Genomic DNA, 144,179 nt, shown 5'->3' on the forward strand with positions numbered 1-144,179 from the left:
GGAGCCACTTCCTGGAAGATCAGGGACTTTACAAGAATTTGTAAACTTCAAGAAGAGAGAAATTCACCCAAATTCATAAATACTGTGAGTGAAATCTGGTGGAGGCTATGCCTTGGACTTGGCTTTCTAGCCTCAGGGCAGAAAAGTAAACGAGAGAGGCTTTTTTAAAGTCCAGTTGAGATTCCTTGTGACATTTCCAAACAGAAGTCAATTCTTTCGCAATACTGTTTACTCAGTGCTATAAGGTTCTAGTTTTTCCAGAGTAAATTCAAGGAGGATTATATGATTAGTGTACACTGTTGCCACAGGTCAAATGTCACAAGACCAACCTTTCTTGATCAGAAGAACAGGCTTTGAAAATTGTTTATGATCACAGGAGCTAAGTGGGCAATGGCGGGATGCTAGAAAAATAATCCCAATAATCGAAAATAATCCAAAACTTCAAAATAGGGAGAAGAGATTACTGGGAGTTCCTTGAGCAAAGAGCTGGCCTTAAATTTCTGTTGTCTTCCTATTTTACAGTTTTACAAGGGGCAGAGGGGTAGATTTTCGTCCAGCAAAGATGGAAATGGTTTCTGACCAGTGAAACAGTAACACCAAAGGTATATTGCCCTGTGTAGTATTAGCCAATTTTGTATCTGATTCAGCAATTTTAATTTTCTTTTCTTAAATTTTATATATTTCTATATAGGCACAGGCACATGTGTGTCTGTGCTTTAAATTGGTCATAACATCCTGTTTATGTTATCCATTAGTTAATCATGAATAAATTCATTAATAATGAGTTGATGTTAAGTAAAATCTTTGATATGTGTTTGTATTTGGTCCTTGTTTGGTGAATGAGGAATGATTGCCTATCTACAGGATTAGCTCACTTTTTTTATACATGAGCTTGACTTTTTGTTGCCTATAGAATAAAAGCTTTATGACATTGATGAGGGGGTGAAGATAGTGTCGATTACTAATCACAGGAAACAAGCGCATACTAATTCAAATTCAATACAAAGTGAAGATTTTTTTTTGTTTTTTTTTGTTTTTTTTTTTCTTTTTTTTTTTTAACATCTTTATTGGGGTATAATTGCTTTACAATGGTGTGTTAGTTTCTGCTTTATAACAAAGTGAATCAGTCATACATAAACATATGTTCCCATATGTCTTCCCTGTTGCGTCTCCCTCCCTCCCACCCTCCCCATCCCACCCCTCCAGGCTGTCACAAAGCACCGAGCCAATATCCCTGTGCCATGCGGCTGCTTCCCACTAGCTATCTACCTTACTGCGTTTGTTACTGTGTATTGTTTGTTTGTTTTTTAAGGAGAGTGGGTGTGTTGATTGACACGTTGGTTGACCAGGTTGAAAGAGCTAGTGAAGATCTGAAGACAAGAGTGAGAGAAGAAAATTGTTGTAGACATGTATAGAAGTAAGATAGGGTAAAAAGCTTTGGGATAAGATTTGAATGGGAGACTGAAATGGCATGGAAAAGGTATGCAGGAAAACTGATGTATAATATGCAAAAGGAATCATGAAGGGTGGTAATACTGAGAAAATGAAATTGCGGCAATCGGTTTGATGGTAGATTTTCTCCTGTAGCCCAAATACCACTCAAGTTGAAAAATAATAAAATGAAGCGTTGTTTCTTTGCACTGATAAACTGGAAAATTTTATAGGACCTCATGGGGCCAGAGGTCACACTGAATTTAAAGATCAGATGTAGTGAGAATGAGAGAATGCAAAGTTGAAGAGCTAGGAACTGAAATGTTAGTGTTGGATACCTTAGTATGGCAAATCTCGAGGTCATGCACAGCAGTGAGAAAGTTGCTGAAAGAGTAAAGTTAAAATTCTAAGTTATAAGGAAATGCAAGACAGCCATGTTGGATATGACATTTACATTGATACAGACATCATCTACTAAAGTTGGGTGGCGATTATAAGTCATCAGTGATATAAAAAATATATATATATATATAAAGCGAGTGACTTTATATATATATATATATATATAAGCGAGTGACTTTAAAAAAATATATATATATATATAAAGCGAGTGACTTTATTAGTAAAGAAATTGATAAATATTCATAAGGGGTGGAGAGAAGTACAGATGAATAATTCAACCTATAAAAGAAAAGAGGGTTTTTTGTTTCGCTTTTGTTTGTTTGTTTCCAAAAATACCTAAGAATAGATTGAGAGTTGCAGAATAAGAGAAAACTTACCCTAACTTTGGTCCATGTCTGTCACATGTTGCATGAATGTTTAAAAACCAAGCACTGGGGCTTCCCTGGTGGCGCAGTGGTTGAGAGTCCGCCTGCCGATGCAGGGGACGCGGGTTCGTGCCCCGGTCCGGGAGGATCCCACATGCCGCGGAGCGGCTGGGCCCGTGAGCCATGGCCGCTGAGCCTGCGCATCCGGAGCCTGTGCTCCGCAAAGGGAGAGGCCACAACAGTGAGAGGCCCGCGTACTGCAAAAAAAAAAAAAAAAAACAAAAAAACCAAGCACTGGATGGGACCCAATAAAAACCGGGGTTCACAAGAGACACCCAGGATTTAATTAGATTTGAAAAGAGCATGGAGCAGCTTGTGAAGGAGTAGATATTATGAAGTAGTTTCTTTATAATGAAACAAGGGCTTTAGAGTTTAGGTGGTCCTACAAATTACACGGTTTAAATCTTTCTCTTCACTTGCCAGCCAGTGACAATTATTTTACCCCTGAGCCTTGTTTATCTATTCAAGAAAAAAAGGGATGATAATAACCTTCACTCCATGTTGAATGCTTAGCCAGTTCTTGACATGTAATTAGTCCTTCGGAATTGTTAGGTGGTATTTATATTCTGCAGAAGAGATCGGTAGTGGGCCAAGTAACCAGTGAGAAATGCAGAGCCAAGTTGGGGAAAGAACATAAAAGGGAATTGGTGGACGAAGTGTTCTGCATTGTGGGATGGAGGGATACTTTAAGAAACAGATAACATGGGCCAGAATTGAGCAATGCCAGGGAGAATGTGGTCAAATGGGAGGTTGGAAGAAATATTTTGGAGACAGAAGCAATAGGACCCAGTAAATAGTTGCAGGTAGTTATGGGAGAGAGAGGGGATGAAGGAAGATATCCAGGCTGTGAGCCTCTGTGATTAGAATGGTGATTCCATTGACAAAAGTAAGAAATTTAAGAAGTTCAATCTGGGAAAGGGGTATGGAGATCCAGGGATTCCTTTTGTTTAAAATAGAGTGACCTGGTGGATGTGGAGAACAAACGTATGGTTACCAGGGGGGAAGGGTGGGGGAGGGATAAATTGGGAGATTGGGATTGACATATACACACTACTATACATAAAACAGATAACTATGGGCTTCCCTGGTGGCGCAGTGGTTGAGAGTCCGCCTGCCGATGCGGGGGGCGCGGGTTCGTGCCCCGGTCCAGGAGGACCCCACATGCCGGGAGCGGCTGGGCCCGTGAGCCATGGCCACTGAGCCTGCGTGTCCGGAGCCTGTGCTCCGCAGTGGGAGAGGCGACAACGGTGAGGGGCTGCGTACCGCAAAAAAAATATATTCCTGGTCCTGAACTAGACCTGCTGGTTTGGATGCTCTGGTGAAAAGCCCCTGAAATGTTATTTTTAACAAGCAGCCTAGGTGATTCTGAAGTGAACCAACTACCTGTCTAGGAAAATAATGGAAGTCATTAACTGGAGTAAATTGTCAAGACAGAGGGAGGGAGAAAGTAGGGGTGGGGATGGGGGTTAAGGGCCAAGATAAAGAACTTGGAGAAAACCTTCATTTATGCAATGAAAGGAGAAAAATATGCTAAAGACAATGTAAAAAAATATAAAAGAAAGCAATAAGGAAAGTGGAAGACAAAACACGAGAACATTTCAAGCACTTGTGGGTGGTCCACAGTGCCAAATATTTTACAGCAGTGCTTCTTAAACTTTAATGCACAAACGAATCACAAGAATTATCTTGTTAAACTATAGATTCTAATGCAGTAGGTCTGAAAGGAGACCAGAGCTTCTGCACTTCTATCAGGCACCCAGGTGGTGCTGATGCCAAAGATACACAGACCACACTTTAAGTAGCAGGACTTTAGAGAAATTGATACAGCTTAATAAAGAATGAGCCATTGGATTCTTTAACTAGGATGTCAATGGTGACTTTTAACAGAGAGGTTTTTAAGATGGTAAAGAAGAAAGCCAGCTGGCATGGATTTAAGGAGTGTGTGGGTAATAATGAAACAGAGGCATTTATTTTGGACTACATTTGAAAATTGAGGCTACAGAGAAGAGAAGCAAAAAGCAGACAAGGATAGCAGGGTTCTGAACTGGAAAATTATTTAATTTAAAGAACACGGTGGGCTGAGATAAAGTAGGACTTGCTGATAAAAAGTAAATAAAATATATGGGCTTCCCTGGTGGCACAGTGGTTGAGAGTCCGCCTGCCGATGCAGGGGACACGGGTTCGTGCCCCGGTCCGGGAAGATCCCACATGCCGTGGAGCGGCTGGGCCCGTGAGCCATGGCCGCCGAGCCTGCGCGTCCGGAGCCTGTGCTCCGCAATGGGAGAGGCCACAGCAGTGAGAGGCCCGCGTACCGAAAAAAAAAAAAAGTAAATAAAATATATTATACACTTACCATCTACTGCTTAGGAAGATATAGGTCCAAAATTACTTTCCTTAACGAACTAAAAAGTCAATCGATAGCACTGCCCCCGTATTAGGAAGACCTTAAAATATTTAACTATCTGTATCTTATTCCCATCTTACATATCATTGTTTTCCAGTATTTTATTTCCACACTGCTTTCTTATTAAATTAGTTGCTATTGTTTTTGTTGTTTTATGTGAACACTTGTCTAGATTTACCCACATGTTTACCCATATTATTTCTCACCATGCCTTCTTTTTTTTTTTTCCTCAAGCAAAGAAAGCATAACAATACCAAATTTATTTCACACAGAATCATTGCAACGTTCACCATACCTTCTTGATAATTAAATTCTTACCATGCGGGTGCAGTAAGTGTTGTTCTTCCTGAGTGGTCTTGCCACTCAAAATGTAATTGGATCAACAGCATGGGTGTCACTTGGGAGCTTAGTAGAAATGGAGACCCTCAGGACCCAGATGTAATGAAGCAGAATCTCTACAAGGTCCCTAGGTGACTTACAGGCACATTAAAGCTTGAGAAGTTCTAAGTGGGACCTGCAATGCTACATTTCTGGCACCTTCCAGGTAATGCTCACGCTGCTGTTTCTGGTCCAAGACATACACTTTGCAGCAAAGTTTGAGGTTCATTTAGTATCATTTACTGGTAATAATCATAGGTTTTGATGTTTGAAAACGTCTTTATTTTTGCTCATCTTGGAGTTATTGTTGAGGATGACATGAAATTTGACATCGAGATTTATTTTTTCTTTCATTTGAGAGATAATCCTCTGTTTTCTCATTTTAATTGTTTCTTTTGGAGAAATTTTCTACTCGTATCATTTTCCTTCCTCTATAGGTAACCTGTTTTTTTCTCTCTCGATGTTTTAAAAATGTTCTCTTTGTCTTTCTGTAGTTTCTTTACTAATGATTTAATTGTAAAATTCTTTTTTCTTTGAAATACTGCTTCGAGTCTACTGTGATTCCAGAATCTAAGGGTTTGAGTCTTTAAAAATGTTAGAGTGTTCTTAGCTATTTTCTCTGTGAATATTACCTACCCCACGTTTTCCCTATTCATTCCTCTGGAATGTTTTTAAAAACATTTGGTGGACCGTCTCCATTTTTCTTAACCTCTCTTTTTTATTTTATAGATTTTTGCTTGTCTGTATTGCATTCTGTATAATTTCTTGAGCTCTACCATCCAATTCATTAATTCTCTCTACAGCTGTGCTTTCTTTATCTTCTGTTTAACATCTACATTGAGTTTCATTCCAATGACTATATGACCATATTTTCCACTGATATATCTCTTCCTAGTTTTCTTTCAATACCATAATATTTTGTTTCATATGTTTGGCTCCATCGTTTCTCTACTAAATCAATCCAAATGCATTATGTTTGCATCCAAAAATTCCTCTATCAAATATTTCTGGAAGTCTACTATGTTCTTTGTGCAGGATATTGCTTATGGTGGCTTGTTTCTCGAGTAGTACTTCTCAGACTTCAACACATACTTGAATCATCTGTGCCTCTTGTAAAATTACATGTTTCAATTCACTCAGTCTAGGGCAAGGCTTGAGGTTCTTCATTCCTAACAAGCTCCCAGGGATTCTGATGCTGTTGGGCCACATGCCAGTCTCTGAGTAGCAAGTCCTAGGGTATTTTATTATTTTCCATTATTCACTTATGTTTGAGGGGGATTTACGTGGAGGAATTTTAGGTGAACTGGATTGAAAATCCCTCTGGAAATTGTTTTAATTTCTGTCGGGAACAGTAAGCTGGGACTATTTCATGTGTATGCATGTGTGCATGCTGAGTTCTTTCACTTGTGCTTTTCAGGATCTTTCAAGTGGTGTGACTTCGTATGCCAAATGTGCTTTAGGGCTAGATTGTTATGAGCTCTCAGAGGAGAGTTTTTCTCCCTCCCTTCCCCTCTAATCCAGAGCCAGAATAAGAAAGCCAACATTCTGTGTCATATCTCTTTGCTGGTGGGTGGACATTTTCTATTTTACTCCATCATTAAAGGTGTAATCCTTCAAAAATCTTGATTTTATGTGATGGTGTCAGGTCCAACTTCCCACCTAGTATGAGCCAAAGACTTTCTCTTCTCTTCCAGCTTATTCATTAAACTCAAGTCCTCACGACAGCCAAGCGGTAAGTGACAGCTCACTCTATGGTTCCAGCCTTCTCTTCATTTTTTAACCTCTTGGCGTGTTTCTTATATTTTATCTGGTATTTCTAGATGTTTCACATTGGAGTATATTTCAAGTTATCTAGTATACGGTGTTATTGGAGTATAAATCTGCTAAACATTTAGGAGGATTTCTAAACAAGATGGTTAGAGGGTTTTTTTTTTAATACCTAATGTTAATAGTTAAAATCCTAAGAATCTGGAAGGTCTGAATTCTAAAAGACTTCCAAACAGGTGGAATTTTACTTTATTGAGAATTTTGTCAATTAACTCCACCATTATTACCCTGAATTTTTCCCTTTTTTACCATATGTGTTGGTGTTGTATAGACACAGCCTGAATCATCATGAGGGTTAGAAATGGGGTTTGAATCTATAAAAAGCTTAAAAAAATAAGATGTGATGCCATGGAGACCGATGGTTTTTTTCTCTCTCTCCTGGGGAAAGATTCAGAACCAAAGTTTTAAGCACATGTAATTTCAGATGACTAAACCCAAGTACAGGTACGTCAACTGGGGGCATTTGCAAATGTGTCTGGCTCTGATAACTAAGACACTGTTGAAGAGATTATTCCACCAGTGCTTTATTCCCGTTTCTTGACAACGAACTGGCTAAGAACATAGTAATGTAGACACTTTATCTCTCAGATTCTTTAATTCTTTACCTGGTTCCATAAAAAATAAAATAAAACACAATCTAAGCAGCCAAGTGCCCCTCCCCCCCAAACTTGAACTATTTGGGGCAATCATGAGTGTATAATATGCTGATACCCAAGGACCATAGAGAAGAGAGAATAGTGGACCCAAGTGGCTTAGAGTCTTGGGAGAATAAAAAGGCTCCAGAACTCCATCCCTCAGGTTGCTTCCAGAATATCTAGTGTTCTGTTCAAAAGAGGCTTTAGAACCCAAGGATGATGCAAGCAATCCTGGGTAAGAAAACAGCATAGAGAAGTATAGGAAGCTACTCTCTAGTAGGGAAAAATAATGGGAGGAGAGCCAAACTATGAGTGATAATCTTAATTGTAGCAAGCAGTAATATAGAGTCAAGGAATTGTGTATTCCAGGGATGAGCAGGTGGGAAACGAGATAATATAGAGGAGTCGTCCAATATGCAGGCTCTGGAGACAGTGGAACTAGCGTCAAATTCCACCTTTACCACTTACTAATGTAGGATCTTGCACCATTTATTTAACTTTGCGAAGCCTCAGTTTCCTCATCTATAAAAGCAAAGTACCAAACCTCACAAGGTTGTTGAAACCATCACGTTGAACCATAACGTAAAGTGCTTAGCATAGTAGCTGGCATCTGCTGTGTGCCCCCAAATAGTCAAGATGATGAAGATGATGATAATGGTGGTGGCGTTAGATTTAGCTAATAGGGTCTGGACCAGAAGGCTGAGGATCCAATAAAGCCTGTTCGTTTGATTGTTCATTCATCCACTTAATGATGCATCAGACATTCTGTACACACCAGATATCATTCTAGGTATCTGGAATTCCAGGCTGGAATGTTAAGCAGGGAACAAAGACTAATGCACAGACTGACCAAAGCTAAGAACATACTACAGGGCTTCCCTGGTGGCGCAGTGGTTGAGAGTCCGCCTGCCAGTGCAGGGGACACGGGTTCGTGCCCCGGTCCGGGAGGATCCCATGTGCCGCAGAGTGGCTGGGCCCGTGAGCCATGGCCGCTGAGCCTGCGCGTCCGGAGCCTGTGCTCCGCAACGGGAGAGGCCACAACAGTGAGAGGCCCATGTACCGCAAAAAAAGAAAAAAAAAGAACATACTACAAATGAGAGGTTCCATAAACAACCACAGCTCATCACTGGCATAACCTACGTAATCCACCAACAATAAGACCACTTCTGGATGATACCAGGTGTTAAGACTGAATCCACTGATGTGTCTCCTCACCTGTCACTGCTGACTTGGCTGGTTATGAAGACAAAGCTGGCAGTGATGGTAGCCATATATGGCAATAAGAAGTATTACTGAAATGTGATAGACTATAGTTAATTCTGAATCACTCACTCTTCTGCCAGGAGCTTGACTCTTCCTAAGGGTTATTCTGGTTCAATAGAAGGTGCTCCAAAATGCCTTGGAGTCTGATGCTTATGTCTGAGTGTTGATTTGGCCACACCCTAGTTGTAGAAACCTTAGCATATGAATTCTCCTTTCTCATCTTCAGTTTCTTTTTTTTTAATGACGTATAATTGGTTTATAATGTTTTGTTAGTTTCTGGTGTAGAGCGAAGTGACTCAGATATCTATATCTATATAGATATTCTTTCTCAGATTCTTTTCCATTATAGCTTATTACAAGATATTGAAAATAGTTCCCTGTGCTAAACAGTAGGACCTCATGGTTTATCTGTTTTATATATAGTAGTTTTTATGTGCTAATCATAAACTCCTAATTTATTCCTCCCCTGCCTTTCCCCTTTGGTAACCATGTTATGATGGTAACATTGTTTCCTATGTCTGTGAGTCTGTTTCTGCTTTGTAAACAAGTTCATTTAAATCATTTTTTAGATTCCACATATAAGTGATATCATATGATATTTGTCTTTCTCTGTCTGACTTACTTCACTTAGTTTCATAATCTCTAGGTCCATCCATGTTGCTGCAAATGGCATGATTTCATTCTTTTTTATGGCTGAGTAGTATTCCATTGTAGAAATATACCACATCTTCATTATCCATTCATCTGTCAATGGACATTTAGGTTGCTTCCATGTCTTGGCTATTGTAAATAGTGCTACTATGAACATTGGGGTACATACATTTTTTCAACTTAGACTTTTCTCCAGATGTATGCCCAGGAGTGGGATTGCAGGATCATATGGTGGCTCTGTTTTTAGTTTTTTAAGGAACCTCCATGCTGTTCTCCACAGTGGCTACACCAATTTACATCCTCACCAACAGTGTAGGAGGGTTCCCTTTTCTCCATACCCTCTCCAGCATTTATTATCTGTAGACATTTTTTTTTTTTTTGTGGTACGCGGCCTCTCACTGCTGTGGCCTCTCCCATTGCGGAGCACAGGCTCTGGACGTGCAGGCTCAGTGGCCATGGCTCACGGGCCCGGCCGCTCCGCAGCATGTGGGATCTTCCCGGACCGGGGCATGAACCCGTGTCCTCTGCATCGGCAGGCGGACTCTCAACCACTGCGCCACCAGGGAAGCCCTAGACTTTTTGATGATGGCCATTCTGACTGGTGTGACGTGATACCTCATTGTAGTTTTGATTTGCATTTCTCTAATAAGTAGTGATGTTGAGCATCTTTTCATGTACCTATTGGCCATCTGGATGTCTTCTTTGGAGAAATGTCTATTTAGGTCTTCTGCTCATTTTTTGATTGGGTCATTTCCTCATCATATTCAGGATTGTAAAATTAACTAGCTAATGGGAAAGTACACCGTATAGTAGATAACAGTCGATGTGCTGAGCATTTCCAGAGCCTCTCTCTGCCATGTTTCGCCCAAACAATATGGACACACTGCATCAAAGGTCTCCCTTGCTTCTGAGGTTGGTTGAATTTGACTAACAGGAAGCACTGGGTGGCTGGGAGGAGAGTGATATCAGAGTATTTATCTCCTCCTACACCCCACATGACCTGTATTCATTTAACAAAGTTCATAACTACCATCAGAGGTCCTCTCGCCATATTTTGCTCTCTAACTACTGGTAGTTGCTACCTCCCCACATCCCTAAGGTAGCAGTCAGTAAGTCAGTTGGCTCATCGTATTTTCTGGTTTTTCCAGTTTTGGGTTTGTTTCTTTTTTAACTCATTCCAATTGTATCCAGAACACAAAGAGTTCCCTGCTGAGCAATGTGGTTTGACCACGAGGCCATCACAGCCATGCACTAAGTGCTCGCCTGCATTGGTTCATCCATTTTTCGAGGCAAGGTAACTTCTAAGAATGGGAAGCATTGGGGTTTAAAATGTATTATCTGTTGTTGAATGTATTTCAGGAAAACATTCTGTGGCCACCGAAGGTTCAACATATTGGACCTAGAATTGAAGATCGCCTTTTCTGCACTAGTGGAAAACTAAAAGCGTAAGGTGAAAAGATTAACCAGTTTCCTATGATGACAAGTTTTCATTTTTCAAGATCTGCTTTATGGAGTATTTCTTCCAAGCATCGAATTCAAAACTCTTTGCCACCCAAAAAAAAAAAAAATTTTTTTTCTGATATTTTTGTCAAAGATTCCAAGCCCTTAGCCTTTGTCTTTGCACTATTCCACAAATACACATTTTCATATCTTTTATTTAATTTGGTTTGGTTTGCAATATCATGGTTGCATGGCAAAGTGATTTGTAATTTCGGAGTCTTGAGTTTTAACATTGTTATTCCTACCAATGAACCCTCTATCCTGGGGGATATCATTTACCTTCTCTGTCTTTTAACATATTCATAACTAAAATGGGAATATCGCTCTCTTCCTTTTTCAAAGAATTACTATCAGATAACCTAAGCTATCTTGTCTGTAAGTACTTTAAATAGAATAACTGCCCAGTTTTCAAATAGTCTTGAATAAGCCTATGATGTTGAAATAAAATCCAATTAGATACACAGGTCACTTACAATAGGGATTATTGAGATTAGCATAATATCAGGAGAAAATAATGAGAAACACACATGTTCAGGTACATTAACGCCCATGGTTTTTTAAAAAAATTTTTGTTTTTTTTTTAATTTTTTGGCTGCATTGGGTCTTCGTTGCTGCGGGCGGGCTTTCTCTAGTTGCGGCGAGGGGGGGCTACTCTTTATTGTAGTGCACAGCCTTCTCATTGCCATGGCTTCTCTTGTTGAGGAGCACAGGCTCTAGGCACAAGGGCTTCAGTAGTCATGGCACGCGAGCTCAGTAGTTGTGGCTTGCGGGCTCTAGAGCGCAGGCTCAGTAGTTGTGGCATGTGGGCTCAGTAGTTGTGGCTCGTGGGCTGTAGAGCACAGACTCAGTAGTTGTAGCGCATGGGCTTAGTTGCTCCGGGGCATGTGGGATCTTCCCAGACCAGGGCTCGAACCCGTGTCCCCTGACTTGGCAGGTGGCTTCTTAACCACTGAGCCACCAGGGAAGCCCCAACGCCCGTGTTTTAATGATAGATATTTATGTGAGGCTACAAAACTGGACTAATGGATCCAAGTTCATACTGGTTTTCACCATCAAGAGTATGATTTCATGCAACAAGAGGAACACCATGTCCAAGGGGCTGGAAAAATACGTCTTTGTGTCAAAGTCCTAGATAACACATCAAAAATCTTAAGGACATTGTTCCTCTATTTGGAAATCCTTCCTGTCAAGTGATGCTGTCAGGCCACTTTCGCATGCTCAGCTGAGTCGGTGGTTTCACAGTGATCCGTGGCCCAGGCAGACAGCACATGAAATGTCTCCCATTCAGTGAGGGCTCCCAAGTCCTCTATAAAGATCTCTTGGTTTCTCAGCTCATGATCTTCTATTAAGAGATGAGAGTCATGCTATAGGCAAGATAGAATTTTGAACTGATAGTCACATGAGATGGTACATGCAAAGGCCTTCACATCACACCTGGGACAAAGTTATTATGATAATAATAATAACTAATTTTCTCATGTAAGTGCATCCTTTTCATTAAATACTGGGAAATAAAACTCATGGAAAGTATCATTTTTAATAGGACTAATATGATCCTCCCACTAGTATAATCCCTGTAATTATCCTTTAAAATCACCTAGATCAACCATGACTGTTTATGGTTTATTCCTCCGCAAAGAAGGAACACACCTTTAATACTGTTGTAGTCTTATCTTTACACATTTTAAAACTCACATATTCAGCTTAGCTTCTCCAAAGAAAAACACAAGTCAGAAACACAAAGAGAATAAGTAAACAAAACACAGGAAGACGAAAACAAAAAAAGTCTGAAGAACAGGTAGACCTGGACCTAATGGGAGAAGATAAAATGAAACCAGATGGAGATTTTATACCTTTGTTTTTGTTTCACTGAGTGGAGCAGACAGATAATCAAAAACATTTCCTCACTGTTACTTTTCTAATCTCCTCTGTCACCTTCCACCAAAATATTAGGCCAGACAGAGGCTCTCTGTGTTCCTCATCTTCTGTCATCTTCTGCTTTAGAGAAACGTATGTTTTTATGACCAAGCTCTGACATGATCACTGAAAGAAGCTGAGTAAATATTTTTAAGATAAGCCTGGAGATCTTACTGTCTCTAAATCATCAACGGACAAAAAGAGAGAGAGACAGGGAGAGGCAGTTTCCTATTCAAACATGCTGCTTAAGAGCTAATGGGAGTATTATTATGATTGATGGACCAGAGTCTTTGTCTTCAGGAACACTTAATGGGGTAGGAACCGACCAATATTTACATTGGAGGTGAAGCCACGTTTTACTTCATCTGGGGTCAAATATTACCGAATGTGAAATACATTCTTCACGCTGACACTGCCTTCCTTTCAGCCCAAACTGGGTGTCTGAGAATCCCCCCAAATCTCCATTTGTAATACTCCCAAGCTTCAAAGTTCAGTGACTAAGGAGAAGGATGGGGCTGCTTCAATTCTAGGGTGGGTGACTAATAAACTACAGGTGAGAAAAGCGTATAGTTCAAGTGCTGGAAAACTATAAATGCTGTACATGGGAGCAAGTACACAAGGCCTATTAAAGTAAAATGGTCTCCACATAGATCAAAACAGTGGGTCAAAGATGAAGACTTAGAGAAATAATAGCATAATAATTGCAATGCGGTTCTGTCATTAATGATTATGGCTGGAAAAAAAAAAAAGGATGTTATGTATACAACCCTTCCAGCTGATAAACGGAAGACGATTTTCGTATCCTAGTTGATATTCCAACATTGAGCACAGAGAAATTTCAGGTCAGTGCATTCTTTTTCTTTCTGGTTTGTGACACTTGCATTTAAGTGAAGAGAACCAGGCAAATGTTTGAGATTAAACAGAAGGAGCATTCTAATGAGAGCTTGGAAGGCTTCTCGAGGCCAAATCCATGCTTTCCGTTTGATAACCAACTGCCTTAAGTAAAAGAGAATGGAGGCCAGCTCGGGACCAATGATGCTATCAGGTTCACTCCAGGATTGAAGATTGGCACCAAAGTCTTGCCTGTGTTCCTCCCTGTTTCAAATTCCTCCACTCCCATTTGTCTTTAAATCTACTCCAATCAGGGTTTTGCCTTCACCACTCTGTCAAAACTGCTTTCATCATAATCATCACTGACCTGCTTCATAAACCACAGCCAATTATTCATTTGATAAAGTTAACCATTCCCTTCTCCTGTGCTTCCAGAACATTATATTCACCTAGATTTCCTCCTGTCTTTCTGGGATTTTCCAGTGTCTTTGCTTGTTCTTCTCATCTCCCCCACCTCTAGATATAGGTGTGCTCAAGGGTCCCTTTGGGGGACTTCTTTTCCTTTCAGTCTACACTCACTCTCTCAGAAAAACTGACAATGCAGAAATTTATATCTCAGCCAAGATTTCTCCCCAGAAATCTAGACTCATACTTCCAGCTGCTTAAATGAAGTCTACTCTGGCACAGAGAGTAGAAATCTCAAACCAAGTCTGTCCCTTGTTGAACTTCCGATCTGCTCTCCAAAATCTTTCCTCCCTCAAATAATGACAAACTCCCTTGACTTTATTCTGCAGTGTCTAACCAGCTATGCAATCTACCCAGTGGTTTTTCATTCCAATATATTTTGCACTTCTAAAATTTCTGTTTCTTTTTTTATGTAATTTCCATTTTGCTGTTGAAAGTCTAATTTTTTTCCTTTATTGTTTTCATATTTACTTTTAAATCCTTTAGCATGTTTATAATTGTTCTTTTAAAGCCTTTGTTTTCTAATTCCGTTATCTAATTTCTGAAGATATTTATATTTATTGATTTTTCTCTTGGTCAGGGCCACATTGCCCTGCTTCTTTGCAGGTGTCGTTATTTTTATTATGATGTCTTCCTTGCTGTGATTTTCTTACTGTTTATTCTGTCTGATGCTTATCGAACTCCTTGGATTCATTTATATTTTTCAGCAAATTTGGAAAAAAGTTTACCACGAATGTATACTGGACATATAGATACTAAGTTCTTGAGTATTTGGATTTTGTTTCCTCGTTATTGAGTTTTGTTCTGGAAGGAGTTAACTTACTTTCATATCATTTTGATAATTTTAAGGTGTGTCTTTGGGCTTGCCTGGGAGTGTGTCTTGCTATGCCCTTCTAATGTGTGGACTCAAATCTACTGAATGTCCATGATGTTCAACAAAATCTCTTGACTCTAGTTGGTAGGAAATTAAAGGTTTCACAGCCCTGTTCAAGCTCTAATCATTGCTTACCTCAGCTCCACAGAAACTTTTCCTTGCTCAGTAGTTGTTCTTAGCCCAGGCTCCTGGAGCATCAGCTCACACGTGTACAACTTAGGATTCTTTAAATACTCAGTAGGATCCTAGGCAGATTTCAGGAGCTCCTTCCTGGCACAGTTCTTTCCCACTACTTCTCTGCCCTACAAATTCCCGCTGTGCATCAGGAGCCCTGCACTCCATCTCTCTCTGCAACTTAGCCAGACCCCTGTTTTCTGATGCAGCGTCTCCTTCCTGCACTGCGGTGCAGAAAAATGTCTCTAGACCGAAAGCTGGAGCACCCAAGGCTCTCACCTCATCCACCTCCTTCTCTCAGGCATCACAGAACTGCACCACATGACCCAACATCTAGAAACAGCCATTTCGTATATTTTGCCAGGTTTTACGGTTGTTTCTAGTGGGAGGATTAATGCAGTGCAGTCACTCCATCATGGCCAGAAGCTGGACTCTCTCCTTTGTTTTTTCATTCTCAGTTTCTGTTGTCAGTTTTATAATTCTACCTTCTTCTTAAAAGTTCTTCAGGGTGTTACCTTTGGCCTTCTCATTTGATTCGTTCTCTAGGATGACCTCATCTGCTCTGTGGCCTCAATTATGAATACGCTAAGGACACCTTACATCTACATCTTCTTGCCAGGTTTCTCTTTCCTATGATTCTGAATATGATAGTCAATTGTCTATTGGACCTTACCAATCAGTATCTTCAAGTCAATGTCCAAAACTGAATTCATCATCTCTCTCCACAATGGCCTTTCTTCCTGTTTTCCTTATTGCAATGATCAGAGTTACACCATCCACTGGACATGCAAACCAGAAATCGGGTTTATCCCAGCCTCCTACTTCTTTCTGAGTCCTTACATCTAGTCAGTTAACAAGCCCCACGCATTCTACTTCTTGAATATTTCTCAAAACCACATCCTTGTTTCCTTAAAAAACTAAAAATAGAACTACCATATGACCCAGCAATCTCACTCCTGGGCATATACCCAGAGAAAGCCATAATTCGAAAACATACATGCACCCCAATGTTCACTGCAGCACTATTTACAATAGCCAAGACATGAAAGCAACCTAAATGTCCATCAACAGAGGAATGGATAAAGAAGATGTGGTACATATATGCGAAGGAATATTACTCAGCCATAAAAAAGAACAAAATAATGCCATTTGCAGCAACATGGATGAACCTAGAAATTGTCATACTGAGTGAAGTAAGTCAGACACAGAAAGACAAATGTCATATATCACTTATATGTGGAATCTAAAAAGAAGGGTACAAATGAATTTATTTACAAAACAGAAGTAGAGTCACAGATGTAGAAAACAAACTTATGGTTACCAGGGGATAAGTGGGAGGAGGGATAAATTGGGAGATTGGGATTGACATGTACACACTACACTATATAAAATAGATAAGTAATAAGGACCTACGGTATAGCACAGGGAACTCTTCTCAATACTCTGTAATGGCTTGTGTGGGAAAAGAATCTAAAAAAAAGTGGATATATGTATATGTATAATGGAATCACTTTGCTGTATACCTGAAACTAACACAACATTGGAAATCAACTCTACTCCAATAAAAATTCAACCCCCCCACCATCTTTCTCTCTATCCTCAGTACACTATGCAGATACTCCTAATTTCTCCCATACATCACTGCAGAATTCTCCTAAGAACTCTTATAGAGCATTTACTATATGCCAGGCACTATATTACTGTATAGGTAAGTACTATTATTATTACAGATGAAAAAAAAAACTGGATCAAAAAATTTCTTCAAGGGTTGCACTGTTATTACTCGGAAGAGCTAGAATTTAGATCTAGGATTTAGATTCTATCCTCCAGAATCTTTGGTCTTAACCACGAGTCTATACTGCTTCTCAAACCGACTTTTTTACCTCTGTATCACAAATCTATAAGAAACTGACACTGACTTTTATTAAGTGTGGATTTGATCATTCCTGTCCTCTACTTAAAATCTTTCAGTATATTTTCATCTTCAAGGTAAAATCTAAACAGTAAATTCTCTGTGTACTCTATTCATCCAAGAACAAGAAAGTCCTCCCTTCCTATCCATTTTTCTTTGATATAGTTAAGCTCTTTTCATTATAAAATCACTGCTTACGTGTCCACTTTTAGGGAAATATTTCTTCACACCTTTTCTCTTACCCATGTCTAGGTTTCAAACTCAGGCTTCGTGTTCCCTTAAGAGGTAAGTTTATTGATACCTTACTATTTATCTCACTATTTCAATCATCTGCTAGATCCTGAGCTGTCTCTTCTGCATTCTGTTCCCAATGTTAGCACATTGGGAACAGTATTTGACGCATTCTAAGTGTCCATTAAATTCTTGAATGAATGACTGAATACAAAAATGTGTAAACCCAGGTGCATTCATCCTAACTCAAACCTCTATGAAGCCTTGATGTTACCACTAATTGAAGTGCTAGAAACAGTGAATAGAGATTCCTTTCCATGAGAACAATGAATCACCCTCAGATGAATTGCTTTTAGATTTCAAAATGCCAGCCTCTTGACCTTCGGGGTATTTGAATGTCATTATATCATTAATTCTTCACAGAGAAGCATTTGTAGTGACAGAATACTTAAGAGTAAACAATTAGGTCTTCTAGTAGCAAATCATCTTTAAAAATGAAGGAGGAGATGCCAAATGGTCATGGTGATTTCTCCTCATATACAGAAAGGTTTGGGAAGCAACCACGAAAGTATTTCTAGTAACAGGTACATTGTCCATCTATATCTGTCTAAAAAATGCTAAAACCCTGGTGTACAATTCTAAGTCATGGTCTGAAATCCAGCCTTAGATAAAATTTAAATCTGTATGGTTTATACAACTTACTATTTCCCCCGCCCCTACTTTTTCCTGCTTCTTTACCACTTTGACCCTGGAAGTATAGTATTTCCGTCTGTGTCCATATCCACGTCATCTAGAAAAGCTCAGGAATTCATCTGGCCAAAGAATTTGTAAATTTAAAGTTTTTAATTTTTTTAAAAAAAGTGTTTCTCTAGGAGATGAAATAGGATTCAGGTCTGTAACTTCTATTTAGACATAATGTTCCTACAAGGGAAATTCAGCCAGTGGGGGAAAAAAAAATAAATGTCCTCTGCTTACCTCTCCTCACACATTACTTTGTTTGTTTTGAACGTGAGAGAATAACTATATGTGCTAGGAAATTGCCCTGATGAATCCTTTTTTATTTTCACAGTGATATCCATCCCCAACAATTTCTTACCGTTTATAACAGTGTGTTATTGATACTAATCTTGGGATCTCCAGGCTGTGACACCCACTGTCTAGGGAAGGTAATTGGATTTGGTTTCTGAAATCCTGCAGTTCAGTGCGACGTAGTGACAGAGCTGGTCTCTCCTGAAGATCGTGGTGATCTCTGCTCTACCTCCACTCACTAGACATACAGGAGTCTTTGCTAACATCTTGTCTCATGTCCTCCTCTATGCATTGGCTTTTGCTCTTGCCCATGGTTTGTGGACGTGTTGAAATATAAAATCAGAGAGAGCAAAGGTCAACACTCACGAGAGAGGCTTCAAACAATTATTTCTGTGAAAAAAAAAAAGAAAAAATGTTGGGCTGGTAGCAAATCAAGACAAATGGCTCTAAGTTCAATCAGCATCCGACACAGCATCCGTCTCTTTCTTTCTTTCTTTTTTTCCCCCCAAACAAAGCTTCTTTTTTTTCAGTTTATTTATTTATTTTTGGCAGCATTGGGTCTACATTGCTGCACGCGGGCTTTCTCTAGCTGCAGTGAGCGGGGGCTCCTCTTCATTGGGGTGTGCGGGCTTCTCATTGCAGTGGCTTCTCTTGTTGTGGAACACGGGCTCAGTAGTTGTGGCACGCGGGCTCAGTAGTTGTGGCACATGGGCTTAGTTTCTCCGTGGCATGTGGGATCTTCCGGGACCAGGGCTCGAACCCGTGTCCCCCGCATTGGCAGGCGGATTCTTAACCACTGTGCCACCAGGGAAGCCCAGCATCCATCTCTTTCTACATTTCTTAATGAAAGTCAAGTGGGAGATACAAAGTCATATTGCCGTGATTTCTCGTATAAGCTCGATGGAATCCAACCTTCCTGATAAGTCGTATCTTCTCTCTGTCTCTGGTGCTCACTCTGTCTCCTGTACACACGCGCACACATGCACACACACACTAGGCACTGTCTCCTTCTCTTTCCCGCCACGGTATGCAGAGTTTCAGTGTTGGGCAGTGTGCTGGACTTTTGTACGTTTCCCTCCTCTCTTAAGCATGTGTGTGATAATGAGATGATCACAGATATGAAACTTTAAATAATCATCACAAACCTTGTCCAGCACTGTAGAACCAAGAGTGACCCTTCACTATCCCTCTGTGTTATGGTTCCATAAACACAACTCGTATTGATTGTAAAGATGTTATCGCTGCCTTTGGAGTAAAAACATGTTATGGCCTTTTGGGTTTATAGAGAGAACCTAAGGAGTCAATACAAGTGTGTGAAAATATGCTCTTGTTTCGGACACTGGGCAGGTAGTTATTCCACAAGATGAGTAGGTATGTCTCCTGTGATAGTTTGAGTATACTGATTATCTCAGAGAATATACTTACTAGCTTTAATAAAGAGACAGTGGTTATAGCAAAGGAATTTCACCCTTTATTGCCCTACTAAAGGGCTTCTCCTGGCACAGTGGAAGCTGGCTTCATCCATAGCAAATTGCTCAGGACTGTCTCTTATCTGTTCCAAAGAGAAAGAACTGGCTCTTACCTACTTCCCTTTTTTTTTTCAGTGCATTCACATTTTATTTTCAGAGCTACTGTGAGCAATTCGGAGCTACTTTTGGCCAGCAATTCTAAAACCAAACAAATGCAAATTCCATAATTTATATGTACAATATTATAATGAATGGTGTGTGTGTATTTGTCAAATGCGGGAGTTTTTGCGCAGGATCAGATATGCCCCACGTATATATATACATGTTTGGGGCTGAAATTCAGAAGACAAGAGTTCTAGTGGTGGCCCTGTTACTTTATTTGTGTGATTCTGAGAAAATTCCTTAAATTTCATTTAATGTAATGTCTTTTCTGTAAAGTGAAGGGGTTGGACTCCTACTTCCCTTCCAGTTCCCAAGTTCTTCTCTACACAGCCCTTCAGAGTTTGTCAAAAGTTGTGATATGTTTATGGCACAGGTAAGGCCTGTATCATATAATCTAAACATAGACTGTCTTAAGTCATACTCAGTTATGTTGTATTAAATCCTTCAAAGCCAAGTTTATCTAGATTCACCTTCCTCTTTCTATTTGAACCCGTAATCATAGGATTCTAATGCTGTGGAGTCAACTTACTCCCAGCCCTCATTTTGGTCACAAGGTGTAATATAATCCTCTCAAACTGTGGAGCACTAAAAATCACACGAAGCCTGAAAAATGCCAAAACAAACATGTTTTTAACAGATTCAGGGAAAGCAGAAAGAAAGTGGTGTTTTCCCCAGGAAACCGTCCGCACTCTCCGAAGCCAGTTACAGCAGCTTTGTTCGGGCCTGGCCTTCTGACGATCAAATGGAACCACTTGGCTCGAAGGAGAATTCTGAAGTCGCTGGAGAAGAGGCTGGGAGGAAGTTCTCCTTGCTGAGGTGGAGGCTACAGCAGTGCCGAGATTTCAATCATTTTCCCCTTCAGTCTCTTAAGGGATGTTTCCTAGTCCACGGGGCTGATTTATAGTCTGTTGTTTTAACAACCACACCTCTCCTCCCAAGGGTCAAGTGCCTGGTTGGAAGAGAACACCGACACAATTTATTTTATTCCGTGGTTCACTCCTGAGTCAAGCTGGTGAATGAGCTAGAAGTGGTTCGGTGCCTAAAGATCTGTGAGTGTTTATATATGGGATATTATTCACACAGTGGACAGACTTCAGCCAGAAGGTCATTTTGCATATGTCTGTGTGGGTGTAGAGCATGTCACTTTCGTCTAGATATTTGCAGTACAGAATTTTGAAAGAATTTATTTGGAAAATTATGGTGTAAGAAGACACACTTGAAAAGAAGCCTAAAGATAAAATATAATCATTAAAAATAGTCAACAGTGAAACCCTAGTTCTGCACGTGCCTTATTATTTTTTTTTTTAAATAAATTTATTTATTTATTTTTGGCTGTGTTGGGTCTTCGTTGCTGCGCACAGGCTTTCTCTAGTTGCGGCGAGTGGGGGCTACTCTTTGTTGCGGTGCGAGGGCTTCTCACTGTGGTGGCTTCTCTTGTTGCAGGGCACGGGCTCTAGGTGGGCTTCGGTAGTTGTGGTTCGCAGGCTCTAGAGCGCAGGCTCAGTAGTTGTGGCGCGCGGGTTTAGTTGCTCCACGGCATGTGGGATCTTCCCGGACCAGGGCTCGAACCCGTGTCCCCCGCACTGGCAGGCGGATTCTTAACCACTGTGCTACCAGGGAAGTCCCTGCACGTGCCTTATTTATTCCATGGGTAATTCAGAGCACATTTATAAATGCTCCTTTGCCTTTTGTCAGTTTCCCTGGTCACGGGAGACCACTTCTCCCTTGTCTGCCTTTCCCACCCAGCCGCCCCTATCCCAATATACAGTTGGTACATGCTTAGTGAATGAAATTCATTTTAACATTAACATAAGTTGGAAGGGAAATCGAGTATCCAAAAATGTCTGCTTTGCAGGCATAAACAACTTTTGAATTGTCTTCTGTTCGTCATTTTCTCCATCAACGTTCCTCTCCACTTACACAGGTAAATAAAAATCAGTGTAGATAAGGGTGTGTGTCTGTGCCAGTGTGCGCATGAAGATGGATTACACTGTTCAGGAGTTCAGTACTGGAAAAGTACACATTTAATACTAAGCATTTAAAACCATATATGAAGAAAGGACAGGGGAAATCACTCCTCCAAGGGAATTTTTCCTCTTTTCCCAACTGTTCCACATAAAAGGTGCCCCAGGGCTTCCCTGGTGGCGCAGTGGTTGAGAGTCCACCTGCAGATGCAGGGGACACCGGTTTGTGCCCCGGTCCGGGAAGATCCCACATGCCGCGGAGCGGCTGGGCCCGTGAGCCATGGCCGCTGAGCCTGCGTGTCCGGAGCCTGTGCTCCGCAACGGGAGAGGCCACAACAGTGAGAGGCCCGCGTACCGCAAAAAAAAAAAAAAGGTGCCCCAAAGATACTGTTGAATAAATGATTGAATGGGTGAATGATTATCCAAATGAATGATTGAATGAATGAATTCTGTAGCAGCTGATGACTGTGTACCATCCAGAGTATGCCTACCTACAAGACTTTTGCTACAGAAACTAATACCCAGAAGTGAGATCCGTGAGACAAGTTTGTAGGCAACTTGATTTGTTCTTGCTGCTTAGGATATGGAAACGAAGCAAAGGAAACCAACCTATTTCTTATAATTAATTTTTATTGGAGTATAGTTGCTTTCCAATATTGCGTTAGTTTCTACTACACAGCAAAGTGAATCAGCTATACGTATATATATATCCCCTCTGTTCTGGAAGGAAACAAACCTATTAAGTTTCCTCCCATTAACTGAAGGGAGGAAGGTGATGAATTGTGAAGCTTTCTTCGAACACATGCAAAAATCCGATAGAAGTGGGAAATTGAAGAACACAGACTTACGCTAAAGACAATATACTTATTTCAATAGAGTTAAGTAACACTGCAAATCTAATTAAACCCCCAGCGCATGGAGCCTTAGGTTAAGAGACAAAGGTGCGTGTGCACACCAGACTCACCCGGAGTTTGTGTCTCCTCTGATTCTTCCATATCCCTATCAAGGCATCACTCAGCCCTGAGTTGAGCAACTGAACCACCTGAGAGCCTGCAGTGTCTAATCTTATAATTCGAGAACACTGATGGTGAAATTCTCAGAAAATATGTATTGACACTCTGATTGAGACATGATTTTGAGCTCAGCTGCCTGTGGTTCTGCTTTTGTTTTGTTTCGTTTTGTTTTCTTCTGCCTACTCCTCCGCAGTGTCAGCTATATAAATCAATACGCGTTGTACTTGCCAAATGGGAAGTTATCAAGAAAGAAGCTGGCCTTCCCGTTTGTTGCAGATTGCCCCATTCAGGATCAGCTAGCCCAGGCAGGATTTGTCCTGACTGGCTTGCAGAATTACCAGTATCCCTTTCCCGCCTGCATCCCTTAGTATTTCCACTACCAGGAAGGAAATAACCACACTCTTTGCAAAAGATTAAGATGCTCATTTTACTATGTAAAATATGTCTCAATGTCACAATCATTGTTGAAATAGAAGTATAAAATGAGAAGAATCATTTCCTCTTTGTTTCATGAGTTGAACTTTTGATGTTCTTGGCCAAGGAGGGGGAAGGGTTTGCAGAAAAAGAAAACGCCTTTCAAGGTAGGAGATATATATATATATATATATATACACAATTGATATTACTCAGCCATAAAAAAGAATGAAATAATGCCATTTGCCATTTGAGGCAACATGGATGGACCTAGAGATGATCATACTAAGTGAAGTAAACCAGACAGAGAAAGACAAATATATGATATCGCTTATATGTGGAATCTAAAAAAGAAATGATACAAATGAACTCATATACAAAAGAGAAATAGGCCCACAGGCATAGAAAACAAACTTATGGTCACCAAAGGGGAAAGGGGGGCAGGGATAAATGAGGAGCATGGGATTAACAGATACACACTGCTATATCTAAAATAGATAACCAACAAGGACCCACTGCATAGCACAGGGAACCATAGTCAATATTGTGTCATAGCCTATAATGGAAAAGAATCTGAAAAAGAATATATATATATAGGTATATAGTTTCATATACCTATATATATATATATATATATATATATATATATATATAAAACTGAGTCACCTTGCTGTACACCCAAAACTAACACAACATGGTAAATCAACTATACTTCAATAACAAAATACAAAGGATATAAAAAACAAAACATAAAATAAGCAAAAAGAAGAAAACTGCTTTTAGTAGAGGTTACTGGAGGCAGGCTTGTTTTACTTCAATTCTGTTTATTTTACTTTTCTCTCTTTTCAATTCTGGGAAGGAAATAAGCAATTGTTGTCTTAAAGATTAAATGTCATGATGTTTTAATGCCATTGGTTTCTGATAAATAACTTGTTGCTGAGGACGGAGGTTGCTGGAAGACTCTCTCAGAATCAATTCCATATAAGCCCAGAACTGGTTGAGCAGAGCCCCAGCCTTGATGTGGGTTGGATCATTTTTTTGTCTGAGGCTAAACTGCCTTCTTAGTTCCTTAAAAAAAAAAAAGTACTGATTTAAGGAGACTGATGCTGTGTCATCACTCCTCAAGTGCTTAAAATAAATAGTTAAAATTCAGGCAGTGTGGCGAGGGGTACCTGTGCTGACATTGTATAAAAGAAGAAGCTGGATATAGCTTGTGTATTTGTATGAAAAGGGGACCAAGGGTGCTCCAAAATTGAACCCAACTGAATTGCCCATAGCCCTGTTTGGATAACTAAATAATAGATGATTTCTGTTATTGCTTTTGTCACATACTTTATATTCCTAATACGTAGAGTATGTTTTGGAAGCTCCCTTTGGATGCAGGCAATAAAGAGCTCTTTATCTTGTTGCTCATTTTCAGATGCTACAATTTCAGGGAGAGGAAGAATGGTATGTCCATGCATGGTGTATATGATGTATAAGACAGTATGGAAGATGAACTTCAAAATCACTCAAGGGAAATGAGCCTATTTTTCCACATTGATCCGTGTATAATCACAGCTGACCTCCTCAAGTAATGCCATGATCAAGTGCTAATTTTGTAGTGAAATATGATGCCACCAACCTCAATGGCAGAATGGCCACAAAAAATAAACTAATCCCTGATTAAAGACTAACGTTAGGAGACAAATTCTTACCATCCAGCCTGGTCTAACTTTACCCAGTGGGGCTTTTGTAGAGGGATATAGGTGATTAAACTTTAAGCAGTTTGGAACTTTATACGAAAATAAGCAAAGACTGAGTGAAAGCATGTTAATGGCTCAAAATAAATTTTCTTCACATTTGAAAAAAACAAAGCACTATCTATAAACCTGCCTTAAGTGGCAGAGTTTTATGTGAGGAGGTGAATAATATAATTCCAGATCTTACATATTTATTCCTTGGCTTAAAAACATAGGCATAAAAATCATTCATTATAATAAGCATATTAATTAAATATATATTAAATAATTAAATAATTATAGTTGCTTGATCAGATAGTCAGAAGAACAGACTGTTTCCTTTTCTTCCTGGAAAATTATGTGCCTTTATTCTTTGTGATTTTAAGAAATTGGAAAAAAATGTCAGATTCAGTGTGAGGCAGGTAGATGTACTCCAGTTGCATTTGGATTAGTTATCATTGGCTGCTACTGGTTTAAAAAGTCCGGCCTTCAAAACCACTAGCAAGAGAGCAGCTCGTGTAATCTAATTTAGATTTAGGGAAAAGTAGGAAACCAGTGGGTTTCAGAAATACAGGAGTCTAATGATTTTACCAAGGCTGAGCTTAAATTATATAAGATTGTCATCAGAGCCAATGCTAACAGAAATTCGAAAAACACTAGTTTAGTCCCATGAAATTTTTCTATGGTTGATTAAATGAGACCCAATTAGCAATTGAGGTTGTGTGTCATAGTTACAAATATATCTTGACTTGGCTTTATACATTGTATTGAATACTTGAGTTCTTGCTACGTTGTTCAGGTACATGAGTTCAGAAACGGCCAGAAGAGAGAGAGACAGAGAGAGGGAGAAAGAAACACACAATGGCCCCGCACACCGAGAACATTCACAGAGGGCGTGTGATAACCAACGCTGGCTTAGGAAAGTGTTGATAAACGTGTGCCCTGTTTGGTGAACCACAGAAGAGAACAAACAATAACACTGTGTTATGTAAACTACAGTGACTTCAACAAGCAAGTCTGGACAATTCAGGGGCAGGGTCCTCAGATTTTGGGTCTTATTGAATAACTGTGATTGGCACTCAAGGATTCAGCGGGAACACTGCTACACGTTGTTGTGTGATACAAATGAACTTGTTTACAAAACAGAAACAGACTCACAGACGCAGAAAATAAACTAACAGTTATCAAAGGGGGAAGGAGCGGGGGAGGGATAAAGTAGGAGTTTGGGATTAACATATACACACTATTATATATAAAATAGATAAGCAACAAGGACCTACTGTAGAGCACAGGGCACTATAGTCAATCTCTTGTGATAACCTATAATGGAAAAGGATCTGAAAAAGAATATGTGTGTGTGTGTGTGTGTGTGTGTGTGTGTGTGTGTGTATAGAATTGAATCACTTTGTTGTACATCTGAAACTAATGCAATATTGTAAATCAACTATACTTCAATTAAAAAAAAAGAGTTACCGTGGATTGAATGAGATGCGTAAAGCTCTGAGCACTGTGCACTCAACGTGTAGCTATTATGATTCTTGCTCCCAAGATTCCTGGGATGGAATGTGGCTTGTTTAAAAAAAAAAAGAAGTGAGAGGAAAGGTCTAGTCCTGGGGAATGGAAAAAAATGAAATTTTAGTTCCTTATGACTCACTGACCACCAGGGAGCCATTTACAACTTATCTGTATGTTAGCAATGAGAAGTATGTCTGTCCTCTCCCCCCAGCAAATGGCTGTTAGGATAAGCTGATGCAAAAGGAAAAACCCTGTCCCTCTGGGTAGAGAGTTTTTACTCTATTTAAGATAAATCTGAGTAAGCACATCTGTTTAACAGTTTACTTTACCGTTTAAATGCCAGCTGTAAACATAAACACGTAGCCCCACATAAAAGTGTTTACGTGTGGGCCTCACCCTCATCATTTTTAACGTCATTCATGCAATGAGTTAGGGGTTATCAGTACTGTCATTTACTGGCGAACCCAGGGGAAATCTGACTGACTTAGCTTAAGTTTATTTGGTGTTGTTATTCATCCTTCATTTATTTATTTACTTTTTGACTCTGCTTGGTTAAAAAATGTGAGTGATTACAACCAAGAAAAGTCCATGAGTTTGCGGGAATAGGTATAGCATTGGAATTATTTGCAAAGTGAGTACTGAGGGGACCAGCTGATTTAAAAAGGAGAGGCAGGCTTTTGAGCTGTCTCAAGGCCTGTATTTGCATAACAAGGCCTGCATTTGCATAACAAGCCCTGAGTTTTACACTCCCCTGGGTTTTTGTGGAAAGGGGGTACTGAAGTAATTTCTTATCCTGCACTCCCTTTCCCACCCCCAACTCTAAGCACTGTAAAATGAAGCATGCGTTGTACAGATGATTGTGTCTTCCTGAGATTCCTGTTCTGAAGACAAGTGCCTCAGTCAAAGGCCTTTAGGGGAAATAGAAAGACTGAGATCAACAATGCAATTTTCTGTGAAACTTGAATATTCTTTGTGAATTGACGTCTTTTCAGGCCCAAAGCCTTTCTATATCATCCATATAATTTTATTAGGAAAAAGAAGAGCTGGAGAAGATTTTCTCAGGAAATATCAAGACATCAGTATGAAAGGAAAGAGTCTAAACCAGAACATATTCATGTAGGGATGCGGTGCATCACACCTACAGAGCATCTCCCCAGATACGATGAAACTCTTATTTGGGATGAAGATGAGTCCGCGCTGGTTTGGCAGTGGCCTCTATGCAGGAATCCATGCTAAATTCAATAAATCCTTCACAAAATAATTACAGAAGACCCAGGCGATTTGATTTGCTGTTATCAATTTGGAACTTTGATCTCTATTTTTATGAAATGCTGTTCCATAACATATTACCACAGTCATCCTTTCTACTCAAGCTGAGGGTTAAATATTTTCTAAAGGATATTTTAAAGGCAAGTAGAAAATCTATGATGGGAAATTACAAAGGTAGACACCTCTGTCATAGGAACTCGTGAACGGCACTGCCCTTAGATTTGGGTGAGATCAGCCAGCCCCGTGCCAAGGTCATACTTTAGAAGATGCCATTCTGTCCCTGGTCTGTATGTATCCCTCTCCATGGAGCAAGGAGTAAGGAAGAGGACAGGCTCCCTAGTAACTATGCTTCCCTTCTAGACTATATTCCGAGTATCCAGAACCATGGAATTTCCTGCCCAAGATAGGTTTGGCCTGCTTCCAGACCAGTCCTCATGAGGTCATCCCCCAGACGTATAATCCTAGGTCCAAGGAGCAGAAGATGTTGGGGAGTGTGGAAGGATCTTAGACCTCCTAGGTGGGTATCTACATACACACCTGGAAGCCCCTCCATGGCTCAGGTCAGAAGCAGGAGTAGTTAGAGATGGGGGTACAGGCTTTGGACCAGGTCCTGGGGACTGGTGTTTTCTCACTCTCAAATGCCAGTGAGAAACTCCAAAGATTCTGAAAATTCTAAATTCAAAGTCAGCTCTCCAAGTCATAAAGCAGCTGTATTGGTCAAGAGAGTAGAATACAAAATGTCTTATTGAATGGTTTTTTAGCGCAGTTTATGATTTAAATAGTTAGACATATGGTACATGGCTCTTGATTTTAACTCTTACCCTGGATCCCACAAATGTCAGGAAACTGCCTTCTTCTTATCTGTATTTGTCTTTGATCCAAGGGAGTTGCTGGTGCATTCAGAGGGATGCTAGACCAACCTGAAGGCTTAGAGGGGCTGGAATCGGCCAAATGCCCACATTTCACGAACACTAGTGGTCCCTCTCTGTATCTCCCAAATAAAATACAAGAGAAAGGATAGCTTGGCTTCTAGGTACTGGGGCAGCCATATTGTCTAGTCCTGTGTCTCCAACTCGGTGTCTATAGATAATAAGAATATCTATTGATGGTAGGGATACAAAACAGATTTACATATTCCCAATGGTATTTTTTCATCTCATTCCTGAAAACCAGAGATTGATTTTGTGTTAGTATAGTCTTCTCTAATCTAGCGCCAAAATTCACGAGCGCCAGCGTCTATCGCAGGTGGCTGAAAATGTCTTAAAGAATTTGGGGGATGTTTTCCCCGATTTTGAACATCATTTGTAAACATTTCAAAGCGCTCTTTATCTTTGAGGTTATTCATTAACATTCCTTTCTCCTATAAGAGTCCTGAAATCCGCATGTGCGATGATAATTATTCTCGATGTCACCTTATGAAATGAAGCAATGGAGTCCAGAGACATAACAGTACTGATGGATGGTTTCTCCACTGAGCACTACCCCTCATCTTCCTGTTTGCTCTGGCAGAGAACGATTTAACGGGCCAGCTCAATTCCCTGGGAGTGATTTTAGTTTGCAAGGGAAAGGAGTAGCCCGTGAACTTGCCTGCACGTCTATTAATATGTTCAAAACACAGGCTCTCCATCCTTGCTTTGTATCGCGTTGTCAGTGCACAGTACACTCCAGACTGATGTCGTGCATGAGACACGTGACCTGCCCCGCTTTTGCGCAGCCCCTTAGAACAGTCAGCGTTCATTTTGCAGCGTAAAGAACAGAATCGATACTAGCACTGGAAACAGTCCCGTCACGTTGCTTGCGCTGGATTGAGCAGATAATCTGGTTGTTGATAAAATCACGACTCATGCGTGTCCTGCCTCATCTAACTCCAAGATTCAATGACAGAGTGATGTAAGTAACTTGCCAGCAACAGAAATAATTACGCGAACACCTCAGGTTCATTTCTTGCCTCGTGGAACGAAATGTGAATCGTGTGCTTGTTGATTTGTCAGAAGTGGGATTATTCTCTTCTCCCTTGCCAAAGTTAAGAGAAGTTCTTATCTCGAGTCTTCTGTTTGCCCCCCAAAGACAGCTGAGTTTGGATAAATACAGGTTCTGCCAAAATTCAGTCCCGTCTGTGAGATGAGTTGGAAAATTCTTAGGAGTCTTATTAAGGAGCATGATTGAAATACCTCAGGGCTTTTAAAAAAACATAAGCAGAGTATAGATTAATGTATTCTACTCCTTTTCTGTCTCAATGAGACTAACTTTCAGCTCTATAAGGAAAGTATGTGCTTGTCTTCTGTGTCTGAAACTTTGTAAATATTTCAATAAATCATTTAATTTTCAGCCAAGTCAGTAGAAGCTGATCGTCTATACCAGGTGTTGGCAAACATTTTCCTTAAAGGGTCAGAGAGTGTTTTAGGTTTAGGGGGCCTCATATGTTCTCTGTCACAACGATTCTACTCTGTAACAGTAGCTCAAAAGCAGCCACGGATGGTATGTAAACAAATAAATATGGCAGTGTTTCCATAAAATGTTATTTACAAAAACAGGCTGTTTGGCCGGCAGACCATAGTTTACAGATCCGTGATCTATACATACATAAAATTGGAAGGATAAATACTTCGGGGTCCTTGGCAATCTCACCCTCATAAATTTGATCAAAAGTTTTTTAGAATAGTATCCTGAGATACAGATCATCGTCAACAATGGCCACTTAAGAAAATTTCTCTTAAGGAAACAAACATGTTTTCCAATGGATTACATCTGAAATACATAGTCCATAAGGATATTCTTGGATAGTCTTTTTTTCTAGCAAATGTTCATTCTAATGAATGTGTACCCAATTCTAGGCTCTGTGCTAAGAACTTTCCAAGCTTTGTGATAAAGGCAAACAGAATACCGTGGAGTGGGTTTACTAGTGAAGGGTATACCCTGACAGCAGGAGGTGAGTGCCCCACTGAACATCTGTGCTTGGTTTGACTCTTTTATCTCTTTCCAAAAGAACTCCACCTGAAAATGGACAAAGTCTGGTGCAAATAAAACGCCTTGTTTTATTACATCACTGTATCTATCTATTTCATAACATAGTGCAAAGGAGAAGTTAAAGACAAAGTGAAATTTCCAGTCCAGATATTTACTGTCATAAAAAGAATCTTTTACTCAACTATTCATCCAAAAAGATGGAAGGAAGGAAGGAAGGAGGGAAGGGGGGTGTCGGGGGTGAGGAAGGAAGGAGGAAGAAGGAAGGAAGAAAGGAAGGAATGAAGGAAGGAAGGAAGGAAGGAAGGGACGGAGGGAGGGTGGGGGAGGGAGGGGGAGGGGGAAGGAAGGAAGAAAGATGAAAAACCTATCAGCAAAATCTATCTTGTTGTAAATTTATTTCTTTCCTGGGTGTGTTTTTGGACATAAAAGTGTGTTTGGGGAGATAAAGAGGGTTTAGATAAGTAGCTCTTCATCCATAAACCATTTTTTTTAAAGTTGTATTACAAAAGAAAAAGTATCGGTGTAGTGGACTAGAGTTATTTGCAAACAAATGCCACAGTGGAACAACCTTTTCATATATGATATTAGTATCATCAGTGCCATGCGATTCATGGTAATGGGGTTATTACATGGAGCAACACAGGAGTGATACTGGTGTAAAGAAGATATTTTATTTAAAAAAAAACCACTGTGCAGTTCTGAGGTTAGAACACACTGTTCAAAAATATTGAGAAAGTAACTGAGCATACGTTATTCAAGGGTTTAATACATCAGAAGAACACTGCTAATTGCTGAAAGGTGAACTTAACTGAATAGGCAGAACAACTATAAAAATTTCCCTGTGAATCATATGTTTATTTAGAATAATTGTCATTTGAAATGACTTGTGATCTCCAGGATTGAAGAGATCTGTGTGTCATTCCAAACTACATCTATTTGCTGAAGAAACACAAAGAGCTTTTCATATAGAAATTTGTTTTATCCCTGTTGGACTTGAAAGGGAGAACATCAATAGGAAATTCCATTTCCTTTCTTAGATACCTTCGAACGAATGGGCTTCTTCAGCTTTGGATAAAATAGCTTTGCTAAAGAAATTCTAGTTTGAGAATAATTGGAGGTCAAAGAACATTTGAGTGCTGTGTGCTTAAGAAATGGAGAAGCTCTGCAGTTTCAAAGGAAGTTTGATAATGAAGAAGGTTGGACAGGTAACAAGTTGGCAATGGCATTGGCTTCAAAGCAAGATCGTGAATCTGGGTGAATTATGCTGTCACTTCTGGAGCAAAACTTAAATCCGTGTAATTCAGAACAAGGGCGCTTATCACATTAAAAATGTTTTCGAATTATTTCTTATGTCTCTCAGGCTTTTTACATATAACTACATATCTTCCAAGTAAATATCTTCTAATATGAGAGAGAGATCCGTCTTTACCCAAAGGAATATTTTGATCTAACTCACCATGTCAAATCTCAACATGTCTTATAAATCTGAGAACTGTATCTCAGTTTAGGTTCTAACTTTAAAAAAAAATCAGTCCTTTATGTATATTGGGAACTCAGCTGTCATTCTTCATAATTTATAGATTTTAATATATCCTCTAAAGCAAACTTGAACCTTACACAGGTAAAATATTTACTATGTTATTAGTCATTTACCATAATTAATGAATGAATTTATTTATGTCCTGTCAAGTCAATAGGAAAGTTTGGGAGCTGAGTAAGCTATTTTACCCTTTTGCAATTATTGAAATAACGTTGCACTTTAAGTGTTTTCTTCATTGTGGAAATTTAGATGTGCTGAGAGAGAGAGAGTGCAGTGGCCAGGCCAAAGCTCTTTATTTTTTTCCTCAAATGGACTCTGAAATATCCACAAATACTCCTGTTCCTTTTCTCATCTGAACTTTAAAGATTGACCTTGCAGAGGTGGAGAATCAAAGACACCATCAGGAATCAAGGAAGAATGCGGAGGGTGTCTGGGTGATATACACACACTTAAAAGGAACATCTTACAATAGGATGAAATAAAAGAGCTTTCTTACAGGCATTTCTATTTTAAAATAATGCCTCACAGCACCATATGATGAAAGATCTTCAGAGCACATCATGTTAGTCATAATGGAAACTGCTTTAATTGAATGGCATGGAAAAAGGCCTGGGGGCTGCCAGGGAAGAGCCAGGGTAATCACATGCTATCAGAATGGCCTCACTGTCAACTTATCTAAAATCGAGGGCTCCCAGCCCACTTTAACTCTCATGAACTACCTTTGGAAACACATTCAGGAATTAGCATAAATCATCTTATGGAAATAAAAATGTGCCACCCATAAAAATAATCAAAGGGGCTTCTTATCATGTTTCTTTTAATAGTCAGCTCCTTGGGAGGGCAGGGGGGATTGAAAACAAATCCATGCAAAAGAAACACATACAAATTTATCTTGGAGAAGAGATGCTACTGTAAAATAGTTCCAATAGACTGGTGAGATTTTTCAGAATTTTAAATTGGCAGTTGTCTGAGATTCAGGAGTTTAAATACTTTTCTTTTTTTTTTTTTTTTTACTTTCAATGATTAATTCGAATTATTCTTGGCCTATTTCTGCAGGTTCTGAGAACCTGTTTAGAAAGAACTTTGTCCTAACAATTGTGAGGAGCTACACATTCAAGCAATGATTTCCACTCGGAAATTTTATGCTCCAGTAAAAAAAAAAAAAGAAGTATAGGAAATATACCATTTAATACACACACACACACACACACACACAGCCACATCCATACACACCCTAGAACATAGACAAAAGAAAATACAGAGCATTCCAATAGATATTTTTGAAGAGAAGTATATTATGCGTGTTGAGAAGCTACTAGATCCTTGGGAAACTTGACATTACATAGCATTTGTTACATTTATTATTTTAATAATGAAATGTCGCCACTTAGCGACTCATGTCGCCAGCAAACTCTTCTGAGAGCCCTATACGTTGGGTCGTGAGGACGTTTAAGCAGAGGCTTCCCACCTCTGGTCCTCCGACTTCCTTATTTCAAATGAACAGAATGGAGGCGCATCAAAGATGGGCAGCTTACTCTACGTCATCACTATGACAAGAAAGACTTGTAAAGTGGCAGCTCGGAAGACAAGCAAAGGTTCCCTGTATCAAGTCTGCAACAATGAGGGCATCTTCCAAAGTCGACCAATTTTTTTTTTAAGTTCTTTTGTTTTAGATTAATTTTATATTGGAGTAGAGTTGGAGTAGAGTAGAATTATACATATATATTTATGTATATTATGTATAATATAGTAGATTTATGTATATAAAGGTACATATGTATATGTATATAATATGTATGTATATGTATGTATATAATATGTATATATTATGTATGTATATATAATATGTGTATATATATGTAATATGCATGCATGTATATGTAATATGTATGTATGTATATGTATATAATATATGTATAATATATTGGAGTAGAGTAGGATTTTATGTTGTGTTAGTTTCTGCTGTACAGCAAAGTGATTCAATTATACACATACATATATCTGTCCTTTTCCAGATTCTTTTCCCATATAGGTCATTACAGAGTATTGAGTAGAGTTCCCTGTGCTATACCGTAGGTCCTTATTAGTTACCTATTCTATATATAGTAGTGCGTGTATGTTAATCCCAATCTCGCAATTTACACCTCCCTCCCTTCTCCCTTGGTAACTGTAAGTTTGTTTTCTACATCTGTGCAAAGTCTACTGATTTTTAAGCTGTGCTCCATGTACCAGGAGTGGGAAGCAGGCTCTGGAACAAGTGTGTGTGTGTGTGTGTGTGTGTGTGGGGAGGGAGGATTCATGATAATTATGAAGACATTTGAAGAAGGCTTCTAAAGTTACCAACCCAGAAATTGTGACCTTTGTGCTTTATTGGTCATAAAATATGAAACCAATGAAGTCTAACCCAACAATTCAACATCTGTTTGAATCCCACTGCATTCTTATTATCACAATGGCTTTCAGCATTTGCTGAAGAGATTACTAAATATTTATACAGATGATTCAAAGGCTAATTCAGTAATAGATGATTCACTACCATTCAGCATAGCAAAGTACTTATGAGTTTAGTCTCTAGAGTGAGATACTCCCCTGTAATGCAGTTTCTCTCTACATTCAAGCTGATCACATGTGAGACATGGACTAACTTTTAATATCACGATTTCCCTATCTGTAAAGTGGGGATAACAAAAATAGCTAGTTCATGACATTATTGTAAGGATTAAATGTGATAATGCATGTAATGTACTTGACAAAGATCAATACAGGTTAACCATTATTTTTTATGTTGTTTATAATACCAACATGATCATCCTTATTATCATTCAATGCAAACAACCAGTTTTATTCATATCTGACTGCAAATAAATCTCCTTATATTGAGATCTGGTTCCTTGAGTTTTCTTTCATTAATTCTAATTTAGCCCCTCATGGCAGGCAGAAAAAAGGAAAGAAAGAAAAGAAAGAAAGAAAGAAAAAGAAAGAAAGAAAGAAAGAAAGAAAGAAGGAAGGAAGGAAGGAAGGAGAAGGAAGGAAGAGAGAGAGAGAAAGGAAGCTAATTTTTACATGGTTAAATACAGTTATTATTCAATTGTCCCTAGTACAGGTTTTCTGTTTTGGCTCTGCTGCCAGCCAACCTTCAAACTTACATGCAGCAGGAGGGAGAAGGGAAGGCAGGGAGGGAGAAAGAGACAGAGAAGGGGAGACAGGAAGGGAGGGGTTGGGGGAGGGGAAAAGAGACCTATTCTATTATTCTGTTATCCTGGCTATATGCCCATATTCTTCAAATATTTTTAATTGGTATGATCTCTTCACTGTTCTCATCACTGTCTTCTGATGGTGCTACAATTTTTCTGCATCTCTTTAAGGGAAAGTTACCCTTTATAGAAACAATATTTCCAGGTGTTCTGAAGTGTTTAAAAATTAATTATAGAAGGTGGCAAGGGCCTAAAAGAGTAAATCATTGTAAACCCTAGTAAATCCATTGTAAACCCTAGTCATTGTTATCCTATCCATAGAAGTGGGTTTTTCCATCTATTTGTGTGTGTGAGTTTAATTCAAATTATTAAAATTATTTGCCATGAAAGTTTAATAAGAACTTATGCTAGCATTTTGTTTTCTGTTTGTTTGTTTGAGGGGAGGTTAGTGTTAGAGGTTAGCGCTCTCAAGATGGAAAGGCCTTGAAATGCATATGCAAATAAACAAATGGGTAGTGAGGATGAATCAGGAGAATAAGTTGATTGACAGATTTGTGAATGTGTTTAAATTAAAGATGGATAGCAAAGTTCCTGTGTCATTTATTGGTTCAGTTCAGTGGTCAAGAACATTCCAAGAATGAAGTGGAGGAAGTTTAGAGAAACTTTAATTTTTGTTACTTAAGGTAACAATTTTTTTTCCATGTCAAATGTTGTTTTAATTTATTACAATACGGAACATTTGAGGGATAGGAAATAGGCAGTATTAATCTATCAGATTCCCATGTACAAGAGAAATTATATGATGTAACACTTCCTGAGTTCTTTTGTACTCAATAATTATTGCTCAGTTAAAAAGCAAAGTTTAAAATGGTATTTATAATATAATCTAATTTTGTTTAAAATTGTTATCAATAATAATATGATAAGTATGTATGTGTATGTATTAAAAATGAGAGGAGTATACCAAACTATTAGTTACAGTTGTCTTTGAAAAGGTACGTATAGAAGCCTTTTTAATCTGCTTTCTGTAATGTTTGAAGAGTATGTAGTGAATGTATTGCTTTTGAAATGATTACTTTTCTAATTAGAAGAAAAATACAAAGCTAAAACATGACATGCATGATCAGTCTATTTGTAGAGCCATGATTCTTCTTTTCACCTAACGAATTATTCATCAAAGGAATAGTAGCCTAAAGGCTGAAATATATCATTACCTATACCTACGGTCCAAACATGTTACATAACCATTAGGCGATATATACTCACTGCAGGTAGCTGACCGTGAAGCGGTACCATTCCACCAGAAAAAAGAAAACCTCAGAAGGTCGTGGGTTACGTGTAGCCTACACATTTCGGAACTTGTTCAACCCTCTCAAAGCCAACTTGTCCAGGAAAGAAAAAGTCATGCTCAAGCCGTGGACTTTCAACTGCTGAGCTCTGTTCCAGGAAATATCCCGGGACAACCATAAGATGTAAGAACACCTAGTCTCCGAGCAACTCGGGCTCCAGTTAGCGTGTAGCTTCGTAAAGCGTAATGAGACCCGGCCATCTCCTCCCCTCGGGGAGACACTAGGTCCAGGTGGGAGCATGCTGTTCTGGGTTTTGCACTGTGTGAGTGAAGAGATCGCATGTGAGTCTGAGCGGCTGCCTGAATCAAGCACCGCAGTTCAAAGGAAACGTCTAGCTACTCCCCTCCATGGCTACATGGCTTCATGAACAACAAGGAGACTGATCCCCTACTAATGGCTTTGAAACGATTCCATCTGCCTGAAATCCTGCTGACACACGTGCCCTGTAGACAAGCATTCATCTGAAAGACACGGCATAGCCCTGGAGTCGGCAAGATCATCGACTCAGGAGCTGGACGGTCTAGGTTCAAATTCTGGCCTGTGTGTGACCTTGAGGAAGTTACTTAAACTCTGTGCATCTAAGTTTTCTCACCTGGTAAGTGGGAATAGTAATAGTACCTATGTCATCTGTTGCTAGGAAGATTCAATGAGTTAATATTTGTAAACACAAGAAAGCCTGGAACATAATAAGAATGGTATAGTGTTTGTTAAATTAAAAATTACCTATCATAACTGTTTCAGGGATAGCTCTGGACCCTGAGAATTGGATTCGTTCCTCAGTTTTGAAGAAGTGCTAGCTTAAAAATTCAGATAAATTTCTATAGGGGGACAAATAAGGGAACAATGAATTCTACTCAAGGAAAAAAGGAAAATCATTTCCGCAGAGATAGCACTGGGATTCCCGGCACGAGTGAGAGACTGTCTGATCTAGAAAAGTAAAGGTGGGGCTTTCCAGTCAGAACAATAAACATATACTAACACATACAAACAACATATACATGCAGAGACCTGTGAAAATATCCACTAGGCATAAAAAAAACATAGAAAGCTTTGGAGCATAGGCAGAATGAAAGAGACTGAAGCTGTTGATTTGATGATCCCTTCAGTGATAACTGTGGAAATTCATTCTGTGAGCAGTCATCCAAGGCATTCTTAAGTAGAAGGCAGAAGCAGATTTGTGTTAAAGAAAAATAAACCTGGCAGCACAGGAAGGAAAATGGATTAGTTGGCGTGGGATGGGAGGTGGGAAAAACATGGCGGAAGTTGTTCAGGTGAGCTGTGGAAGTCTCTCCTAAGACAGAGACAGTGGGAGTGAATGAAGGGAAAAGTTTCTTGAGATAATCTGGGGTGAAATTAATGACATGGCATGACCGATGGATGTTGAAATGGAGGGAAGAATCAAGGATAATACGCAATTTTCTGGTTTGGGCAGTTTGGAAAGGGAAGTTTCTATGAGGGAGCAGGATAGGAGGAGGATGGAGGGAGGCAAGAACTGACTTCACTTCAGATGTGGATCTGGAGTTGTCTAGACAGTCTTATCTAGTTGTTGAAAAGGAAGGTAGAAAGGTCATTTTAAACTCAAGGAAAAGGTCAAATTAGGAAACACAGATTCAGGAGTCACCATACATAGGGTTGACAGAAACCTTAAGGATGAATGAAATTAACCAGGGGAAATGGATAGAATGATAAGAGAGATGCAAGAACTTTGAGGAAAAATAACATTTAAGGAGACGGGCAAAAGAAGTGGCTAAAGAAAATGAAAAGAAAAGCTAGAGGTTGGCAGGAGAATCAGAATAAAGAAGGTTCCCGTTTGTTTATTTTTATTCACTCAATTCATTCATCCATCCCATAAATATTTATTGAGCACCTGTTATGTTCCAAGTCATGGGACTCCACGGAGGGGAGATACCACGTCAGGGAAACAGACCAACTTCTTACTATCATGGGGCTTTAAATCTATTGCAGAAGATGATTTAAGACCATCACCAAAAAAGAAAAAAAAAAAAAGTCATGTGAGTACATGTGTATTTGCAAATTAAAATGTTTTCCTATGAAGGAACAATACCAGTCCTATGGAAACACAGGTTGGGGATCAGAGGAGGTTTCCTGAGGAAGTGGAGATTGGATTGAGATGTGACTAGTAGTCAACCAGGTCAGGTTGCTGGGGTGATGCTACGTGCCGGACAGGGTGGACAGTGTATGTGAACCTCTAGACTCTTTCTTATGACTGCAAAGATACGACAGAAAATGGGAAATAAGTATGGGATGTCCTTTACTTCTCATGCCCCCCTCCAGTTTCTGGGTTGTATGTAACTAGAGGTCTATATTGTAGTACATGACAGTACAGTCGATGCTAAGAAAAGGAAAATTCCTAATCAGATGGGTCATTACAAAGGACAGTGTCTAGGTTGTGTGCAGGTTATCCCCTCACCTCACAGAGTCAGTTCTGAAGGAAAGTCCTTGAAATCAGTATTCTTCGTTATAAAGCCCAGCACTGGAATCCTGCGTCTCTGGTTACTAACAGCCAAAGGGTAGCAGCCTTGCTTAGAGCAGCAACAGAGGCACTTATACGGAGAGGACACCAGGGTTCAGACTCCTGCCCAGTGTGGTGGCGGGAGATCACTGCCTCTGCCTGACAGCTTTGTCACACGGGTCTTCAGGAAGAGACAGCCATAGACTTTGCAAGCCGGGAGCACTTTGCACTCACATGATGGTCAGGAGAAGCTTTCCAATAGATGTGCCCTTATGTGCCTCTTAAAATCAAGGTTCTCTTTCCATATCCCAAAGATTCTTTGTTTTGCAAGAGAAATGAATAAGCAAACTGCTCTTTGAAGTAGAATAAGTAGAAGTCCGAAATAGAGAATTAGAAAAATAAAATTAAGCAACCTGCTTTTTCAAGTGGAATAAATAAAAGTCTGGAGTACAGAATTAGAAAAATAAAATTACAGATGACATACAACATACATACGACAAAATTCCCGCTCCACAAACTCTAGCCCGGTAATCATTGCAGGCCCTCTATGGATTTTAGGCTCATCTTATCAATACCAGCCTTTGGAAAAAGTCTAAGGAGTCTTGTTTTGAAGAAGAATTCAAAGACTACAGAACAACAAACACTAAAGATCAAAAGTAACACAAATGAATACTATCTCAGTAAATGAAATGCTGAGTATGTAATTAACCCTGGCAGAGGTTGGCTAAATTCATCTCTACAAACCACCTCAATCCTTTTCTACAGACGCTCAGATTTTCTATTAAAGTAGCAATTTGCCTTCAAGGTCACGTTCATACTTTGAGGTACCACTCTTAAAAAACTGTTACCGTACAGTTGATCCAGGTGAATGGAAGCTAAAATTTTTGTGGTAAGCACGCTGTAGTTAGAACTAAAAATATTAATGTTCTACACATGAAACTTAGGTAATGTTATAAGTCAATGTTATCTCAATTAAAAATAAATTTTAAATAAAAGGCTGACTGTAGATTAACTAACACCCTTTTCACCAGACAAAAAACACGTTTCACTCAGTAGCTGCAGCTCTTTTCAAAATTTGTTCCATGTTTATAACTTCCCCTGGCTTTGCTCTATTACACTGCGCTATGTTTTTCTTCCTTGTTACAAGCCATATATTACTATGGGCTCTTGTTGGTTGACTAGCAGCCCCCACCTCTGACAAATAATTTGGTATGCTGATTACAAAATTAAGGGCTTCTGACAGAAAGTAGATGTTAATTGCATTTCACTGATGACATTCTAAGCCTTTGTATCCTTCTAATAATGTTAACTTGTTAGTTGTTACAAAGTACTGCAAATCCATAAAATTTCCATGCTGAACATAAAATGATTCATAGCTCCGTCACCCAGAGATGAGTACCGTAAACATTTTGGTATGGTTTTGAAAGAATTTCCTACGCGCGCGCACACACACACACACACACGCACACACACACTGTGTTTGATCCTGTAATTATAGCACTAACTCAGATCTGTGTTCTCTTTTTGCTTATTTGAAAAACTGTGAGGACATTTGAATTGTGTTTATACACCAAACTCTAGAGTCTAAGACTAGTGAAATCCTCTAAATATAGTTGTTTTGTAAGAGGCAATGAAGAGAGCTAGACTAGGTACTGAATTGTAGCTCTGCCCTAGAAATCTTCTTGGAAGCCAGGCCCCATGGTTTTAAATAGTAAGAGGTCAAAGTACTAGATAAACGGCCGATACTGATGTTATCTAAGGAAGAGCAATGACTTGGAAGATGGGGTATGAGTGCTGTGTCTACACAGCCACATGTTGCAAAGTGAAAAATTCCTTGTTTTTTGTCTTAGCTGTGAAGACACAGTGTTTTCATTGTATGGGATTTATTACAAAAATCTAATTCAGTCAATCCAGTTTTCAATGTATAGATGCGCTAACGTCTTATTCTATTAACTATTGAAGAACTTATTTAAAACACCGTCAGGATTTTAGTCCTTAGAACTTGAGATGCCCAGAGGATATAAAACATAAAAGTCAATTAGAATGCAAACGTCACATGCCTGAGTAGGACAGCATTTTATGGAAATCAAGAGGAAAGTAACAGACTTTTAGAATGCACAGTACTGATATGCTGGTCATTTGAATCCACAGGACCTGCATCTGGTTTGGGTTGAGTAAGAAGGTTGAATGTGATGATTCTGTTTCAGAGTGAAAAACTCTTGACTCTAGAAAACAGCACTTTCTCTTTCTTTTATGTTCACATATCTACAGGCCACATAGGATGTCAACACGTTAATTTTTCATCTCAATAAATAGACGTTTGTGCTCAGAGTTCAAGGAGGGTCTGTTTGCTACCAAATTAGATACCATAATAATCACGATGACTTCTGTAGTTTATCAGTTACAGTATTTAAAATAGGGTACGTATGGCCAAAGGGAAAGAGTTGACACTGTAAAGTATATGTGTTTACACAAACAGATAGTATCCTTATTTGCCATCTCAGAAGTAAGTCATGGGAGTCACACTGTGGGGCCCAGAACACCAGCAGCATCCTGACAGGTGTGACTAGGATGGCGCATGACGGTGCAGGTTAGAGGCGTCCTCTGTTACCCTTTGGTGGATATCCCAAGCTCTGCTGCAACTTCTTAGCATAGCTTCATTAAGCGCAACAAAAAGCATGCACAGGGTTTCTCCCACAGGAGACCCCTCCTTGGAAAATTCTGAATGAGAAACCGTTGCCTTTGTGCAACTGGGTTAGAAATTTCACAAGGAGCTTTATGTTTTCATAAACCTTCTTGTTTTTAGGAAGAGGAGAGCTGGACTTTCTTGCTACATTTTGGCACTTCCAGGCCGAGAGAGAATCCGGAAGTGGAAGTGAATGTGAAAGCCAGGGTAAGATAGAAAGAGCGCGACGAAGAAAATAGAACTTCTGGTCATTGACATAACTTCTTCCAGGGGACTAGGTGGATGCTTGAGAAAATTCTGATTTTATGTGATCTCAGGAACTCAATATCTGCCTTAAAAGGTGAGTATTAAAATACTGTGATACCCATCAAATATCAACACCAAGAGTGACTGTAATGCAAACTGTGGACCTCGAGGGATTACAATGTGTCAATGTAGGTTCATCCCACCCTGACGGGGGATGTTTATAAAGGGGGAGGCTTTGCATGTGTGGGAAAGTTCTGTACCTACCTACCTCTCAATTTTGCTGTGAACTTAAAACTGCTCTAAAATAAATAAAGTTAAAAAAAAAACCCAACAACGATGTTTCTAATGGAGAATTTGACTCTGATGAAGATATGCTCATATTAGATTGAAAGAAAATTCCTCTTCCAAGAAATAAAGCACTTATAAGGTAGATACAGCTAGAACTGCATGCAAACCTTTTTTTTTTTTTTTTCCAGTACGTGGGCCTCTCACTGTTGTGGCCTCTCCTGTTGCGGAGCACAGGCTCCGGACACGCAGGCCCAGCGGCCACAGCTCACGGGCCCAGCCGCTCCGCGGCATGCGGGATCTTCCCCGACTGGGGCACAAACCCGCGTCCCCTGCATCGGCAGGCGGACTCTCAACCACTGCGCCACCAGGGAAGCCCCCACATGCAAGCATTTTTACTTGCATCATTCACGAATAAAATAATGCTATGAAGATGCCTGTTAAAATACATACAAGCTAAGGACACTCTTGACTATTGGAGCCTGCCGTCAAATTGGGCAACACACGAGCTACTCAACTGTTGCAACAGTTATTCTGACAACAAGCAAGAGTTTGATCCACATTAAAATTTCTCTCTTCCCCCTCCGAATTTATAATGAAAACTCCGAGGAAAGTACTTTCATAAAACTCTGCTCTTTTTTCTTTGATGTTGCAACTTTTGGCTGGCAAGAATCAGGAAATGGCCCTGACACTGCCAGGGAGAAAGAATACATCCATAATAACCAAACCCAAGAAAGCCATTTAAAAAGGCCTAAAAGTCCTTCACCTGGACAATACAGCTCTTAAGTAATATGTTCTCCAAACGGAGTTTTCACCAGTGTGTTGCCATCTTCCATTTTCTTAGGATATAATTTCCTTCAGGTCTGCATGAAGTTAGGGGAGACAAGTTGCCGCCAAAAATAAGAGTTTGTGTTTCTATAGCATCTGTTTTGGACAGTGTATATAAATAAGAAGAGGCCCCACGCCGGTACAGGACAAAGAAAAATACGTATCTTGTTCTGAAAATGCAACTACATGAAAAAAAAATGTGGGGATGGAGCCCAATATAAACACAATGTCAGAACAAAACAGAACCACCTACAAAAATCTTTCCTGAAAAAGCACCCATTCCTGAAGATGATGCATTGCACGAGGGCTCACACACAGATTTACTAGCTACCCAGAGTGGTCTTCTCACAAAGGCTTCTTTAAGGGAGAACCTTTAAGCCTTGAGGTTAAAAGAAAAAAAACAAACAGCAAGTTATGATTCTCAGATATCTGTTGCCATTCTAAATATTTAACAGAAGTTGGGTGTGGTGGGGACATGCAATTTGATCCCCAAGAGTTGCATCTTGGGTCCAATGGATTGGAGAGTGATCTGAGAATCAACATTCAGGGACAGAGGAATGAATCCCTAAGCAGCTCCACTGTTAAGAAGCGCATCAATCAGTCATTCTATGCCTTTACTTATGTTAACACTGAGACAGGCTGGGACCTGGGACCTGGGACCCTCTGCTGCAGGGCTTGCACCTGGACACATGTCTCCTTGAACAACAAAACACAAAGAAACTATGAGGGACTAAAAGTAACTGCGTGCATGTGTAGTTCGGGCAAATGATGGACAACAAGATACAAAAAGGCCAAAAAGACCAACTGCGACTTCTGAAGAGCCGGGAGCGACAGCAGGGTGCTGTGCAGGCCCCCTGCACTCGACACCATCAAAGGGGTGGGCAGAACGCCTGAGCCACCACTCCCACCCGACCCCCGGACACACCCCTTCCCTCACCCCATATTAGGAACCAGTTCGCCCCCCCTCGGGGGAACCTGTTACTTGTTCTCACTCCCCCACCTGCTGCAGCAGGGGCCCCAATAAAGCCTTGCCTGAATTTCTTGTCTGGTCTCTAATCAACTTCTATTTATTAAAGAAGGCCAAGAACCCTGGTCGGTATCGACATCTTGAGATGGAATTCATTTTTGTTCTTCATACGTATATATAATTTATTTATTATACAGACGTATATGTACGTTCACATGCGTGTGTGTGTATCGCAGTATTTTTAATGCATGTGACTGCAAATTGGATGGGATACTTTTTCAACTGCAGGCTCCCCAGCACATTGCAGGAGTCGAGCATCCCTAGATCCCTGACGTTAAATATTAGACTTATCCTCCAGTCACAGTGAAATCCCAAAATACCCACACATATCCCCAAACACACCCTGGAGAGCGCTACTGCCCTGGTTGGGAATTACTTCGTGAACAGGCTGACAGGCGAGACAGGGATTATTCCCTCTTGAGGTTCCGGCAACCAGAGGCCAGCTTTGCTGAGTTCAGCACCGCACCCCAGCCAGGGGCTTTTTCCAGGGAGCCCCATCCACCATCAAGACCGAGCTTGGCAGGGAGACTTCTTCCAACTTCCCCACTTAGACTGTTTGCTTTCACCAGTGCCTGACGCCGATCTACCCTCTTTGATTTGCTGACATTGATAAGTGAAAGGAAGTAAATGTAGGAAGTCAGAGGAAAAAAATCAATTTTGGATTTTGTTCAAACTGTAAAGAACAAACATATACGATACCTTCAGTCTACATAGATGACCCTTCATTTTCTGGTATTTCTTTTTAAGTTTAATCAATTATTTCAAACATTTTAGAAGTGTTAGAGTTTACTTTCTCTACCTTACTGTGTTCAAATACTCTAATGTGGTTTAAAAAAGAAGTGGTTCCAAAGTACTTTGGGAAAGATAGACACAGAAAATATTAAACGAGGGTCCTGTCTAAAATGGGGAAATCAGATGCTTACAATGTATCAGACACTGCGGTAGATGTTTTGTAAATTCCTTTCGTTTATATCCTCACACCATGCGTGGTAGATACTGTTACCACCATTTTATACATGAGAAAACTGAGCCAAAGAGTTTAAGAAACTCTGAAAAGTACTAATAAGACATATCTCACTTTTAGAATGCATGAGTTTAAAAGTTAACGTTTTTTTTTTTTTTTTTTTTTTTTTTTTTTTGCGGTACGCGGGCCTCTCACTGTTGTGGCCTCTCCCATTGCGGAGCACAGGCTCTGGACGCGCGGGCCCAGCCACTCCGTGGTATGTGGGATCCTCCCGGACCGGGCACGAACCCGTGTCCCCTGCATCGGCAGGCGGACTCCCAGCCACTGCGCCACCAGGGAAGCCCAAAAGTTAACGTGTTTCTAACTTTGACACCAATACAAATATTTTGACACCAATTAAAATGTAAATACATGTTCTTCACCTTCATCCTCATGGAATCCAAAGATAGCCCCTTTGTTGAAACTAAATGTATTTCCGTTATTTTCAATGATTTGCTCAAAGAAGTGTGAAAGAGAAATGATATCTGTTGATCATCCCAGGACTTTTCAGGAGACCTAGACTCTTCCTGTGTGCCCTGAGAGTTAAAGATAGAACACAATGTACCCTTCCGGCCCAGCTGTAGATACACCCAGAATGTCACATGGCCTTGAGATGTTTGGTAGAAAACCAAAAAAGAAACAAAGGCTTCATCTATATGTGGCAAGGGTGTAACCCTGGAAACAAGGGTGTAACCCTGGAAACAAGGATGGGTAGGCACCTGCCACCTGCTTGCTACTCACTGCCCTTCTCCTTCCTTCCCTCCTTTCTTCTTTCCTTCTTTCCATCTCCCAGGGAATATTTACTAAGTGCCTAATAAATGCCGGGCTTTGCGCTCGTGTCCATCTGCCCCATCTCTCAGAGGCTTCTTACTCAGAACATTTTCTCACCTAATCTGTCCGCCCTCTGCTTTAGGAATACGTCCTTAGTTTTTTCTATTCTTCTTGTTCTGGCCCGACTATTAGGAATGCTCTGTCCCATGATCATTTTCGTTGTTGTCCTTTTTTTTTTTTTGCCACGATTCTGGTTTGGAGAGCAACAGTTACAGAGCACGGTGCTGTTTTCCTTCCCACCTCCAGCTTGCCTCCCTCAAGACATTTCTCTAGTTGGAATGTTAAATCTTGGAAGATGGTGGTGACTTATTACATCTACCCTCTGCCCATCTCCCTGATGCCCTGTGGCTGGAACTGGGACCCTATGGAATTAGATGGTGGTGTGATTTTTTTCCTCGGCCAGCTCATGCGCCTACATTTTGGTTTTCCAAGAAAAATGGTCTTTGGTTGGACCTTTGATTTTTTTCACTTTTAAGGAAAAAATCAGCCACATGGCTTAAGACCTGAAGATCTAGTTTCTCTTCACGGCCTTCTTCAGAATGATCCAACTTTCACTGTGCTTGGAAGACATTCATCAGGGTTCCAGCTGACCGCGTCCTCATGCCATTGAAGAAAAGATTTCTTCTCTCTTTTCTTTGCTTTTTCTTTGTTAATTTTGTTGTTTTGGCTGTATTTTGTGGAGGACTGCCAAATAAAAGTGCTTTTACTCAGTCGTCTTCCTTAGAGGTCCTGACCTAGGCAGATTAAATGGAATTTGTCAAGACACTTAAATGTCATGCAAGGGAACCGTTACTCAGCCTGCTTATACACAGGGAAATAAACTCAGATTTTTTCCCCCAGTAATTTCTAGATTCATACAGGTAGCTTATGAATTACTTTGAAGTTCTCAGCGTAAATTGTTTACTAATTGTGGATCCTAAGTGACACTAAAGGAAGGTTTCGCAGGAACCTGAGGTCACTTCATTTAATCTGTAGACTTCAATCTCTTTTCCGTTCATGGAGGAAAGAATAGGTGAGAACATGAGTGGAGCTTTTTCATCTCAGATTGTCAGAGGGAAGAGCAGAGCAGAGGAAGCCGGGAAAGACACAGTCGAAAATGATACAGGGCTGGGCTTCCCTGGTGGCGCAGTGGTTGAGAGTCCGCCTGCCGATGCAGGGGACACGGGTTCAAGCCCCGGTCTGGGAAGATCCCACATGCCGTGGAGCGGCTGGGCCTGTGAGCCATGGCTGCTGGGCCTGCGCGTCCAGAGCCTGTACTCCGCAATGGGAGAGGCCACAACAGTGAGAGGCCCGCGTACCGCAAAAAAAAAAAAAAAACCGGAAAATGATACAGGGCTACCTAGAGCTGATGTCAGTGTGTGTCTGTATGTGTGAATGCATAAAACGTGTGTGAAAAGTTGGGAAGCCTAAGTGGTAATTCCCGGGAGCAGTCAGACTAAAGTGATTTTCAAGTACTGACGGGCATCGGTTCCCAACTCAGCCCTGGTGGCCATCTTTGACAAACTCTGAACAGAAGCCTTCTCTGGGTCAGAAAGACCACTGGAAACACTAGCCATAAATCTAAGATATTATTAACGGCATACTTTTTTTTTTTTTGGCTGTGTTGGGTCTTCGTGTCTGTGCGAGGGCTTTCTCTAGTTGCGGCGAGCGGGGGCCACTCTTCATCACGGTGCGCGGGCCTCTCACTATCGCAGCCTCTCTTGTTGCCGAGCACAGGCTCCAGACGCGCAGGCTCAGTAGTTGTGGCCCACAGGCCCAGTTGCTCCGCGGCATGTGGGATCTTCCCAGACCGGGGCTCGAACCCGTGTCCCCTGCATTGGCAGGCAGATTCTCAACCACTGCACCACCAGGGAAGCCCTAATGGCATACTTTTAATTGTATCTCTGTAAAATCATATCACTGATGCTGAATTTTAGAGGCTGAAGGTGACATTTTCTTTTTTTTTTAATTTTTATTGGAGTGGAGTTGATTTACAATGTTGTGTTAGTTTCAGGTGTACAGCAAAGTGAATCGGTTATACATAGAAACACATCCACTCTTTTTTAGATTCTTTTCCATGTAGGTTATTGCGGAGTATTGAGTAGAGCTCCCTGTGCTCCACTCCCCATTTATCCCTCACCCCCTCCTCCCCCGTAACCATAAGTTTGTTTTCTACATCTGTGAGTCTATTTCTGTTTTGTAAATAAGCCCCTTTGTATCATTTTTTTTAGATTCCACATATAAGTGATGTCATATGGTGTTTGTCTTTCTCTGTCTGACTTACTTCACTCAGTATGATCATCTCTAGGTCCATCCATGTTGCTGCAAATGGCATTATTTTGTTCTTTTTTTATTATAGCTGAGGGACATTTTCTAAAAGATGTTCCAGGTTAGGAAAACCAGAGGGAAGAAAGATTAAGACTGACTAGGTCTTACCTGGAAGAAAGGAGAATCTCTAAAGGTGTGTTCTCCTTTTAAGGCCCCTAAGGAATTAGTTTGTTACCTGTAACCTTCTGGAAGCCCCTTCCAGAGCCTCAGGGAGCAGCTTATCTGCCTCTAAGTCCAAACGATTCAATAAAACATTCATTCAGCCATCTTAATCCCCTTATACACGGAGTGTCGATCCTTTCCATAGGTTTTCAAGAAACCATATTTTTCAGGGTTGGTTGGTTTGTTTGTTTTGTCATCCCACTCTTTAGTCCTTATCTTCTTCAAACACAAAATTTTCAAATTTCACCTTCAAATGGGCCAGGGAAGCAGGACAAGTTCTAGAGAATTATGAGGTTGATGAAGCTTTTCTTTGTCTCTCTTACTTTTAAGCCACCCACCAGGATACCTTCTGCTGCAAAAGTATTTGCTGAGCATTACCAGAAACCTCTGGGAATATGAAGAATGCAGGTCGTACAGAAAAGTGGAAGCAGCAAGGAAGGGAATGATGGCCTGGTAGCCAGGCCAAAATATCCAGGAGACAGATTCTCCATCGATGAGGACGTGTTGTAGCCTAGTAAGATGGAAGTTTCTCAGGGTCCTGAGTCAGTGAAGGGTTGATGTATCCATTGGAAAAATCATCCACACCAAGCATGGCACTGACCAGTTTGTCTGCCTGGAAACTGTTTCTTTCGTGGCATGTGGAAGCTGGTAGATACGAAGGAGATACCTTCTCCTATCCTTCCCCCTCCTGTGAAGGGCTTTCCATAACGTTAATCTTTCAACAGGTCTCACAGTGGATCACCCTGGCGTATGTTCATCTTCTTGGGTGAGTTTGACTTTTGGACACGGAGACAAGTACCTTCAAGACCTTAGGCACCGAATCCAGCCCAGTCAACAAGATGCATGGAACACCTGTGCTCCTGCAACTGGGATAGCACTTTGACAAATCAACTAACAGAAAGGTCATGAGACATCGGTAGAATTTTCGTAACTAATCACAGTTCAGTTTCCTTAGATCATGCTTCCTCTTTGTGGCACAAACTCAAATTGCGTGGTGAAAGCATGGTTGGAATACACAGTGTATGTGGATTCCAGAACTGCATGATTCTCTGGAGCTGGAAGCACGAGGAAAGCCTGAGATGGAAGAAAATGTGCCTTGCATATAAGTCAGAAGGAATTAAACTGTCCATGCAGCCGTCTAACGAACCTGTCAAGATGCCAATTTCTGGCTGTCGTGTGCATCAGCGGTGCTCACTGATAGATCCCTGGCCTCCTCTGCTTCCATTCCTGCCATCAGAGAAGGGGCAGCAGCTTTGTCCACTGCAAACTAAGACTGTATAACAAGGCTAACAGAGCACCGTGGGTCAAGTTGCAGCAGGAGTGCTGGCAAATACATGGGAATGAGTCAACGCAGGATTAGAACAAAGAATGTAATTCATGGAACCATCTCAAATGTACATGTTGGGATGTGCTGAATCGTCCGGCTGGAGTGGCTATGTCGCAGCATGTGAAGGTGATTTACATAATTGTGAACTGGTGCCCACAGAACCAATGTGACTTGGAAATTTACAACCCTGAAATCACGGAAGATGTACACAGAGGCAGACACAACCCGCAGTACACAAAACCCATGACAGCCCTTGACTACTGTTAAATATTTAGTGAACTCCAATAGGACACAGCTAGGATGGGACTGGTGGCTCCTTGAACTACTGAAGGGCCAAGCCTGGGCCCCCTCCCACCTAAGAATGAAAAGGTTACATTGTTGCAAGTGAGTGTGGTAACCTGGATTCAGCTCAACTGGAAGAGTTTAGGAATGTGAACAGAAGCGTTACTCTGAATCTATCTGCCTTCCAGAAGCCTTCTGATGTGTCTACCTAGAAATACCCTTCCCACCCTCAAAATCAATGTGTATTCTTTAACCTTCCAATCAGCCCTCTCTCCTGACTCCAGTTTCTTTTTTTTTTCTTTTTAGAATTTTTTTTTTTTGACGTGGACCATGTTTAAAATCTGGATTGAATTTGTTACAATATTGCTTCTGTTTTACGTTTTGGTCTTTTGGTTGCGAGGCATGTGGGATCTTCACTCCCTGACCAGGGATCGAACCCACGTCTCCTGCATCGGAAGGCGAAGTCTCAGTCACTGGACCACCAGGGAAGTCTTCTGATTCCTCTGTTTCTTAATTCAGCCATGCCGAGACCAGCTTTGATGCTTCCAGCCACCTTCTCCTCCACCGTGATTTAAACAGTTGTCAAGTCACGTACATCCCTTTTCTGAATCATCTCTGGAGACAATCCCTTCCTTTCCATTCTCAAGTCCAAGTACTTATGGCCTCTCACCTGAACTATTGAGCCATAGGTGCTTAATTAGCCTACAAAGCTCCATCTTCATCTCCTATCCCTCCAGTCACCTGTGCGCATTGGGCCCGTCATCTTCCTAAAAAGCCCATCATTTTAGCTTCTTAAAGAGCGACATCATTCCCTTATTCACAAGACTTCAGTGGTTGCTCACAACCTTCTATTTCAAGAAAAATCATTTAAAGTTCTTAAGCTACGTTCCAATCATATTCCTCGTTAATGTCACAGAGTAGCTACCCCCTAGACGAGGGCTTCTCATTGACATATTGGACTGAACACTTGCTCTTCACGGGGGCCTGTCCTGTGCACTGTAGAATGTTTAGCAGCATATCTGTCTAGATGCTGATAGCACCCAGCCCCACAACTGCAGCAACCAAAAAGGCCTCTAGACATTGTCAAAAGTTCTGGGGTAGCAAAATTCCTGCCCTAGACAAGATGGGTGTCTTAAGGTTCTTAAGATATGCCTTAGGTCTCCCATGTTTATATGTGGGTTTGCAGTGGGTGCTCTGCTTGCAATGTCCTGCCTGCCACCTTTATCCCTTCAAACCATACCCATCATTTCAGGTTTATCTCCAAAGCTCCCCGGTACCATCGTCCTCTCTGTTTTAACCAGCCTTCCTGAATAGAAATATTTTCCTTTGCCTTTGGATCCCCACAGCACTTGCTGTATTTCCTAAACCATTTACCTTATCTTGACCATCTTCCTTCAACCTGACTGCTAAAAAAGTTCACAGAAGCAAACTTGGGGCCCATTATACAAACATATAAATATTAACGGCATGCCTTATATACGCTACTCTCTATTCTGTTTTAATTTTACTTCCCTTCTATTTCGCCTCTAGCAAATCTATTGTATCTTTTTGTATGAATTTTTTACTGGTGTCTAAATACTAAAAGAAAAAAGTCTTCATGTAATTATCTCAAACTCACTGATGAATACAATAACGCGATGCTCTCTTTTATCAAATGTGATAGGAAATGAACCACAGCCTCTTTACAGAGAGAAAAAACAAACCAGAGCGAGCCGGACCCTCAGAACCATCTGCACCTTCCTCTTCCTTTTTACTTGAGGAGCCTGGAATCTGGGAGGAGAAAATGGCCTTCCCGAGGTGGTAGATCCAGCCTGTTACAGTCAAGGTAAGTGTCCAGGCTCCTGTTCAGAACTATTGTACTGGACCATTTGTTCCTCACATGGGTTCCACGGGTCAGTGTCTTGTGCACCACTTGGGAACTTATTAGTAATGCAAATTCTGGGGCCCCTCAAGCCTGCTACTTAGACATTCTGGGGTGAGGGCCTTCTCTCTATGCTTGTCTCGTGCAGGAAATCTCAAGCCCCAGTGCATCAGAATGACTCAGAGGACCCGCTTGCATTCAGAGTGGCCCTTTACCACGGGCAGTGCTGGGTGAGAGGTAAGCGGACACGGATTCGCAAGAGCAGACTGGGGAAGGCGGCTGTGCTCAGTATCAAGTGAACAACCTGACCTACTTCCTGGAATTTACAACTTAATGCAGATTCCTTTGTTGACGTAGTAAAAATCTTTACTCCACTTGAATCACCGTAGTGTCTGTTTCATCTTAATTTAGGAGCATAATGAGTTTGCATCACATTTAAAATAAAAACCCACTAAAATTCATTCAGCTCGGATTTTTATCATGTACTGTAGGGTGCAGAAATGCTAAGCATAGGCGTATCTGTCTTAGCGGAAAAAAAATAGATGAAAATGCCAACAAGTTCTAGGCATTTTCAGAATGCTTTGTTTAAATACAGTGCTTAAACATACAATGACATCCACTAAAATTAAGAAATAGAACAGACATACAAAAGCCAATAGAAGAAGAAACAAAGACAAATACATTAATATATTAATGGATGGAGAAGAAAGAGAAGGGGCAAAGGAAAATAGAAAACGTGATTATTCATAATATAATAGTCATAGATGTTCTCCTCAAATTTGTTATAAAAATCAGACATGTAAAAATAATCAGACATAAAAAGATAGAGAATAAAGGGTGAAAAATAAAGATATACTGGGTAAATACCAAAACAAAACAAAACCAAACCCTAAAACAGCATTACCACATTAATGTCTGACAAAAAATAAATAATTCAAGGCAAAAAGATAATTATTTTGTTTGATAAAGTTACAATTTGCCGATAAGATTTAACAACCATTACCGTGAGCAATATATCAGTATATCATAGTGATATATCACATAACAATATATCTTATATCAATATATTAATATATCATAACTTAATATATCTTTGAAATATACAGGAAGCAAGTGCCCTTAAAGACAAGTAGAAATGGACTATTCCACCATTACGGTAGAGATTTAAACAGACTTAGTTCAGTAGCCAAGAGATTAAACAGATAAAAAATATTTAAGGGTATTGAATATTTGAATTATATAATGATAACATATAGACTTATATGTTATCATTATATGTTATATAAACATATAGACTTTGTACCTAATAAAGGGCAAATATACTTTTATTTCAGTCACGGCATATTCCCAAGAAAATGGCCATTATGTTGTAAAGAAAATAATATATTATGTTTTCTGACCACAGTTCAATAAAATTATATATTAAAAGCAAAAGGAATGAGATAGGCTCCTTACACACACACACATACGAAAGCACACACAAAAAAACAAATATCCAGCTGGACATTTTTAAAGACTCTTTTTGATAACCTTTGGGTTATTACAAAGTACTCAGACACTTTTAATAAATAAATAAACATGAGAATGCGGCAGGTCCAAAAACTTACGGATTTTGGCAAAAGTGATACTCAGATGATATTTTATAGACTAATCATTATTATAAAACAAAGAAAACAAGAATAGGAAAAATGAACAACAAGTTCAACTCAAAAATCTTAATAAGACCTGAAAAAGAGGTATATTTTCATGGTAAAAAATACGAAAACTATAAATAGATTATAAAGAAAAAAACGAGAATCACCAACAATCCCATCATTATTATTATTTCCTTTCCTGTAACCATAACACATATAGTAAATAATAAATAATTCAGGTCAAATGCCTCAAATTATTTGATGTTTGTACAGTTTCTGGGTTGAACTTCCCCTTTCATCTTACCAATGTCAAAAGCAAGACTCCTTAAAAATGAGGCCCCTGGGCATCATCGTGAGTGCATTTAGTTTCATGCGCGTGTGTGTATGTGTTAGGGTGGGGTGATGGGCAAAAGGAACCTCCTCATAATTCTTTGTCAGGAATTTGGCTTTCTTTTTAAAAAAAATTTGTCGAAAAGAAAATAGATGGTTCATTTTAGCACATTTTCCAGAAAGCTTTCGGTGACTTGAAAATTTGGTAAAGATTGGACCTGCAAAATGAAGTGATGAAGATGGTGAAGAAAACAAATATACACATATCTGCAAGGAAGTGATAGCGAAGGAATCCTTCAGAGTCCAAGGAGGGGAAATCAGTTTGGGCTCCAAGGTTAACAGAGGAGGCTTTCTTACACAACCAACTCTGATAGAAATATTACCAAACTTCTCTCAAAGAGCAACGCTGCTTTTGTTTGGCTAGAAGGTCCAGGAAGAGCCAACCTTTTGCACTTGGAAAGTCGTTGTGTGTTGGGGCAATAAAGTCATTTTGTTCAGCTGAAGGCATCTGGGGCACCTAATGCATTTCTTGTTCAGGCATTGACCCGACTAGGAGGTGTGCCAGGAGACTACACACTTCTCCCGGAATAAATGAGAATAAGGAACGACCAGTGTGTCCAAACAAGCTGTGAAATCCTATCCCTCTTGTGTCCTGAAAAGAGTCCAGTGCCCCAAGATAGAGGAAATCGATTCTGTAATCTGATAGGTTTGGCATTTTGCCAAGAATAACAACTTCCCTTCACGTAGCAGCAGGCTCCAGGTGCATAAGTGCCACCTTACAAACTCCAGTGCAAAAAAAATGAAAACCACCTTGGCATTTAATGCATATAATATAAGATGACAGGTAATGGGATGGATTTTCTCAGCAAGAGTGGAAAAGAGTCTGCTTGCATTTCTCGCACAGACACTGTACTGGAGGTCTTCTGCTTTGATTGCCAAAGTCAGAGCACAAATATAGAAATATAAAATTAGATTACTGTAATTGTTGTTCTCATTTCCTTCATGCTACTGTAAGCTCTTTGTAAGCTCAATACCCATCATAGTTCTAGGTGCTTGATGCTTGGTGAACGCTTCCCAAATGCGACAAGCTCCCTTCTTTCTGGGTGCACTTAAATGTCTTGAATTTGGAGCCAAAACTATCTATATGAGACAATGAAAAGCTGCTACTACAAGTATAAAACTAATAGATGTATAGTACTTTATAATTTATGAAGCACTTTTACAAAAACTCTCTCCCTTTAAATCTCACAAAATTCTGTTTTTATTCTTATTTTCCAGTGAGCAAACTAAGGCTCAAAAGTCTTACGTCCTTAGAAAGGCAACTTTTTGCAGCCGTTTCTCTGCAGAAGATGACTCAGGCTGCAAATCATATCTCACTAAGTGGGGTTAAATGCATCTTACACAGAAATAAAAAGAAACGGGAGAAATCAAATCTGTTACACAAAACTTATAGGTGGTTCCTTAAAGAATTTCTTAGAATGGCAAGTTTCTTTAAGGAAAATAAATACGTGAACAATATATATATATATATGTTAACATACATGTGAAGTTCCTCAAACACAGCTTTAAGTATCTGCATGGCTCTGGGTTCAGATGCATTGTTTCTGGGGGTTTTTGCTGCTGATGTTGTTGATTTGTTTTCGTTTTTGTTTTCTCCACATCAACCTACAAGAACTCAACTCCTCTGTGCCACTGATATGGACGGAGTAATAACCTCCTCTGAGTGGTTGTTCCGTACATCTAGTTACAAAGGTCTGGAAATACTAGATTCATTAAAGTAAAAATTTCCAAGCTTAGGTAGGTATTCAAGGAAATTCTTCAGTTCCTTTTTTTCTTTCTTTCTCTTTTCTTTTTTTTTTTTTTGCAAGCATGTAGCTGGTTTTCATATGCATTGAAACAATACAGCTAGTCTAGTTTTACAAATGGCACTATCTGGACCAGCACATTTTTTTTTTTTTTTTACATAAAATAGGATCGTATTCTAGCTCACCAGACACACCTTGTACCTTTGCATTTTCCTTTGTAAGTAAATCCTATATTGCACAGAGCTTCATGCAAATCACTAGCAGGAAACAGCAACCTAAGCCCTTTTTATTTTATTTTATCTTTTATTTATTTATTTTTTTTGCGGTACGCGGGCCTCTCACTGTTGTGGCCTCTCCCGTTGCGGAGCACAGGCTCCGGACGCGCAGGCTCAGCGGCCATGGCTCACGGGCCCAGCCGCTCCGCGGCACGTGGGATCTTCCCGGACCGGGGCACGAACCCGTGTCCCCTGCATTGGCAGGCGGACTCTCAACCACTGCGCCACCAGGGAAGCCCCCTAAGCCCTTTTTAAATCATGCCAATGTGCAGGTTCAGGACTGCCTTATTTCACTTAAGGATGGTGGGAAGAAGAGGTCACGTTTTCTTCTAGCCAACGTAATTCATCAGTCCATTAGAAGGTGTAAACTTCTAATGGGGGCAGACTCTTTACATCCTGACCCCTTTCTCCCAGGTGAGTATTGCAATAGGACCACTGCTGAGGTCTTTGCATCTCCGTCCCCCATCTCTCTGTTGTGAAACAGCTTGTTTATTGCAAGTAGCAACAGGATTTAAAAAAAAATTTTTTTTGTTGCCCTTCACTAATTGCTGTTTTGGCATTCTCCTATCCACTTCTTTTTATTATCCTAGAAAATGATCATACACCTATAGAATGTTTAAGACCGGTGAACGCCTGAAGGCAGAGCAATTTCAGTTGGTGCCAGTGAGCTTATTAGATGGTCCAATATGAGCAGACCCTGGAAGTGGACCTTGTTTTAGGAGACTCTACATTCATAGAACACGTATAAGCCAGGACAAGGTAGAATTTCCCAAGCAAGGCTCACTGCCTTATCTTGGTAAATCTGTGCCTCGCTTCAATTAAACCTTACAGGAAGACTCCTGCTGGAAAAGTTCAAATGTTTCAGAATAGAAGGGAGAAGAGAGCTGTACACCAAGGCAAAAGTACATACTGTATTTATCATCCAACACAGCTCTTTATATAATTACATCCTGGTGCACGTTTTATTTTTGGTTCTTGAATAAAGTCACTCAGATTAAATTAAGGAGTATGCAGGAGAAGGTGCTTCGATGCTTCTTTCTGTTTCCATGGCAACCCTGGGGCATCTTCTTCAGCTGCCTCATTGACTGGATGTGCCCAAGTGATGCAGGCTGTAACTTTCAGCGGAGCCTGCAAAGGAAGGGAGGAGGCCTCTGACCACCAAGAGCTCATGGCAGGACTGAAGAAAACCTCGGCACGGAGGATCCACTTTCCTTAGTTTTGTTTTTTTTTTAATAAATTTATTTTCTATTTTTATTTTTTGGCTGTGCTGGGTCTTTGTTGCTGCGTGCGGGCTTTCTCTGGTTGCAGCGAGCGGGGGCTACTCTTCGTTGCGGTGCGCGGGCTTCTCATGGCGGTGGCTTCTCTTGTTGCGGAGCATGGGCTCTAGGAGCGCGGGCTTCAGTAGTTGTGGCTCGCGGTCTCAGTAGTTGTGGCTCGTGGGCTCTAGAACGCAGGCTCAGTAGTTGTGGAGCATGGGCTCTAGAGCGCAGGCCCAGTAGTTGTGGCGCACAGGCTTCGTTGCTCCGCGGCATGTGGGACCTTCCCGGACCAGAGCTCAAACCCGTGTCCCCTGCCTTGGCAGGCAGATTCTTAACCACTGTGCCACCAGGGAAGCCTCTCTCCTTAGTTTTTGTATGAATGGTTGTCATCTGAGGGTGCTTTGCCAAGTGTTGTCAGGGATGTGTCCACACTTGCCTTTGAAATGTCTCTATTGGTACATAATCTGTTTTCATGGGTCTAAGTGCCTAATGCAGCTGTTCATATATTTTAAAGGAAACTCCTAGATGCTATTTAGTGAAACATGCTCTCTTTGTCTGCAGGATCAAATAAAACGGTGCTTAACTGGGACTTTAAACATACAAGTGTTTTAGCAAAAATTTGAAAAACAAAAGCCAAATAGAACGACACAGTGTGAGATTTGATTCATTTGTTCGTTATACAGCAGGGAACCCAGATACTTGCCCAAAGGCGAGGATAATTTCACAGACCTAATCTAAGCAGTGTCTGGGGTCAGAGCGGTCATTTAGCAGGAAGAAGTAAAGGAACAGCATCTTAGGGGACAAAGTTTTTACAAAACTACCTCAAATGATTCCCAATAAGGTGTTGCAGAAATATTTGAATCCATGGTCACAACCCTGGAAAAATATTTCATCAAGTGAAGATCTCTGTGCAGTGCCTAATCATAAGTATTCAACAACTGGTACTTATAATTATACAGAGACATTTTGTATATAAAACTCAGTTTTAAGACAAAATGAATATATAGTGGTACCACCCTTTTTCCAAACTGTGTCCTATTGAAGACAAAATCCATACAGAAAGTTTTGAGTAACCAGCACCATATAATAATTCCTCAATAAATTTTTGGTCAAATTGAACAGAATTTTCTAGAAGCCAAACCCATTAACAGAGTCAACCATTCAGAATGTAATTTCACACTTGAAATAAAAAAGATCTCTGAAAGTTAGTACCATCACCACAAAAACTCTATGCTCAAGCCAGGTCTTTTGTGTCTCACCTGTACCTTTCCGGCTATTATTAGTCATATAGTCTTTATAATGGATTATCTGATTTCCTCAAAACAGCAAAGAGAAGCAAAAACCTAAATGGGGTCTTCCCTGGTGGCGCAGTGGTTGGGAGTCTGCCTGACGATGCAGGGGACACGGGTTCGTGCCCCGGTCCGGGAGGATCCCACATGCCGCGGAGCGGCTGGGCCCATGAGCCATGGCCGCTGAGCCTGTGCGTCCGGAGCCTGTGCTCCGCAACGGGAGAGGCCGCAACAGTGAGAGGCCCGCGTACGGGGGAAAAAAAAAAAAAAGAAAAGAACCTAAATGGTGCTAAGGACAAAATAGTAGCTGATTGTTTAATGGACAGACTTCAAAGCACACCCCACCAGGAAGAGATGTACCTAGTAGCTTGAACCACATAAAGAAACGTTAAATAATACACACTATTTTTTGAATGAGGCAGAGAATTGTATAATATTTTAGCAAACCATTCCTCCAAAACAATGAATGCCCTCGAGGCAACAAACTTCAGTTATTCCAAGAGAACCACTTATGTGTAATTATCCATCATTATTATTCTTACTATTTAGTAACACGTGTGCTGAGTCTGGCTCACCTTTTCTCTCTTCACTTTCCCAACACTTGTACTCCTCTAGCCTCCAAAGCAGATGACTGACTTTTCCAGTTCTAGGACTGCCCGTCTTGCATCCTGGGGAAACCCTGTGTCCCAAACAGACCAGGACAGCTGGTCAACCTATTCCAGAGCCAGGTACTATGATAGTTTTATTCACCCATGCCTTGTAGGTATCACCTTATAATTATATAAAAATGTTTAAGTCATTATAACAAACCTCATATAGTGGCTCAAATCATCAGGTCACTAGGCTCCTTTGCTCACTCAAAATGCATAAAGCTAGGTTTCTCTTTTTATTTCGTTTCTTTTAATTGGGGAAAGCAAATCTGATTGATGTAGTCAGTGTTTCGAGCTTTAATATGGAAATTTCTAGAGAGAAACATGTTTTCTTCTTTGTGAGTATTAGCTAGAGGTTGTTGCTTAAAGAGGCTGGAGTTGGGAGGCCTTGCTTGGCTTTCACTGAAAAGGCCTAAGCAGAAAACCTCTGAAATTCTACCCTCACCCTTTCTCTTTGTACAATTTAATTTTCTTTTTTTTAAAGTAGAGGTGGGACTCATAGAGCGCTCAACCTGTTGCCTGGAGTTACCATCCTGTATCTTGTTTAATGGGACCGATCACCAAGCGGATCATGTTACACCTTTGGCAGCCTACAGCTGGAGGAAAGCAGAAGTGTGGGATGTGGTGGGGTGCCTGCCGTTTGGTTAGTAACAGAGCTTTGTGGTTTCACCTCGGGACAGACCTCAGCGATTCCTAGTTAACTGAAATTAATCTGAAGTTTGAAATTTACCTAAATCCCACCACTGATGCTTATTCGTAATTAATCTACCTTTGTGAGTTGTCCTCTCTCCTCAGGAACCAAAGGAGCAATTGTAGAGCAGGTTATGAAGGAGGTGGGTGCCATGTCTAGTCTCCTATGTGGAGAAAAAGAATGCATTTTCATCACCAAGGAGAATAAAAACTGAGAAGCAGAGAGGCCTGAAACGAAATGATGAAACTTTTCCCAAGAATGCCTCCAAATGGAAAGCGTAGTATAATGATAAAAAGCTCAGCCCAGTGCTAAACGGCCTCCATTTATTTTAATTGAAATATAGGTGATTTACAATATTGTGTTAATTTCTGCTGTTACACACATATATACATTCTTTCTCATATTCTTTTCCATTATGGTTTATCCCAGGAGCGTGAATACAGTTCCCTGTGCTTATACAGTAGGACCGTGTTGTTTATCCCTTCTACATATAGTAATAGTTTGCATCTGCTCACCCCAAACTCCCAATCCATCCCTCCCCCACCTCCCCACTTGGCAACCACAAGTCTGTTCTCTATGTCTGTGAGTCTGTTTGTGTTTCATAGTTAAGTTCATTTGTGTCATATTTTAGATTCCACATATAAACGATATCATATGGTATTTGTCTTTCTCTGTCTGACTTACTTCACTCAGTGTGATAATCTCTAGATCCATCCATGTTGCTGCGAACTAAATGGCCTCAGTTTAAGGCTCAGCTCTAGTACTTACTAGCTGTGTGTGCTTACACAAGACACTCAACCTCTCTGGGCCTCAGTGACCTCATTTCCTTTTTTTTTTTTTTTTTTTTTGGCCACACTGCATGGCTTGTGGGATCTTAGTTTCCCAACCAGGGATCAAACCCGGGCCCTCTGCAGTGGTAGCACAGAGTCCTAACCCCTAGACTGCCAGGGAAGTCCCCTCGTTTCTTAAATAGGGATAATAATCGTGCAGAAGCCACAGGGTTGCTCTTAAGATTAAATTATTCAATACTCATAAAGAATGTAGAACCATCCTCAAAACATAGTAAGGGCTTTGTTAAAAGAAAAGTATTTGTTAAAGGAAAAACATTAAGGAGCAACCCATATTTCAGGATGGGGATTTTCCTCAGTGTTTCCAATGGTGGAAAACAGTTAAGCTATTTGAAATTTGCCGGAGGAATTGACATTTTCTCTGAGACCACAGATCCTTGGTACCCTGAAACGCTCTATAGCTTCGTGGATTAAACTAAATTTAGAAGCACATAAAACCTGAATTTGAATACCCGCTCGATGATTTATTAGCTTTCAAATCCAGCCTCAGTTTCTTCCTGTATAAGAGAGGTCAATAAATTACAGACCATGTGCCAAATCTGGCCCTCCAGCTGTTTGTATACGTAAAGTTTTATTGACAGACAGCCGCACCATTTGCTGTTGTATTCTCCGTGGTTGATTTTGTAGTACCAGGGCAGAGCTGCATAGTTCTGACAAAGACTGTTCCACAAAGCCAGAAATATTTACTATCTGGCCTTTTAGGGAACATATTTGCCAACTCTGATCTATTACACGAGAATATAATAACCTGATTTGGTTTCGGGGGAATGAAATAATAGAAAGCCAGAACCCTACCCGGTTAGGCTCAATAACGAGTAACTTCCATTGTTAACACAGAGACTCAAAATCTAAACCTTACACGTTTTGCTAGTTTTGTTTGCTTGTTTCTCGGTCTTTTCTCTCTAGGCCATTCTGTCCAGAAACAAAATACAAGCTTGACTTCCTCTTACTTGGATTAGAGTAATCTGCCCCCCACCTGTTTCGGTGATCGGTTCTATTTATCCAAACTATCAGGGTTTATGCCCTCTTGTTTGGGAACCTTTGCTTTCTATCTCAGGGATGCTACGGTGACCATACAGGGAGCCCAAAGATTCTTGCACTGCTTTGTTTTCAATTTTTAATTTTTTATTTAGAAATAATAAAATAAGACATAATATATAAAAATATGTACAATCCATGGTTTGTGCAGTACATTAGGAAGACTTTAGATACAAAAAGACAGCAAACGGGAAAATAATAACTCTCACGATTGTCAAAGGCCGGGATGGTTCAATTCACCGCAGCCCCAGAGCTGAAACCCAACATAACTAGAAAAGGGATTCTAGTTGGGAGTGAGTGACTATGCAACACTTTTTTTTTTCTTTTTTTTTTAACCTTAACATTATTGGACACAGAGTGAAAAAACACTCACTCTGTTTCTCAGAACAAGCTTTTTACCTTTACTGAGTGGCTTACCATCAAATATGAACCAACATTTTTTTGTAAGAGTGACGTGATTTAGGGGACAGAACTCATTGAATAAACATCAAGGTTTGAGGTGGGAGTTGACAGGGAAGAAAGGAAGTGAAGGGAAGAAATAATGCATTGATAGAATTGAAAAAAAAAAAGATAAAACAAACTTTCACCAGGAATTTGGAAATGGTTTCAGAGTTATGGGTGACATCCTTAAAATGTCTGATTCAAGTATACTCTTAGAGGGATAGAAAACTATTCCTTTCTCAATAATCAAAATAGAATTCACTTTGTCTACCTTTTCTTTAAAAATAGGATAACCAGGAATCTAGTCCCCCTCCCAAAAATATAATGCCCATCCAGATATGGGCAAAAATTCTTTAAAAGGGAATAATTCCTAAGTAAATTCAGTGGGGGTTTGCTTGTCACGGAGAAGCCAACACAGATCCCGGAACAGACCCCAGATATTCACAGTGAGTCTCTTCAACCTGCATTCTAATGACATGTGTGCACTAATTAAGGAAACCCAGTCAATGACAAATGTTTTGAAGGTAAAATGCAGCAAAAACAAAAACCGTTGTGCATCACCTGTGTCTTGGCTCTTGACAAAAAGAAAAAAAAAATTGTCACTGTGAAAATACTAATAACTAGAAAAAGCTTTCAAATCAACAGTCCATGCTGAAATAAATAACAGAAGAACATAGCAATACGAACCTTATAAGGCTGGTAAATATTTGCTAAAACCATGCTAACCGGTAGCACATAGGTACCAGCTCTCAGAAATGGCTGCACTGAAATTATACTTTCTACGGCAACTTTTTTCCCTTTACAGACTTCTATTTACATTTGGCTTTAAATATGAAAATATCTGATAAACTTTATAAAATGTACACTTTAAAAACATAGCTTCTGCAAAATTTTCTTGAAAAAAAAAAAACAAACCTGTGCACCAGAAATTTTAGATTTTTTTTTTCTCTTTTTCAGAAAGAAGTTGCAAGAGTTCCCTCCCTCATTCTTGCCCCCTACCCACCCCCTTTCAAATATCTCAAGTCTTTTTAAGTGGCAGAGCTGTGTGATGGGAAGGTGCCTTTTCTGTGGTCACCCCCATTCTCCACTGAATCATCATTTGATTTACAGACCACTGAATACTCTTTGGTTTGATTATTTTCCTTTGCAAAAATATCGAAATAGCAGCAGCTGAAACCGTCAGCATCCTGTCAATGGCCGAACATTTGCCGTTTACAGAAGAATGTAAATTCTGTATCCACGCAATCCCTCCACCTCTCTAAACAACTTCCCTAATCTGCCTTTAAGTTTGGACTTAAAATAACATCCACTTGCTTGATATCTCTAACTTGGTTTCAGTGAAAAGAACTCCACAGTGTTCAAACCCATCGACTCTGAAGGCTGAGAACAGCAGAGACTGTCCAATTATTGCAGGCACTGCATTCAGATATGGCTGTTCGAGAACCATAGACCATCACAGACAACAGTTTACAAAATACAGGATTCTAGAACAAGCTGTTTTTTAATGGCATACAGGGATAGAATACCGTAAGAGAGTTGATTTTGAGACGCCAATTAAAAAGAAAAGTCAGCAACCCCAGAATTCACAAATAAGGAACTTTAAACCAAAAGAGAGTTCCATTATGTTGAGCTAGAGCGGAAAACAAGACAAAACAAAATGTTTCTAGCAAGTCAGGCAGCCAGGCGGGAGAGGCTTCTGGAAAACAATGTGCCCTAAGCAGCCTGCTCTAGGGCTCCGCGGGCGAAGGGGTCAGCTCGGATTCAATCGTGAGCGTGCATCCGTCAGGGGGAAAGGACCCTTTTAGATCATTATCTCCTTTACTTGTGAGTCTCTTAGAATTTTTATGGCTCTTGTTGACCCTACATTACTGAGACATTTTCAATTCCTACTCTGTACCATTAGAAAAAAAAGAAAAAAAAAAAGGCAATGTTCCCCTCCCTCCTGAATACTTGAGCTGATGAGCTACGTCAAAACGGCTCTTCGGCATCTTCCCACCTTCCCACTTGGGCATTCCCAGCCCCCTCGGATGCTGTAGGACTCAGTCCAGACAGCCCGATCGTAAGAGCCAGCCTAGAGGCCAGGCGTGGCATCTTTTGGAAGAGGCAGTTAAGCTGGAGATGTACCAGCTGTCAGGGCAAGGAATTCAGCCACAGGGGTATAAACCTATTGATCTTTCAAGCTGGATGGCTCAGCGTCAAGGATGCCAACTCATTTCAACCTAGGTCTTGTCTTCTGGAATCAATTTTGGAATGTGCAAAACATGGAAAAACCCAGAAAAAAAATCGAAGGGCACATCACCGTCTCTCAACGTCGTATGCGTTCACCTGGCTAGCACCACCTCGAAGGAAAGAAAAGATGTTTATATCGTGTGCGTGTGAATTTTTCTTCCCCTGTCTTCTTCCTCCTATAACGTGAAAGTTACATGAAGGAACAGAGATGTAAAGCACGGCGCTTACTCGACTGTGTGTGTGATGTTCTGTTTTCTGAATAAGGTGCAAAAGGAGAGGGCAGTTCACGGTCTTGCTGAGGTTCAAAGTTATTGTCTCTTGACTTCAAGGCAGCCGTGGGGCTTTCTTTCCTTTTTAGTATAAGCTCCACTGTGCAAAAATGTGCATTATCTTTGGTATTTATTTCAGGTAGTCTAACTTAAAATTTGAGATCACCCATTAACATCATGGAGAAAAAAAAAAAAAACCAATAACGACAACCCAGAGGCTACCATTTGGCTAGTGTTACATAATGCCCTTATGTAACCGGAAAGAGATTGACAGAGAGAGACAGAGAGAGACAGAGAGAGAGAGAGAGAAATCAATTCTAGCAAACAAATTACTGGCCTCAAAAAATCAGGCTCTCGTTTTGGCCACTAACAGCCAAATACCTGCCACTTTGAAGCGCATACCATGAGCTCTCGAGAAAGTTCAACACTGACTTTTTAAATTACACACAAGAAAAACTACACTGCAACAGTACAACGTGTGTTCGTGTAGTTAGCAGCTTTTCAAAAGTTAAGGCAGAGTCTTGCCTTGAAAACATTTAAAAATGTGATGCCATTTAAAAACATTCTTGTTCCCTAAAGAGAAGCATTCTGGAGACGTCAAATACCCAACCAACCAAGGCTTGCCTGCAAGTTCAAGTTTGGTATGAAAACACAAGACAAGACATAAACGTCCCATAACTTATTCTACAACGTGTTATGTGCCATCGGGTCACGGGGGGGCAGGCATGTTTAGTGCTTTAGGTTCATCTCTGAGCCTACAGTCTTTCTTTGAAAGCATCGTGCTAGCCTCAGTCCCTCGTGGTCACTTGTCTCAAACCACCTCTTCACCAGTACCGTCGTCTGCGTAACTGCTTTGGGCCTTTGACCAACAGACTGCGTTTCAAAGTAACTATTCCCAAGGAGGAATTAGTCATATCTCCGACTCTCGCCGTAAGGGCCTGGGCTCTAGGGGTACACTTGCCTGGTTGTGAAGGTCTATGTCAGGGGGTGTGTCCGTACTCGTGCTCTCTGGGACCCCGTTTTCACTGTCTTCTTCCTCTTTGCTTGTGAGGGCAACCTCATTTTCATAGCAAAAGGAATTAGCGCTGGAGAGGATGTATTTCTTCTCCGCTAAGTCCCTGGCGCTACAAAGGGGAGTGTTGGGTACTTCGTAAGTCTTGTGGAACCTCGAATAGTCTACTTTGTAGTAATGCTTCTCCTCGAAGAGGACGGGCTCGTAGCGGTGGCCCCAGAGGATTTCGTTGGCCAGGTACGAGCTCCGGCACTGTGTGGTCATGGCCGTGGCTTCCACCATGCCTTCGAGTATCACCACAATCTCAAAGTCCGCGTTGTCGATGTCCTGTTTGCTCAGATCGTATAAAGGGCTGTCCTCGTCTATCTCATGGACGATGGTGATGGGGGACACCAGAAATATGCGGTCAATGCCGCTGTCAAAGCCGACGTTGATGTCTATTTGATCCAGGGGGATGTACTCCCCTTCGGAAGTAATCCTGGATTTGAGGAGCTGTGCTCGCACGTGAGCTTCCACCAGGTGGCTTTTCCGAAGGTTGCCCACCCGCCACATCAGACAGAGCTTGCCATCCCTCATGGCGATCACGGCGTTGTGGCTGAAGACCAGGGTCTCGTTTCTCTTCTTGGGCTTGGCCATCTTGGCCATGACCGCGCCAATGATAAAGGCGTCAATGATGCAGCCCACGATGGACTGGAAGACCACCATGAAAACAGCCACGGGGCACTCGTCTGTGACGCAGCGGAAGCCGTAGCCTATGGTGGTCTGCGTCTCGATGGAGAAGAGGAAAGCGGCCGTGAAGCTGTTGACCTCGGACACGCACGCTTTGCCCTCCTTGGATGCGTCCAGGTCCCCGTGGAGCAGCGCTATCAACCAAAACACGCAGCCGAAAAACAGCCAGGAGAGAACGAAAGCCAGGCAGAAGATAACCAACATCCACCGCCAGCGGATGTCCACACACGTGGTGAAGATGTCCGCCAGGTACCGCTGGCCCTTCTCGCCCACGTTGATGAACTGCACGTTGCAGTGGCCGTCCTTCTTCACAAAGCGGCTCCGGCACTGCTGTCGAGTGTGGACTTTACTCTTCCCGTTCCCAAAGCCATTGGCCACCGCCAGGGTGGCCAGCTTCATGCCGTCCTCCTCCGAAGAGACGATGCTGTAGCGGTTGGTGCGTACGCTGCCCATCACTTCTGCTGTGGACGCCAGCGCTTCTGCTTTGGAAAACAGTCTGAGTTTTTGCAAAACCCTTTGGAGAAACAGGTTTGAATGTTCAGTGAAGACCCACACACACAGAAAAGAAGGAGGGATGGGGGTCTCCAAGAGCCTTAAGGTTCTTTCTACCAAGGTCTCTCTCCTGGCGTGCAGAGTCACCTTAGTAACTCAGCTGACATCCAGAGAACAGGTCCTACCAAAAAAAAAGAGAGAGAGAGAGAGAGAGATCGTTCGTTACAAAAGAAGTCATGGAAAAATGAAGTCTACTCCCTAAGGCAACATTTCCTAGCCAGACACAGGGTCAGATATAGATAAATGTCCTCTACGTTGAATTACTGGGTTTTTCGTTTCCTTGTAGCCCCAGAGAAATAGACAGATAAGAAAATATTTTCTTATATTATTTAGAAGCATGAAGTCATTAAACACAGAAGAGTTAGTTGTTCGTGACAGTCTTTCAGCTGAAATCTCAGGTCTCCCTTCCCCTATTTTTTGCCAGCGATCTGGAATATTCTACTTTACAGAGCTACCTCTCTCCTCTTATTCTCTTCCTTTGCCTTCGCTACTTGCTGGGGTCCCAGGTGATTAGGCAGAAGAAAGACTTTCTAACTCCAAGGTTTGCCATGAAGCTTTAAGAATGCGGACACGTCGGGAGAGCATTTCGCATGAACGCAGAACGTTAATATTAATTGAACAGCAGGTGCATGTTGAGAGAATATGAGAGCCCTTGATGACAAGTTGAAATCCAAAAGCACCGACTATTTTGTTTAAAAGATAAAACTGAGCAGACAGCCCTTCTAATCATCTGAAAGGGATCCCAGTTTCTGGAGACTGTTTGGGCTTATTCCGTCACTTCACACACTGAAAGCAGCCACTAGGCAGAAACGCCTGATAACATCTCTGTTAGCGCAAGTGATTCTGACTTGAAGACACAGGTTTACTCTGGGGGATACAGAGAGATCCTGTTGCCTAGCAATGAGAGTCCTGAAAGTCTCTGGAGGTGGGATTGTCATGTGTGATGACAGGCTAGGAAGTAAGCACCTTTGTGCCCAAGGACCAGGTCTTTAGCGGATTGACATAAGGCTGGAACTCATTTCGTGGAAGTCCAAGTCTACGTTTTCCCAAACAGAGACGACTTTGCAGTAGTAAATCGTAAGGGTCCCTCAGCTGACTTTTCACTTCCAGTGCCGCTGCTTGCTCTCTGTTCCTATGGAAAACGCACTCACCTTTACTTAATGAGAACAAATAATAGTTTTCAGTTTTCTCCTCCTGCTCCATCTCTCCCCACCCCGGCCCAGGTGAAAACCACCCATTGACTTTGACTTTCCAATTTTGCTCCAAAGAAACTCGTCTTTCCTGGACTCACAAAAGCCTAGGAGAAAGTCTAGGGTGTTTTGTTGACCAAATACAAATTTAAAAAATGAATACAGCACAGATCTGAGAAATAAAAGTGATGCTCGACTTTTCAAACCACCAAATCTCTCTCCTGTATTAAAGGGGTCAATGAGCAACAGATGGACAGGATCAGAAATCTGTCGAAGCCCTAATGACGAAGACTCCACTTTTTCTTTCTCCCCCCAAGCCACATTCAGATTAAGCACTTAACAGAACCACGTCCAGCCAAGCCCACTGCAAACAAAGAGAGCAAATCATTGGTCTGTCTCGGGCACCCCCTTAAAGAGAGGCAAGGTGCACTGTCTTTGAAAATGCCTTGTTACAGTCTTTTCACTTCTCCCTTTTTATCCAAGTTATTATGCAAGAATGCGCCCCAACACATTTTTCCTGAGATTAGTCATCTGTGAAAATTGCAATGTGTGTTACATTTTCGCAGCTTTTGACACCTAAGTGATGCCTGATTTGAAAGTGCCTTCGAATTACTTTATAAAAAGAAGTTGCTGTGCCTTCCCAGCCTTCCACCTGCTTCAATGTTTTGTCTGCTTCCCCATGAAGTTTGTACTTGGACCAAAGAAACAAGACTCCTATTCCTCAGGGTTCTAGATCCTGGACACGGAAAGAGTTTTTTTAAACGGTGATTTCAGCTCACTCGGCTCGTAGGATGTTGCCAAGCATTTCTACACAAAAACAGAGATCACAACATGACGCCGAATGCAGGTGCATTTTCCAAGAAGGGGGGCGACGGAGGCCTCATTTAAATAGTGCTTGTATCCCTGAGCTCTGTGTGACTTCAGAATCTTAGAAGCTGACACCAAGAAATTCCCTTTTCATGATTCAAAACAATCCTTCCATCTGAGTTACCATTAGGGCCCATGAGGAGACAGTCTCAAATTTCTCCTGACTTATTTCTGCACTCTTTCCAGATTAAAGCATCACAACCATATGAAATCTAAAGACTGAATTACGACTTTCCAAAAATCTTGACCCCAGGACATTAGCTTGAATTCCACAAAACACACACCACCAGCTTCCTACGAATAGCTTTCCACATTTAGAATCTTGAAAAGAGCCTGTATCGAGCAACTATTATTGTCTTATTTCCATTGCTAATGACAGAATTTGTTCCATATGTGGAGCATCATTTAGAAATTCTACCATTTCTGCCTGGAAAGGGGGAAAAAGGGATCTTTTTTGGCAAAATGGAAACTTCTGTCACTTCCAGCAGGTATGCTCCAAAACAGATTTACGTGTGTCTATGGGCGCACACACACGATGTGCATTCGGACTCTGGTGGAGCTGACGATTACCCTCGCACACCTGCCAACGTGCGAGAGGGTAATTGTCTTAATATTCCGCTCTGAGGAATGTCTTTTCTATCAACCTGCCCGCATGCCTGAGTGGCCGCAAGTGAGCAGAAAACTTCCTTGCCTGCCCTTCTCACACTGAAAATCAACGATTCACGAGCATCTGGGAAAGTACTTTAATTAGGAATAGGGCTTTCACGTAACTTCATTTTAGGGCTCTAGTCTTGATACGTTCTTAATTAAGAATAGATGAAAACATCAGGTGATTGGAGTCCTCGATGGGCACAACTCAGGAGAACTGATACTGGGTTGATGAACAATGTGTAAATTCCCCCGTTTTCAGCTAAAGTATTTAAGGGCCTGATAGAAATGTAATAGACACAGATCATCATTTTTACCCAGGCTATCACCAATGAGGTAGAACGTATTCCTGGGAAACTGAGAGGTTACATGTGGTGTTCTTCATGTTAAGACTATTTATAGGCCGAGCCAAAATGAAGCATAAGCAACGGAAAAAAATAGTTCAGGGCTTCACTCTCAAGGTAGATGTTAAAGGAGAGAGAGCTGTGGACCCACATACACGGTCGAGGAGACAACACGGTGTAAAGGAATGCATCCAAAGCATTTTTACCATAAAGGAAATATTCCCAATACGGAGTATAAAAGAACAGAAACATGTAACCATGAAGAATAAATGAGAATAAGTGGGTCCCCTCATAGGGTCGTGGCGTGGAGCAAATAAGAAAGTTTCTAAGGAAGGAGAGGAAATAAGGATGGTAAAAGAAAGTGGCCTGGGATGAAAGAGAGGTCGGCTGAGTGTCTAGAGCAGCTATTCCCCTGCGGACGCCATATAGACCGGCCTGAGTGTGCTCTGGGCACACCGTTGCTATTAGAGCTCTAGGCTAGCAAAGCAACCTCTCAGAGGCTCAGTAAACAGAAGGGAGGGGGAGGGGCGGTAAGGGAGGCGGGATACCCACTCGTCTATGTGAGCCCGATAACTTTGACACCCAACGATGCAGGTAGCCTCACTCAACGTGTGCACAGGCTGAAAAATATACCTCTTTGGCCAACAAAAAATAGACACTAAAAAGAAAAAAGCTTGAAACAGTCCGGTTGCTCAGGTAAAAACATGGTCAGTCTCCCATTCTACTCAAAAGTCATACAAGGACTCTACAGCTAACCAGGGGATTCTACAACCAGAAAGTCTGAAGGTAGTAGAAATAGCAAGTGTGTGTGTGTGTGTGTGTGTGTGTGTGTGTGTGTGTGTGTGTGTGTGTGTGTGTGTGTGTGTGTGGTGTTTTAACGCCACATTCACAAGAGCTCGGAGCAAATATCCCTATGGAGAGCAATAATACAAAAGAAAGTGCTCGCAAATGGGGAGGGGGAGGGGCTGAAAGTAAAGTGACATGACCTTGACCCCATCTCTCACCCCTCCCACCATCCTTAAAGTAACATCTCTTACTCCTGAGCCTGGGGATTTTTCCGGATAATGCCAAATATAAATAAAACACTTGGCGCAGGGTTGGAAGCGAGCAGGAAAAAGCTAGCAAGTGTACAGGTAACATACAGCAGACACACAACAGCGGTTAGTGAGAGGAAATCTGACAGCCTACCGATTATTAACGTGAAAAGAAAACAAGTGGTACAAAGCAATATGCACTCCTCGCATACCCAAAACACGTTTTCAAATAATGCCTTGTTTCCTAAAAGGTAAATTCTGAGTTTATGAAAATCCCCAGAATTCACAGGTACTCCAGTTACCATCCTACTGACAGGATTACCCAGACACAGACGATAAACTACCCGTTTCCTATCTCGATTTTTTTTCCAACTGTCATGATGACTCTATGTTATGATGCAATCTTTTGCAGAATCAAGTCGTTTGACCACTGTGCTTCCCTGAAACCACACTGTCTTCCAATTTCGGTGTTAATATTATTATTACAAAGAATAACAAGTTGCTCAGGGGAGAGTGACATAGGATGTGAAAGTTTTGCTGTCTTCCGGCTGAAATCCAACGCGAGCTCCCGCTCTCTTTCCCAGCAAAGCAACTTTGAGACGCTCGCTGGGTTTGGTACTCGAAGCTACACTTGAAGCAATGACAAAGGGGCGGGGGTGGGGGGGGGGGAAGACACCAAGGATCCAGATCTAGCGCTGCGTCCCCAGGTTTGCCAAAGTCTGAGACCAGTACTCTAGACGCACCCGCTCCCCCCTTTTTTTCCCCTTAGAGCGAGAGCGAACAGAGGCTCCCTCGCCCTTGTCTCCAAACTCAGTATCTCGCTACAGCTGGTGCATTGGAAGTTATGAGCACAAACAGATGCTGCAGAGAAATCTGTTTCTATTGCTCAACTGTTCCAAGCATGTCTCAGTATTTTTAGCTCTGGGGGTGTTCTGGTGCGCGCACAAACTCTATAGGCATGGTCTGGGACTCCGGAGCGTGGGTGAGCGCTAAGGCAGAGTGACAGCTGGGCACCTCTGGGGCGGCGGGGCAGGGGAGGGTCGGGGACGGCAGCCCGAGTCCACTCCCCGGGCCGCACAGGCAACGAGAGGAAAGGAGGGAAGAAAACACACAGCAGCCCTTACCTGTTGCCGGCGCAGGAGCATGGGGACATGGCGTGGAAGTGGGGGGTTACAGAGGCATGTAAGATCCAGGAGTTTGTACAAGCGAGCGAGCCAGGGCGAACCAGCATTCCCAAGACCCAGCTTGCCGGCGCCGGGCGGGCTGCGCGCTGGCCGGGGCTCCAGGGCGCTCTGAGCTTTCCTGGGCTCTTTTGAGGCGTCGCGAGCCACCGGCCCGCCTGGCCCCGCCCCCGGCCGCGCCGGCCAATCGCAGCGCGCCTGGCCCCGGGGACCGCGCGGGGAGGGAGGATGCTGCGCCCGCGGCCGCGGGGCTGCCGCCGGGGAGAACCTGCCGCCGCTTCCTTCCCGTCCGGCCCCCGCCCCCCTCCACCGCGCCCCAGCCGCCGGTCCGGCCGCGCAAGGGAGGGGGAAGCTGCGGCCCGGCCCGGCCGGCAGCAGGTGGGAAGCTCCGCGGCCGGGCTCTTGCGGCTGCCTCGTGGCAGCCTGGCCCTTGGGCAAAGCTTTCAACCCCTTCGCCAGCCCTACACTTGCCCTCTTCTGTCGTCTGTGGCTGCGGGGCGGGGCGTGCGCCCCCAGAGGCTCGCGAGGTGCCAGGGTCCGGGAGAAGCGGTGGCAGCCGGGGAGGCTTGCATTTCAGCCTTTCAGCCGGGGCGCGTCTTCTTCTCCCTTCACCCCCCTCCCATCCTCTGAATCCGCCCGCCCCCCACCCCCCACCCCCCCAGGACCAGCGGTGCGCTGAAGAGCCGCGAATTAAACGGGGAAAGGGACCGCGACCGGCTCGCAGAACCCAGCGGGATTCAGACGCGCGCGAGGGTTGCAGCTGCCTGGGAGAAGAAGCTATCCCTCCTCCCGGCTCTGGGTCAATTACTTACAAAGCGCCTAGACTGCTCGGAAGGGTGAACCGCTCGCTCTCTCTCGCAGGGCCCGCCCTCAATCTCTGTCTGCACCAGCGCCCGGCACGCTCTGCTGATCTAAAATCAGAGCAATTAAAGAGTAATGAACTCTCTGGAACGGCGACTCCTACAGACACTCAGCGCTGCCGCGCATCAGCGCCTCCCAGCCCTCCTTCCCAGCAGCCAGGCAAGAGCATGTAGACCCTTTCCAGAGACCCTTTCAGAAGCTCCGTCAGCTTCAGCGCGAACCGGGTGTGGACCCTGGAACGTTACAGATTAAACCGTGTGTGTGTGTCTGAGTACTTTGGTGTCATAACGCAGCTTTGCTCTTAAAGGATATTTAGGAGTCCCCAAGTTTGAAATCCGTGTGTGTGTGTGTGTGTGTGTGTGTGTGTGTGTGTGTGTGTTGAATGTGCATTTCCTCAAGCGATCAAATGTGTCTTCCGCGCAGTTTATTTAAACCTCTGAAAGGCTTCCTAGAGACGCCGAACTACTTCAACAAACTAGCTCGTATTCTGGGCGGCACAGCCCGGCTGGATTTGTGCGTATGGGAGAGTGAAACTGACACTTCAAGGAAAGGGTCTGCGCCTGGACCCACCTCCGAGCCTCATACCCGCACGCGGCCCCTAGGAGGTGCTGGTGAAATACGCTTGGGTTTTGCAGATCGCTCTTAATCCTGCCTTAGCAAGTGGGCCACTTTTCCTAGCACCGAGGAAGACGCTGAGATTCAAAGGGTCTGGAACAGGTTGCGCGCGCGGTGTGTCTCTGATAGCCAAGCGCATTGCTGTTTCATTCCATTTGCTGAGATAGTACAGTAGTCCGAGCCCTGGTACCAACTGTCTTGCCTTTTAAAGTCCTCTCCGTGGGAATAATGCTTCACACCAGGGAGGTCTAATTTAACCTGTGTTAAGCCGAGTGTTATTTATAGACCGTTTGGATCAACTCTGCAAAAGAGATGGATGTATAGAAAGCCAGGCTGTAGCCTAAAGCTAAAAGAGCCTGGAGACAGAGGGGCTGACTCTGCGTAACCAGAGCACAGAGGATGAGGTACAGCTCACTGCACTGCAATAAGCTTCCTCTGAAATGGGTTTCCTCATGGATTTCTTCTAAGGAACAGGCGGGAGAGGTCCAATTAATCCTTCAAAGCATATTAAACCTAAATGGAAAGAGGGAGAAATTCATCATCTATAGATGTTCTCTTCTCTACTATGATTCAATCTATGTATCTGTAGATGGCTAAGAATTTTCCAAACCACAGGAATTCGGAGAGGCAACACTCTTATTTCCAGGTAATGAGCTGTAGTTCAAAACCAGTCACCCAGAAAGGGGTGGCATTTCTCTGCAATTAGGATTGAAATTGTTCTACTTTAATTTAATTTAATTTAATTTACTCTAAGTAAACTGAATACACCCCAGGCCAGGAAAGTTTCATATGATAGGAAAAATCTTTAAAGAAATGAATGCAAAGTTACAAGATTATGGTTGTTTGTATAAATTTGCTGATGGGAGGGGGGCAAATAAATATATGTATTTATCTGGGCAAAGAGGCATCTTTCTCATCAGTGTCACTTTCACCTCCCATGTAATGCTATGCAGCAAGGCTTGTTGCAGTAGAATATTAGAGAAAAGTTGATTATTTTAATAAGCAGCTTCCCAATCTGAATAGAATTTTCACCTTAATTATTTAGCTAAATAAGGAAACATGAAGGATTAAATTTTGTTAGTAACTGAAACTTTGTAAATTCAGGATAGCATTGATTAACTCTATTGCTTCACCTTATAAAGAAAAATATAAATTTGCATTTTAATTAATGAGAGAGACTTTTCACTACGTCCCTAGTAGGAAAATTCTAGTGTTCCAAAACATTCAGTGCTTGGGTAAATATACTTTTTTGGAGCGATGCGTGATACAGATTTCTCTAGTCAGAGTATATCTTTTTGGCTGAATCAGTCCTTATTTAGCAAAAAAGTCCCCATTAGTTTTGGACACCAGTGCAGCTGAGTGTTGGGATCCATCTGTGGATTAAATTTTTCCAAGGAAGTGACAATTATGCTCTTACTGATTCCCTCCATGGTAACCACCTATAATATTAAAGCCAAATATTAGTCACAGTCTAGATCTGCAGTCAGATTATGAATGGTCGTGTGACGCAGAAGGAGATTGTTTCACGAGGAACATAAATCTTTCCTTTGCATTTATGTAAAGATCACCAGCAATTAGATATACTTTCAGGTGTCTGTTAACCATCTATGCAGCCCAATTTCATAATGATAAAGATGAAAAACTCCTGTTATTTGCATCTACTAGGTAGTAAGAACCACTTACTAGTCTTTGCAGTAATAATTAATAATCATAAATAAGTAAACGTTATGTTGACTTGAAATGTAGACAGGATGAGTTTGCAGTCTGCTGCTATGAGGACAAGCCATCCACTAGGGTATTTTAAGCCACTGAATGTAATCTGTTGGGAAACGGCTTTGGCAATCTCGCTTACTGCATTGGTAAGATCTCATCTCCATAATAAATTCAATAAAGGGTAGTAGCTACTTGTTGAGTAGCTACTTTGTACTTTAGCTGTGCGCTAGGTGAGATAAGAGACAGAAGAGCCCTAGGAGGAACAGTTCCTTCTCTTTAAGAATTCACAATCTCTAACTGAGAAGACAGACAGTGCACAAGTGAAATGACTAAATGACAAGATAAGGCAGCCTCTGATTAAGTGCTAAAGTGGATTGTGAAAAAAGGAAAATCTGGAGAATGAGGAGTGTAGAATGAAATGGATTAGAATGTATGGGGAAGTCTTTAGAATGGAAGACAACACGTGTGACATAATAGCTTGCATAGTTGTGTTAAGGATGCTGAGAGCATACCAGAAGCCATGGTTGCCCCTCACTCAGATTTTGTCCATAATGGTATGCCCCCGGCTCTGACTATATGCGTGTAATTGTGTTTATAAATTATAAGCTGCTTCTAAGAATGGCATGTCCTTCCTGCATGCCACTGCCTGCACAGTTTCCTCTAAAGCAGTGGGATTTAGTCCACAAGACTTATTTGCCATTTGTCACACACAGTGATGGTGCCTAACTGATCTGGCAGACCTGGGAATGCAGCATATCACATAATGCAGTGGTCCCCAGCCTTTTCAGCACCAGGGACCAGTTTTGTGGAAGACAATTTTTCCACAGACTGTGGAGGGGAGGGGCGGATGTGCAGGCGGTAGTGCGAGCAATGGGGAGCGGCTGTAAATACAGACGAAGCTTCGCTCACTCACCCACCGCTCACCTGCTACTGTGCAGTCCAGTTTCTAACAGGCCATGGACCAGTACCAGTCTGTGGCCAGGGGCTGGGGACCCCTGACATAATGGCTGTTCTAAATTGAAATTTGTTTGATTGGGAATTATTTTCCCTTATGTAATATATGCATCCTCAGACTCTAACTGGTTGCCCCTGTAGCACTCTGTACATAGTTCTAGTATAGCATATTTTGTTCCTCTCATGCTGTTACAGATATATTTTTCCCTGTATTTGTCTCCACCTACCAATGGGGAGCTTTTCAAAGTCTGCTGCCAGGTCTTCTTTTTTTTTTTTATTTTTAATCTTTATATCCTTATTGCCCTGCACATGGCCAAGTAAATAAATCAGGTTCAGTAAATGGCAGTTAAATGATGAAAAGAATGAAAGTAACAATATTTTTGAGTATAAGATGACTTTTGAATAATGACTCAGTAATAACTCATTATAATAAACATAAACTATTTCATTTTTACCTGCAATAGCGTGGGCCTATCAGGATACCATAAGAACAGTGTCTTCTACATTAAATGACCCCAGACTAGCTTATTTAAGCCTTTCTGCTTGTTTTTCCTTCTTCTCCATCAATGAGCCTTCACTTCTCATTTTTGCTTCTGCCAGCGTGCCTTGAATTTACCAGGCTGTCACTGTGTTCTGTCTAATTTGTTGATTCTAATATGCACTGGGCTGAGAAATTATGTAACCAAGGTTGTTTAAAAATATATGCAAAGTAAAAGTAAATATGATCTAAAGGGCTTAAAGTGGATGCATATTTTTGAAATAGTATGAGCATATGCTAAATTTGGAGTTACCTTGTTTTGGTCAGTTTCCTTTTTGGATAAAAAAGCTGCAGGATATGGACTTATGACATCTATTTTAGCTTCTCAGAGCACTTAAATGCTTCAGACCTTGTATTTGCTGTGTTAGGAATAGTTGAGAAAGAGCTCTGGAAAAGTAAGATACCTGTGTGTTTGCAGATATGCACATGTTTATACATTTCTGTACAAGAAGATCATACACTCATTTGTGAGAAATCATTTGAATGCTTGCTCTGTCCATTAAATATATCTTTGTTTTCCATCAAATATGTTAAAACCAACAACAGTAAGTGGGATGTTTCTTTAAGAAGCTCACACTTCCAGAGCAGCTGAGTTATTATCTAGTAAATTCTCTCTGTTTTGCTCTGGAGGCCTTTATTTATCTCATGTGGGTGAGACAATTACACTCTGAAAATGCCGTATTCATCTTAGGGCCAGACCCTCACATTACTGTCATTCTTAACACAATGATTGTGATGATCATTTCATTTGTGTCATCTGTGGCAGGTTAGCACTCTTAGAGGTAATATTCTACAGCTTTGGGTCATTCCCTTTTAACACAGATGGTGGTGCCTTTGACCTGAGAGCCCCGCCATAAAACGCCTGCAACTTGGCTTTTTCCAGAACAATAACAACAAGAAAACAAACCACTTTGCACGATCAATGCTCCTCACTGTTGCAGGTATTTAAGGAAGGTGCCACAAGCTACAAAGAAAGTGCAAAACATATTTTGAGTAATGTCAACAATACTGTAATGATACTTTTGAAAGAAAGTTTACATACATACCTGAATATCTAAGTTCGGGGGTATGGGCTTTAACAGTTTATGTGTGTGGGTTTCTAAGTGTAAAGTGTATTTAAGTCTTTTTTTTAATTGTCAAACAATATATGCCCGTTGTGAGATACGTACAAGATAAACATTACAAATATAGAAGAATGTAGGAACATACAGAAAATAAAATAAATTCATATTCCCACCATTATAAATACTTTGGTTATCTCTTTCCCTTTGTCCTATAGTTCTGTTTCTATTTTTATATCATTATTTTTCATAATTTTAAATCAATTGTGTCATACTTTTTGAAAAATGAGTACCAAACTTTTTATATTTAAGCATTTGTCATGTCATCAAAAACCATATATTTTAATGTTTGCATATATTTTATTTCCATAGCATGTATGAACCATACTGTAATTAATCATCACCTACTCTTATGCATTTATATTCTTTTATTTTATGCTCACAAGGATGTATTAACTGTCCTTGTAGATTAATGTTTATCTTCATCTCTTACTGTTTCCTTAGAGTAGGTTTCCAAATATGGAATTACCAGGTCAAAGGGTATGATCTCTTTTTTCTTTTTCCAGGTACCATCAGAATTTATTGCAAACCTAATCTAGGGTTTGTGAACTTGCATGGGAATAAATTACATCTTTATTTTCACTCATCTCTAACTGAAATTTGGCATGTTTTCCAATTGTAATGTAAGCAACAAGTCACAGTAATATTAGCATGACCTTGACTTTGTCACCAATAAAAATCATGGATTTTTCACATCATGCTGGAGTCGTTGTAGACATTTCAAAATATCTTTCAAGTTCAAAACTACTTCAAAATGATGGTACTTATAAGACCTGCTGCTAGATCTTGTTATTTAATGTATTACTAAAAGAGGCATGTATATTACCATATTGCAGATTTAAAAAATATTCTAAAAGCTTTATTTTTAATATAATCGGCCTCCCTTGCAATCTGACATATTTCATTTGATGCATTTAAAAATACTACTCTGAGAAGAGGTCTGTAGGTGTCACCAGTTTGCCAAAGGGGCTCATGTACAGAAATCCATGCTTGTCATGATGGTAGCAACTCCTCCTCAGAAGCCTCAAGGGCCAGAGCTCTGCCTGGAGCTCCCCTTTGCCAAGACAAATCTCTCGAGGGGCAAAAGAACCCTCACTTCAACTTTGAATTCTTGTCTTCTATTCACTCGGACTAAGCTGACACCAGTGAAGCTTTCCTTTCGACTGACAGTTTGTTTCTTTGTGTGTGTGTGTGTTTTTTTCTTAATTGATTTTTTATACAACAGGTTCTTATTAGTTATGTATTTTATACATATTAGTGTATATGGGTATGATCTCTTACAACTTTTTTTTTAATTGCAGTTCTTTCAAATTATATCCAGTGCATTGATTTTCAAGGATGTTCTAAATTATGACCTTGACAATGGTGATAGCACTGCACAGTGGGGAGAATCTGGGCTTCCGGTCAGCCTGATATGATTTGCAACATTGATCTAGCTAGTTGTGAAAGATTGTTATAGAGATTAGAAATAATGTACATGAAATCTCTGACCCATAGCAGTCACTTAGACCATGGTAGTTGTTTACGCTACTACCGCAGCTACTGTTACTAAGGATGATGAAAATGACAAGATGAGTGAATAACTTAGCTGGAAAAATAAAATATTTTATTTTTTTAAATAAATTTATTTATTCATTCATTTATTTATTTATTTTTGGCTGCTTGGGTCTTCGTTGCTGTGCACGGGCTTTCTCTAGTTGTGGCGAGCAGGGGCTACACTTTCTTGCGGTGCGCGGGCTTCTCACTGCGGTGGCTTCTCTTGTTGCGGAGCATGGGCTCTAGGCAGGCGGGCTCAGTAGTTGCGGCACGCGGGCTCAGTAGTTGTGGCTCGCGGGCTCTAGAGCGCAGGCTCAGTAGTTGCGGCGCATGGGCTTAGTTGCTCCGTGGCATGTGGGATATTCCCGGACCAGGGCTCGAACCCGTGTCCCCTGTACTGGTAGGCGGATTCTTAACCACTGCGCCACCAGGGAGGTCCCAAGGTATTTTAAAGAGCCATTTTTACACAGTAAATCTTGAGATAACCTAGCAGTCTGTGGCAGTGCCTGATTATGTGCTGGAATCATAAATGCAGAGTAAGTAACTGAGGCATCCAGGAGCGCACGACAGCTACAGCTGGACGCACAAGCTGGCGCTAGATAAGGGAGGAAAGTAAAGTGAATTTTCCAGTTGACGGTCAGCATTTGTATAAATTCACAAGTAAAGGGATATTAGGATTGAACAGTAAATTTGGGCCAGAGTTTAGACCCTTAGGACAAGCATGAGAAGCCGACACTTTAGACAGAGAGGGATCTACAGATGAGTGAGTAGGAAGATAAGAGATGGAAGCAGGACCGTTGCAACATTAATCTGACTGTCATTTCTTCCGCCATTGCCTCCGGCTGCAGCCTTACCATGTGATCTTTTGTTCTGTTTTGTTTTGCTTTTTATAGGACTTCCCAAGTCCCAATTTTAATTTATTAAGAAACAGAGATCTAGAAATTACGTTCCAAGAGAGCTGCTCGTCTGAATGGAAGCTGCAGATAGGGGTTCTAAGCCTGCTGATTTCACATCCAGAGTTTCCTCCTCTACTTTCTGCGGAATATAACATTTCATAGCCTCTCTGCTCAGACAAATCTAGAAATCCTAGAATAGGACTTATATTTTTCACAGACGCTTAGTAATTCCCCCAAATTATTTTTACCCTGATTATAGTATATGAAGTTTGGCCTTTTACTCCTTACACAGAGCCTAATTCCCAATGTTTGGCTCACTTTTCATGCTGTGGGAGGATTTCTTCCATGTTAAAAATAAATTTGATCAGTGTCTAAGGATTTGATTGAAAATTTTCCTCCTTCATTGACCAGTTTCTGTACTGCAGGCATAGAACCTCAAATGATATTTAATTCCAGGCTTTTGATAAAGGTATGTTTTAGTATTCAAACCCCTCGTGTATAGTTGCAAATAAATAAAACATGTATCGCAACTATGCAAAAAATAAAATGCTTTTATCCTACTATTGGCAATAACATGAATGACAAATGATAACAGAACAAATAACATTAATAGCATTATATGATTATTAAAAGAAAACCCAAGTTATGTCATACTCACCTTATAGGTGCTTAATATCTTAATGTACTGATTAGGACCAAATCCAGATATTTCTTCTCCTGCATGTGGATTTGAGCTACATCCAGCTATTTCAAATGTTACAGAAATTCAAATGAATTATCACTATTTTATAATTATCACTAACAAGCATTTTAGAAAATTGTTTCCATGGTTAGCAATAGAGAAACTCTGAATTTACAACACAGACTTAAATTCTGTTCCTAGTGTTTCAGCTTCAGATCTTCTTATCACTAAAGAAGATCTCATTTCAAAACTTGTATTTATACCAAAATCTATTCTTTTATAAGGTTTGCATAACTGAGTCACCGAGTTAGCCAGGCAGGAACTGACATTACAAGTAATGCTTTTTTGTAACCTGATTCTCATTTCCCTGCGTGTAAACTGAAATATGTGTAGACTGTACCTGTTAAGTCAACTTGGGAAAAAAAAATCAGGAGATTGAACCTCTCATGTGTGTTAACACGTGCTATAGTGCTTCCAAAAAAAAATCCTTGAAAAATAATGATATATTTCCCACTTGGGCAAAGGACAAATCCCAAAGCTATTGCTCTTAATGTCTATTATTTTTATATAAAAATGTAGTGCCTCCTCAGTACAGGCTTAAGTAAAGGAAGGAATGTAGTTAATAAATTAATTGGCAGAAAGCAAATTCAGAGTTTATCTAAACATTCAGACACACACACACACACACACACACACAGAGTTATATCTGTTGACATAATGATGACATGCCTAAAAACCTCCTAAGAGCTTGAAGACAGCTGAATTTTGACTTGTAGTTGCTTCAGTCTGACAGAAGAGCTGTAGTCAGCATTGAGACTACATTTCTCAGCAAATTGCTGTCATGATTCTGATTTTATGGTGTTCAGAGTTCAGTTGTATCTTACAATTTACAATTTTTAAAAAATCATCTACTCATCCGTTGCACCCCTATTTCTTATGTGTTAAAATACCAAAACTTCAAAGTAGATAGTAGCAACTCTCTCAGTGTTTTTCGACAGTAGAATAACTATAAAGCTCTGAGGCTAAACAGCTTCAATATTTCCATGCGACACTAGCTAAGTATATGTATCATAAGCAGTTTCCTGAGAAGAGCAGACAATAATGAAGAAGGTTATTTGTATTTTCTTGCAGAAGTTATCTGAACATCTGCCTGGTCAAAGCATCATGTAGCACAAGAGAGTTTGTCACCAATGCCATACCCACTGTTTCAAAACCCAAGCAGTATGATGGGAATTTACGCAAGGCTCTTTAATCCTGGGCTCCAAATGCATCAGCGCTCTTCCCTCAGTGAATTAAGCACAGAAATTAGTTTACCCCTTGCTATGTTCTTTCCTCATGCATTGGTCGTCTTCATTCATTTTTTTTCTCCACGGTCTGTACATTATTTCAAATCCTACCAAAAAGGCAGGGGCTGGGACCCCAATCTAGCCGGTGATCAAGGCAGCGTGCTCAGCACTGTACGATTATCATAATTGAGTATTTGGTTCATCTCTAGAAATACGGTTCGGGATCGGTGGGATTCCAGCTCCACAGGACGCCTTGAAAAGCGTAACCTACAAAGCGACATGCTGGAGAGAGTACCCTGCACACTTGAGAATCTAAAACACCAACCCATATCCTGCAGGTGAGACAGTCCAGTCTGCAAACAATTCATTTTTAAAATTATTCCTCCGTTAGGGAAAGCATTCTTTGCGAATTGACTTACAGGCCAGGACATCAAACCAAAAAAGAAAGAAAAGACAAGAAAACAAGAAAGAACCCTAGGCCTTGACAGATGCTCTGTTCTTTCTCTCGTCTCCTGAACCCTCTTCCAAGTCTCCATCTGAAGGCAGCCTGACCTGCAGCCCGTTTCAAGCCACATAGGAACTGGAGGTCTTTCCTACAAAAGATTTCACCCCTAACTCCTTTGCAGACCCCCTCAGACCAAGAAAAAGTTTTCTCACAAGATTGATTTTGAGAGTGTCTGAGTTCATGCTTGAAGCAAATTTCATAATTTCCTTTCTGTGCAAATACCAAGGTATTTATTTCTCTTACGTAATTTCCAGGGAGTCAGTTACATGACCTGACTTCTATTCTGTTGGTCCACTGAGGGACCTTACCGTCAAACAGTCACCCTTGGTGAGAACGTACCCAAGGACTGATCTATGACTGCAAAGGAACTTAACAATTCCTGGAAGGAAAAGGGTTAAGCGCCAGTAAAAACAGCATAAATTTACACATGACCTCGTGTGATTACACGTTTATTCTCTTCCTTGCAAGGGAGTAACAATGGCAACCCCCATAACTAATGCTTCTGGTCTAAAAACCTTCTCCCTAAAGGAACTGTTTTTACCCACGTTAGATGATCTCAACAGCCTTCTCGTTAGAAAGGATCTCTAGACAGAGAGATGGACTTGCTGGTGAGTTTTCTTTCCAAAGGATCTAACAGATTCATTACATCATGGGAAAATCATCTCCACTATTGGGCTGTAGGGAGTAGCCTCATGTGATTGGTTTGTGACCGTTTGATTCTGACTGAAAGGTACTAGAATTACAACTGCTTTGCCCCAAACCTAACTTGCTAGGAAGGGAAATGGCTTGAGTAGCCAGAGGACTTGGCTTCAGAAAGAATTATGGGCAGATAAGCGTCACTGCAGTGGTTTAAGTTAAAAAAAACAATAAAAAAAACTGGCTCTGATAATACTGCTTTTCATCAAGCATCACGCTCTGCCTTCTTTCTGCAAAATATGGGAAGAGGATTGTCTAACAGGGGAAAAGTGTTTGGGGAAAAATAGAGGACCCCAGTTTGTTTTCCTTTATTGATGAGATCAAATGCTTCAAAGAGTGAATGAGACAGATGCCAAAGTCTGCCCTGTCTTCACCCTGCAGTGGAGGCTTCCCTAGATGAGCGAGCGCATTGCTGCAAATTGAGCTTTCGGTGGGGGCGGGGGGGGGGGATTTACTTAGACCAGTAGAAAGTGGGCAGAGCCGGAGTGGGGAGGTAGGGGCAGCCTCTCACTCTCTCAACTCAGATCTCTTAACCGTCCACCAGCCCCCTTTCCTTTTCCCTTTTCCCTTTTTCCTCTAGGAATTTTCCATCAGCTGGAGAGCAAGGACATCGGTTGTCACAGTGATGAGAGAAGTTGCACTTTTGCCCTTGGCCGTGGACGCATCTGGGGGCCTGTGTTCATGCAGCAGCGACTCAGGGGACACCCTGCCAATGCAGCCCTGTTCTCTTCCTCCCCTCTCCTCCTCCTTCCTTGCTGTCTGCACACAAATTCCTCCAGGAAAAACGTGACAGTGTTTTTCTGTAGATACCTAGATCTGCAGAGATCTAGAGCTGGTCTTGGGGACTTTTGAATACGATTGATTCTAAATAGTATTCAGTCTTAGAAGTCCTGATGAAGAACTGAATTAAAACGGAAAAAGTAGCAACCCAGGGAAAAATAAGGAAACATTCAGAGACAGAGATCCTTCGTTGGAAGGTTTTTCTTTAAAAATCAGTTCTTCCAAAAATTCTTTGAGTGCAGGGATTACCCTGGCACCAGATATGGCCAACTCCTAAATGAGTTCTCCCAAGCATATCCTCCTTCTTTTTTTCATGAAAAACAATATAAGATTGACCTTTTTTATGGGAGATTATCTGCAGCAAGAAAATGACCCAGAGCAGAGATACACACTACTTGGTAGGGGAATATCTCTGTATTATAAGACCCATAGGAAATAAAGCCTTTCTGCGAAACCTGGGTTTTTCTAATATTTTCAATCTTAATATTATCCTTCCCATGGTCATAGAACAGGGGTCTGCAAACTACAGCCCCCAGGCCAGACCTGGCTCCTCATGTATACAGCCCGTGAGCTAAGAAAGTTTTTATGTTTTTAAATGGTAGGAAAAAAAAACAAAAGAAGAATACTTTGTGACAGTTGCATATTTTATAAAATTCAAATTCTGGATTTATAAGTAATGTTTTATTGGAACATAGTCATACTTATTTGCTTACATAATGTCTCTGATTGTTTTTCTGCTGTAATGCAGAGGTGAGAGGATAAGGCAGAGACCATATGTGGCCCACAAAACAGAAAATATTTACTAGTTGGCCCTTCACTGAGAAAGGTCTGCTGACTGTTGGACCAGGATAATGGTACGGAGTGTAAGACCAAGCTGAGCTGAAAGGATGGGAATGCTATATTCCTGATACTCTGATTCTAGCAGGCTAAATACATTTCACTGAAGGGTCTGCTTAACTGTTGAGGCCTCCTTGTTAAAGAGGCGATAGATGCTCGGAGATATATTTTCAGATTAACTATATAATGATTGTAAACTATGTATTCAACCACCACATATTTTCTGTTGAAACTCATTATCGTTGATATATTTTGATCAAATTCACTTCCATATTAAAATTAAGTGGCTTCCAAATGGGTTCATAAAATAGAGTTAAGGTTACTATTAATATCAAGCCTTAAAATCAGTGAATGTCAAAACTGATTCCACAGAGACTGAGTACATTTGGACCTATTTTTCAACCTTTTATTTTCTTGATTTTGGTAAATTTAGAGCTAGATTGTTTCAAGCTTGCTGGTCTGTAAAGGGATCTGAGAGTCTGCGAAACCACCAGGTAATTATTTACCTTTGTGTTGCTTCAATTCAACCAGTCTTTAATTTGATCTCATCAGCTATCATTGTGTTGCACTTAATAGCATGTATTGATTAAAAAACAACATCAAAACAACAAATAATTGAACAAATTGGATTATTTTGCAAATTCTGGTAAATTTCCTCTAGGAACTGAAGTACAAAGTCACCTAAAACTTATTCCTCCTAGACATTTCTAAGAATTCATAGAAGTTTGGTCTTTTCTCCCTGAGGCCCATTAAATGTACCTATAAGTCTAATTTAATCCTATTCTATAAGAGTTAAATTCCCTTTAATATCAAAAGCTCAGATTAAAGATAGATATAGGGCTTTTGGACTTCTGCTCATTTGAAAGTTTTCTTTAAGAGGAAGAGAAAGTGCAGCCCATTCCATTATGAATTCCCCTGCCCCTGTTTTGTCATTGCACTATGAACAAGATGAAATGCTAAACCCACAGGCAGACCCTGAAAACCAGACTCTAACATGTGAAAGAAAAATCTTCCTAAAAATCTTGATTTTCAGCAAGGCTTGGTTCTGATAGGTTTGTCACGGGACATTGTTTTTTCCTTAAGAAAATTACATAGTAGCATCAATGGCTGTACTTCCAGAGAGAACAATTAGCCGTTCAGATTACCTGGCATAGGTGCATACATTCTTCAGAATTTGCCTCTAAGAGTCAATTAAAGAGAAACCTAACGGGGAGGGATCGAATAGGAAGATGATGGTATTTTAAATATAATAAATGATTGTATTTCATGAGGAATTCCACAAAGAAAATTCATCAAATATTAAAAAGAAATAAAGCCAGCTCATTCCATTGCAATGGAATTTTCGGTTTCAGAATCTACTCTAATGAAATGAAAATGATGATATGAATTACCTCAAACAATAGAGGATTCCCCCAAATCCATTAAATTTAATACCAAAATTTTTTATTTGAAAAAGGGAGTTGAGTGATCTTCGGGGTTAAATATTCATCAAAAATTCATGGACAAATTAATTGTCTTTTTTTACCCTGAAGAGGGAGTTGAACAAGGTTCTGTCTAGAGTTATTTTTCTGTGGTATCTTTGGCCACCCTAAAATGGCATAAACTGTACTTTATTTTATTGGCTCTCTTACCAATTTGATCTACTAGAAATAAAATTGTTATAGTCAATTTTGAAAACTCCTGCAAGAATTTCAGTCCTCTGGCCGTCATATCATTTAAATGATTATAATATAAACACAGTTCAATAAGCGTCATTACCTTGGTTCTCCATGCCTTGGGGGGTTTCAGTTCTATGACATTCAACATGGCTTGATTATCTTATTTCTTTTCTTTGTTTCTGCACCGTTACTTTAATCTGATGACCTCTGAAGGCTGACCTAAAGGTGTTGTTACTCCTATGACATTATTATGATCACCATCATTGTAGTTTTCAGTAAAGAAAATGCTAACTTAGAGACCACTGCCTTCTTTCTTCATCGCAAATAACTGTATGTGCATTTAAAAACAATAATGTTGTGGGCTTCCCTGGTGGCGCAGTGGTAGAGAGTCCGCCTGCCGATGCAGGGGACGCGGGTTCGTGCCCCGGTCCGGGAAGATCCCACATGCTGCGGAGCGGCTGGGCCCGTGAGCCATGGCCGCTGAGCCTGCGTGTCCGGAGCCTGTGCTCCGCAGCGGGAGAGGCCACAACAGTGAGAGGCCCACGTACCGCGAAAAAAAAAAAAAAAAAAAACCCAATAATGTTGTGTCTTTTCAACACAATGTTCTTACAGGAATATGGATTTCCTTCACAGAGGCTCCTGGAAAGACTAAACAGACTGGCAGCCATCCTTGCAAATAATCAGAACGCAAGAAGGTAGTGCCGTGGACATTTTCACGAGTGTTTCCTTTGTAAATAACCACACCAGCAAGTTTTTGGAGGCCTCCCTCGTTTACAGATTATGATCATGAACAAAAATCAATGATTTATTCTAGTGACCCGACAAAGCACTTTACGTAAACTAAATATGAACATGCCCCCTCATTCAAATACTGAATTTAAGTAGCCACAAAATAGCCATTAAAATAGCGTTTAGTTTACATCACAAATGACTACTTTTCCATACTTCCAAGAATACACTTTGCACGTGCCCTTGAATCAAGACGGTCATGCGTGCCCTGATATAAACCCAAACACAGCTTTACAACTACTTCATTTATTAACAGAGACACCTGTTCTCAGATGTGACTCCGTCACTCTCTTTAGAACACTTTGAATGAAAAATGAACTTATTTAGTTTTTATGTGCTGATAAATTGATTGCAAATAACCCTATTAGATTTTAAGCTTCCTTAACTGTGTGTTCTAGAAGAGGGAATTTTAAAAGCATGAAAAATAAACTTAGAAGTCGAATTTAAAAAGACTTTTTTTCTAAAAGGATATCAAAGAATAGATCTCAAATGAAGGCAGCACCAACTTCATTAAGGACCCTCTCGCCTCCTTGACTCCAAAACAGTGGACATGGAAAAGGTCCATGGTGGAGGAGTCTATACAGCAAGGGTACATAGCTGGGTATGCAGTTGGCTTTAACTGAAAGGCCCAGTTTTGATATTATACACAAATGTGGAAGCAAAACATCAAATCTAAATGGAAAAACAATGAGTTAAACGATCGCGAGGACAAATAAATGTTTGAAAGTTTCTCAGTTGATTGCTATTCAACGCCAGCATTGACCCAAAGTAGCCAGGTGGCCAGGGTTGCAGAACAATTTCAGTTGGAAACAGACTCATGGTTCTCCAGCTCATGCACGCAGCCCTCAGCCCCTTTCACTAGGCTTTGTTACTAACCAGACCCCTGGGCTAGGAGAGAGTCCCAACACACTTTACACAATTCCCTTCCACAGCTGGTTGTATTGTATGACCAAACAGAGAGAGAGAGAGAGAGAGATGGAGACCTGGCAGATTGCAAAGCGTCAGAGTTACCTTCTCTTTGGTATATTGATGTGGTAGTATGTCCTTCTTGAGCCAAAATGGTGATCCAGCTGCTAACTGCTAGATCGTCACAATTCCTGTTTTAATAGCAGATCAGATTCGTCATCTCTGTTACTGAATCGTGTGAGTCTGTGTGCCACTCACAAAAATAAAGCATGTTAATTTGGAAAGCTGGACTTTTTTAAACGGATAAATTCTTGGGAACTAAGCTTTATAATAAATGTTCTAGATGAAGAAAAACACACAGTCATGCTGGCTGATGTTACTTTATTTTTTTTAAACTTTTTATTATATATTGAAGTGTAGTCGATTAAGAATGTTGTGTTAGGGCTTCCCTGGTGGCGCAGTGGTTGAGAGTCCGCCTGCCGATGCACGGGACGCGGGTTCGTGCCCCGGTCCGGGAAGATCCCACATGCCGCGGAGCAGCTGGGCCCGTGAGCCAGGGCCGCTGAGCCTGCGCGTCCGGAGCCTGTGCTCCGCAACGACGGGAGAGGCCACAACAGTGAGAGGCCCGCGTACCACAAAAAAAAATTAAAAAAAATAAATAAATAAAAATAAAAAAAGAATGTTGTGTTACTTTCAGGTGTACAGCAAAGTGATTCAGTTATACAGACACATATATCTATTGTTTTTCAAATTCTTTTCGCATTTAGGTTGCTACATAATATTGAGCAGAGTTCCCTGTGCTATACAGTAGGTCCTTATTGATTATCTATTTTTCAAATTTATTTATTTATTTTGGCTGCACCAGGTCTTAGTTGTGGCACATGGGATCTTTAATTGTGGTGTGCGGGCTCTTAGTTGCGGCATGCTTAATTCAATCCCTAGTTCCCCGACCAGGGATTGAACCCGGGCCCCCTACACTGGGAGCGTGGAGTCTTACCCACTGGACTACCAGGGAAGTCCCTATCCATTTTAAATATAGCAGTGTGTGCATGTCAATCCCAAATTCCGTAACTATACCTCTGCCCCACCCTTCCCCCGGGTAACCATAAGTTCCTTCTCTAAGTCTGTGAGTCTGTTTCTGTTTTGCAAATAAGTTCACTTGTATCATTACTTCTTTTAAGATTCCGCATATAAGTGATATCACTTGATATTTCTCTTTCTCTGTCTGACTTACTTCACTCAGTATGACAACCTCTATTACCATCCATGTTGCTGCAAATGGCATTATTTCATTATTTCTTTTTTACGGCTGAGTAATATTCCATTGTATATATGTACCACATTAAATGTATGACCACAAACCTCAGAGGGGACTTTGGGACGGCTGGCAATCCTATTCTATTCCCCTAGTATATTCACACCCCTGGTCTCTGAGATGAGGCTCTGAACATTTTCTATCTCCACTCAAATCTCTAATACCTTTTACTCTCAGCTGATTCCCTTGCTTCTCATCACACTGGGGGAAAAAAAGGAAGCAGAGAGAAGATAATGTCTTCAACCATCAGTCCTCTCTATCCCACCTTGAAACCCACTTCTCCATCTCTACCTGGATATGTTGTTTTCCCTCCTGTACCTGTGGCTCTGATGTCACCCTCTCTTCACTTGTAGACAAGAGATGTCACACTCCTCACCTATGCAAAGACTCTACTTCTTTATCTCCTCTCTCCTACATCATCTATTTTTTCCTCTCTATGGGATCCTTCCCATCTGCTCATCAACATGCTCAACGACCTCCCACGAACACAAGAAAGAAAAATACAAAGAAAGAAAGAAGAAATGCAAAGCTTGCCTTGACTCTGTCTTTCCCTCCAGCTATGATGATTGCACTCAGCTTCTCCCTTGTCTATCAAAAGTTTTCTAAAGTTGTCCTTACTGTCTTACCCCTTGTTCTTCACTGAATCTCCTCGAGTCAGGCATCTACTCCAGGCAGACACTCAAGTCCATGGTCAACTCTGTTCTCTCACACGTGGTGTCTAAGCAGCGTCCACAGTCAGTCATTTATTGGATCCCTTTCTTTACTTGGCTGTAAAGTAACCACTCTTCTCTGTCTTTTCTCAAATCTCATGGATGGCTCCTTCTCATCCTCCCTGAATGAGTTTCTTCTGTGTCTCTATCTCACCATGTTTCAGCATCCCTGGCTCTGGTACCCTATTCCCCAGCCTCCATTCAGTTCCTGGCAGAGCTCACGCAAGCCTATACCTTTAACTACAGATCTACGCTGAAGGCCTCCAAATGTCCACCCTCAGCCCTGACCTTCTCCCACACTCAGAACGCATGGATACACAACTTCCTACTGTTTCTTCCCACTGGAGTGTCAAATAGGCATCTGAAACACAAAACTGAACTCTCTCCATTTTGCTACTTCCCCAGATTCTCAAACTTGTTTCTGCTGTAGGGCCTTAGCACTGGTTTGGAATTCTGTTTCTGCAGGTATCCACATGGGCTACTTTCTCTATTCCAGGTTTCTGAGAAAGTGTTATCTCAACTGAGAGGCTTTCCCTGACTGCCCTACCTAAAACGGCATCCGTCCTCTTTGCTGGGATACACCCCTTTACTTTTTTTACCTAGCACTTAACTATGCCTGGCATTAAATGATGTATTTGTTTCTTTACTTTCGGTCTCTCCTACTAGACTGTAAGTTCCAAAAGGGCAAGATTATTTTTCTGGTTAGTTCATTATTGCCTTTACAATGTCTGTGAATGACCGGACACAAGGTAGACACAATATGTGAATACATGAATTAATGAATTTTAGAAAAATCAGGTGCTGTGACTGAAAACTTTTATCTCACTGACGGCAATAATCCTAGACCTGGAAAATAGATGATAGATAGATAGATAGATAGATAGATAAGGAAGGAAGGAAGGAAGGTCAAAAAATAGAGTGATGGTTTGGAATGAGCATCATTGTTCATTGCCACAGCACTGGGAAAGTACATAGGGGTAGACGGTACGGATCAGGTGTGGGTTCCGCTTTTCACTTATGGGACGCTGGGCAAGAAGCTTTCTGATTCTTATCATTTCATTGATAAAGTGGCTACAAGAGGTACATGGGAGATTTCTGTGCTTTAAAATTCTATGAGACACATACCTAATTTATGGTGACATTATATTTCTAGGTGAGGCAGTACTGCCACATCTTATGATGACAGGGATTTGAATATTGAGAAGAGATCTTTGTTCAGGCTATAAAAATAGAGACAGTCTCCACGCGCTGAACATTTCCTCTGCGCTGCTATTGTCGGAAGTGCTTTTGCAGGCAACTCGTCATGGAATTGTCACAACTTTATGAGGTAAGAACTTTTAGGCCTCTTCCACAGATGAGGAGCCTGAGTTGGAGGTGGAGTACCGTCTGCCCTCTGTATCCGAGGGTTCCTCGTCTGGGGATTCAACCCATCCGCGGGGTGTGTGTGGGGACGTGGGACCCGCAGACGCTGAGAGCCAACTGTACTCTGCTATTTTATGTAAGGAACTTGAGCACCGGGGGATTTTGGTGTTCGCAGGACTCCTGGCACCAGTCCCCCTCGGATGCCAAGGGATGACTATGGTTTGCCCACAGGCACACTGCTGGTCATCCACAGGGCTAGGGTTCAAACCTAGAGCCTCCTAGATTTTGGTCGAGGTTAATTTTGAGAGTGTGACAAAGAGAGACACAGAAAGATGGGGAGATAAGATATAGGCAGTGAGGACAGGAGAGATGGAGGAGTTCACAGACATAGACGCGAAGAAACAGAGGCCAAGCGAGGGATGAAGAGACTTAAGGCCCATACGAGCATGGTTACGCATCTAGGGGAACGTATTACATTCTCTCATTCTCCACACACACACTATTTACAATGAGAGAATTGCTGGAACTTTTTTTTTTTTTTTCTGATACTTTCATCCTTGATAAAAGCTATATGCTTGATGAAACAAGCACTAATAATATAAAACAGTGGCCATTTCTGGATTACAAAATATTAAGATATTATTTAGTTGCCAGCAGACAGTGCTATGTGGGAAGGTGGTTTGTCCTCTTTTTTTCTGTTCCTCACATCTGGATGCTGACATACGTGGAGCTCAGAAAGCAGGAAAAGCCTTTAAATGAATATCAAAACTCTCTGAAATGCATAAAAATTATAAGACAATAATATACCTATTTACAAAGCATATCTTCACTCATATTATTAAAATTGTGTTTATTAAACTGCTTCTATATATGCATATTGACATGATTATCCTCATACAGTATATTGGCCATTGGTCCCTAAATGCTGGCCGCTTTCTCATGCTATAATTAGATTGTTAAATTATCTATTAGGTTCTCAATGGAGATGACCCAGACTTCGATGCCTGTATTTGTAGATCGAGAGTGGCGGTCTTTTTTTATTTTTTTGCGGTACGCGGGCCTCTCCCGTTGCGGAGCACAGGCTCCGGACGCGCAGGCTCAGCGGCCGTGGCTCACGGGCCCAGCCGCTCCGCGGCATGTGGGATCTTCCCGGACCGGGCATGAACCCACGTCCCCTGCATCGGCAGGCGGACTCCCAACCACTGCGCCACCAGGGAAGCCCTGAGAGTGGCAGTCTTAATGAACTCGAACTTCATCTTCTAAATGTATAATCCATGTCTACGTAGCAGAGGGAAAATCTGCTACGTGGACTTCATCCTTAGGCCGTTTCCATTTGTCACTTTTAAGCATATGCGGGTTTTGACTTGAATGGTGCCCATTATATTTTGTTTCTAGGATTTATTGGCAACATGCTTCCCAAGTTATTCTTCCAAATATCATCCCCTAGGAGTGAGGGCGGAAAATAAAAACTTAATGGATTTACTTCATGGAAAAAAACATGTGTTCTCTTGTGACCACAAGGTGGCACAATGGTGACCAAAAATACTCAACCTCCTAATAGAATTGCAATTACTGGAGGCTTTTACATAATTGCTGTTATTAATGCTGTTGTTATTATTATCATTATGATATTCCAAAAGACCAACACATCGCCCTAGCCTTTGGTGGAAAGAGAAAGTGTCTTTATTTATGTTTTTATCTTCTTCCTTCTGCCTGCAAAATCGTTAATATTTTGCTTCCTTCCATTCCCCAACCCCCAGAAGCCCCAAGCTACACAAGGAGGTGTGCAGATCCTTTATTTATTGTCCAAAGCTTTAAAATGACAGCTTAGATAATAGTAAGTTATTGTACGTTTCTGGAAAAGGATAAACAAAACTTTATATTGTTTGATGAATCTTTTGCTGCCTCAGAGCGTTAGTCTTTCATGACTACTCTGATATTTATTCATAATGTAAGAATAAAAAAGCCATTTTGGAAACTTCGGTTCAGATTTGTTATCTGCAGATTGCTATTGCTCTCAGGTCCACACCAGATGTGATACTGGAAAGAAAACCCAGAATATTGCAAATGCGCTCTCCGTTTATCTTATGATTGTTTGGCATTGAGATTAGCCCACCTCTCCTCAGGGCTCAGGGAACTCAGAGGTCACTGGGGTCTGGGAATCCAGGTGCTGCGATCGTAGTCAGTTACATACTTATCGGGAGGATATGAAACAGCAGCCACTTTTTCCTAAATGGAAATGAAACACAGGCTGGCCAGGTACAGTTGCCTAAGCCATTCACTGCACAAGTCACCAATCTGCAGATGCATCAGTTAATAATGACACAAAGGGCTACTAGCATCCTTGACTGAGCATTTCCCCCCAACTTCCATAGATTAAGCCTTCTGGCATTTCAACCATTTAATAGCATATTTGATGCCCTTTGTTCATTGGTCGTAAATTCAGTTGCCCTCATCAGAATCTTAGCGTTGTACTTTACTGACTATGTTTTTTATGCCACTACTTGCTTCCGACCTCTGTAATTGCAAGAGCAGTATTTCATTTCTTATGAAATCAGACTTGCGTCATTTTTAAATGCCTTAAATTTTGCCATTTAAAGTAGGTCCAATTTTTTAAAAGTACAGTAATATGAGATCTGAAAACTAAGTTCAACAGATATTATTATTGTAAATGAACTATTGATTTATCAAGAGAAGTATTCAGTGTACATCACAGTTAGTTATACATTAAGGAAAGATTTGAAATGAAGCAGAAAATAACATGAAAGAGGAATTGTTCTGTTAAATTTAGATAGTCCAGTGATCATAAGAATAGGAAAGGTTGTAGTAAACTACATATGTTAATGAAAAAAGCACATACAAAAAACAAGAAACAAAAAAAAAGTCATGGGTAGAAGTAAAGTGAGGGGGAAGACAGCACATTTTGTGGCTTCAAAGAATCACGAAAAAATATAAAGCAAACCAGGAGTGTTCAGAAACTGTGGACCAGAGAGGTGAGTAACTTCCCCAAATCCCACAGCTCGTTAGTGGCAGTGCTGGGACTAAAATCAATTACTCTTGGGAGTGGGAAGACAATACATTTAGAAGCTTGACCTCAGCCATCAACCTACACGTCACAGTGAAAGCATGAATATTTAGAAAACAATAATTTTGTGATCATAAGTAAAGCATTCTAATGCTACAGCTAACAATGCTTTTGCTTTCAAATTCCTTTGAAACATGCTACTAGGACTGATAGATACAGAGGGAAACAGGAAATATTAGTTGATTGAGCAACTCCTAAGTGCCAGGGAGTTATGTGTATATCTTCACACACACACACACACACGTGCACACATATATATGGACTGTGAAGAGTATATCAGGATACGTGTGTGTATTATTATCTCCATTTATACTCAAGAAGAAACTGAGGCTCCGTGACAATTGGGAAATTGCCCAAGTTCACACAGCTGGCACAGAGCGCATCTGGAATCCGAGCCCACTTCCATCTGATCGAAAGTCCATGACCCCCCTACAAGAGGGTGTCACACATTAGAGAAAAAGACTTGTACTTCCTCATCCCAAATGACTTCAACACCTCTTGTCTGGCACCTGAAGCGAGGCAGCCAGTCTCCTGGGTGGTTCGCGTATTCCTGGGGCCACCAGCACATGACAGACCAAGTTTTTCCAAGTTCAAGTTGCGGCAGCTTATTTGGGTTGTAATGGATCGTTTTTGGATACTGAGATTGCTCCTCCCAGGACCCCTCTAATTTAGTATAATGTATGGTATTGTGACATAAAAGTTAAACACTTTTTGAAACAGCTTGAAGTTCATACCCAGCAGGTGGTTTACATGGAATGGGGGGTACACTGTATGATATGCAGTCTGGTTTCCCCTTGGTTTGGTACTATTCACTAAGTCTTCGGTGTATCTGAGTAGAGCAGTATTTTTATTCTCAAAGCACCATTTTACTAAATCCTGATGCCTCGCTTAATGGAGAAGAAGTTTGATTTACTTCACCCGAAGTGGTTTGGGTAAGATCGTATACAAATCATTTACATTTGGATGCCAATAATTTATCCTCCTTCTACCAAATGATTGCTCCTTTTACTTTTTTTTCTTTTAGCAGTAAGTCCAGATTAAAAGTTAAGGAATGTATAGGGCTTCCCTGGTGGCACAGTGGTTGAGAGTCCGCCTGCCAATGCAGGGGTTCGAGCCTTGGTCCGGGAGGATCCCACATGCCGCGGAGCGGCTAGGCCCGTGAGCCATGGCCGCTGAGCCTGCGCGTCCGGAGCCTGTGCTCTGCAACGGGAGAGGCCACAACAGCGAGAGGCCCGCGTACCGCAAAAAAAAAAAAAAAAAAAAAAAGTTAAGGAATGTATATTAATTGACAAAACACTAAAAGAACCTAAGAATCTGCTGCTGGAGATAATAATAATAGCTCACAATTATTAGCATTCGTACTGTGCCAGCTACTGTTCTAAGCACTTTACAAACATTACCTCGCTTAATCCTTACAGCAACTGTAAGGTGGGTACGATGAGTTTCCTCTCCTCACAGCCGAGAAAACTGGGGCACAGAGAAGTTAAGAAAATTGCCCAAAGTCATGCGGGAAGAAAACAGAGAATCCAAACCTAGGCAGTCTGGTCCGTAAGCCTGCGCTCAATCTCAGCTTAAATCAGCAAGAAAAACTCTAGATAAGGAAAGCAGGAATCAGAAACTCCAGCTAAGTTGCTCCAGGTTGTACAACTACTAAAAAGAGCAAACGTTGTCAGCCCAGGTGTCTGGGTCTGTCTCAGGTTGGCCTCCTTTCCTTTTAGGGCTTGCCTCAAAAAATGGAGCACATCCATTCACTGGAAGAAAACCCCCCACTGCTCACCGTGTGTCCTTACCCCTGAGGCTGGCCCTGCAGGAAGACTCAGTGCTCCTGCTTCCAAGGTGACAGGCTTGGTGGCTGGTCCACGCTCGGGGCTGTGCCCCACTGTGCACTAGCATTGCCCTGGAAACGGGTGAGACTTTTAAAATTCAACCACTTTGTTTACATTCTAGAAAAGATTATCGGCATTCATCGTTGCTCTTATCAGCTGTTTCCCACACTTTTTTCCCCCTTGCCCACATTCCAGCCTCTCTAAAAAAATCAATGGCCAACCAACAGTTCTGTTCAGGAGCACTTCTAGAAAATAACGGGCTTCTATTTAACAGAGGGTCTTCAAGGGGTCACTTTTCCCATTTGACGATTACAAAGAAAACTGATCTCCGGCAGCACATCAGGACCAATTATCGCCTCTGGGGATCCCAGAGAGCCCCGGTTATTGGTCGTAGTGAGTTCTTCCTCGGCTGCCTCTCCGAGGCCTTGTCTCATTGGGCAGATCATTTTTCCTCCTATGTAAAGTGGATTCTGACTAGGTGCGCTGATGACCCCCGGTGTCTTAAGAATCTTTGCATCTGGAAGTGTCAGCGGCTGGCAGACGCAGCCTCTCCGCCTGAATCCAGCCCCGCGGCCAGCCTCCCTCCCCAGGCAAGCTGCTATCAGATAGAACCAACAGGCACACAAGGCACGATAAATAACTGATCTCCAACATGTGCTTCCAATTCAAATAAAGAGCCTTTAACCACAGTGTGCAGCGCACGTGACAGAAGTATTTTATGTGGAAATTTGAAGGTTTCTGATAACTTGCTGTAAAGAAGTTTTCACAGGGTCCAAACCTCTTGGGGCTTTTCTGTCTCAAGTTCACGTTACTTAGATAGTGATTAAGAAGGTTTTATAAGCCCAGTCGTAAATGACAAAACAGAGAAAAAGCATTCTTTGGCTATGTAATTTAGCAAGACTTAGTATCTGTTTGGGTTTTCATCCACCGGGGCTGCTGAGAACTGAAAATGATTAACCTGCCTCCCTCGGCGGCCTGTGGAGTCTCCAGAGTTTTCATGGAGAACCTGACATCAGTGATGACCCAGCTCAGGTTACCTTCATTATCTAGAAGCCTCTCGATCTCAGCCCAGTAGCTTTTTCTTGGGATGACAGACAGACTCGAGATCCAGTATTCTTTTCCTCTGTAGTACTTACAAAATAGAATAAATCAATGAGACCAAACAGCAAAAGGCAAGCGTTTATTTTAAACGTTCCCTGCTAGGTGCTCAGCAGCTCAGTCTACTGAACTTTGAAACGTTCAGCCATGTTGACCTAAGTCTCCAAACTCTGCACAAAAGCTCCCAAACCACAGGCCTGGATATTTCCCGAGGAAAGGAGCACAGGGTGACCTGATGAAGCAACAGGCTGCTTGCCCCTGGCCAAATCTCATGACCCAACCACACGGTCGTCAGAGGCTTGTGTGAAGTTGCTTTAGTAAACTAAGAGCCGTGAAAGAGGAACTTGGGAATTCACTTGGACGTAAGGTTTTTCTTACTGAAGAAAAGCTCCAAAGCAATGCGGAGGAATCGCGGTGTCCAGGCAACAGTAGGCTTTTGCCTCTTCAGGAAAACGTCCCTGTAGGAGGCCTTGCTTGCTCTCTGCCCACAGATGGATTCAAACTGCGTCTGTTACTAGCTTTCATTTTTAAAGCCCTCCCACCCAAGACAGCCTTTGCAGAGAGTTTGCCAAGTGCCTCCCTGCTGCTTTGTCTGTGTTATTCCTCCTTGCATTCTGCGTGTGGTGCACAAGTTTCTTCTCCAGAGCACGGGTCATAGTGCTTTTAAAAGTGAAAGTTAGAGAGTGAGAGATTGGCTGCAGCAAACTTAGAAGTGGGGCAGGGCTTTGTGATTTAGAGAGTGCCAAGGGTGTAAAGGATGTTTCTAGAAGTCCGAAGGCAAAGCTTACCTTAAAAAAAAACAAAACAAAACAACTCAGGGGCTTATAGTGTCTTACAGCATATTCAGAATGGAAGAATCAATGCTTATAATGGATGGAACTAATAGAGTATTTTAAACCGAGTAGAATGAGCGCCCAATCATTTAAAGGAGAGTGGTCCAGAGAATCTGCCTCACGTACCCTGGCCAACTCAGACAGAACGAAGTACGACTATTTAAAGTCAGGGTCTGGGCTCCTTGGTATATTATATATTCAGAGTCCACGTGGATGAACTCATGCAGTCTGATCTCGCCGGGGGTTCTTAAACACAGCCTCGGTAGAGTTCTGCTTTCCTGCCCAAGCTGTACGGTGCTTGCCGGCCTGAGTCTGCAGAGATTTCAGGTCACCATTAAAACACAGAATGTAATTCTGCAGGAGGGATGGAAGAAGGTTAAGGGCAGCCCGACAGCAGGCCTGGCCCGTTATCTTATCAAGGTCACTCAGCCCTCACTGTCTCAGAGGGATTTCCAGGCCTAAAGTAATTCTTTTGTATTTGTTTTACAATCATAGCGGTATTTCCTCAACTCTCCCAGAAAATATGTGGTTTCCACAGAGACCCACTCCGTGAAATGGCATCTACAAGTTCAGGTTGGACATAACTGGTACATCCTCTTTTTCCTTCCCAGCCTCTGTTTCCTGGTTAATTCCCTCTAGATCTACGGCTCACTCTGTCAGTTTGGAATCGTATTTATTGTCACCCCTGCAGAAGTCTGGAGATGTGCAATCTAGGCTTGCGCTCTTTTTTTCTTTTTTTTTTTGAGGTACGCGGGCCTCTCACTGTTGTGGCCTCTCCCATTGCGGAGCACAGGCTCCGGACGCGCAGGCTCAGCGGCCATGGCTCACGGGCCCAGCCGCTCCGCGGCATGTGGGATCCTCCCGGACCGAGGCTCGAACCCCTGCATCGGCAGGCGGACTCTCAACCGCAGCGCCACCAGGGAAGCGCTGCGCTCTTTCTTACTCGTCCAGTTTCCCTCGTCAGGAGCATCCCTGATTCTCACTCTTAAGAGAAGGGCTTCAGGAGCGCCAGCCGCCAAGTCTGAGGCCCAGGTGAGGAAGAGGACGAATGCATGAAGGTAAGAGGGCCTTTGACCGCTAAGCCAGCCGCAGCCAAAGAGCCTTCTTAGAAGTCACATCCAGAGAGTTCTGCTGGCACCTTGTGGGTCAGAACTATGTCACAGAAGCATACCCTCCACTCCACCCTCGGCTGCAAGGGAGACTGGGAAACACAGTTGGAATTTTTTTTTTAACCTGGGCACTTTATTATCCCAGTTGGGAATGTGTCAGTCAGGATGAAGTTAAGAATGAGATATTTGATGACGTGGAAATTAAAAATATCCACCCCTTTGTCTTCTGTGTGGGGATTAAGTGTATCTGTGCAAAGCACCTAAGGGTACTTGATGAGCTGGTGGTCCATGGAAACAGCGTTTCCTTCTCTCTTCCTGTGTTCCCTCCTCCCAGGCTGTAAAACACGGTGGAGCAGCGCCTTGATGCCACGATTTATTTTCTAATTGGGTCTACGGAATAATGTCTTTTTTAGGGGGAGACGAATGCCAGAAGAAAAAATATTCTCATCATCGACAGAGCACTTCCAACTAGAAATGCTATTTTGCAGGGAGGTTTCTAGCAATGCTTACAGGAGCACTTAATTGTTCATTTGAATAGAGCTGTTCTGCAAGCTGTTAGAAACGAATAAAAAATGGTTTCTAATTCTGCCCACATCCTAACTCTATGAAACAGCAATCTCGGTTTGGGTGCCCTGTCCCCCCCGCTGACCACAGCCACAGAATTTCCACTAGCATAGGCACACACTTTTTGCACAATTTTAAGATCTTTATTATTATGTAACTCATTGGGGTGTCAAAGTGTGTTATCAATCTAAACAGAAAATGGGAGATAACTATGACATGGGGTTGCTGATTGTACATTCTATTCTGGGTAAGAGAATTTGATGGAAGAGGCACGAAGCCCGACAGAGTGTGTTTACTGGACAGTGACACCTCTATCCGGATACTAACAAAGCAAGATCGCGAACGAGCAGAGTCCAGGAAGGAAAGTGAATGAAACTAGACGGGTGTGAAACATGCCCAAAAAGGGGGCAAGTTTGTTTGCTGTAGTGCTGGCTGTTTTCTACTTGGTGGATTGTAATATTCTAATTTAGCTGAGTAATTGCTGCTCCAAAATCCGACTCTACAGGGCATGTGCAGTTTTAAAAACATGGGTTTTGCGTTCCTGAAACAAGACCGGAAGAAGGAAACGCATTATTTAGCACTCTGATGTTACGTTTCAGGACGATTTTGCAACCTGTGACCTGAACAGATCTCTTATCCATACAACAACAGGAATACAAGCTTTGCACCTGTGCATCATAAAATAACTTTATTGCTCACAGGCAAAAGAAAGGAGGAGGAAAGGGAAAGAAGGAAAGCAGGGAGGGAAGAAGGAAAAAGGAGAAAAAAGAAGGCAAACAGAAGAAAAACTTTATATACCTATACATTTTACTTCTGTTGGTAATCTTGGACTCTGCGATTCAGTAAAATTTACTTGTGTGCTTTAATTTAAATGGGGAGAGAGAGAGAGAGAGAGAGATTTTCCAGAAAAAAGCAAAAACTGTGTGTGTGTATATATATATTTAAATAAAATAAACACGTGAAAACCTGTGGCATATACTTATTACCAGCTCAGCAAGAATGTAAAAAATAACACAGATAATTCGGAATATAGCTCGTAAGTCTTCAACTGATAAAGCTTAGAGTGAGTGCCTCTTCACTCGCAGGTGATTGGATTTGTGTTTAAAGTAATCATGATTAACATCTTTTAAGGTGGAAATAGAGTATACACATTTATCTCCTGTCCTACAATTTAAGCAATTCTAAAGCACGTAGCTGACCCACTTCATAATGTGCATTAAAATCACCTTAATTATATCCACAAAATCCTGCATTTAAATGATTGTTCCAAGTTCAATGGAAGCGTTTCTTAAAATTCACAATTCAAGTTATTTGTGTTTTCTAAAGTGACCCATACATAATTGCTTCTAGGCACAAATAAATACTTTTCCCCTCACAGCCTCCCCACCTCCTAACCCCACCGCAACTGCTAAAAAAACCCAAAAAAACAGGGTTCCATCCCTCGTGTAGCCAGAGCTCCAGTCTTCCAGGAACACGTTTTCTCTCAAAGAGTCTGAGGATGTTTACGGCTCTCCATTCCCTCACCCCATCTCTAGGGTCCCGATCCTTCTTCTTGTCCTTCCTCAAAGAAGGTGTGGGGAGGTGGACATAAGCAGTCCCCTTGTCACACACTTTACAAAGCTCCTGTGTGCCTTATTTCTGCCCCCCCCCCACCCCCCGAGCCATTTGTTGGAGTCAAACAGAGCATTTAAGAGAGAAATACCTCTCTGAGTAATAACGCCAACTTTTCTTCTGCCTCACGGATGAGAGAAAAAGTAGCTTCTAGCACTGCTTGATCATTACCTGGCAAGTGGCAGGGGATTCACCGTCAGAACCGGGGGCATTGTTACTTCCTACGGCCACTGCCTCTGCCAGCTGATACCGAGACACTCTGCGGGGCAAACACAGGGACTGACTTCACAGTTAAACAGCTCAACGTTACAATCTACCGAACGCATCCCTTGCACATCTTGAATATATGATATAATGTCTTTATAGGTAACTCATACTACCGATTTGGATCCATTTAAAATTTTTATTATTCATGCTATTCTCCCTTCTACTTTCTATTATCCCAGTGTCCTACCTTTGTTCCCCATTATTGAATATTATACCTCCAACTGACAATACAAGTATACGGAATAACAAAAGGAGATGAAATTTAAATTAATCAATTAGGCCTCTTAATAGCACCCCTAACACAAAATTTGCTAGCCAAAAAAAAAAAAGTTAAACAGTTGGATATGATGTAATGCTTAGATATCTTTTATCAAGTTTAACCTGCTCTATTTATCTTCCTTCACCATCAAAGACAGCTATCACCTTCTTTAAAAGCTCTGTCGATAACTACTTGCCTTACGGCGATTGGCTAGGGGGTAAAAACATTGACTGGGAGCCCTCTGTACTTACAACTCAGGACTACATTTGGGATTCTACAGAGATCCTATTCAAAGTCAGGAGAGCTTTCTGGTAAGGCGCTTCCTTACACTGATCCGTGCCAGAGGTGGTGGTCTCCTCTGGGTTTTCACAGCTGCTGACGATGGCAACGGCGCTAAATGACCTTCTTCTGACATTGGTGTCTGATGTGCCGGGTCCTTGGGCTGGCGGGCCTTTTCCCATGTTGTGGATCTGCTGGTCCTTCCAGTCCAGTTGCTTGGCGCTGCAAAAGGGAGCATAGACTTCCACGCTGCCCTCGAACTGTAAGCAGTTCACTTTGTAATACTTTCTCTTCACTTCCAAGACATCATTAAACCTATGGCCCCAGAGAATTTCTCGGGGAACGTAGGAACTCCTGGATTGGTGAGACGTCCCGGTAGAGTCGCCAGTATAGATAAACGTCACCAAAATCTCGAAGTTATCTTTGGCCACGGCTTTTCGGTCAAGGGCATACAGAGGGCTCTCATGGTCGATTTCATGAACGATCGTTACTGGTGTGACAAGGATGATCTGGTCATTGACTAACTTTAGGTCCTTAAATGCCATCGTCATCCGCCCGTCGCTGTCTTCCGTGTAGCGGAGAAGCTGGGCCCTGACCGTGCCTTCTACCACGTGGTTGGGGCGGAATTCACCGATGCGCCACATGAGGCAAAGTTTCCCGTCTCTCATGCCGATGAGGGCGAAGTAGCTGAACCGGATGGTCTGGGCTCTCTTCCTGGCGGTCGCCATTTTGGCCAAGGCAGCCCCAATGATGAAGGTGTTTATGATGCTGCTTAAGATGGACTGAAGGATCACCATGAGCACGGCCGCAGAACATTCCTCGGTGACACAGCGGGAACCGTACCCGATGGTGGTCTGGGTCTCCAGGGAGAATAGAAACGCCCCCGTGAAGGAATGGACGTTGTCCACACAAGGCGTGATGTCGGGATCGTTCAACAGGTCTCCGTGATGGAAGGCTATGAGCCAAAAGATAGAGCCAAATATCAACCAGGAGAGAATGTAAGACAACGAGAATATCACGAACATGTGACGCCACTTGGTGTCCACGAGGGTGGTGAAGATGTCCACCACGTAGCTGCCCCATTCTCCAAAAATGTGCTTGAAGTACACGTTACAGCTGCCGTCCTTGTGCAGGAGACGCCGCCTGGCTCTTCGCTTCTCGGCTAGAACGTGCTCCTGGGGGTAGCCCGGGTATTTGGGGTCCACGTTCACGATCGGGTAGCTGCTGCCGTAGAAGCTCATGCTTTCTACTGCCCTTCGGGCATCCGGGTGGCTCCTGGGGCGGCGACTGTTCTAGGGGTACTGACTGCTGTTTGTGAGTTTTCACTTCAAACCTGAAAAACAGAAAATTCCACACACTTGCTTTTAATTTCCATCTCTGGAGCAACGTGCCCCACTGGAAGCAATCTGATGCCATCCGAAACAGCTACGACTTGATTTGCGCGACAGAGGCATTTAGTATTGATTACTCAGTTCAGTTGAGAATTCAACTCAGTCATTACAGGAACAAAATATGCCATTAGAGAAAATAACATTTTTATACATGCATAAGGCTTCAGTAAACACTATGATTATCCCAAATGGGTCCTCACTACCTCTTCTGACCTGACATAAAAAAAAAAAATTGTCTTCATTTCGTAGACTCTTCTGGCCTGAGGGCATTTAGAAAACAAAATAATCTGTAACGTAAAGAGGCAAAATAGAACTCAGGTATTTGTCTGGCCGTCTTAGAGGCTTTCTAAGTCAGATGGTTTTCCTTAGAAAAAAGAGGCAGTTAAGGGTTTCTACGTTCCTGTTACAATGTAACTTACATACAGGTTGTATCATAGACGGTCCCTCGCCTTCTGCACCTGTGGCCTCCTCTCTCTTCCACGGAGATTTTTCCTCCCTGTGTACTTTTCAGAACAGAACTGACAGGGATGCTATTTCAGACTCAATTCCTTTACCCTAGCTCCACCTTCGGTCTTGAGAGGAAAAAAATCTTTCTTAACCCCAGAGGAGTTAAAACCACTCCCAGGTAAGCTTTCAATAAAGTATAAGATTGCTTCTGCCTTTGTTTCAAAACATCCATCCTTTTTTCTTTTTTCTTTCTTTCTTTTCCTTTTCCTTTTTCTTTTTTTTTTTGGACACTGGAAGCTTTTCTCTTTCCCTCTGAAAAGAAGCCGAAAATTTGCCAAGGTTGCTGCTAATCTTGCTTCCCTCTTAAAGGGAGAATGCTGCAATTGGACTCTTCTCACCAGCTCTTCACTGTATTGCTGACGGTTTCACAGCTATGACTGGGCACAATCATTTTCCTCCCTCCAAATCCATTCAGTCTTTAAAAGATCAACTTATATTGATACATACTCTCATTATTGCTTTTAGCATCCTTGATATAGACCAATAGTTTTCCAGCTCAAATCTCAAAGTAAGTTTTAAACTTTCAGTATTAAATGGTCCTTAGTTACTTTTCTGCCAAAAAAGGAGTCACTGGGGCCCAATGTTAACAGTTTAGTAATTACTAGAATATGTTTTCCACATCATCTACCTGTGCCAGGTGCAGGAGGGGCGTGGAAGGGGGAGGCAAGGCTCTGGATTAGAGGATCCTGCCACTCGGCAGCACAGAACATTCCGTGGGTGTAAATACCGTTCCGGACATGGAGACACCCCTTGAAACCAACCAAGACAATTAATCACCAAGTACTTAACCAGCGCCTTCTCTGCTAGGAAAAGGGAGGAATGAGTTAATTTCCCTCCCGTCAACAGGAATCATTTTTCTGCTTCTCCAGGGATCGGGCCCTCTTTACACTAAACACTTTGTTTGGTGGACCACAGTTAGGATGGACACTGGTTACAGCCAAAATGTCCTGTAAGGCGTGTCCGCGTTTCTCCCTGTCTGTCCGCCCGCCCTGGCCACTTCACCCAGCCGTCCCCCAGATCTGCTTTGAAGAGTTACAGCCTCTCTTTGGTCACCACTTCAGCCGTGTTTCCGGGAGACAATTGTATACTTTCAGGATGGGACCCAAGGCTGACAAGATGCTTATTGGAATGTTGAAGGTAAAATACTCCCACAAATTTTGCCCAGAATATATGTGATTCGTTGTAGGTTCCTGTCTGACTTGCCATTGAAGGACACTTTACAAACAAGAAGCTATTCACGGTCGTCAGTTTCCACTCCCTCTCACATGATCATTCAAGGCATGAGAACGGGACAGTTATAATCAAAGGCCCACATGATTGCAAATTAAGAAGGAGATTTGGAGGTAGGGTTATTTTCTTGGTAAAGGCTTCCTTCTAAGCCAGTTCCTTAAAGGGAACTGTACGCATCGTGGGAGTCTGAGAATGAGAAAGCACCACTCGATTCGTAAATCAAGAGCTACTGTGTGACTCTGCTCTTTCCTGCCACCAAAAGAAAAAGGAAAGGTTTTTATTTGCAGTGGCGTTTGGTCGGCGTCCCTGTGAATTCCGAGAGTGCCAACAACTGTTATAAACAAGCCGTTTTTCATATACCTTCAACAGTATGCTAACTGGGAATGAAACTTCACTAATGCAAGCTACAAGTGAGCAAATGTGAGTATGTAGAAAAAGTATTTCTGAATAACGGAACAATTTCAGGGATCCAAGTTAACAGCTGTGAGAATTCTACCCCCAACCCATCACGTCCTCTGCAGTGGGTTATTATCACGATCATTCATTTCAACTTATCCAGAGAAACGCTTTCAGATTCTGTTTGAATGCATACTTTTATTCATCTATCCTTTGCTTCTCCCACCACGTAAATGATGCATTTCCAAAAAGACAACTGTTTTCAAGCTAAACGATAGATCATAACCAAACTAATCTTATTTAATAGTAACCATCTCTCAGCCGACACCATGAGCTAAGGCGTTTACAGCGGCCCTTTTGTCAAAATGGCTAGACAACACTGTTTGCCATTAAGTAACAGAGGATAAGGCTTACTGATTGACTGGACATTCTATATTTAACATTTGTTTTTCTCAGAATTGAGGCCGGGCTTTAAAATTGCCTTAATGCTTTCCTAATCATCTTGTCCCCATCGATTCCGTGATGAAAAAGTATTTTCAGTGCTCCTACTTCTGTATTTCTTTTCACATGCTGTGTTTCCTGCTCTCCTGAAACTGATGGTGGCTATTTCATTGATTGCAAAATTCCTTTCTTTAAAAATAAAAATGGAAATATGATCACTGCAATTACAAAATCGTGGGATATAAAACTCAAAAGTAAATGCTAAATCTAAGGTCCCTCTTCTACACCAGTTTCAAACTGTTTTGCCCAGCGACTAATGACAGAGGTAAGAAAGGACCTTTGTCATTACATGCAATTTCTTTGTCGTGACGTGGGGTCCTTTTACAAATGTGGCTTAGATTAAGAGGCAACGCACAGTGAGGATGGTGGCTCTTCCTGAGAACGCCATCCAAGTCCATTACAATTTGCAAAGGTACTCAGGAAAGCACTGCAGACACATGTGAGAAAGTCAGAGGGGTGAGCACACCCAATCCTGACAATGACTTTTCTCAGACCTTTGCTCATGGTACTAAGTCAAGACATTAAAAACTGTTCCTTAATCTACTTTGGCTGGTGAGATCTGCTTTTAGTCCCCAGGTTTTTAGATCTTTGTATGAATTCAAGGAGAAACCTTTATGAATAGAGCACATTTCAAACGGGCTATAGAGACGACGGGGAATATTTTCAACAAAACAAAGGGGCAGCCTGTGTACCTGTCCCCTTTGCTCAATGCACAAAAGGGCCTCAGTCAGACTCAACAATTTGGAAGCAATTCCTCTGCTGTTTTGCCACGTCCTCTCAAATTCCGCCATTTACCAAGCAGGCCACTCTGCAGGCAGTTCTTCAAACCTAAGCTCTCCATTAGCATGCTGAGGTATAACACAGTGGCTAAGACTTTACACTCCTCTGTCACTCTGATAATAAAATGTGAACTGTCCCTAGCATCTACTTAATATAAACACATGAACAGCAATACTTATCATCTCTGTATAATTTGAGATGCTCCACAAATAAAGGTCTAAAATATCTTTGGTAAAATTCACTTTTTCATGCCCATGCCCTTTGAGGTGAACAAGTACTTTCTTCAGCATGTAAATGAGTTTCATGAAGTCATCAGTAATCAAGTTACTTTCCTGGCAAAACTGTTAGATGAGATAAATTTTGGTGGAAACGTGAGAGTTGACGGAGTAGAAAGTGCGGCCTGAATTCTGCATGCGGGTCATTGTCTTTGAAGACCCTCTTGGTAGAGTCTGTGGTAAGGGAAGGGGGAAGGGGGCCACAGGGAGGTCCAGGGAGGTGTGATCAGACGACACTTGGGGTGGGCTCTGGTCGGTGAGGAGGAAAGAAAGAGGAGTTTGACGAGTTAGGGGAGAACCCAAACAAGTTATTTTGCTCAAAACCTGTCCCACAGCTTCTTGCCTTAGAATTGAGCCTGAACCTTATCTTGCCTGGAATCCTCATAAGACATTCAGACGCTCTTAGGTGGACCTCGACATTCAGCCACTGAACACCTGCTTCACCCAGTCCCTGCTGGACGCTGCCTGTCCTTTTCCGCACACTCCCTGATTTCAAACAGTCTCTCCTTTGTTGACAGGTCCACGGTGTCTCACGTTTCCTTCTCAGCTGCTGTCACCCCCCAGCAGCCTGTGGCTTCACCTATAGCTTTTGTTCCCTCTCCGTTTCCTCCCTCCCAGCCCCACCCTCCATCCCTGGTCCAACTTCTCGGTGACCATGGATTTTACCTCTTCCCTGACATAACCTTGCAGTTTCTCCTTCTGAATCAATTTAGAAAGATTTGTGCCAGTTTATGGAATAGAGGGGTTTCATCATAGGAAAGGAACTTATAATATGTTATCAACCAACTGAAGTAGATGCTGGGAAGCAGCAGAAATCCAGCCTGACAATATTACTCGTAACTTTATCTGGAGATCCTTGTTGCAGCCCCGTTTTCCGCTAAGTAATATGTATCACCTATGTAAATTCCGCCTCACCCCAGAGGATGCTGTGTTTTATAAAGAAGTAGAAGAAATTTGAAGTCTGGGATTCTGTTTCTCCATTTTCTGGATGTCAGGACAGTACCAAAATAATATGAGTTGTAATAGCCGGTTGTTCTGGTTTAGAAAGAGAATAACCTCATTATTAAGAAATAGCCTGAAATAAAATGAGTTTTTGGTATTGTAGAGAAATCATGCATGGGAGGTAGACTCCAGGTCCAGATCTGTCCTCTTCATCGCGAGTGGCTGATGTGCGTAACATTTCTCTGAACCTCAGTGTCTTTAAGGGTGACCTGGGGTTACCGAGGCTACTGAGTAATCGCGAGGTTTGAACGAGATAGGGACGGGCAGCCGCCTTGCACCGTGCTGGGCTCACAGCAGTTATTCAGTAATTATCTCCTGAATCTGGATCGCATGAGCACTGTTGCCCCTTCTGTAAAATACCAGAGTACATGCTTTAACTTTCTCAGAGAGCTTCCCAGTTGCATAACAGCAGGGCAGACAGCACGTGGTTCCCAATAAATACGGATGTCACCACTATTTCCTACCATTAAGCCGCCTGGGCCACTTCTCTGTCCTTTCACCACTTCCCCCAAACCCCAGGGGCTTTTCTCTTTCACAACTGTTACCAAATGGAAAATCCCCTAGTCCTTGTTCTCAACACACACATACACTCTTAAGTGCACGATACATACACTTCCAGCTCACGTTAAGAATTTTTTTGCTATTTAATCTGAGGAACCAACCTAAAGGAAAAAAGAGTGACAAGCTCGGCAAAGTTAACAGGTTAAAGAAATTCACAAGGCGCTTATTGTACTTATTCTTTGTCTTAAATGGTATGTACCTGCTTTACTGAGACAGCTCTTAAGGTTTCTCTTGTTCTTATCTTGCAAATCAGCCTGCCCGTCCCTGTCTTGGTTGGACATCAGCCCCCGTCGCTCAGAGTTTACCTTGAGCGGGACCCGGCTTCACGCAGAGGCTGGATATCATGAGATCTTAACATCTCTCTAAGAGACCACAGTTCAATTTCCCCTGATTGTGTAAGGACAGCACTTCCCCAGTGGTCTCTAAAACCCTCCAGTGGAGAATTAGTGACTGACTGTTTTCATTCTTCTTCTTTTTTTTTTTTTTCATTTAAAAAAAATTGAGCTTCTATATGTGCCGGAGCTACCCACCTTCAGGAATTAGTGAAGAGTCCCACCCTTGTGGGATTGGCATTTGAGAGTTGGGCATCAATAAATAAAAGGAGATCATCACCCAGACCGTGGCGTAAACACCAAGGAGAAAAGCAAAATGAAGTACGAAGTCGGAGAGTGTCTGGAACCAGAGGCGATGGTACCATTTCACGAGGGCGATGGGAGAGAGCTGGGTCCGGGACCCGACATTGGAGCTGAGAGATGCTCTTCAATTCTCCTGGCTCTCGCTGTGGGTAAAAATGCTCTCAGCTCACGCCTTGCTGCCCTATTTTCGTTTGTTTGCGGCGCTCTCATTGTCAAGGCTCTCACTATTGATAGGTGCCTGTGGCTGCTGCATCCTTTGTGCTCAGCTAATCTTAAGGCCTGGTTCTCACAAGAACCTATCATTACAGGAACTCATCTGCATTTTATCACTGAATTCAAGCTTTCCTGATCAGTTAAGAACCTGGTTTTACCTGGTTTACCTAACAGCCTGCTAACCCATCTCTTGCCACTTTCATCCCGCGTGATATTTCTGAAATGTAAATATCCTTCTCCTGTTACCACGGGGCACAGTCCAAGTTACACAACAGGGTCCTCCAGTAGCGCAGTTAAAAGGCAGGAAAATGGAGATCAAAGATTTGGATTCCAGTTACGGTTCTACCACATCTTAGTTGTATGATATCTGCATCTTAACAAATATCTTTAAGCCGCATTGTGTTTATTTAAAACATAAGGACAATAGCTGACTTATTTCAAAATGTTTTTGTAAGGAATGAATGGCATAATATAAAAGGCTACAATGGCTACCACCTTGGAAGCTGTCCTTATAATCTTCCTTTAACCCTTAACTTGAACGAACGTTTCTCCTCTGTTTCTCGCAATAGCTTATAATCCTGGGTCGTTATGGAGTCTGGGAGAGATGGATGTCTGGATTACAATCTGAACAATGAGGACAAGTCTAAGAGGAAAGGGAAAACGAGGTTCCCAGGCAGAAGAACAGCATTTGCAGAGGCTCCGTGACTCAGAGATGAGTAGGGTGTGCTTTCCAAAGAACTGAATACGAGGCAGGGGGTGGAGTGGTGGTAGGGTCGGGGATTTGAAGCTGGAGAGAGAGATAGAGACAGAGCATAAATGACCTACTAGGTAGAATTAAAGATTTGGGTCTTTCTCCCAAGAGCAGTGGAAGCGATTGAAGTGTCCTAACCAAGGGCACAGCATGACAAGGCTTGCATTTTTAAAAGATCACTCTGGCTGTGCCACGGAAAATTGGTTGGAGAAATTTCAAAGCAAACATGGGAAGGTAAGGCAGAAGCCTCTTCTCACTACAGCCTTTCCCCACCCCACACCTGGACGAGGGTCACGGGAACTTGGACCGACCAATCAGAACTTCACCAACAAGACTTTGATTCCTGAGGACGTGACAGAAGCATGCTGAATCCTATGATTCCAGGCAACTACCAAGAGTCAAGAGGCCAGTGGTGTGATGGTGCACATCTCAGTCACCCAGAGAAAGACACAAGCCGTGGCTTCCAGGGAGACAGTTCCTGAGGTTAGATCTTCATTTGGCCTCTTGATTTTGCTCAGATCAGGGTCTTTCTCTTCATACTTCCCTTGATGCTGTAAGCTACCTGATATCTTTTCAATAATATTTTCTTCTGCTTGTATTAACAAGGGATCGCTTTTGTTTCTTGAAACAGAAAGCACTCAGTTACAATTCAGTTTAATTTACGTTTTAAAAGCATCTCCTGTATGCAAGAGTGCTGGTCTCTCACTCTCCTTTACTCCCATTATGGACATGAGCAGCAAGTCCTGTGGGCTCACCTTCAAAGCAGATTTTAAAACTGCTCACTTCTCATCATTGTCAAAACCACCATGTCTTTAATGGACCAGGTCTTCAATGGACCCACAGCAACAGCTTCCTAAGAGATCCCCTCTTTCTGCCCTTACTGTACCTGGATCTCATCTTTTTAAAAATAAAATCAAAACATGTCACTCCTCTACTTAAAACCATCCAGTGTCTTCCCATTGCAATTAGAGTAATGTGCATAATCAGTGTTGTATACAGATTGTATATATCTGACCCCTGCCCATCTCTGAAAATTATCTCCCAGTCTTCTCACCATTCACTCTCTCTCCTTATCCAATCTCCCTTTTTCACTAACGCAGGGGGCAGAAAACTACAGTCCATGGGGGCACGTCCAACTCTTCGGTTGTTTTGTAAATAAACTTTGACTGAAACACATTCAGACCATTGCTTATTCATGGCCTACGGCTACTTACTGCCACGTTTCCCCTGTAGACCCCGGTAGTTGCAACAGAGACCATGTGCTCCACAAGGCCGACAATATTTACTATCTGGCGTTCTACAGAAAAAGTTTGCTAAACTCTACTCTAACAAGTAAGGGTGTTCCTGCCCCAGGGCCTTTGCACTTCCTTTTCTGCCTGTGTGGCTTCTTATCATCACTGATGTCTCATCTGTAAGGCCACCTTTCCAGAGAGGTCTTGTCTGATGAGGATATAAAGTAAGACTCGCCCCCATACTGTTATTTTGTCTCGTTAACGTGATTTATTTATTTCAAAATGCTTACCTCTAACTGATGGATTTGTTTGTTTGTTGGCTGGGTTGCCGCACAGAATAGATTGTAAATTCCTTGAGAAAAGCTCTCCTCGTCCTATTTACCACTGTATCCCCAGCAGCTAGAGAGATAAGCAGCATGTGGACCCTCACTAATTAGACTTTGAAGGAGTGAACTAACAAATAATTGAATAAGACGAATTAAACAATGCAATATCCTCAAGGAGGTTTCAGTCCTAGCAAGAGAATCATCATTCCTAGATCCATAAAACCATCAACCCTGCCAGTTCTCCAAACACCAGCTCTCAACTGCTTCCATTTACCTTGCCTCTCCCCTGTCCTAGCTGCCAGTTCATACATAGTTTAAAAAAAAAAAACAAAAAACAGTCTTTCTGTCCACTTTTGCTTAGCGGCTTCCCTAGAACTGACAATTTTTAGCATGGTAACTATGTGTAACTATGCTGCAGAACTCCCTGGAAATCTGGAGTTGAAAAAATAAATGCCTGGCACTAAAAAGTGTTTAATAAAATTTGTTAAAATGATGATTGAATTATTAGAAATGTGGTTCTCCTAAGAGGAATGCATGTTATTATACGGCCATTTCGAAGATACAATATTACATTATATTATACAGATATTTATTACATTATATTATACAGATATTTATTTATTTAATTTGAACTATTTCTGGAGGTGAGTTGGGTACATGTGGCAAAAGTCTATGAATTTGGTTCGGCTTCTGATCTAGCAATTCCGCGTGTAGAAATTTATCCTAAAGAAACGATCATGAATGAGCGGAGAGACTTGGCTAATTTGTAGGGCTATTTGTAGTAGCAAGTTTTGGCTACGGCTTAGCCACCTAATAAATGTGGGATTGTTTCATAGGTAATGGTACAATCATATCATTACTCATCATATTTAACGTAGTCATTAAATGTGAGAGAGTAGAATGCCAGAAAAAATAGAAAACATATTGTTTGGTGGAAAAAATGAAAGAGGACTATAAAACAGCTTGTACAATATAATTTTTTAAGTTTAAATACATTTAAACATGGAGAAAAGACAGAATGATAGAAACAAAATGTGAATTGTGGCCCTCTCTGGTATGATCGTTTTTTTTTTTTCTCCCCCCTTTTCTTCTATTTGTCTATTTACAATTTCAAAAATTTTACAATGAACATGCATTACTTTTGCAAAGAAGAGAAAAACAGGTATTTTCAGCTGGTACTTGGAAGTGTACCGATTCCGAGGCTCCATCAAGGGGGAGCAGACCAATGGCTACCTAAAAGCATTTATTAGCGTGTTTAAAAGGCAGCTATAAATAGCCCAGAGAAGCAGACAGTCTTAGAGACATTTAAAGTCAGACACTGATGCTGTAATTTTTGCTGGAACAATCCACAGAAACAAATATAGTGACATTTAATTCATCTAAGTAAAACCAGATCTCATTTAAAACAAGGAAGTGGGGGAAGAGGGAGCTGGGTCAGAGTTGGCCGCTGGAGACCAATTGGAGAAATCATGAAAGCAGCTGGTCACAATTCAGGGCTACATAAAGCAGAGTTCAGATTCAACAAGCATCGAATGCGGTTCTTCTCCCTCAGTGCCCTCTCGTCTCCCTTCCCCATTCCAAAACCTATTAAACTGCTAATGCCTTTGCTTCTTGGCTTGGTATACCAAAGTCTGTTTTAAGAATCTTTCTTTTATCCTAATATTTGCAATCACTTTGGAAAGAAAATATTAAAAATTGTGCTATTTTGCAACGTAACTACTTTAAGGTCTATGTTGATGGACTTTTAAGACACAAGGAAACGATCTTTAGAAATGGATGCATTTGAAGAAGGCAATTAGATATTTATGATGTAGATTTGCCTAAAGAGCTGGCCCTAGGCAGTTCTTCATAATTCTTATTCATGAACTCCAAACCTCATTCAGATATCCCTGCAAGCAGTAGAGTGTTTTTGGAAAGTGCAGTCTACTACAGCCTGCTTCTGAGATCCTAGGGGAACACGTTCATACCTCCAGATCTTTGGATCCCACCCCAATCATTTTGATTTATTCCCCTGCCCAACTCCCCTGTTGATTCTCATATATCCTCAAGACGGAGATCCACCATGTTGAAGCTTCAAGAATGGAGAAGATGGGTTCTAACAGACATGAACTTGAGTTCAGAGGCTTGCTCAATCGCTAGTAAGACTGTGCCCCCTGCGTGTTAGTCTCTGAGCCTCTGCTTGCCCTTATGAAAAAAGGCAGGTCAGAGGTTGCTAGGGCGAGTAAATGAGCTATGCTCCCGAAGCTCCTTCCACAGTCTTTGGTATTTAATGAGTAGTTAAACTGCAGTGCTTGTAGCTGTGACTACAGTCCGTTCAAGTATAGATCCCAATGAGGAGACAGAGAGAGTGAGGGAGAGAGGTTGACAGTTATCTACCATTTTTTTTCTTCCTCTAAGAATCATGAGGCTGGCAATTTCCAGACTTGTTTTAAAGTCCCTTCTAGCACCTAACTGCCCTGATATATCCTTCAAAGAGCCATGGCAGAGCTGCCGGAAGAACCACAGTATCACCAGGAATAGATCTTACTGCGTACTAGTCATCCACTTTGCCTTCTAAGTGCCAGGTTACCTACGACTGGCCTTGCATAGCTCCTGTGTACTTTGGTTTGGGAGCTCCTCGGGTTGAACTTAACTGTTCATTCCAGAGCAAATATATTTTATGGAAAGTGTGTAGGCTGTCATGTTTGACCTTCTCCAAGTTTGGTATGTATAGTATTCCAACAGAAAACCAAGTCCTATCTCTCTGTTGTTATTTTCCCATTTTGTGAGAACCGCCTGCAAACTGTCCTTTTGGCAATTACAGACAGTCTATTTATTAGTCTGTTCAATCTTCTGGGCATCTTTGATCTCACAGATGTAATTTGCTCATAGATCAGGAACTCCTGGGATAATGTCTACTACTTCTTTGACCTTTAAATGATTGAATTTCTGTTTTAAGCTGTCAAAATGAAAACCCAGGACGTCTTTATCGGGGAGGAAAATAAAGCGGCTGTTATTGGCTATTATCTCCATTCCCGTTTTCCCTCGTTGATACAGATAAATTGAGAAGGTCTTAAAATACAAGACAAATGGTGTCCCTAGGAAGATCCAGATAGACAGCCTCCTGATGCAATACTTTAAGCAGTGGGTTGCCTATTACATGAGATTAGCTTTCTATTAGACCGAGCCTTTTCAAGGGTACTTGGCAAAGAAGCCTCTTACTACAGACAACAGAAGATTTAGGTAGCTGACAGAAATTAGTGCATTAGATAGACTCTTGGATTTCCATGCATTTCATTTTCTATACCTTCTCCACTGCTCGTACTTCAGTTTCCACTAGAGTGCTAGAGAAGAAGAATAAATCACCCTACCTAAGTTGGAAGGTTACATGTCATTATCTGTGAATGCCTACACAGACAGAGGTGACCCAGGTTAGCAAGACTTCTCTTAAAAAGAGAAGTGGTTCTGTTCCCAGCATTTCTTAGGCTGGAATATTCATTGGGATGAACACTGGGGAGTTGAGTTTGAGGCAGACGGGGGCACTTTTCTCTTACCTCTCCTGCTAAGATGTTTAGATGTGCGCTGTAAGAGACTCTATCGTACCAATGCCTGTAATGAGCTGGAAAAGATCATGGAAACAGCCTCTGTGTATTCTTCAGTTCAATCGACTTTTAACTGTGCCTGAGGCATTGGGGGACTATTCCCGAGGACTATGAGGACAGTTACCGCCCCTGAGCTGCTCAGTCTTGCCAAGTACACCGCATTCCACTCTGTCAAGACAGGCCACTGAGAGTAGAGGCTTCTCCGGTGGAAGAATATCAATCAAAGTGACATCACGCAGTAGACCCCAAAGAAAGGTAGCTGTTTGAGACTTTTCCCAGCATTTAAGGTGCAGAGGTACCTCCCCAGCATTCTGCTTTTGTGGTTAATTCTTGATTTTCTAGGCTAAGGAAGGAAAACGGTGGCATGGATAAGCCACAGAAGGAAAGAAGTGAGAAATCGATTTGCATTTGGCTTGGAGTAAATCACAGGCTCTGAAAAGAATGCCCCATTTCTGTCTGTGGCTGGCTTTTAAAATGACCTGAAGTCAAGCCATCAGACAGGCAGAATGTAATCAAGGGGAACACTCTGGGTAGTTGAGCAAAAGGCAGTTTAGGAATTTTCATTTTTAATTCCTTGGGCTAATTCATCCAGCAGATAAACTGCCTATGGAACTCTGAGTGGTGCTTGGCTTGAGCAAACAGATGTCCCACAGCCAAAGCAAAACTCATTCTTAGCCAGGAATGTACACAGCATAGTGACATGGAGAAAGATTTCCAATGTATTTTGAAAATTCAACAATTTTTAGCTACTTATTTGATTAAAAATCATTCATAACAATTGTAACTGTAGCCAGCATGGCCTCCTTTTATTTGAGGCTGGTTGGAGAAGGGCAGGTAGGGGAAGGTTTTCTCTGCTAATAAAATAGCTTTTGGCTTCAACTTAATCAAAATGCCAGTGTGCACCCACGTAAGGTGGATAACATTTATGAAAAATTCACTCTATTGATGAGCGCTGGCCGTCCTGCAGAAGTTTAATTATCTTAACAGAAAGAATATGCTATGAACGAAAACAGCTTTTTCCACGCATAGAGTTTAGGGCCAGGGGAAGAAATGTTGGCTTTTTAACTGAGAAATGTAAATATCATTGACAGTTTGAACTCCCAAATCTCATGCAAATTTCCTGTAGAGAGATTGGATGCCCTCATTGAAAAAAATCAGAAGCCAGTCCTCAAAGACAGATGTTCAAACGCTTGTGAATACACCCATGCCAGCTTCCACAACCACAGACAGTCAACAGAGGAGACACAACAGTACAAGGAGATACTTGTTCTGTTCATCATTCGGACTTGATTACATGACACCAAAATCTTGTGAACGTCACTCCCCAGCACCATCAACCAAGAGCTTCCGTTTGCTTCTTGGGTTCTCGGTCCATGGTTGCCTTGCCAATGGGAACACAATATCTACGCCTGTGTCATCAAGCAAAGCTGGGGTCCACCTCCTGTCCCCCGACCTCCATCCTTGTCATTTGAATCAAAGAACACTCTTCGTAATGAAGCAACACGTAAGGATTTTTGAGCTTATCCATCTGTAGGATGTGTTCCCCGGCCGGCTCCTTTTGCCGAGGAGACTTTACTGTCAGTTCAACAGAGCAGCACTAATCAAAATCTCGATTATCTAAAAAGTGATGGCTCAGCGGCCAGAAAGTACCTCCAAGTAGTTCAGAATGACGCGGCCCGGGAGGTCCAGCCCATAGGCGACCTGTGATGCTAATCAAGGCGTCTCTCTGTGCTCCCAGCCCACACTGCTAGTGGCAGCTGCCCCTCCGTCCAGCTGGGTCTCTTCTCTCAGTGCCTGAGTTCTGTGTCACTCTCCCCTAATTTTAGCAAAAAACCTGAAATGCTTGTTTTATTTTACCTTTTTTTTTTTTTGCTTTGCAAATTAACAAACTAAAACTTAGAGAAAAGAAGTTGTTCACTATCTATCACAGAGGTGGAAAGTGAAAGAACCAGGATTGCAATCCAGGTCTCTATAACTAGATTCTAAATGGTGCATAAAAGTTAATGTCCGGCTTCCCTGGTGGTGCAGTGGTTGAGAGTCCGCCTGCCGATGCAGGGGACACAGGTACGTGCCCTGGTCCGGGAGGATCCTACATGCCGCGGAGTGGCTGGGCCCGTGAGCCATGGCCGCTGAGCCTGCGCGTCCGGAGCCTGTGCTCCGCAGTGGGAGAGGCCACAGCAGTGAGAGGCTTGCGTACCGCAAAAAAAAAAAAAAAAAGTTAATGTCATCCTCTTGGATGTACATATCTTTTGTAGAAAAGGCTTGAACCAGGTTTTCTAGAATTAAGGAGATTGTATGCTATTCCCTAACTTTAAATATGCAGGTTGTGGGAAAATATCTCAGCATCTGTGGTTGTTTTCAAGCTTTCCTGAGATACGTCTACCCACTCTACTGATAAGATCGGCCCATGATGTGCCACCAGTGTGGGTACACCAGTACCCACAAGCCCCAGTGACTGTCAACCAGCAAAACCACTGGATTGAACCACTCAGAACCTAAAGAAGGTCAGCAAAGAAAGAGGCCAGAGGAAGCCCAGGCCTGGGGTGGGAGTGGGGTGATGCTATCAAAGAAGGCGAATTGGGCGATGCCTCTACACGGAGCCGAACGTTTCCAGTTGTGAGATTACACGGCCCATGGGTGGGTGGCAGGGAAGGTCTGTTGCCTTTGGACGCCCTTTGGAATTAAGCCAAAGTGTTTGAATACAAAGGGAAAAACAACCCAGTGTGGATGATGTCACAGAGCATCCTGAGGAAAGCAGCAAAAGGATAAAGCTTCCTACTGCTTGGATCCAAAGAACACAGACTTATTTTGGCATTAATTTCTTCTGCAGCCAGAAGTGTGATTCTTATGGAAGGATTAGCCCTAATCGTAAACGGCCAGTACTGAGGAGGATGTGTGTATGTGTGTGTGTGGTTCTTGATCAGTAAATCAGAGAACTAGCCTTCCCAGCCCTCCTGCACATGTTTTAGGGAGTTTATGAATCCCTGTCACTAGGCAAAGGCCATTTTCCCTGAGGTTCACAGGACATTGGCGTGCTCTCCTCAAGAACACTAAAACCGTGATCAGAAATCTGCCATGTCATACAAGAGCAGTGGTTAGTAAACCCAGAAAAATTCAGGGTAGAGAAGAGGGACCCAAAACTGAAAGGGCTTTAGGTCAGTGGCAGGCTAGTATCAGTAAAGTAAAGAGAGATTCATTTTACTGAATTTCTTAGGTGACAAAGGAGGGTCTGTCTGTCAGCTCAAGCCACAGATGAAAGAATACCTATGCACGGTAAAGGTTTTAAAATTTTCTGTCCATTATGATGTTTCGACATCCTAAAAGGAAAACAAAAACAAAGACATATTCTGGCTGGAGAGAGACTGCCCTCCTCAGGGCTAGCCAGTCCTTAGAGATAGAAGAAGACCCAGCCTGGGGCATGCTTTAGACATACAAACTAACTCATCCAGGGCCACATCTCCTCCAGGTGGCTGTACACCCAAGAAGGAAATATTCTTCTGCCCCCATCATCCCAGGGCCAGGCATCAAGCAACCAGGAACAACCCAGAGTTCTCCAGAATCATTCAAACTAACCACAGCTAAGCTATTCATCCTGCCCTGCTTTGAGTTTCTCACGCAAACCCCGATAGAAGCCAGCTGTGACTTGACCTCCCCTCTGCTGCTGTCTTCTGCCTCTGGACCACCCCGGTGTCTTTCCCACGTGGTCCTGTGCCACATCTCCCGTCTCAAGGACGTTTGAGGATAATACTCTGGATTTTTTTCTGAGCCTCGATGCTGTCTGCTGTCATGGCCACACCTGACTATCTCATAAAAGAATACAGAGCAACCCAAGGTTGGGATGAGAAAAAACACATTTCTGTCTTCATTGCAAAAGAAACGCCCCAAGGGTGATGAACACATTGTCATTACAATTCAGCATTTTTTAGATGCAAGGGAGGGAGTGCCTTCTTCCGCTTTGGAGGGACACCTCGGAACACTGTAGCTGGAGGACCGCCGTATTCTGAGCCTCGCAGCCTCGGGAGATCATCGCTAAGGCTGACCCAGCAGCTGGCTGCGGAACATGGCTGGCTGTGCTCACGGCTTCTCGCTCTGCAGCCTGTGGGCTGGGGGAGCCGACTGGATCACCTCAATGGCTGGGAGCATGCATTTAGGGAGAATCCGGTAATGCCTTTCTAGGTGCCAAATCTGATGTGTGTGGACTGATAGGCAATAGAACGGCCAGACCCCTAAGGTCAAAGGCCAAGGATTTCGGGTTGCCCACTGGAGAGGGGTGCTGGCTGCGCCTTGGAAGCAGGTCCACCTATGATTGTGGAAGGACGGGAATTCAGTTGAGCTGACAGAGGACAGCATGGGGAGAAAAGACTCCTAGGGCTTTTGTGAATCAGTGTTACAGCCCCGTAGTGAGAGGCCGAGGGCCGAGCAGGAAGGGGAAACACAGAGGTGGGTTGTTCAAGAGAGGGGAGTGGGGGCAGCGGGGAGACACCCGGGCAGGAGAGCGACCACATCAAAGAGGTGTGGCCAGAAAGAACTGAGCCTGTGTGTGGAGCTGGGCTGTAGGGTCATCGGGAATCCAGACACAGGGAGGATAATAAGGGCTGCATATACCCGTCAGCCTGAAAAGAAACATTTCTTAGGGCCCAGCACTTCACATCCATGAACTTGTTTAATTTTCTCCCAAATCCTGAGAACAAGGTATCAATATCATCACCATTTGAAGGGTGAAGAATTTTTAAAAATTCATTTTATTGGGGTGTAGTTGATTTACAATGTTGTGTTAGTTTCAGGTGTACAGCAAAGTCAATCAGTTGTACATATACACATACCCACTCTTTTTTAGATTCTTTTCCCATATAGGTCATTACAGAGTGTTGAGTAGAGTTTCCTGTGCGGTACAGTAGGTCCTTATTAGTGATCTATTTTAAATATAGTAGTGTGTATACGGGAGGGATAAATTGAGAGATTGGGATATATATATATATATATTCTTTTTTATATTCTTTTCCATTATGGTTTATCACAAGATGTTGAATGTAGTTCCCCGTGCTACACAGTAGGACCTTGTTGTTTATCCATCCTCTATATAATAGTTCGCAAGGGATGAAGAATTAAAGCTTAACTAGTTTGGTAGATTTATCTGGGGTCACACAGATAGTAAAGAGTTGGGGGGAAAGGACTATAAGAAATTCATCTCCTCCCATAGCTAAAGTTTTAACCCTTAATGAGGAGAGGACCTGCTGGAAGCAGAATCCGTGCGTAGGTGGGGCTTTTTTGTTGTTGTTGTTAAGGACCTAGCGAACTTGAGAAACATAAACTTGGAAGTCTTATGTTATGCTACATAATTTCAAGATGAACTGTAACATGTGGTGATCAAATAATTACTTTACTGGCACAAAGATCAATAAATGGGTTAAATTAACAGAGTAGAGAGCTAAGAAATTGATATATACTTATATGTCTATTTTTTTCGACAAACACATGAAAACAATCCAATGGGAGAAAAAATAGTCAACAAATGGTGTTGGAAAAACTTGATATCCCTAGAGAAAACGATATACCTAGTCCCCTACCCTACACTGAACACAAATATTAACTTGAGATCTATTACAGACTTAAATATAAACAGAAAAACTACACAGCTTTTAGAGAAAAATATAGGAGAAAATCTCTGTGAGTTAGGTGTAAGCAAAGGGTTCTTAGGACACAGGAATCAAAACCATGAAACACAAAACATGGTGGTTAGATTTCCCCAAAACTAAATATTTCTCCTCATTAAAAGTGGACCTGATCTCAGCCAAAAAAAAAAAAAAGAAAAGGAAAGAGGAACCCCAGTCACCAGGGGGGCTGGGGCACGAGTTCAGAGCAGCAGTCACGGCAGGAGGTTCCGGCTGAGTCCTTTGGGATGTGTTCCGGAGCCACTCAGGTGCCCCAGGGATTGACCCACCTCAGAACCGGCAGCAGAGGGGCGTGCATGTGGGGTACAGTCCCCTAAGCCCTAGGTAGGGACTGGGAAAATTCACAGCAGGGAAATCTAGGCAGATGATTCCACTAAACGCGGATCAATGTCAAGCTCAGAAGGCCAGCGGAGAGGAGCAGTGAGGGGGGGGGGGGCGGCGGGGCGGTGGCCACTGAGCTGAAAAAAATCTAACTTTCCCAGAAAATCAAGGCCAAGAGTCTTGAAAAACTAGTTTTTCATCCACACACAACTCCCCATGAAAGTAATAAAAGTTTGTTTAATTGGAGAGATTCCATATCTGAAGATAATGTTCAATTCTGGGTATTTTGCTTTTCGGGAGAAGTTACTATAATAGTGAAAACTAAGAACTGAAGGAGGAGATACTCAAGAAAGTATCCACTCGTGTATTCAAAACCCTACTGAGCACCAACGATCGTCCCCGAACTTGAACTAGATGTGCTGAGATAATGAAAACATGACCCTGCTCAAGGAGTTCACACCCAGACGTGCAGAGAGGGGACATCTAAATTTGTGCAGTAGAGAAAGGGACCCTGCTGGGTGATGCCACAGAGGTGTGGACCAGGATCTGTGTATGGAGTTTACAGGGGAGTGGAGTTAATCTCTGTATGGAGAAGAATGTTTTTATTGTTAGTGTCTCTAACGATCTGGTGACGATGAAGACTATTGACTCAGAATCTGGAGGACCAGCTTGCAGGATATATAGAGAAGAATGTCCTGAATTTGTTAGGAGGTTGAGCTAAGTAATTCTGAAGGCTTCTTTTTATACAAAGATTGAAAGGTTTTATGTTATTTTTCATTAACCACTAAATAGCATTTCCTCCAATTTTATGAAATGAACAATGGTGAAAGATTGTCCAAGAGGATTAAAAAATAAAGTGTCAGAAAGACCTCATCTTCTCGTTAAAGCAAAAACACTTGGGTCTGCTTTTCAATTTTAATAATTGTGAGCCACATTTTCATGCCGAGAGAAAAGCTCACACTGACCCATGTTCTGGTATTATTTGTGCCTTTGTTCATTGCATCAACGTTGTATTTTAGTTGATCTGCTTTTATTTTCATTTTGTATTTCTGTGTATGTCCTAAATTAAAAGAAAAAAAAATCTCGGGCAGGATCATGGATTTTCTTAAGAGAAAAATTAGGGAAAGCCCAGAATAATGGCTGACAGGGAAGTTTCCAAGGGCCAGAGATGCTTCCGGATCGGTTACTCTTGTGTTCCAGGCTGTCCCTGAATCCCGCTGTGAGGTCAGACATACTATTCCTTGCAGGTGAGCCAAATTCAGGTTTTGATGGTCTGGGTCTCAGAAAGGTCTTATCAGGTTCTCTTCACAACCTGTTATTCCATTTATATTATTTACATAATGCAAACAAAATAGTACCTTAACCTACATCATTTATGTTTGATTTTTGGAGGCAGACTGATTTCTGTTGGAATCTCATGTCTACCACTTACCTATGTGAATTCCAACCAGTTATTTTACGTTTTTGATCCCCGTCCCTTTAAAAGGGTAATTAAGAGAATGAAATCAGATAGCATTATAAAATGGTAGATGTCCCATAAATGTCAGTAGTTTTCACCTGGACAAAACCAGGAACTTTGCCTTGGCTGATTTGAAGCAGCCATGGTGAACGTGATGGGGCAGATGTTCTGATTTTTTAAAAGATCAGAATGTGAAATGACTGATTTGTCTTTATTAGACCGCGTACGCACAAAAGCACGCCCTCGGCCTGGACTCGCTTCTTGACCCTCATCACCCTGATGCCAGCCCATCCCACATACCTTCCTGGACCTCGGCCACATCGCTGGGGAGATTGGCCTCATCAGAGAGGCGAGGTCCAGGGATGGAATGTGGGTGTCTGGAAGCCGAAAGTGGAAGACTGCTGCTCAGAAAACCATGTCAGAAGCGGGTCAAATTCTAGAGAAGCCCATAGTATGTGAGAAAAAAGCAGATCAGTGGTTTCTCGGGGCTAGAGGTGAGGGAAAGAAGCTGACAGCAAAAGGGCATGAGGACCTTTCTGGTGTGATGGAAGTGATGTGTATCTTTATTGTGGTGTTGGTTACATGCCTTATACACTTGTCAAAGTCCATCAAACTGTACACTTAAAATGTTTGAGTTTTATTGTATGTAAACTATACCTTAATACAGCTAATAAGAAAGACAAAAAAAAAAAAAAAGAAGAAGAAGAGGGTCAAGGCTGGTGTAAGTTGCCAGAGCTACCTCTGATATCATGAGTTTTCCGTCATCCTAATTGCAAAAGTGCAACGGACACGTATGTTCTCAAACCTGAGAACAAGATGTACGTTCCCTGGAGTCGAGCCATTTGAGATATTACTTTAAGCTTAGCTATTAACCGACGATCACCGTCTGTATCGGCGTTTCCCTCCTCTCTAAAATGGAGCTAATAAGAATTGTCTCCATTGAGTGTGTGCTCACTGTGTGCCAGGTACCACATCGAGGGAGATTAAATCGAAGGAGATTAAATGATATCTAAGAGAGCGAGATTATGAAAGGCTTTTGAAAAGACGGCAGAGAGAAGCTAAGTCACTTGGGAAGGTCACGCTGGTGTAAGCAGCCCATGTGAACTCCAGCTTCAGGATTACGGGCTTTCAGAACCTCTAGGGATGTTCCCCTAGCTCCCTGGGAATTCTCCAAATGATTTCAAGGCTCATGGGAAGTTAAAGAAGGAGGGGGAAGGGCTTTTAAAAAGAAAAGCTTAAATAAATATGGTATTTGCTGCGTTTCTGGTATATACTTTTCTTGTCTATTTTGTTAATGACTTTTTAAAATTATGAATAAGCTTCAAATTTTATTTAATGAGCTTTCTGCATCTACTGGATACATCATACTGAGAAGATCACTTTTTTCCTTGAATGTGTTCATATATTACCTGTATCGATAGATTTTTCTAATGTATATTATCCTTACATTCTTGGGTAGACGTAACCACTGGCAGATTTAATTTGCAATTTCTAAAGTTTCTTTTATTATATAGCAAAATTTAAATTGGCCTATAATCTTAATGTTTTGTGTTTAATCTTTGTTTGTTTTAGGCATTACAATTAAACTAGCCTTGTAAACTGCAAAAAAAAAAAGAAAGAAAAGCTTAAAGAGTTTCGTAAATAAGACATATTTATGGTTAAACCCACGGCCCTGCATCTATGCAATGTTGGAATTTCCAGGTAGACAAGTTGGATTATCTCAACCTCTGCTCCTTTCACCAGAGAAATGAAGTCTCAAGCCATGGGGTGTTAACCGATGTTAATGACTCCCTGGCAACGCCCCAGATTGCAAACCAAAAGACAGTGAGTAGAAGAAAAACATTAAAAGTTAAAAAGCCCAGTGCTTTTCCACCTAATCAGACGTCAAAGCCTGAGGAGTTCACTATTTACTGAAGTTACCTTTTAGCAGTTTTTCTTTTCTAATGCGTCTCACAGTATTTCTGTCTATATTTTTAGTTGTCAAGACGTCATTAATGACAGGTCAATGACAGCACTTCTTATCACACAGTTTCAGATCTTCAGTGCCACTTTGTTGCCACTTTGGAACAGTGGAAGAGTGACGAAGACACACAAAAGGAGGGTTTGATGAATGACTATTTCCACAGGAAATTAAAGACTCATCCTTTTCCACATTGCCCCACGGCATCAATAAGTCACGTTCGGTTGGATAAGTCATCATGCTTTTTAAGTCTGTCTCTCTGTTTCTAATGGTTACTTCCCTGATCTATAAAAGGCACTTGCATTCTTAATCTGTTCGATTCAGCACTCCCCAGAGATTATATGAAGGAAAGAAAGACTATTCCCAGCCATAGACCGTACAGCAATCAATCACACTATGTAGCCCAAGGAAGCATCATAAGGGTCCTACTAGCAGGCATACGCCCAAAAAAGATCGAGCAAGAGAGCAATGCTTTCAGGCTTGGATCACTTAGTAACCCACTAGATGGTCTCACCTCAGTTACGGATGATGAAGTTCAGCTCAGACCCCCGTGTCCTTTGCGTCGTGTAAGAGCACGGCAACTGGACGTCCAGGGCTCCTTTCTCTCTGCTCCTCCGAGCTCGCTCTCAAGCTGTCAGCACCCACCGCCATGGAGATGAGAAAACCCACGGGAGAATCTCGCTCTTCTTTGCCTTTCCGGACACATTCACCACATACAAAGGCCGCTGAGATCTCCGCTTGCCTCTAGAGAATCAACACTTTCTTTAACTTGTTCCCATGCCTACCCGTAGGAGATAGTCTTGCCAGTGGTGGCTTCCAGAAAACAAGAATCAGGAAGAAAGAGCCTCCCTTCCTGCCCATCTATACCTTTGTTTTTTGAACTTATTCAACAAGGCCCTCCCCAAATCACAAAATGGCCGAAAGTTGCCCCTAAACTTCTCACCGTCCCAGAGGCTGGATTTTTTTTCTCACTAACACCTCCAGGACTTGAACAACGTCTTCCAAGTGTGTTCTTCTTAAGTGTAGGTGCCCTAGACTGTCACTGTAAAGATTTTTCTCTGCAAACACACCCTGTCTATGTAATCGTACAACTAAGGCGAACAGTATTTCATTTGGGTTCCGAGGAAATGTGTGCCCCTTGAAGACCACTGACAAGCCCAGTAGTGGTTTCAAGGACAAGGTTTAGATATTTTTCTGAGAAGCCCGTTTCATTTTCTGGCTTGTTTGTTCTAAGTTTGGGATATGGGAGAGAATAAGTTTCTTACTCAATATCCACTTTTCACCTATTGGGAAGTCTTATAATTTGGAATGAACTGGTCATGAAAATGTGGACATTTCTAAGAAATTGATTGGATGCTGGTACCAATTACTAAGATGATGAAACCAGGAGAGAAGGAATTTTGAAGTGGGGAACTCAGTGGTTGAGGTTTTATTGTGGTTAACTGGATGAGCCAGTGAAGGAGACTGAAAAGGAGAATTTCTTCAAGTAGAGAGAAAACCACGAGATGTGGCAGGAGGTGAAGAAAAGATGGCAAGAAAAAGGGAGTGATCCTCTGTGTCGGAGATTAAGGAGAGGTCAAGATGAGGACTAAGAACTAACTGTTGGATGTGGCCATGTGACGTCACCGGCGGCTTGACGAGAGATGTCTCAGTAGAGCTCTGGAGACAAATGCCTGATTAGATCAGGAACAAGTGGGAACAGGGTGAGAGGAAGTGGAGAAAACATGTATCCCCTTTGTAAGGAGTCCTGCTGTCAAATGGAGTAGAAAAATGGGCTGATGGATGGGAAGGAATATGGGGCTCAAGGGGGGTTTATTTCTCAGGGAGGCAGTTTTTTGTTTTGCTTTAATATGAGGGATGTACGGTTTGTCATGGAAGATTTTGCCAACTTCTTAATTTATTTTTTTTTTACGGTACGCGGGCCTCTCACTGTTGTGGCCTCTCCCGTTGCGGAGCACAGGCTCTGGACACTCAGGCTCAGCGGCCATGGCTCACGGGCCCAGCCGCTCCGCAGCATGTGGGATCTTCCCGGACCGGGGCACGAACCCGCGTCCCCTGCATCGTCAGGCGGACTCTCAACCACTGCGCCACCATGGAAGCCCTTCTTAACTTTTAAATTAAGTAAATGTCCTACAAGGATTCTTGTGTGTCGTTTTTATTAAAAATAAGTACTTCTTTTGGGAGACTTGAAGAAGGTGTCCTGTTTGGTCTCCTGGTTTCATTACAAAATCATGAGGAGCGCGTGGAATACTTGTATTGGACCAACAGCTGTGTCTGCTTTGTGCATGTTATGTTACCAACCACCAATTTAACTAACTGGGTGAAAAGCGAATAATCAACTTTCTAAAAATCATTTTGTCTCCCATTTTTTTCCTACATTATGCAAAATACTTGGCTTAATTTCATCGTAAATAAAACATTGTTTCTGTAATTGTGTAGAACAACATAAACTATAGAAGATATAAAACCCATACTAATAACTTCTCAGTACACATTAAAATAATCCTAACTTTAATCTACAAATTAATCATAGCCTACTCCTAAACTACTTGTTCACCTATAACATTGCCTGGTGTACAGTTTATGCTTAATAGTTATTTCTTGAAAAAAAAAGAGAATGAATGAATGAGTGAGTGAATAACAAGTACTAAAGAAATCTGCTATTATCACCATTTTCCTTAAGAGTTATATTCGTTTTCAGACTACGTTATGAATCTGAGTTCTTTCTAAACCATTCAGATTTGTGAGAAGAGCAAATAAAATATGAGACATATCAGTTGAGAATATACTTAATGACAGACTGATATGTTAATGAGAGACCCGTTAACAGGTGTAGTCGCACATGCACAGAGTTTTCTGCAGCTTTTATAGTACAGCTGAGGAGGGGCATACATTGTCCTCAACAGAATCACTTTAAATGCACAGGATACCCTAGACCTGGGATGTTCAGCCTTGGTATTTGGGGCCAGATAATTCTTTTTTGTGGATGTTCTGGGCTTATAGGGTGTTTAGCAACAACCCTAAACTCTTCCCACGAGATGCCACATGACCCCAACCCCCATACTGACAGCCAGCAATGTGTCCAGACACTGTCAAATGTCCCCTGGGTGACAAAATCACCCCTGGTTGAGAACTGCTCTCCTAGCCTCAAAGAACCAGGTAGATGAGTTTTACTCTCGGTTAGTGGAATCCATAATAGAATATGTAATACGTAAATATGATTTCTTTCCTAAAACACGATAAAGGTGGATCCTTTAAGGAGAAGATACACATGTAAAATGTGTATAAAAGGATGCAGTGTTTGGAACTCGATGTTAACACAGCTCTGTGCTTAGGAAAATATACATTCATAAGAAGGCTGGACTTCAGGAAAATAGGTAGAGAGAAAGCACATTTCCATTGAGGCATTAAGTGTCTGCGTTGGTTTTTCAGAGAATCGCGTTAAGATGGGTTCAATTCCTTATCTTTAAAGTGCGAGGCAACATAGTGATTACGAACTGCGGTGGGAGACACTCTGCTGATTAGAAGCCTGACTCTCGCGGTGCCTCGGTAAAAGAATGATAATAAGAACACCTATTCGGTATAGCTCTCAGCAGAAGCAATAAATGAATATTCGTAAAGCACTTATAAAAGCATCAGACAATAATACTTGCCCTTTCAACGCCGTTAAATAACAGTCTGATGGGAGAACACAAAGAGACACACATGTGGGCTGGAGGATGATTTCTGGGTGGCGAAAAGTCAAACGAAAAATGGAAAACACTGGAAGATCTTACATGGCCGAAGGAACGGGCAGAGTGTCAGGTAAAGTGTGTAAAATGGAAGGCATCGCGCTTAGGGAAAAACTATATGACTATTCTTATGGTGATCTATAAGATAATCTAACTGGCTAATTTAATAGAGTAATTTGAAATAGAAAAAAAAAGTTAGACCTTTCTATGGTACATTGTAGACACTAGGTAATGGACAGAATTGTTTATGTTAACATAATTTTCCATACTTAAGGGGAAATTCTAAGTTGTTTGGTGTAGCCTTAGCCCCTGCTGAAACCGTGCCTTTGGATAGACCCAAACAAACTTCAGAGGAGCCACTCTTGCCGGCCGGAGGGCTTCCTGTTATTCCAACTGCCCGGTAACCATAGGCGACAGAGGAAGTATCTGAAGTTCTCACTGTGAAACAGGGCCTCTCCCGCCACTTACGAAAGTCTCTCCCGCTACCTATGTTCCTAAGCTGTGGGAAACTTACTGACTTATTTTCCTCTCTTTGGCCAAACTGTGCCAAAGTGGAGTGGACAATCTTAATAGATGTCCAAATGTGGACTCAGAAATCAATCAGTGGTCAATTGGTTAGCGTGGGCTTCCTCTCAAATGAGCGATCATTGTTCCATTTTAAAGCTTATCAAAAAGGCATCATAAACATTTCTGCTTGGATCATTATTTTCTGAACTGGAATGAATCACTTCTCCGGCTGGTGGTTGTACCATCTACCGAATACACACATTACTGAGCAAAGACCCTGTGAGAATCGCCGCAGTGGCCGTGTCTGTCACCTCAAAGGCTCAGAAGGGCACGAGCACAGCAAGACGTCCTTGCCTGAGCCCCGGTACGACAGCCCCTCAAGGTGGCCCTCGGTCTCTGCTGGGACATTTTCATTGACAGGGACCTCAGTGACCCTCACGTGTTCTGTTCCTATTTTATGATGACTCAACTCTCTCAATGAGGAAGTCCTTCCTTAAACTCAGATAAAAATGTCTTCCGTAGCTCTCACAGGATTTTCCTGTCCCCCTGCTGTCCCTCTGCAAAACAAGTCACGTCTTACTTCCAACAGCCAGTTCTTCAGACAAAAGAAGACCAGAATCTCCTAGTTACTTCTTACCTTCCAAGTCCCGGGCTTCACTTCCTCCAGGGAAAACCCTCCAAAGCCTCCTAGTTCCTGATCTGCAGAGTGATGAGTTAACTTGTCACTTTGAAGGGTGCAGAGTGTTGGGACAAACGCTAAAACGATGAGTCACCGAGACAGCAGGTGTCAAACCAGGGCTGCTGGGACGCTTAGCTTATTCATGAGCAGTTGCGTGCTAGCAAATTTTCATCACGGGTTCTCTGAGGGAAAAAAAGGACTGATTGCAGAGTTCGCCAATTTCTTTTTTTTCCTTAATTTTTAATTAGAGTATAGTTGATTTACAATGTCATGTTAGTTTCTAGTGTGCAGCAAAGTGATTCAGTTATACATATACATATATCCACTCTTTTTCAGATCCTTTTCCCACATAGGTTATTACAGAATATTGAGTAGAGTTTCCTGTGCTATGCAGTAGGTCCTCATTAGCTATCTATTTTATACCTAGTGGTGTGTACATGTCAATCCCAAACTCCTAATTTATCCCCCCCCCCACTTTTGCCTTTGGTATCCATAAGTTTGTTTTCTACATCTGTGACTCTATTTCTGTTTTGTAAAGAGTTTGCCAATTTCTATGGTATAAACTGACACCCTGGCTGATGTCCAGGCTCTGATGGGCTGTACCAGAACGTGGAGGTGGTAAGGGGTGAACAGCTGGCTCCTGGGAGCTGACACAAGTCTGCTCCCGCACACCCCTGGGTCACAAACCATGTTTTAGGATTTGCTCAATATCCTGATTCTTCTCTGATTCTCCCTTTTAAAATGCGACCTATCTTAATTCACAGTTATTGAGGTGCTGTTTGACCAGCCCAGAATCTGTCCAGATTCCACTCAAAATTCCACTTCAAAGATCCAACTTCATCAAAATTCAACTTCGCAACTACTGGGAATGAGAGTAGGGAGGTGAAGAAAGACAAAGTCACCGAAAGGGCCTCTAGCTTCTAACATTTAGGTCAGGAAAGAGAAAGCTGGTCTTTAGTGTCTGTACTGGAAAGAAAGTTGGGCAAAGCTGATATACGTTAAACTACATATATATATATATATATATATATATATATATATATATATCACTAAGCAATTCTTATATACCACGAAGTCTTAATTAAAGTTGTCATTTTTTTAATGGAACGAAAAAGAAACTGGCTTCAAAACGGCTGGCTTGTTGAGAGGGACAGTGCAAAAAATGATTTAAAGTTTTAAACGTTTCCCTGTGATTCAGTAAGCCTTTGTGAAGTCCTTCTCGTGCATTAAGGAAACTCTATGAAAATTCAACTTAAAACTCTGCAAATGAATACACTTCTTTTCATGGCTAGCCTTCTTCACTCTTGGATAGACTCTACTTTCTTCAAAGCCACGGGTATGCTTGTGATCGTTCTTTAGGGAATCCACGCTGCAGTTGTTACTTGTGAGTCATTTTTCCCCAACAGTGTAATTTACACCCTTCTTCTACTCATACTGAATGCAACTGGTGGAGACAAACCATGTTAGCGCCCAATAGGGGTTACAAGAAAAATTAAAGTGTTTATTTGGCTTGAAGGCGGGATCTAGGATGGGGCAAAGTATGAGAGAGCTGGAGTGGTGAGAGCCACATCTGGTAAGTCAGGTTCAAGAATTTCAGTTATTCTCAGGCAGGATTAAAGGGCTTTGATCAGGGAAGTAGGACAATCTGATTAGAATTTAAGAGCATGTGTTCTGGCAGCGGTGGTGAGAATGGATTGGCCAGACAACTAATAGGGAGGGAAGTGAGGAAGATATTGCATAACCTGGGGGAATAAAGCAAAGGGAACAGATTCAAGAGGTACTTGGGAGTCTGAATCCACAAGAAGCAGAAATCCATCAGGGAGGGAGGGAGGGAAAAGGGAAAGGAGTTGCAGAGTAAAGGGAAGGGTGGGAAGAGTCGAGTATGATTCCAAGGGAAGGATGGGTACGGCTGTAATCAGGTCAACAGGTGGGATGGCGAGAAACTGGTGATTTTATTTCTTGGTTCAATAAGGGGATGGTGGGTACAGAGACAGGATCAGAGACTGAAAGAGAGTTGAAAACATTTGAAATAGTCAACCGTAGGGAAGTTAAAAACTATGTTACGTGGGCCTGCACTGAGGGCTCGTCCTTAGGAACGTTTCCTCAAGAATCTGACGGAAGACGCGTATTCTGTAAATGTGTTCCAGGTGCTCCTCTTAGGTCTTCCCACTTCCACGTAATGATCTGTGCCTCTAATTTTTAGTGAAACTCCCCAAAGAAAACCAATGCGTTTTGATTTAAGAATTTCAACAGGGTAACTCATTCCATTCGTGGTTTCCAGATTGACCACTAAAGGGCCTTTATGACAAAAACAGTGAACTTCCCACAAAGACTTTTTCCGAAAACATTTGCTGGAGGGCTCCCCTCCCCCGGCCCCGCCCTCACACAAGCCCCTGACATCAACACGGGCACAGGAGCGAGTAAGCGATTGATACGTCCTGGTGTGGAAGTCCGAGATTTAGTCAGGGAACAAACCCCAGTGAAGTCATGTCTTGTTCAGGATTAAATGGCTAACTCGGATTCAGTGATCACATTAAGAAAAATGCATGTAAAAGGCCCAGGAATTTTTCCTTTGTTTGATTCACAAATTAAACTTGCACACGTCATGTCTGCAAAGCGAGCATTTCACCATGTCAGATGCTTTCTTTGACTGTAATAGGATGTAAGAGAAAATAAAGAACATGCTACTTTCTCCAGCTGGCTGGGTCGTGTACCTTACCGCACCTCTGGAATTACACATTTCAAATGTAGATTGCTCGACACTCTAAACAGGCAAGTTCATATCCAAAAACCTTAGCCAAGTTACTAGCTCTAAACTGCTCAACCTGTAGAGGCCACTGAAAACGCCGAGGCCAAAACATAGCCCTGCCTAATCCCAAAGCGTTCCAGGTCTGAGAGGTGTGGTTTTCGGTAGAGCAGAAAGTGTACATCAACTGAATTATGAAGACAATTGCCTTGATTCTCCATAGGATGTAATGCATATATTGTCAGATAGCTGTGTTTATCTGATACCTAATGTAATCTGAAAAACTAACAAGTTACCAGCAATTTCCAAATCTTTGTTCCAAATGTTCTCTGTTATCACATCAGACAAAAATGATTGTTCCTTTGGAAATATGAACCACTATTTTGATGTTATAATCACAGCCATTACTTACTGAATACATACTACATACGTATTAGTACGGAGGACTTTGGTAACAGTTTTACAGAAGTTATTTGTTTTCATTCTTAAGCCACCCATAAAATAGGTACTTACGTCCCTAGCAATTTTTAAATAAGATTTAAATATACTGATAGACTATCTCAAAGTCTTGTTATGAAAGAAGGTATCGGCAGGATTAGAATTGAAACCTTCTAAAACCAAATACCACATACTTCTCAGTTAATAAAGGCAAAATAGACTTCTCAAAGAAATAGAGCCAATTTGAACTAATTACAGATGTTGTCATTCTCCAAAGAAAACAACCCCCCAAACCGGACTGCGTGCAGGAGACACAAGCAGTGAGACCTTTCCTGCGATGACCTGGAAAGAGGACTGACTATGACAAATTCCGAACTGTCATCAATCTGAAACAGGTCAAAGGAGTCTTGACCCAAGTTTGAACCACTTCTAACAGTTCGTCTGGCTTTCAAAATTATTGGCACTCCACGGAAGGTCCAGTGGCCCTAAATGACTGTCTAAACTTGGGCAGGGCTCATTTTGCTCTTTAAAAGTTTCTATATAGACATCAAATAAATACTGCAGAAATGAAGACCGCCTAAATGAGAACAAGCTGGGGCTATCATTCAGCGTTCGCTCTAAATGATAACTAGGCGGGGAGAGTGGGTAATAAATTTCAGCCTTGTCAGACCTACCAATTCAAACTGGCTTTAGTCACAAAAAGGAGGGTCGAAGTATTTGACCATTTTCCCTGCCTTTTCTGCCGGCTCTATTTCTCTGACTCATCACCTTACAGGCACCACAAAGCACCATGTGGATGGGTGCAGGCAGTTAAATATTCTGCCAGCCCTTTCTTTCAATCTAGATGGTGTCTGTATACAGTACATACTTTCACTAATTATTAGACGCTTACGTTCTTTCAACTTCTGCAACTTTCTCCGATTCACAGATGCAACACTGAGTATTTACTTGTGATGCAGACCACATTTTAGACCTTTTGGTATTATATAACCCCTGATATCCTAGCCCATAAATGAGGTTCTGCTTAAACAGGATAAGTAACCTAAATTCGCCTAAATTAAAACTCCTCCCCCCATCCCAGGCCATCATAGTACTTGACTTATTTATGTTATTCACTGTGTAGTCGATGCACCCAAGAGTCCCAAGGTAAATGTAAATATTACATGAGAGGGTACAATAAGGGGAAAGTGACTCTTCACAGAGTACGGGATCCAGGATGATTCAAGGGAACAGGCAAACACCAAGCAAAGCAGCTCTCCCTGGAGAATAGCAGGAAAGTAAAGACCTACACGGGGCTAAAGCAAAGTACTAGACGTGCAACCAGTAGAAGAGAGGAAGTCAGAGCATCGGAAGGAGTGTGTGTGTGTGTGTGTGTGTGTGTGTGTGTGTGTGTGTGTGAACTGGGAGACAGGGTGAGGGCCAGAGTAGAAGGAAAACCCAAAATAAATGCTGCCTGTTTTGAACTTGTTTGCAATTTATCCTATTAAGGAGCAAATCTTATTATATATCATTCCTCAACCTAACTTTTGATTATTTGCCCCAAAGACATAAATGCTGTTCCTTGCCCGCCCGTCCCCGCCCCCTGGCCTTTTTACTACGTTCAAGGCGGTTACTATGAAGACAGGCTGGGACCTGGGACGCTCTGCTGCAGGGCTTGCACCTGGACAGACGTCTCCTTGAGCAACAAGCTACAAAGGAATTATGAGGGACTAAAAATAACTGCGTGCATGCGCAGTCGGGGCAAATTATGGCCAGTAAGATACAAAAAGGCCAAAACGCAACTGTCACCTCTCCCCTTGTGAGGTGTCGGGAGCAAAAGCACGGCGCCACGCGGGACCCCTGCACGCAGCACCGTGAAGCGGGTGGGCAGACCTCCTCAGCCAACCACTCCGGCCCAACACACTGCCCCGCCTCCACCCTTACCCCGTTTAAACTCCCCCCCCCCGCCCCCCCCCCCCGCGGGGGGATGGAGCAAGGTTACGCATTACTTGCTTTCGCCCCCTCCTGCTGCAGGCCAAGTCCCCGTAAAGCCTTGTCTGATTCCCTCATTGGGCCTCTTACCAATTTCTACTGATTAAAGAGGTCGGTAACAAATAGGCTATTCGCACATCTATGATTTACAAGACATAATGCCAGTCCACAGGGAGTTAGTAAGCTGTTTAGAGGACTAGCTATAGCGAACAGGAGATAATCACTGCTATTGTATTTTTATTTCAGGTATGTTTCGACTAACAGTCAAATGAGTGGGAAACGGTCCTGGCTGACGGTTGATGAGCAGAAAACGGAATAGAAGCCAGGATGAATTCAAAGGCGGGTGCGCTCCTTGTTGCTTGATTTCATCTGGGAAAGCGTCATGTAAAAGGCGGATTTGGCTCTAACGTTGAGACACCTGCTTAGATAGGTGACTTAAGTGGGAGAGGACTTACATACTTCAGAAGGGAGGAAAGGACGCAGCATTGGTGTAAAGTGAGAGAGAGAAATGGTGGCAGAGAGGGCCAAGCCCCAAACGGCAAAACTTTGACCTGCCTGGCTGAGGGCTTTGAGTCTTTTTTCCGTAGCCATAATCTGCTAAACGATATTTCTGAACAAGGCTTTGGGCACATTTTTGGCCATCGAGGCAAACGAAATGGATCACACTTCCATTCTTCAGTTTCTCTGTTTGACACATTTAGCAAAATTACACGGTCCTTTATCCATTTCCTGGTCATTTAGGTAGATAAATCATAGACTGCTGAAGAGAGACTATAGAATTTGATCATTCACAATGGCAGCTCTGGGCTTTTAAGTGCCTTTAACATATGAATATGATAAATGAACCCAATGAATTCAACTCAGTCTGTAAGTAGCACTATTAGCCTAAATTAGGTCCATAATTCAGCCCAGAAAAGAAAAGTACCTGGGAAAATAAACTCCAAGGGTTTCTACTGACCTCAGTTACCCATATAATGTGTCGATTTTATCCAGCCAAAGTGTAACAAAGATGATCTGTTTTCTACTAGCTAAAGGTCTGTGAGAAGGCACACAGTGTTTTGCGTAGACTTTCCCCCTTATCTTAGAGCTTTCAAGCCTGTAGCATTTTCTTTCAAGGGAAAAACAAAAACCTCAGAACAATTACCCCATTCAATTATAAAATCACTGCCATCAGCCTTTCTACCACTGACCCTTTGGACAGAAGCAGAAAGAGCAGGTTCTGCCTAGATCGAGTTGCCCTGCTTTACCAGCACAAATACTTTGGCAGGAAGATAAGTATGTGATTAAATTCAAGGTGGAGCCTAAAAAAATAAATGTTTGAGCAAATGATTGAACAGCTTTCTTGCTGTGCGAAGAGGCAGCTGAGGCTGGACAGAAGTAGCCACCACCAGTCCCAGTCAGATCTCTTTGCTTAAAGCCCCGGGACATTAGGACTAGACCTCGGGTGATAGGCGCAGTTCCTGCCAGGGTTGTGGAGTGCTAGAGTATCACATTCTGCCTTTATCGTGAGTGTGATGTGACGAGAGATTCTAAACAGAGTTAGTCAGAGCTGTGTGTTCTCTGTAAACAGTGAAGTAACTAGCTTTTAACTTTTTACCTACATATAGATTTGGTAAACAGATATGATAACCTTCTGAAAAAAGAATGCTACACACGGTGGTAAGTCTCGTTTATAGCTCAGTATTTTCCCTTCTTCCTAGCCAAGCAAGTTTATTAGCGTGCCCTCCGGTTGTAGACTACCACAGTTATGGAAACCCTGCAGTTTTATTTTACACTTTAGTAACATAAGGTGGTTTTTTTTCCTCATTGTCTCCTCCAAGTCAAGAATCCCACCTTTGGGAACTATTGGAGCAAATAAACAAAAAGACCCATGGCTTCCGTGGCTGTTTCTCTTCAGACTTCAGGAATCTGGGCAGATGCAGTGTTGAATGAAAGCAGGCATACTAAGGTTCTCGTTCCTGGCAGTTAAAATTCATGTACAAATTATGCAAGGCTCTTAATTTGATCTAAAAACAAAAACTCAGGTGGTCAACTCACGTGGCTTAAATCACCCAATTCCTGTCATAGAACACTTCCCACTCCCCCTCCCTAGAGAGCCAAATAAATAAGGATAGTAGGACCCCAAGCTTATAGCACGGTGCCTGGCACACAGTAGGACTTTAACAAGTGTTCTCTACTGTTGTAGGTCCAAGAAGAGGGCGAGCAGAGGAATCAGAAGGAGAAATGGGCTTGATTTGCCTGTTCCTATCGCTACACTCCATGTAGCCACAGAAGACCAACTTTGAAACGTTTTGATGGACACGAGGCTAAAAAATTTTCTTCATTGAGTTTTCAAATTGAATTTATAGGTTATTTTAAACTGAAGACTTAACTTACTAAGCCATATTAAGACCTATAAATTTTAAGTAATTCAAGACATGGAACTAAAATTGGCCATCGGGCAAAGCTATTATGACTCAAATGCCAGAATCCCGTGAACAAACAACAAATAAAATGCTGGTGACAGAGGTCATGCCCCCTCCATGAGCTTTTATTAAAGTTCCTAGCAGAAAAAGACACCACCACCTGACTTCATTTATGGAGGACCAAATTCATTAAATGAGCTAGAATTAACCTTCTTAATGAAATTCACTCCCCTGGGAAGGTCAACATTTCTAAAGCGTTTGTTTGCTGTGTATTCGCTGTTTCATATTCTTGCCACCCAAAACTCTATCACTGACCCAATTTAAAGAGAAACAGAAGTTTGACGGTGGCGAGGTGCCTTGGCCTATACGTTCCCCTGGTTTGCAAACTCGAATGTGGATCCGAATCACCTGGAAGGTTTGTCAGATACACTGGACTCTAACCCCACAGCTGCCGAGTCCGTAGGTCTGAGATGGAGCCTGAGAATTTGCATTTTTTACAAGTTCCCAGTTGATTCTGATGCTTCTAGGGCCAGGACACACTTTGAGAACCTCTAGCCTAAATCACATAGGGCATAACGGGCACAGTCTAGATTAAAACCCATGTCTGTCTGATTCTACAATACAAACCGATTGCACGCTGAGAAATCACCTGTTACCCTCTCCTGCAGAGACGGAAGAGAAAAGGAGGGCCTGTAGGATTTGCACGCTTTTTGAAGTAGGAATGGAGCTGGAGCCGAGACCCTGGAGTCTGAGGTCCCCTGGGTGCCATGTATGGCTTCACTGACCTGAGCCTAAGCATTCCCATCACTATAGTAAGAATTCTACTGCTTTACTCTCACCTCTCCCTCACCTCACAGAGTCCTTCTGAAGATAAGATGTGATCACTGTTGTAAAAGCATTTTCTGAGCTTTGAAGTGCTCCCCACAAATGTTTGTTATTTTCATTAGGAATCAAATAAGACAAAGAGTAAAACAAGAAAAACAAAAATATGTGAGTGAAGGATCTGGTCTTTAGTTTAAAAGCCGAGACTACGCAAAAGGAAATGCCAAGCGCAACAGAGAAGTTTATTAGAACCTTCAGGAAGTCAGGGATCTTTAACATGAACGCACTAACAGTCTTAAGGGTAGGGCAACTACCAAATTTTTCCAACAGTTTTTGTTTTCAACTTAAGAAGTAAACATCCTATTTCTTCAAGAGACATTTTTATGATGAATCCTGGAAAATGATTAACAAATAATGATTTTCATGTAATTATTTTTAAATAGTAAAAATGTAATGCTAACAGCTGTCTTTCTTTGGAAGTATAGTTTTTTTCTTTCAGAGAATACTGAAAATATTTCACCATTAAAAATACAATTTCATTATATGCTGATCACTGGCTTTGTTGGATGCTCTCTCAAAATATAAATTTGACTTCATTTGTAATAAATGGCGGAACCAGTGAAATACAGGATCTGCTATGCCGTAAATAGTTAACACAGGTGACTTCATGTCACTCACTGTTACTCTTAATTAATTTTAATGCAAGAGTGAAAACTAAGGCTGCTTCTACTTTCTCCATGAAAACTGCCATTGTAAATATTTGCATATCACGAGCAGTGGCTTCTAACTAATGAAGTTAATATTCACTGGCACAAAGAAGGGGTCTATTTTATACTGAATTAAGTAAAGGGAGACTTTCTACTCTAAACTAAGAACTCTGTCAAGGCCCATTGGGCTCTACTTTTATCATATTCTTCCCCTCAAACAAATGGCTTGTTTGGTATTAGTTCAACACTTGGTATTGAAGCCGACAGATTTCCATATGTCATCAGGACCATAAAGAACGATTGTTATTTTCCCCCATCAATGAATTATTACTTTCCTTAGATTGGCTATTATATTCGCTTTATGAAGTGAAGTCCTTAGTGATTTACGGTGTCAAAATTCTGTTTGTGTTGATTAACTTTTTTGCGTGTTTATTAACTTTTGATGGAAATGACAGATGCTTGTGCTGGTGCAGCTGGGGTTCTGCCTGTTAAATAGAGCACAGATATCTTCTTTTCTGTTTCTGATTTGCTTTTTATTCTTTAAATGCCTTTGATAGAGAAAGCACAACTTAATATTTGGCGTGCAAAATAGAATACTTCAAAGAAACCAGTAACCAGAGAGCAGAGAGCAGGGTTCAGGGGGAAGGGTTTGATTCTATTTTATCATTTCAATGCCTGAGCATTCCTCAGGCTTTCACTCTGAGTTGCATACAGAGGTTTCTTGAATGTTAGGTGTATGACCCAAATTATGTGTCACTATAATTTAGCGTTACTAACAATCACACAGATGTGAATTTATGGGGAATTGAGGTTCTTTAGAGGGTGTGGGTTAATGCTTTAAAACACTTATTATAGAGAAAGGCTGCCTGGTCCAAAATCAGCTATGCCACTTACTAGCTGTGTGACCTTGGGAACATTTCATGGCCTCTCTGTGCTCCTGTTTCCTTAACTGTAAAAATAAAGTTTCTCGTGGGGGTGGAAGGAGGAATACTTGTAATGCACTTAGAACAATGCACAGCATGTAGTTAGCACCCTGTGTTTGTTAAATAAAAACCAGGCAGTAAATTGAAAACGTTATTTCTGCCGTGAAATGACACATGCTCCTTTGTTATTGGTAAGTGAAACATCCCATAAGTTTCTTCATGTAGTCTCGTATCATTCAGGGAAGATTCAGCAGAAATACCTTCTTTCCATGACTTTGGTAACAGGACATTTGGGATATGGACACAAACCCTTCACAGACGGATGAGGCCACCTATCCTTGTGACACCATGTTTGTGGTACAGAGAAAACATGATGTCTTTGAAATATACCAAATCTACCCTATTAGACAGCAGCAAAGGAAGAGAAACTGAGGCAGATTGAGCTGTTAGTCAAACATAATCTAATAAGGAAATAGAGAAGATTTATACAAGATGGTGACGATAAAGCAGAAGCTTTCGTAGTATCGTTTTGGCATAGCATTTTGAAGCTATTTCCTATCTTCATTGCTTTTCTCTACATTTTTCATTGTCAAGGAATTTTGCTACCGGTCAAGAAACTTCTTCATATATCTCCGGGTTTCTTTCCTCAGGTTAAAAGACGGGTAAGTTATACTTAAGCAAAACAAACATTGTCTCTGTGGAAAAACGGTTGGTGACTTAAGTAAGCATACATAATTACGCAAACCAAAAGATCTGGGTTAGTGTAGAGATTTGGTTGCTATCCGTTCAGCACCACCACTCGCCCAAGTGAACTGAGATAAAGACAAGGGTATCTCGGGGAATATACATTTATTAAAATATCTAGAACACATTTCGTCTCCAGTTTTTACTTTTTCTAAGTAGAGGTAATCTAATGTCAAATAGCCAAAATGAGACCCTGCAAGGCCATTAAAAACGTAACACTTCCAAAGCTTGTTCATGTGTGTTGTTCTCACTCTGTGCTTGTGTCCCACCACACCAAGTAGTTCTATTACAACACACGTCGGACTGGATGAAGACTCTCTCCCACCATACCGTTAGCTCTTTGGAGACAGGAACTGTGTTTCAATCATTTGTTTTATATTCTGAATGGCAGGCGTCAGGGGTGGTAGGTTTGGATCGTATCAGTTTAGCTAAACTGGGACTACACGTTCCAGAATTCCATTTCCTTCATAGTCCCAGGTTAGCCTGGGCCATGGGAGACATTCTGCACGACATCTGTAAGGTGGAAGTAAACCAACAGCTGTATTCTCTTTACACCGGAAGGTCGGCACAGGGCACGAGGCACTGTGGGACTTCACACAGGTTGGCACGGCTAACGTGTTGGCACAGAGCAGCAGGTGAGCCCATGGTTCCTGCTGGGCTTCTTCCTTCAGCTTCTGCGGCTCCTGGGTTACATGGCGGGGGGCAGCCTCTTCCCCTCTGGACACCCCCATGATCTCACTGGAAGCTCCAAGGATGTGAGAGATGAACGTGAGCTTCATTTCATCCTGGTGGCTTCTGGCTAATCTTTGCCGGTTCTCACCTGCTGTCCTCCTTTACCTCACGTCCACCTGTGCTGCCAGCTGCCTGCCTTGCAGCTTCCGGCTGCAGCACCAGAGGTGTCACCCATTATATAAGATCAAATAGTATCATAAGTCATATATATACACATATAAATACCTAATAGGGTTGGTTACCTGGGTTTGATTAGAAAAGCAGAGCCACTAGAGGAATGTGTGTGTGTGTGTGTGTGTGTGTGTGTGTGTATATTTTTTTCTCCTATATATATAATATAGATTTATTTTTATATATAGTATATGTATTTATTTATATATGTAAATATACACACACTTAATATATACATACACTATTAAGTGTTTGTTGAAGGAATGTAGAAATAAATGATGGGAATATTTTTGTTTTATAGATGAGGAAACTGACAAGGGAGAACTACTTACTGTCCAATAAGAATAAATACATAACGATCCTAAGACTGAAGGTAACTGACTTTGAGCCCAGTGTTCTTTCCAGCACCATGATGCCCCGTTTAGTCTATCTAGTCATCCCTTGGTATACAGAGGAGCTGCGTCTTTGCAGCTGAATCCCCGATCCCATCTCAAGCGCTCCATTCAGGTGTGAAAAAAACTATTCTGACCACGTGCTCCCTAAATAGAGTGGCACCAAGTTAATATCCACGCAGTTTAGGACAATAAAGCACTGCGAATGGACAGCCTGGGAAGAAAATAGAGCCCCGATGAGCACTCATTAAGTTATTTGCGTTAGAAAGAGTTCTATGTCTTGGAAAAAGCCCACCTTGCATGAGAATCAAAGAGTCCTCTGTAAAGCAGAAAAACACCAGGGATTAGCTTCTTCTGTCTCTTCTCTGTTCTCTACATTTTCTATTAAATCCTTCTCCTTTCCCAGAATCAGTCACAGGTCATGAATGGGCAAATAGTTCAGTCTTAGAACTAGCGTTGCGTGTGATTTGGGGGAGAAGGGTAAACCCTACAAAAAGCCTCCCCAGGTGACATACTGCTAGGTCACACCACTTCTCTAGCCCAGGTGTCACCACCCTGCCTCAGTTCCTACACCAGCACCCTAGATTGCAGCCACACTGAACTTCTCACATTTTCCCAAACATGTTCGGTTCTTTGTAGATCAGGCAGACATTCCTTTTCTCTTCAAGCTGAAACCCAGTGTTACCTCCACGGTAAAGCTTCCCTCAACTTCCCAGCAAAGTTGACTTTTCTGCCCATGTCCTTTCTGGATAGGTTTTATCTTTCCCATTGGCAAGGAACGGATGGAGTTATCTTTATATACCCTAGTGCCCAGTGCAATGAGTACTGTGCACATACTTAGAGGAACAGAGATGCATTTGTTCAAGTCGTGAAACCGAAGTGTAAAAGATGACACAACGTGCTGTCTCCTGAGTGGCGATGTGATTACTGAACGCTATTATTTTGATGCCCAAAATAACCAGGTCCACGATATAGTTATCACGGTATTACTTTGTGCATGACGAAGACAGCCACTTTTTTCCCACACCAATTCCATGCACAACTGGAGAAACAGTGTCCCTCCTTTATGCCAGCAAAGAACAGGAATGAGGTGACACAAATGTTCAGGAAAAGCACACACCAAATACTGCCTACAGTAATAGAAGGCATGGAAACACGGTCCTGACTC

General features: G+C 41.8%; 2 protein-coding genes across 9 annotated transcripts; both read right to left on the reverse strand.

Annotated features, from left to right (window-relative positions):
* Nucleotides 1-9,845: 9,845 nt before the first annotated feature.
* Nucleotides 9,846-73,496, reverse strand: KCNJ2 (potassium inwardly rectifying channel subfamily J member 2). 6 transcript variants are annotated; one of them, XR_004523765.2, is made up of 4 exons: nt 72,503-72,917; nt 65,964-67,416; nt 59,412-60,340; nt 9,846-20,929 (listed from the first exon to the last, which is right to left on the reverse strand). XR_004523765.2 is itself a non-coding variant. In XM_033847230.2 (4 exons), exons 2-3 carry the CDS (start codon nt 67,194-67,196, stop codon nt 60,278-60,280), a joined length of 1,296 nt encoding a protein of 431 aa, XP_033703121.1. In that variant the 5' UTR covers nt 67,197-67,416; nt 72,503-72,917; the 3' UTR covers nt 9,846-20,929; nt 60,256-60,277. The 6 variants fall into 6 exon arrangements, 5 of the variants coding, with proteins under 5 accessions (XP_033703121.1, XP_033703123.1, XP_033703122.1 ...); XM_033847230.2 differs by having other exon boundaries at nt 60,256-60,340; XM_033847232.2 differs by lacking the exon at nt 9,846-20,929 and adding an exon at nt 53,342-57,416 and having other exon boundaries at nt 60,256-60,340.
* A 27,567-nt stretch (nt 73,497-101,063) lies between these two features.
* Nucleotides 101,064-131,067, reverse strand: KCNJ16 (potassium inwardly rectifying channel subfamily J member 16). 3 transcript variants are annotated; one of them, XM_019938687.3, is made up of 3 exons: nt 126,558-130,887; nt 103,300-104,583; nt 101,064-102,704 (listed from the first exon to the last, which is right to left on the reverse strand). In XM_019938687.3, coding segments are annotated over exons 2-3 (1,194 nt in total). In that variant the 5' UTR covers nt 104,492-104,583; nt 126,558-130,887; the 3' UTR covers nt 101,064-102,702. The 3 variants fall into 3 exon arrangements, with proteins under 3 accessions (XP_019794246.1, XP_033703379.1, XP_019794245.1); XM_033847488.2 differs by lacking the exon at nt 126,558-130,887 and adding an exon at nt 130,919-131,067 and having other exon boundaries at nt 101,064-104,583; XM_019938686.3 differs by having other exon boundaries at nt 101,064-104,583; nt 126,558-130,886.
* Nucleotides 131,068-144,179: the final 13,112 nt, after the last annotated feature.

This window comes from Tursiops truncatus, chromosome 20, assembly GCF_011762595.2.
Source record: "Tursiops truncatus isolate mTurTru1 chromosome 20, mTurTru1.mat.Y, whole genome shotgun sequence".
Taxonomy (NCBI): domain Eukaryota; kingdom Metazoa; phylum Chordata; class Mammalia; order Artiodactyla; family Delphinidae; genus Tursiops; species Tursiops truncatus.

Excerpts from the sequence above, each read along its gene's own strand:
- KCNJ16 (XM_033847488.2), bottom strand. The coding sequence starts at position 104,491 with ATGAGCTTCTACGGCAGCAGCTACCCGATCGTGAACGTGGACCCCAAA.
- KCNJ2 (XM_033847230.2), bottom strand. The coding sequence starts at position 67,196 with ATGGGCAGCGTACGCACCAACCGCTACAGCATCGTCTCTTCGGAGGAG. Across the intron at positions 60,341-65,963 it reads ACATAGACCTTCACAACCAG|GAGACTAGACATGGCACCCA; the intron begins GCAAGTGTACCC and ends TTCTCCACATAG.